The sequence below is a fragment of the Balaenoptera physalus genome, assembly GCF_965194825.1.
Source record: "Balaenoptera physalus genome assembly, chromosome: 10".
Taxonomy (NCBI): Eukaryota; Metazoa; Chordata; class Mammalia; order Artiodactyla; family Balaenopteridae; genus Balaenoptera; species Balaenoptera physalus.
Window position 1 is genome coordinate 68538940 of NC_138889.1, and position 144179 is coordinate 68683118.

General features: G+C 43.9%; 2 long non-coding RNA genes across 2 annotated transcripts; one reads left to right on the top strand and one right to left on the bottom strand.

The window, feature by feature from the left end:
- The first annotated feature begins 16754 nt into the window (after positions 1 to 16754).
- On the top strand, positions 16755 to 96679 carry LOC309668401. The gene is made up of 2 exons (XR_014268210.1): positions 16755 to 18936; positions 95572 to 96679. It is a non-coding gene; the product is annotated as an uncharacterized lncRNA (long non-coding RNA).
- On the bottom strand, positions 29514 to 108700 carry LOC309668398. The gene is made up of 4 exons (XR_014268208.1): positions 97085 to 108700; positions 89258 to 89417; positions 70410 to 70462; positions 29514 to 33051 (listed from the first exon to the last, which is right to left on the bottom strand). It is a non-coding gene; the product is annotated as an uncharacterized lncRNA (long non-coding RNA).
- Positions 108701 to 144179: the final 35479 nt, after the last annotated feature.

Genomic DNA, 144179 nt, shown 5'->3' on the forward strand with positions numbered 1-144179 from the left:
CTAAAATCCATGGAATTTCCTAAGTGATAAAAGCGCGAAAGGTAGTGAACTGATGAGGATGAGTATAATTTTTGTGACTTTCTGTTTGAATTAAAAAAAAAAAAATCCCACAAGGACTCAGAGGCAAAGAATATACAAATCAATTTTCACTGCAAAGTAAAGGAGCTGTTACAGTGGAGGATTACCGGACTGAATGTCAATATTATGACATAGTATGAGTGTGTTTCGTGTTTGGTAATTGCAATCATTGTTGCTTGTGTTGTGGTCATCCATGTACAATGCTTGGTGTCAGTCTATTTATCTCTTGTAAAAATAAAATACAGTGTGTGTGTGTGAAAAAAAAAAAAAGCGAGAAAGGTGTCTTGGTATTTATAACAAACCCCTTTCCACGCCTGAGTTTATGTTAATGAAGTGACTTTTGGAAAGCCCCTAGGAATGGGGGCTGGTTGCCAGTGGACCCAATCAAGTGATTAGAGGCTTGGAACTTTCAGTCCCACACCCCCTGACCTCCAGGGAGAGGAGAGGGGCTGGAGATTGAGCTCAGTTGCCAATGGCCAATGATTTAATCAATCATGCCTATATAATGAAGCCTTCACAAAAACCCAAAGGATGGGATTCAGGGAGCTTCCAGGCTGGTGAACACATTCACGTACTGGAAGGGTGACACACCTCAGGTCCACAAAGACAGAAGTTCCTATGCCAGGACCCTCTCAGACTTCACCCTATATATCTCTTCATCTGGCTGTTCATCTGTATGCTTTGTCGTATCCTTTATTGAATAAGAAACTGGTAAACATAAGTGTTTCCTTGAGTTCCGTGAGCTGTTCTAGTAAATAGTCAAATCCAAGGGGGAGGAGGTCATGGAAAACTATGATCTTTAGCCAAACCTGAGAGAAATTGTGGGTAACCTGGGACCTACTACTTGCAATTGGCATCTGAAGAGGGGGTCAGTTTTATGGGACTGAGCCCTTAACCTGAGGGATCTTATGCTATCTCCAGGTAGATAGTGTCAGCATTGAGTTAAATTGTAGGACACCCAGGTAGTGTCGCAGAATTGCTTGGCATGGGAAACGCCCACACATCTGGGGTCAGAAGCATTGTGGATGTGGTAGTAGTGCGAGAGTGTAGGAGAAACACAGGATGGAGTTATTCTTACTCAGTTGGTGTTACCTCCTTTTTACATCTCCCAAGAGGTTCCAGAGGAGACTTCCTTCCCTAAAGGATTAAATTCATTAGTGAGGAAGATACAAGGATCCATGACAAGCTCTATGGTATCTCCTCTGCAGCCCAAGAATGATAGTGGAAGATATGGCATTGAGATGGACACAATACCATCTCTTAACCACCTTTTAATAATCTCCCTCTGCCTTTTTTCTTCTCTCATAAACACACACATAGTCTTCCTTTTCTGGAACACACCTGTAGTCACAATTTCCTAGAAATGCTAAAGGAAGTAATAAGAAGTGTTTGCCTTCCAGCTCTCTAATATTTTTATCACTGACTGCTGTAAAACTGGTGAGTCACTTTAGGTAGGGGTGGGAATTTCAAAGATTGCTGAGGATAATAGCAGACCAGGGAGGAGGAGTTCTCAAAACCTCACTCCTAGTTACCAAAAATAAAAATGAGAAATGGGGGCAATTACACAGGAAACTAAGATGGTGTGTTATCAGTAAGTGGTGTTAGCCATTTTCCAGTTCTCTCAGGACTCATAACTCTATCAATGATGTGCTTTTTAAAATTTCAAATTAAGTCACCAGAATTGAGATATGAAAAGCAGTTGATTTTATCACTCTCTAAAGAAACTACATTGGATATTTTTGGAAAGTAATTTCACTGATAATTTTAGTAGAATGATATTTGTGTTTCCAGAATTATTGAAACATTATAGATTTACTGAAATGCTTTACCTTATCACTGATTTAGAAATAATTTGTTTTCTAGACTGAGAATAACAAACCACTTCTAAAAAAAAAAAAGAGAGAAAATTTGCGATAGTCTGAAGGAGAGTATATCTGGTAGCAGATCCATATATATCTAAACCTTTTTTAAAAATCCCAAACCAACCTTTTCTTGGTTGTAAATGCACCAAGCCTTAATACTCTTAGCTCTTGGCCTGACCTTGTCATTCCTAGAGGAAGAAAGTGCCTGTCATAGCCTACAAACTCATAGTGTGTTTGCCTGAAGGTGGGGAGTCATCAACTGAAATCAGATGATTTTTCTCTTCATTATAGTTTCTTCATTTTATCCCCCCACTTTTCTCAAATCGGTATGGGGCCAGGCCAGCAGCTCCATGTCTGAATGGGTTGTATGGAAACCCTTTCATCTGCTTTCCCAATCCTGCTCTCATACTATCACTTTTCCAGCATCTACCGATGGATCTTAGGGCGTCCATGCTCCCTCAGGACTTTAAGCCTCATGAAAGGTATGAGGAAATTTATCCAAACAGCAGATAAAGTTAAGGGGCTTCACTGCTGTCATCCTCCCTTCCACTCTGGTTGCAGTTGGGACTCTATCCATGCTCACTCTTCCCCAACTCCATCTGCTTTCTACCCCAGAATGTAGAAACCAACCATGGCAACCATGAAAGCGAATACAGCACTGATTCTCCAAAATTTTGGCGTCAAGACCACTTCACACTTTTAAAAATTATTGAGGATCCCAAAGAGCTTTTGTTTGTGATGATTTTCTATTTTGTTTGTTTGTTTGTTTGTTTGGCGGCCTGGCTTGTGGGATCCTAATGCCCTGACCAGGGATCGAACGGGGCCCACAGCAGTGAAAGTGCAGAGTCCTAACCACTGAACCGCCAGGGAATTCCCTGTGATGGTTTTCTATTATTATTATCTATTGATAGTAACTATATTATATTAGAAATTAAAATTAGGGAAATTAAAAAATATTTATTTAAAAATAACAATAGAAACCCATTACAAGTTAATGTATAATAAATAACATATTTTATGAAAAATTACTATATTTTTCATAGCAAAAAATTAGTGAGAAGAGTAGCATTGTTTAACATTGTGACAAATTTCTTTAATAACTACTTAATAGAAGACAGTTCGATTCTCACATCTGCTTCTACAGTCAATCTATTAAAATTTTTTATTTATTTTTTTGCCACGCAGCTTGTGGAATCTTAGTTCCCCTACCAGGGATTGAACCCGGGCTCATGGCAGTGAAAGTGCGGGGTCCTAACCACCGGACCACCAGGGAATTCTTAAAATATATTGTTTTGGTTGAAGCAGATGAAAAAAACTCAGCATCACACAGATGTGTAATTGGAAAAGGGAGGAGTATTTTAATAACTTTTTCAGATAAATGTGGATAATCTTCTTTGATACTACACTGAAACTTGACCAGTGCAAGTTTCTTAAGGATGGTTCAAATGTGGAATCTGAAACCTTAGCAGTGAATGTTTTTTATTCTATTACATTAAAATCAGGTGATCTACTTTGCACCTTGAAATTTTTGATTGCCCATGCATGATTTTGTAACATCATTCTTTGGTCATTTGGAAAATATTGGTTCATTGAATTATGAAGATCTTTCAAGTACTGATACATTTAATAATACAACATCAAAAAACATTTTCTTAAACCACTGGTCTCATCAAAAAAGTCTTATGTCATATTGGAATGATGGCAAGCTTATGGCGGTGTATTCAAGTTTTCAAAAATTCTAATATTTTTTCTTGAAAGCTAGAATGTTGTCATTGACAACAAACACTGTCAGCTGTTTCCTTTGCAGTGACAGGCTCACTTCATTCATTTTTGAGATAATGTCTGCCAGATATTTAATAGTTTGCCTACTATTCTTTCAAGAAATAATGATGTTCCATGAAAAAAGCAGCTAAGTCAGCTTGCAACTCAAACAATTGTACAAGTGCTTTTTCTCGAGACAACCATCATATTTTGGTATTCAGTAGAAGTGCTTTATATGTACTTCCCATTTTGTCACACAGAATATTAAAAAGATCCAAAACTTGATATTTTAATAACATTAATAATTTTTACTGCTTCTTTAGGGCGTTCTTATGGGAAACGGGTTCCCACCCCCCGCCATCTGTGTCTGGTGATGAAGAATACAACGGATGCTGGTACCAGTTAGGTGTCTAAGGCAGAAGCAGTGTCATCCACAATTATTTTTGTTCCATCAGTGTAGACGTCAACACAGTGAAAAAGGCAAATAGCATGTCAGTATTATTTTGAAAATAGTTTTTATCTCACAGGCCTCACACTGATGTCTGCTAGTCCAGCATATGAGACAGTGACACAGTTCTAAAATTTAAGTCTTTTAATATGCTAGTCTTGAGTTCCCTCAGCCTACTCTGCTTTATGTCCTTGTTGTGCTGAACCTGAGTTTTTCCTACAGTATTTTGGGGAAACCTTAGCCACGTACATCCCTGTCCCGTTCTGCCTGTGTTGGGTGCTCAACTTTTCACTACCTGCCTCATCAGTCTGATCAGTAAGTCACATGTTTATATTTAGAGATAAATTTTAAAATGTACATCGAGTTATAGTTAGCCTATCTGCTTCATGTCGTTCAGGAATTCATCAATATTTCTTTGGTGGTAAGAGCATTCCTCTCGATTTTTCTAGTATTGCTTTTTTTTTTTCTTTTTATATTTTTGTTATTTCAATGGCACTTTTGGAAGGAGAAGTGGAAAAAACTTTGATTCCATTTGTCAATTTCTTAAATCCAGAGGTATTCCTTGTATTTGGAAATAATGGGAATTTGGATTTTCCACTAATTTAGATGGATCTTTCCCCCAACTAGGTGGGTTTAAATAGTGAGGTTTTGGGTACTTTGTGACTTAGAGATGGACTCTTCACCTCATTGTCAACTTTGGCCAAGCTGCCTCCCTCCAGAGTTCATTTCAAGGGCAGGGAGGTTATACAAGCCAGAGATGTCATGGTGTATCAGCCTTTCTAGTTGGCTCAATCCCAGAGCAATGTTCTGTTCTTACTCCAAACAATTCTTCATTGAATTTGGCAACAGGCATTGGGCCTGGCTCTTAAGATCCTGTTTAAAAAATGTCTATCCTTTTCAGTAAGTTTTCATGGCTTCATATTTTCTGTCATGAAATTAAGATTAAAATGTTTTTCTTTTCACCAAGTTCTAAATCAAACAAATAGAATGGAAATATTTGTGGGAGAGATATTTATCGGAAGGGGGGTTATAGAAGGAGAGGGAACTATGCACCATCAATTGACTGAGTAACGCAGAATTCAGGATAATGTCATCATTCATAATCAGTTTTTTCTGCATGTGAAAATATTAGCAACACATCAAAGATTAGACTCTGTATTGGATACTTTTTACTTGAGCAGAGATAAAGTTCACTAAGTTTCCTTCTGAGGGTTGAAGTTTTCTACAATAAATCAAAAATTCAGATGTCACAGGGATTTTTCTTTTAAGAAGATTTTCAGAAAAGGTCTACTAAACCAATTCCTATTAGTGGTGTCAGATTCACTTTCCGTGTTTTGGCATATCATGCAGACACTTAAAAAAGTTCCTACTCAGTCCTAGAATAGAAATTGTGTCTAAGCAAAAGTTCTTCTTGAGGTGATGATGTTGCTCAGCTAAGAATAAATTCGTAAATCAATACTTGTTGACTGAATCTGGGTAAAATGGCTTTGAAGAATTTAACATTTCTGTATGGCTTTTAATAATTATAAATACAGTAAGAAGATTAGTCTCATTCATTTGTAATACAACCAACATGGTTAATAAGAAGACATTATTGTTCAGCATCCATAGTAGTAACAATAGCACCATTTTTCAAAGTTCTTCTCCAAGGGGGCTGTGGAAGAGTAGATTATTGTTTCGCAAACATTCATTCCCTCCCCTCCAATCCTTATGAGAGCGGTAAGTATTCTTCCCTTTCCCATTGATGTTGGACTTGGCTGTGTGATTTGCTTTGGCCAAAGGTACGTGGGCAGGAGTGATAACATACAACATGTGTGCCTGGGCCTTGAGAGGAACTGTGTGCATCCCTTCATTGCTCTGGGAGCTTTTGTCCTCTGGCAGGAGAAGAAAATGCCCTCAGGTAGCTGTTGTTCCTTCTGCCTAAACATCCCACCTCCCCCACAGACCTGCAGCCTAAAGCAGGCTGTCCCAGTCAATCTGAAGCCTTGTGAGCGTGAGAATAAATGCTAATTCTTGCATGACAGGTTTATGGCGGTTTATGATGCAGCAAAAGCTGATTTGTACAGGGATTCATAGCATTGCCTAGACATCATACAACTGCTTCCTCTAGGATATTAAGGCAGCAGGTATTATAATTACTAGGTTGCTAGGGGAGGCAGAATTTTCAAAATTCTGCAAAGAACTTCTTCTTTGACCAATTGCTTGTCAGAGTGTGTTTTATTTCTATGTATCTGTGAATTTTTCAGACTTCCTTCTGTATTTTTTTTTTTTTTTTGGCCACGTGCAGCTTACAGGATCTTAGTTCCCTGACCAGGGATTGAACCCATGCCCTTGGCAGTGAAATCATGGAGTCCTAACCACTGGACTGCCAGGGAATTCCCCCTTTTGTTATTTATTTCTGGTTTCATTCCACTGTGTTTGGAGAAAATACTTTATGATTTTAATCCTTTAATTTTATTATTATTATTATTTTTTAATAAATTTATTTATTTTATTTATTTATTTTTGGCTGTGTTGGCTTTTCATTGCTGTGCGTGGGCTTTCTCTAGTTGCGGTGAGCGGGGGCTACTCTTCGTTGCGGTGCACGGGCTTCTCATTGCTGTGGCTTCTCTTGTTGCAGGCGCACAGGCTTCAGTAGTTGTGGCTTGAAGGCTCTAGAATGCAGGCTCAGTAGTTGTGGTGCACCGGCTTAGTTGCTCCGTGGCATGTGGGATCTTCCTGGACCAGGGCTCGAACCCTTGTCCCCTGCATTGGCAGGCAGATTCTTAACCACTGTGCCACCAGGGAAACCCATGATTTTAATCCTTTTAGATTAATTGAAACTTGTTTTGTGGCCTAGTATATGGTCCATCCTGGAGACTCTTCCTTGTGTATTTGAGAAAATGTGTATTCTGTTGTTGTTGGGTGGAGTGTTCTATATATGTCTATTAGGTCTAGTTGGTTTATGGTGTTATTCAATTCCTCTATTTTCCTGTTAATCTTCTAATTGTTCTACCCATTATTGAAAGCGGGGTATTGAAATCTCCAACTATTCTTCTAGATCTTTTCGTCCCTTCAATTCTGTCAGCTTTGCTTCATATATTTTGGGATTCTGTTGTTAGGTATGTATGTGTTTGGAACTGTTATATCTTCTTGATGGATTGACCCCTTTATCAATATATAATATCTTTCTTTGTCTTTCTGATCAGAGGCTTTTTCTGATCTAGAGTGGTAAAGTGGATATTTAACCTACCTCACTTCTAAATAACATCTGCTTTAAGCAAATCTTTTATGCAATAAATCCTTTAACATTTGATGCACAAAAAGTTATGAATGAGATTGGTATTTTAAGGATGGAAATAAGGCCAGTGTGGCTGAACATATCAGTATCAACTGGAGTCAGAGAGGTAGGCAAGGGTCAGATCATGCAGGGTTTTGTAAGATAAGGTAAGGAGTGTGGAACTTGTTCTCAGTGAAATGAAAATTCAGTGGAGGGTTTCAAGCATGGGAGTTACATTTTAAAAAGTTCACTCTGGGAGCTGTATGAAGAATGGGTAGTAGACAGGTACAGGTGGAGGGCAGGGAAAGGAGTGAGGCTTTTTCTATACTCCAGGCAAGAGATGTTGATGGCTTGACCAGAGGGACAATAATGAAGATGGAGGGAAATGTAGACTTTTGAGATATATCTTGGATCTTGAGTGGATAGGACTTGCTGATGGACTTATGTAGGGAATGGGAGAGAGAACTCAAGGATAAAACTTTTTTTTTTTTTTGCTTGCATACCTGGATAGCCTTTCCTGAGACAAGGAGAAGAGGAGTAGGAGGTCTTTTTTGTTTGTTTTATTGGTTGGGTGGTTGCTTGGGCTACAGAATAAATCAAGAGTTTTTTGTTCAGTTTTGTTATTTTAAAATGTCTATTTTAGACAACCTTTCAAGAAGGAAGGAGTGGACCATTGCATCAAATGTTGTCTGACATCAAATAAGATGAGGACCAAGAAGTGACCACTGGATTGGCAACATGGGGGTGATTGATAATTCCGAAAAGAGCAGTCTCTGGGGGCAGAAATGTGATTTGAGTGGATGAATGAGAGACTGTGAGATGAAGAAGTAGAGACAGTGTATATAGATAACTCTACCAAGAAGTTTTTCTGTGGAGGGTTTGAGAATTGGTTGGTAATTATTGGTAGAAATTGTGAGTTTTAAGGGAGTTTTCCTTTTTAAATGAGAGAGAACACAATTAGCATCCCTAGCCCCTACGAAATGCCACTAGGGCTCCCTGGTCACTGTGACAGTCAAAATGCATTCTCATTCATTTCCTAATTCTTCTTGGAAGGGAAAATCCTGCCTTCCCACCTTCCAAACTATGACTTGTGTAATGATGCAAATGATCTAGTAGGGAGGGAAAATGCAAGAGAGAGAAGTGATAATTGCAGAAGTGAAGACTGAATACAAAAGGGGATAGGATCTAAGGGTTGCTCATAGTAATGGAAAGGAAGCAAAGAGAATGTGTGCTGAGTGGGTAGGTGGTATGAGGGGAGGTTATATGCTGTGTGTAGGGGCAGCAGTATTGGGGTAATGGATTTGAAGAGGGAGAAGAAGAAGGAAACAGTTGTTTTGGATGGTAGAAAGCAAACATGCTAGGGAAGTGTTATCAGATTGAAAGAAGATTGAGTACCCATTTGAGATTCCATTGTTGTCTGTTTCTACCATTCAACTCTGAGCTCTGTGAGTGCAGAAACTGTGTCTCTTTTGTTGTGCACCAGTGTACCTGTGGCTCACAGTATGGGACTCAGTGCCTAGTAAGTACTCAGTAAATATTCAATGATTTAATGATGTTTGACTCTGTTGAAATAGCTATCTTAGATGACAACTATATTCTTTACCAGTATTCCATAATCCTTGTTTTTCACATATCTTATTCATTCATTCATTCATTCATTCACTCCACTCCTCCATCCCCCTGTTCAGAGAGCTCTGTGCCTTCTGCAGGTCTTGAGCTGATCAGCTTATCCAAGTGGCACCTCCTGGGCATGACCTCACTTGTTCATCAACTTCCTGTTGATGCTTTTCTTGGGTTTCTATTGTGGATGTAATTGTCATCTAATTAGTTCCCTTGCCATCTCCTCCTTTACACTCACACATTCTTTGATGAGCTCCCTGCTTTTTGCATTCTTCTCTCCCCCGACTTCCATCAGCATAGGTGCCCTCCTCTTTCCAAGTATCAGCTTGCTCCCTCCTCAGGGATTCCCAATATCTACAAGATACACTAGCATTTTTTAACTTTTCATTTTTTAAATTACATGCATATTGTAGAAAAAATTAAGAAAACCAACATAATGTCTTAATACTGAAAGTATCTTTCTCAGACACCATCTGGTATATTGCATTGATTGCAGTTTTTCACTTCCTCCTTTCCAGTAAGAAGATTATATATCCCTTCCTCATTGACTTTGGCTTTGCCATATGGCTACTTCTGGCCAATGAAATGTGAATGATATGACTTATGCTATGTCTGAACAGAAGTTTTAAACATGAATGTCTGATTTGGTTTGGCCATTTGAGTTTCTGCTCTTTGCTACAAGCATAGCATGTCCCAAATAAGGGCTGTTCCTTCTGCCTGAGTCCTGGAATGAGAAAAACTGTGGAGCAGACCCAATCCAATCCACAGCCTGACCCTCTGTGTAGTGAGAAATAAGTGTTTATGTTTATAAGCTATGGAAATTGTGTTTTTTGTTGTTTGTTATTAAGGCAAGACCTAATACACATTTCTTCCACCAAGATTTGACTTTCAAGCTCAGTCCTCTCAATCACTACAACAGCGATGTCATGCATAGTGCCAGACCCTCCTCTTGTACTCGTTGATCAGGGCATTCTTTCCCTCTGAACCCAGATAGGAACCCAGATATGACCTCAGAATGTTTTTGAATACAGTGTTCCAGGGAGCTACTATGAATCAGGCAGAGATGGCTGATGAGATGAAACCTTTTCAGCATGCTTCCGCTACTCCATTCTGTCCTCTAAGTTTACTGATAACTCTTGCTTAGATGGGTCCTTCAAAGCAGGAATGTCCTTAGAAATACTGATCAGAGCTGCCTGGGCTCGCAGAACTCACTTTTTTATTTTTAATGCTTACCATATCTTTAGTGTCTTGGATATAGATGAGATAATACTAGATAATATACTAGATGAGAAGGAAATAATAATAATTATTATTAATATTATAATATATAATAATAATATTATTAATATATAATAATATAATATTAATTAATAATAATACTAGATGAGAAGGAAATGCAAACTCATAAAGGTGTGACTTGCTGAAGATCACACACTAAGACTTGAACTTGGTCTGTCTGCCTCTGATGCTCATAATCTTTCCATTATACCCATAGTGTCCAGGTGTGGCTAAAGGATTCTACTGGCTAGAGCCCTTGGATATCTTCTCTTGCTGGGCCTTAAACTTTTCATTTCCGAGACTTTAGAGGCACTGAAGCAAATGGATCCTTTAGATCTCTCTTTCCCCCCAAAAGCTGACATCCAACTGTCTTCTTTGTGGATGAAGAGAGCTGTGATGGAATTGTATACTAAGGAGTTATTAGTGGGACTAGGAGAGGCACACAACTGGCTCAGGAGGCCTGTCTTCCTGGCAAATGCATATTCCTGAACTCCACTCAAAGCAGTAGCTGAGGCTTTATGGAGAAAGCCAACCAGGGAAGCCAAATATCCTTAGCATGTCATTGAATGTCAACCTGTTAATTAAAAAGGCATAGTGGAGGCTCCATCAAAACATGGGTTGGGGGCTTCCCTGGTGGCGCAGTGGTTAGGAATCTGCCTGCCAATGCAGGGGACACGGGTTCGAGCCCTGGTCCGGGAGGATCCCACCTGCCACGGAGCAGCTAAGCCCATGCGCCACGGCTGCTGAGCCTGTGCTCTGGAGCCCGCGAGCCACAACTACTGAGCCTGTGTGCCACGGCTGCTGGGGACTGCGCACCTAGAGCTTGTGCTCTGCGGCGGGAGAGGCCACCACAATGAGAAGCCTGCGCACCACAACGAAGAGTAGCCCTTGCTCGCTGCAGCTAAGGAAAGCCCGTGCACAGCAACGAAGACCCAACACAGCCAAAAATAAATAAATAAATAATAAAATAAAGAAATTTATTAAAAACAAACAAAACAAAACAAAACACAGTTTGGTCCTATGTTCATAGCAGCACCATTTACAATAGCCAAGACATGGAAACAACCTAAATGTCCATTGACAGACAACTGGATAAAGATGATGTGGTACATATATACAATGGAATATTACTCAGACATAAAAAGAATGAAATAATGTCATTTGCAGCAACATGGACGGACCTAGAGATTACCATACTAAGCAAAGTAAGTCAGAAAGAGAAAGACAAATACCTATGATATCACTTATATGTGGAATCTAAAATATGACACGAATGAACATATTTATGAAACAGAAACAGACTCATAGGTATAGAGAACAGACTTGCGGTTGCCAAGGGGGAGAGGGGTGGGGGAGGGAAGGATTGGGATTAGCAGATGCAAACTACTATATATAGGATGGATAAACAACAAGGTCCTACTGTATAGCATAGGGAACTATAGTTAATATCCTGTGATAAGCCATAATGGAAAAGAATATGAAAAAGAATATATATATATGTATAACTGAATCACTTTGCTGTACAGCAGAAATTAACACAACATTGTAAATCAACTATACTTCAATAAAATTAAAACAAAAAGCAAAAAACAAAAAAATCCATGGGGTTGGGTGATGAGGTAACTAAAATCTGCACTACTAGTTTTCTAGGTAATGGTTATGAGCTGAGGTTCACTGAGGTAGTGGTCCATGGTTTTACCTGCAAGGTGACTCATCCATGGCAGAGCCAGTCATTATCATGGGGGTTGACCAAATATAAAAAGAATTCTCTGCTAAGATATAAGGACATCAGGCTAAATGTCCTTCTAAGCATTTATAGCCCTGCAATGATGTTGCTATTGCCCCATTTTATGTTTATCCTTCAACCTACGTCATTCTTTTCAAAGTGGTTATGATTTTGGCCTTGTCATTTCTGCCACTAGGCGGCTTCCAAATTGTCCATTCTTGGCAAGGTTTAATGCCTTGTCCCTTGTCCTGTGGTCAGGGGCAGCTCATTTGAGCTGCCAAGAGGGCCTGCTTTATTGCTCAACCAGCCAGGGCCTAAGCTACTTTATGACATTTCAAAGTGAATTGATGACAGAAATTTCAATTTGTTTCAGAAGAGAGTTGTCAACAGGCCCAGAGCTCAGCAAATGAGTGGCCAGGTCTTTTGGAGGCACTGGTTTGAGTGCCTCATGGATGAAAGGCAGTCTTACTGCTGTTTCAGCAAAGGATGAAGAAACTCATCCTTCTTTATATGTTAAGTGCTGCTTCTGAAGAATGCTTGGTAATCTAACACTTACTGATTATTAAAATGGATTAAAACTCCGTCTTATCTACTTTGCTAAATACAATGATCAGAGGTTGTTTTTTGTCTGTCCCTTTGTGAGTCAACTGCCCCCTCCACTCTCAATACCTGTGGTTTGGATGGAGCTGATTTCAGACCTTTGTTTCAGGGGTAGACATGTGACTCAGGCCGGTCCAACGAGAACCATGGATTTTATTTAGAGATGGGTATGTTAGCTGTATCAATCAGGATCCTGGGAACAGATGAAACTCTCAAATAACCTTCCCATATAAGAGTAGGCAGAGTATAGGAAAACCATAAGAAGTAGTGCAGTTCCTGGGGTTACTCATAGTGGGTCATTGGTACCACCCACAGCTTGTAGAGGCAAGACTGAGAAGCCATTATGGGAACTCAAAGAGGGAAAGATGTGTGGAGAGAGCTGAGGCAGGACCTCTGACTATTGGCCAAGAGACACAAATACCCCATGCAGAGCCTTGCAAAAGGATCTGGGGAAAATGAACCTTCTGATGTCATTCTTCTGTCTTCCTTCAGTCTCCTGTTGGTCTTCCCACTGACAACACCCAAAGGAAGGAGCCATTGGAGCATGTGCCCAGGCCAGCCTCCCAGCTACAGAGCAGGAAGAAGGATGGAGAGCAGATTTGAAGGTCAAGCTGAAGATGTTCAGCACGTGAGCCAATTCCGGCCAACTGAGAGTCTGTCCTGGGACTTTTAATGGGACAGTTGAGTAATACATATTCTCCATCCACTGGGATTTCTGTGGAAAATAAGCTTGGAGCTACTGGTGGTCATCTTGTCATTCCTCTGAAGAGAGGAAAGCAGAGCAAAGAGATGGGGACGAATTCCTAATGACATTTAAGCACTTGGATCCAGTTACACTTGAAGACTACCCTCAGAATTTTCAGATAGGAGCCAATAAATTCCCTTTGCTTCAGCCAGTCAGGTTTCTGTCACTTGCATCTGAAAGAGGCGTAAGGAATGCATGGTGTGCACAGTTCAGTGTACTGCAGAACTCAACTCATGGAGCCATCAAGATGATCTCCTGCCACCCGAAGCAGTGGCTCCTAACCCATTCATTTCACTAAATGTGGGCTCCCTGTTCTGTGTGGGTGCCAGCCCCTGTCTCTCCATAACCATATCCAGCTGCAGCCTGTTTGTAGGTAGTTCTAACCATGAGAGCCAGGTATCAATGGCCCAGAGGCATCATTAAGCAACATCTGGAATTTTATGAATTTGATGTGTTTGGGTCTCACACAGGATTAACCCAAGGAGGAATACACTGAGACACATAGTTATCAAACTGACAAAAATAAAGAGAAAGAGAAAATATGAAAAGCAACAAAAAACATACAAAGAAATCCCCACAAGGTTATCAGCTGATTTTTCAGCAGAAACTCTGCAAGCCAGAAGGGAGTGGCATGATATATTTAAAGTGATGAAAGGGAAAAACCTACAACTAAGAATACTCTACACAGCACGGCTCTCTTTCAGATTTGACAGAGAAATAAAAAGCTTTACAGATAAGCAAAAGCTAAGAGAATTCGGCACCACCAAACCAGCTTTACAACAAATGCTAAAGGAACTTCTCTAGGTGGAAAAGAAAAGGTCACAAGTAGAAACAAGAAAATAACGAAATGGGAAAGCTCACCAGTAAAGGCAAATATATAATAAACGTAGGAAATCACCCACACACAAATATGATATCAAAACCAGTAATCGGGAGAGAAGGAGAGTACAAATGCAGGATATTGGAAATGCATTTGAAATTAAGAGCTCAGCAACTTAAAACAATCATGTGTATATATAGACTGCTACATCAAAACCTCATGGCAACCACAAACCAAAAATCTAAAATAGATATAAACACAAGAAAGTAAAAGGAATCCAAACACAACACTAAAGATAGTTATCAAATCAATGTGTTTGGGAGAGACAATGTTTCAAAATATGAAGGGAAAATAATGAAGGAAAAAAGGCTAGAGTGAATATATTCTGCAGTTAGATATTTAATTGAGATATTAAAATGTAGGCAAAGTTGGTCAATGTTGGGGCAGATCACGTAATTCCATGGGAGAGCTATTTTAACATAAGGCTAGGCTCACTCCATGTGCTCAGGTTCAGTGATACCTGTTCTGAGAGATACTTAGCCTCAAAGGACATTTGATAAGTCCTTGGTCAGCATCTTGGTAGGTGGTGGATTCTCTATTTATAGGGAGCCCTCTCCTTGGAGTGTGTGTGTGTGTGTATGTGTGTGTATAAAACAAAGTCACCTATAATATTATGTTTTTCACCAGCAAGAAAGAAAAGGGAAAGAGTTTGTGGGCAGAGGGCCAGGAGGGTTCAGTCCTCTTCAGAGCAGCCCTGCAGCTCACCCTTCCCCCAAGCTCCCATCTCTAGCATTCCCTCCAACCATACGGAGCAGAGGGTGAAAATCCCATCTGTAATTTCAGGGCTGGGGGAAGGGCTGGAGCACAGTGTGGCAGAGCAGACAGAGCGTAAGTTTGGACCCAGTTTCTTCCATTCATTACCTGTGCGACCTTGGATTAATCTCTTTGAGTTCCTGCTTCTTCCTTTGTAAGATGGGGATAATAATATCTTCCTCAGAGCATGGCTGTGAGGATTAAATGAGATCAAGTGAACAAAGCTCCTAATGTACTGCTTGGTGAATGTTTTCATAAATGGCCAAAACAACATTAATGACAACAAAATTGGAGAGGCCGGATTGCAGCACATCAAAGATTCAATTTGAAGCCAGCATGATGCCTGACACTTGACAGCATATGCTAGTTCTTTTCTCTTTCTTCCTGCTCCCCCGCCCTCCACCCCGTGCCCGCTGGAAACAACAAGGAAACTATTCATGATTTAATGTTAAATCAAAAGATACATACAGAATTGTGTCTATACTATGATGCACTATGGCACAGGCTTGTGTACATAGGAGGGGCACCATTGGGCGTCCCCTAGGTGCTTCATTTTTGTCATCTTTACACACGGGGTTTATGTTCAGATGGGGGAAATTCTCTAAGCTTTTACAACTTAGTTTATTTTTTGACCAGGTGTGAGTATTTATTACACATCAACCTTACCAAGGCCAGTAGAGAGGGCACTAAAAACTAAAAAGAGTTTGATTCTTTGGAGAAATAGGAATTGTGCATTTCAACTCCTGTTGATGGGCAAAATAAACATTAGTGATAATTTAAATTAGAATTATGGAATGATCCTCTGTCCTTGTTTTACTTTGCTAAGGAAAAATGAATGATTGGATGTAAAGTATTTAGAATAAGTCCTGACATAGAGTGAGTAATCAATAAATGTGAGCTTGTAGCATCAACATTTATGACATGAGAGGCACCATTCCTGCATGAATAAACTTACAGAATCCTCACAACAATGCAGTGAGGGAGGGACTATTAGTATCCCAATTTTGGAGGTGGGAAAACAGGCACAGAGAAGTTAAATCACTTGTCTGGGGTCACATCACCAGTAGGTGGCAGAGCTGGAGTCACCCTGGGGCCCAGGCACCAGTCTTGCTCCTCAACATTCCACCCATGTGAATGGCCATTTAGCAAAGCTGCTCCCTGTGGGGCTCATGGAAAAGAAAATCGAGTGGCTGGCAGAACTTTTAGGGGAAGATGGTCTTTGGGTCCCTGGGCCTCTAGGGAAGGGGATGACGAAGGCTGGAGAGGAGGAAGAGGGGCGCAGGGGCTGGTCCTGGCCCTGGTTTCTGCACCTTCTGGAGGGGAGGGAATGGAGAGGTTGGGAATGGCGGAACCCTGGGTGGACTCATTTATTCTTTGGTGGAGGGGGCGGGAGGGACAGACATGTCCCTAAAGTCAGACATGGGATCTGGCAGATGAGGAAAAGGGACTGAACCATACGGGGCCACTCTTAACTTCCAGAGTCTTACGCCCAGAAGGCTGTCTGAGATATCATCTGGAGCAACATACCCGCCCAACCCCACCTCCACCCCATGTGCACAATTTAGAGAGCAGGATGCAAGGGCCTGAGATGGCAAGTGCCCTGTCTTCTACTGGCCCATTAGGCTTCTATCAGTAACCCTCAATCCGTAGATGGAAATGTTCCCAGACAGAGGAGACAGAGGTGAAGCTCTCCCCAGTCTCTGCGCCCTGTCTGGGCTCCGCTTGAGGCAGCGTTTCCCTCTCCTCTCAGACCCCCACTCCCGCTGAGACCCTTCCCCACTCCTATCTCAATGAGATAGTGGGTAGGGGGTAGGGGTGGGTGGGCCTGGTGGAACCCAGGCAAGGCCAGGATGAAATCAGACACTGAGCCCAGGGCAGAGCTGTCCTGGGTGAGGGATGGGCTCCAGGGATCAGGACCTAAGTTGGGGCCAGAAGCCAGAGGCGTGATTGGGGAGCTCCCACAGGTGCTGCAATTGGAGGGCAAAGCAAGGCCGAGGAGTCAGAAGCAGGCAGGGGCCTTAGGAAAAAATCCTGACCCTCTGCCTTTCCCGGGAGCCATCCCCACTGAGCGGGTACCCAGAGGCTGGAGCTGAATCATGGCTCCTCACCTGAGACCAAGAGAGAAGCCGGCACTGCAGAAGCAAGTTGAGTCAGAAACATGTGAGAAGCTGTGGTCTAAAAAGGGAAATCCAAAGGGTCACCGAAGTGAAGGGGCCAGAAGCAGCTATGGCAGCTGGGCTAGGGAGCCAGGAATCTGAGAACCAGGGAGGTGAGAACAAAAATAGTATGTCCAGGGTAAACAGGATTGGCTTAGAACAGGTGCTGCTGGTAGCGCACTCTGGTGGGTCAGCTGGGCATGGTGGGAGTGTGGGCTGCTAAATTTAAAGCGCCAGAACGGACACCAGTGTCCAGGAGACCCGGAACCCATCTCAGCCTGAGAGCCTCTTATAATAGCTCAGCCTGGGTCTGAGATGGTCTAGGCACAGTTTGCCCTGGACCTGGAGTTGGCAGACCAGGCTGAGTCTCTGGGGCAGAGGAAGGCAGCCTTGGAGATAAGGACGAATCTTGATGGGCTGGACCCTCAGCACCCTGGGGCCTGCACGCTTAGGCCTGCAGGAGAATGTAGGGCTGCGGGAGAAAGTGGCTGATGAGTCACAAGTCCCAGATGTGGAGCAGATGCTACGGGCAGCTCAGGACTGCTTGTCAGTGGATCTGACCACGCCTGGACCAGCTGTCAGGCTCAGGCCACTGGCCCCGTTCCTAGCACAGAGAGCCTAAGAAGTTTCTCCTCTGTGAGTGTTCCCGCTTTGAAATGTTTCGAAGCCCCACTCGGGTGAGCAAGTGTATTCTCAGAGCCAGGCTTTACAAGTTGATTTTATGACGCATCTAGGCAGAGGGCGAAACGCCCCAGTCATTAACTCACTTCCCCTTGTGGATGAATTCCACAACGAGTCGTTCATCTGAGCTGTGGAACGAACTTCTCCAGCACACACAGACCTGTCTGTCAGTGTACATTTGGCTGCTCAGATAAATCCTGGGCACCTCACAGGATGTCCCTGGTTCACCTCTGAGACCACGTGCTTTCTCTTGCAGGCAACTTTGCCGGCTGCTTCCTGGAACAGGCCGGGACACAGGGATGGTGTTCTGTGGATAAGGCTGTGCTGTGTCAGGCGAGGCCCAGAATACACATCTGGATGCTTAACCCCTAGCATACCATGGCAGCCAGATGGCTTAATCCGTCCTCTGCTTGTGTCTGTCCTTTTGTTATTTTATTATTATTATTATTTTTTAGTTCACTTTCTTTTCAAAATTGAAGTATAGTTGATTTACAACATTGTGTTAGTTTCAGGTGCATAGCAAAAGGATTCAGCTATATATGTATATATATATTTTTTCAGATTCTTTTCCATTATGTTATTACAAGATACTGAATACAGTTCCCTGTGCTGTAGAGTAAATCCTTGTTGTTCATCTATTTTATATATAATGGTGTGTATCTGTTAATCCCATACTCCTAGTTTATCCCTCGTCCCCGTTTCCCCTTTGGTAACCATAAGTTTGTTTTCTATGTCTGTGAGTCTGTTTCTGTTTTGTAAATAAATTCATTTGTATTATTTTTTAGATTTCACATATAGGTGATATCATATAATATTTGTCTTTCTCTGACACTTCACTCAGTATGATACTCTCTAGATCCATCCATGTTGCTGCAAATGGCAATATTTCGTGTCCTTTTAAATCCTAACTTAATGGTCACAGGTTTTAGGCTACTTCTGTTGTTTTCAAATAGGGCTCTGACCATGTCTCCGAAGGAGGGTCCCCGAAGCAAACGCGGCAGGCCGGCTGCCAAGGCTGACAGAAGGAGAGGCAGCGCTGGAAATAAACACAGGGTGTTTGCTTACAGATTCTTCTCCACAACGTCATGGGTGAGTCAGATGATTTCTCACCCCAGATTCTGTTTTTACCCACTTTCCTACTCAGAGGCGGGGTGGGAGGATTAGATAAAGCTTAAAATATACCCCCCAGCTATCTCCTTTTGTCTTTTGGGTTTTAATGCAGAATCGGGATTCTTTCATTCTTTGATGCAGTCAGGAATTATTTTTGATTTTCTCACTTGCATTCTGTTTTTATTCACACTTGGTTGCAGAAAGAGCACTAGGTAGTGACTCAAGAGACTTCAATCAAGTCTCTTCTCTTCTCTTCTCTCTTCTCTTCAATCCCAATCACTGGGATCTGGGGCAAGTCAGTCCGCCTCCCTGAGCTTCAGTTCCCTTGTTGGCAACATGGGGTGTCAGTTCCCCCAGGAAGCTGTGAGCATCCCTTGGGCAGGGCCATTCCCTGTCTCTGTAGCCCTGGAATCTGAACCCCTGCCCTTCATCCTTTACCTCCCAGCTTGTTATGACAGCAAGTTAGATCACTCTTGGAAGTGCTTGGAAAACGAAAATCCTGCATTCCTGAGAGCGATAATTATGACTATACACCATGTTAAAAAAAAAAAAAAAAAAAAAAAGAGTTTCTCTTCTCTTCAGCCCTCAGCATCTCAGGCAAATCACTTCACTTTGGCCTCCTGAGTCCGGACCAACCCCTTAACTCCATTTCTAGCACCTTCGGATAATTTTTGTTTTGTTTTAAGACCGATCTATAAGTTCTTTTATTTGTATTGTGGTGAAATAGACATAACATAAAATTTACCATTGTAACCATTTTTAGGTGTAGAGTTCAGTGGCATTAAGTATATTCACACTGTTGTACAGCCATCATCATCATTCACCTCCAGAACTTTTTTCATCTTCCCAAACTGAAACTCATTAAGCAATATCTCTCATTCCCCCTCCCCAGCCCCTGGCAACCACCATTCTCCTTTCTGTCTCTATGAGTCTGACTACTCTAGCGACCTCGTACGAGTGGACTCAGACAATATTTGTCCTTTTGTGTCTGACTTCTTTCACTCAGCATAATGTCCTCCAGGTTCTTTCACGTCTGCTTCTTTTCAGAGAGAGAAAATTTTCAGAAACTTTTAAGCAATAGATTAAAAAAAAAACCCAACATTTTCTCCTAGAAACTACGGTCAATTAGGAGGGAAAGGCTAAATGGACATACCTACTTCTTTGTTTGTGTGGTTTGTAGCTGTAAAGTTACTTTCTTAAATAAGGAATAAAATACATTGTGTATCTGTATCTGAGTCTCAGCTGAGGAGGAGCTGAGAGGCCAGCATCTGGCATGTGTTGCTGGGCAATGCCCTTCCTTCCAAGTGTTAATTTATACCTGATGATTCACTTGGGGAGGGAAGAACCCCTTAGAAAGAACACTTAAACCATGTCCACTAAAGGGCTTCAGGCATATGGTGTCACAGCTGAGAGTTTGTGGGGTTCTGACTGAAGCCATGTTTGAGGAAGGCAATTTGACCCTTTGAGGGAGAATTCACTGAAAGGGAAAAATGCAGGCTGGCATGGTGAGCCGGATCCAGCAGTGGGGCATGAGCACCTGAGGGGAGCAGCTTCGAGACCCCCGAGTACCCTGGAAGGAGGAGACAGATGTGAAAATTAGAAGACCTCTTTGACTAAACTCTGTAATGCTTTGGGACCCAAAGCAAACCTGCTGGGGGAAGTTACAGCAGGATGTTCCCCATGACGAACAGAGAAGCACATCATGGCCCTCAGTGGCTCAGCAGTCTGGGGTCAGAGAGAGGGTCTCCATCCTGCTCAGCAGAGTCAGCGCAGTGACAGTGGTGGGCTAGGTCTGTGATGATGTGATCCAGGCAGGAATCCCAGATGTCGGGCCTGGTGGAGGGCATGTTAGCAGCTGCGTTTTGCATGGACAGAGGCCTGCAGCGTGGGGAGGCTGAGCTGATTCATGTTCATATGCAAGCCCCCTTAGAGACTCTGGAAAGTCCTGGGGAGAACTTTGTAAGACACTGCAATTCTTTTTTTTTTTTTTAATTTTTATTTATTTATTTATTTATTTATGGCTGTGTTGGGTCTTCGTTTCTGTGCGAGGGCTTTCTCTAGTTGCGGCAAGCGGGGGCCACTCTTCATCGCGGTGCGCGGGCCTCTCACTGTCGCGGCCTCTCTTGTTGCGGAGCACAGGCTCCAGACGTGCAGGCTCAGTAATTGTGGCTCACGGGCCTACTTGCTCTGCGGCATGTGGGATCTTCCCAGACCAGGGCTCGAACCCGTGTCCCCTGCATTGGCAGGCAGATTCTCAACCACTGCGCCACCAGGGAAGCCCGACACTGCAATTCCTGACTCACTGGATGGGGGTCCAGGCCAATGGATTCAGATATTAATGTGAATGTAACCCTAGCTGTACCTCCTGGCTGGTGAGGCTCAGGAACCTTCAGGTTACATATGTTTTGATTTGTTAATAACATAATGATGATGTGGTTTATTCCAACAAATTATCAATTTAATAATCTCATTTAATTTAAAATGTTTTGTTTCCAGCAGAGCTACAAATTGCTGATACAGACGGACTACGCCTCTTAACTTTTGGCTCATTTATGAAACAGGGACTTTGGGAACAGATGAAATCATCATTATTATAGTCTGCTTTTTGGATTTAGTCACATTTTCAGAAAACAAAAAGACATTGAGAAAACAGGAGGCAAACGAGTCTTGAAACCTATGGAATATAGTTTTTCTATGTGGAAGTTTGTCAAATCATTCTCCACTTCTGAGTGGCCACACCATCAGTGGTTTCTGCTTCTTCCAATGTTCCATTCATCATTGTCCTAGACTGCTGGGATCTGGAGGGTGCTTGCTCAGAAGTGACAGGTTTTTTTTTTTTTTTTTTGAGCCTTTTTATGCTAGTTTCCTTCAGGATTGTGTTTGGGGATTTCTACATGTCATGTGGGTGGGTTTTAACAACTCTTGATCCCAAGAAGAATTCTCCAAATGGTTCCATTCAGTCCTACACAAGTACAGGCACTAGAGGGTAGGACCTATTAAATCCCCATCCTCCCCTCGGTGGGGTTTATAAGTGTCCTGAGCCATTGAAAATAGGATCTTTCTCATTAAACAGGTCTCTTGGACTAAGAAAATATCAAGGCATGGGTGGGCATTGTCCCTGTTGGACCATGAATAGTTGCTTCACAGAGGCAACTCCTGGTGGGATGCCCTCCCTTGGGGACAATGAGTGCAGCAAAAGGGGCTCACTGGCACAGGCCACAAGTGTTGGCTGAATTCTGGTCATTGGCCGAGCTTCCATGTGGCACATTGCACTGCCCAGTGACAGTGCTTACTTGGGCCCAGGTGGTGCTGACTCTCATCTTTGAATGGCCCCTCCGGTCTTGGAGGCTCCACTGACTTCCCTTCTGGTGCCCCCACCCACTCACCCACGGCAACTCCAATTCCACCTCTTGAGGTTGGATAGTCTAGGTCTTCATCTGTTCTCTTTTCTCTCTCTCTCTTTTTTTTTTTTTTTTAATACAGCAGGTTCTTATTAGTTATCTATTTTATACGTATTAGTGTATAGATGTCAATCCCAATCTCCCAATTCATCACACCACCCCCACGCCCCCACCGCTTTCCCCACTTGGTGTCCATACGTTTGTTCTCTACATCTGTGTCTCAACTTCTGCCCTGCAAACTGGTTCATTTGTACCATTTTTCTAGGTTCCACATATATGTGTTAATATACGATATTTCTTTTTCTATTTCTGACTTACTTCACTCTGTATAACAGTCTCTAGATCCATCCACATCTGTACAAATGACCCAATTTCGTTCCTTTTGATGGTTGAGTAATATTCCATTGTATATATGTACCACATCTTCTTTATCCATTTGTCTGTCGATGGGCATTTAGGTTGCTTCCATGTCCTGGCTATTGTAAATAGTGCTGCAATGAACATTGGGGTACATGTGTCTTTTTGAATTATGGTTTTCTCTGGGTATATGCCCAGGAGTGCAGTTGCTGGGTCATATGGTAATTCTATTTTTAGTTTTTTAAGGAACCTCCATACTGTTATCCATAGTGGCTGTATCAATTTACATTCCCACCAACAGTGCAAGAGGGTTCCCTTTTCTCCACACTCTCGCCAGCATTTGTTGTTCGTAGATGTTCTGATGATGTCCATTCTAACTGGTGTAAGCTGATACCTCATTGTAGTTTTGATTTGAATTTCTCTAATAATTAGTGATGTTGAGCAGCTTTTCATGTGTTTCTTGGCCATCTGTATGTCTTCTTTGGAAAAATGTCTATTTAGGTCGTCTGCCCATTTTTGGATTGGGTTGTTTGCTTTTTAAATATTGAGCTGCATGAGCTGTTTATATATTCTGGAGATTAATCCTTTGTCCATTGATTCGTTTGCAGATATTTTCTCCCAATCTGAGGGTTGTCTTTTCATCTTGTTTGTGGTTTCCTTTGCTGTGCAAAAGCCTTTAAGTTTCATTAGGTCCCATTTGTTTATTTTTGTTTTTATTTCCATTACTCTAGGAGATGGATCAAAAAAGATCTTGCTGTGATTTATGTCAAAGAGTGCTCTTCCTATGTTTTCCTCCAAGAGTTTTATAGTGTCCAGTCTTACATTTAGCTCTCTAATCCATTTTGAGTTTATTTTTGTGTATGGTGTTAGGGAGTGCTCTAATTTCATTCTTTCACATGTAGCTGTCCAGTTTTCCCAGCACCACTTATTGAAGAGACTGTCTTTTCTCCATTGTATATCTTTGCCTCCTTTGTCATAGATCAGTTGACCATAGGTGCGTGGGTTTATCTCTGGGCTTTCTATCCTGTTCCATTGATCTATATTTCCGTTTGTGTGTCAGTACCATATGGTCTTGATTACTGTAGCTTTGTAGTATAGTCTGAAGTCAGGGAGTCTGATTCCTTCAGCTCCGTTTTTTCCTCTCAAAACCACTTTGGCTATTCAGGGTCTTTTGTATCTCCATACAAATTTTAAGACTTTTTGTTCTAGTTCTGTAAAAAATGCCATTGGTAATTTGATAGGGATTGCATTGAATCTGTAGATTGCTTTGGGTAGTATAGTCATTTTCACAATATTGATTCTTCCAAATGAAGAACATGGTACAACTCTCCATCTGCTGGTATCATCTTTAATTTCTTTCATCAGTGTCTTATAGTTTTCTGCATACAGGTCTTTTGTCTCCCTAGGTAGGTCTATTCCTAGGTATTTTATTCTCTTTGTTGCAATGGTAAATGGGAATGTTTCCTGAATTTCTCTTTCAGATTTTTCATCATTAGTGTATAGGAATGCAAGAGATTTCTGTGCATTAGTTTTGTATCCTGCAACTTTACCAAATTCATTGGTTAGCTCTAGTAGTTTTCTGGTGGCATCGTAAGGATTTTCTAGGTATAGTATCATGTCATCTGCAAACAGTGACAGTTTTACTTCTTCTTTTCCAATTTGTATTCTTTTTATTTCTTTTCCTTCTCTGATTACTGTGGCTAGGACTTCCAAAACTATGTTGAATAATAGTGGTGAGAGTGGACATCCTTGTCTTGTTCCTGATCTTAGAGGAAATGCATTCAGTTTTTCACCATTGAGAATGATGTTTGCTGTGGGTTTGTCGTATATGGCCTTTATTATGTTGAGGTAGGTTCCCTCTATGCCCACTTTCTGGAGAGTTTTTATCATAAATGGGTGTTGAATTTTGTCAAAAGCTTTTTCTGCATCTATTGAGATGATCATATGGTTTTTCTGCTTCAATTTGTTAATATGGTGTATCATATTGATTGATTTGCATATATTGAAGAATGCTTGCATCACTGGGATAAATCCCACTTGATCGTGGTGTATGATCCTTTTAATGTGTTGTTGGATTCTGTTTGCTAGTATTTTGTTGAGGAGTTTTGCATCTATATTCATCAGTGATATTGGTCTGTAATTTTCTTTTTTGGTAGTACCTTTGTCTGGTTTTGGTATCAGGGTGATGGTGGCCTCATAGAATGAGTTTGGGAGTGTTCCTTCCTCTGCAATTTTTTGGAAGAGTTTGAGAAAGCTGGGTGTTAGCTCTTCTCTAAATGTTTGATAGAATTGACCTGTGAAGCCATCTGGTCCTGGACTTTTGTTTGTTGGAAGATTTTTAATCACAGTTTCAATTTCATTACTTGTGATTGGTCTGTTCATATTTTCTATTTCTTCCTGGTTCAGTCTTGGGAGGTTATACCTTTCAAGAATTTGTCCATTTCTTCCAGGTTGTCCATTTTATTGGCATAGAGTTGCTTGTAGTAGTCTCTTAGGATGCTTTGTATTTCTGTGGTGTCTGTTGTAACTTCTCCTTTTTCATTTCTGATTTTATTGATTTGAGTCCTCTCCCTCTTTTTCTTGATGAGTCTGGCTAATGGCTTATCAATTTTGTTTGTCTTCTCAAAGAACCAGCTTTTAGTTTTATTGATCTTTGCTATTGTTTTCTTTGTTTCTATTTCATTTATTTCTGCTCTTATATTTATGATTTCTTTCCTTCTACTAACTTTTGGTTTTGTTTGTTCTTATTTCTCTAGTTCCTTTAGTTGTAAGGTTAGATTGTTTAATTGAGATGTTTGTTGTTTCTTGAGGTAGGATTGTATTGCTATAAACTTCCCTCTTAGAACTGCTTTTGCTGAATCCCATAGGTTTTGTATTGTCGTGTTTTCATTGTCATTTGTCTCTAGGTATTTTTTGATTTCCTCTTTGATTTCTTCAATGATCTCTTGGTTATTTAGTAACGTATTGTTTAACCTCCATGCGTTTGTGTTTTTTATGTTTTTTTCCCTGTAATTCATTTCTAATCTCATAGTGTTGTGGTCAGAAAAGATGCTTGACATGACTTCAATTTCTTAAATTTACTGAGGCTTGATTTGTGACCCAAGATATGATCTATCCTTGTTCCATGCATACCTGAGAAGAAAGTGTAATCTGCTGTTTTTGGATGGAATGTCCTATAAGTATCAATTAAATCTATCTGGTCTATTGTGTCATTTAAAGCTTGTGTTTCCTTATTAATTTTCGGTTTGGATGATCTGTCCATTGGTGTTAGTGAGGTGTTAAAGTCCCCCACTATTATTGTGTTACTGTCGATTTCCTCTTTTATAGCTGTTAGCAGTTGCCTTATGTATTGAGGTGCTCCTATGTTGGATGCTTATATATTTATAATTGTTATATCTTCTTCTTGGATTGATCCCTTGATCATTATGTAGTGTCCTCCCTTGTCTCTTGAAACATTCTTTATTTTAAAGTCTATTTTATCTGATATGAGTATTGCTACTCCAGCTTTCTTTTGATTTCCATTTGCATGGAATATCTTTTTCCATCCACTCACTTTCAGTCTGTATGTGTCCCTAGGTCTAAAGTGGGTCTCTTGTAGACAGCATATATATGGGTCTTGTTTTTGTATCCATTCAGCGAGTCTGTGTCTTTTGGTTGGAGCATTTAATCCATTTACGTTTAAGGTAATTATCGATATGTATGTTCCTACGACCATTTTCTTAATTGTTTTGGGTTTGTTTTTGTAAGTCCTTTTCTTTTGTGTTTCCCACTTAGAGAATTTCCTTTAGCATTTGTTGTAGAGCTGGTTTGTTGGTGCTGAATTCTCTTAGCTTTTGCTTGTCTGTAAAGCTTTTGATTTCTCCATCAAATCTGAATGAGATCCTTGCTGGTTAGAGTAATCTTGGTTGTAGGTTGTTCCCTTTCATCACTTTAAATATGTCATGCCACTCCCTTCTGGCTTGTAGAGTTTCTGCTGAGAAATCAGCTGTTAACCTTATGGGAGTTCCCTTGTATGTTATTTGTCATTTTTCCCTTGCTGCTTTCAATAATTTTTCTTTGTCTTTAATTTTTGCCACTTTGATTACTATGTGTCTCAGCGTGTTTCTGCTTGGGTTTATCCTGTATGGTACTCTCTGTGCTTCCTGGACTTGGGTGGCTATTTTCTTTCCCATGTTAGGGAAGTTTTCGACTATAATCTCTTCATATATTTTCTCGGATCTTTTCTCTCTCTCTTCTCCTTCTGGAACCCCTATAATGTGAATGTTGTTGCATTTAATGTTGTCCCAGAGGTCTCTTAGGCTGTCTTCATTTCTTTTCATTCCTTTTTCTTTATTCTGTTCTGCAGCAGTGAATTCCAGTATTCTGTCTTCCAGGTCACTTATCCATTCTTCTGCCTCAGTTATTCTGCTATTGATTACTTCTAGGGTATTTTTCATTTCAGTTATTGTATTGTTCATCTCTGTTTGTTTGTTCTTTAATTCTTCTAGGTCTTTTTTAAACATTTCTTGCATCTTCTCGATCTTTGCCTCCATTCTTTTTCCGAGGTCCTGGATCACCTTCACTATCATTATTCTGAATTCTTTTTCTGGAAGGTTGCCTATCTCCACTTCATTTAGTTGTTTTTCTGGGGTTTTATCTTGTTCCTTTATCTAGTACATAGCCCTCTGCCTTTTCATATCATCTATCTTCCTGTGAATGTGGTTTTAGTTCCACAGGCTGCAGGATTGTAGTTCTTCTTGCTTCTGCTGTCTGCCCTCTGGTGGATGAGGCTATCTAAGAGGCTTGTGCAAGTTTCCTGATGGGAGGAACTGGTGGTGGGTAGAGCTGGCTGTTGCTCTGGTGGGCAGAGCTCAGTAAAACTTTAATCCACTTCTCTGGTGATGGGTGGGGCTGGGTTCCCTCCCTGTTGGTTGTTTGGCCTGAGGTGACCCAACACTGGAGCCTACCCGGGCTCTTTGGTGGGGCTAATGGCGGACTCTGGGAGGGCTCACGCCAAGGAGTACTTCCCAGAACTTCTGCTGCCAGTGTCCTTGTCCTCACTGTCAGACACAGCCAACCCCCGCCTCTGCAGGAGACCCTCGAACATTAGCAGGTAGGTCTGGTTCAGTCTCCTATGGGATCACTGCTCCTTCCCCTGGGTCCTGATGCACACACTACTTTGTGTGTGCCCTCCAACAGTGGAGTCTCTGTTTCCCCAAGTCCTGTAGAAATCCTGCAATCAAATCCTGCTAGCCTTCAGTCTGATTCTCTAGGAATTCCTCTTCCCATTGCCGGGCCCCCAGGTTGGGAAGCCTGATGTGAGGCTCAGAACCTTCACTCCAGTGGGTGGACTTCTGTGGTATAAGTGTTCTCCAGTTTGTGAGTCACCCACCCAGCAGTTATGGGATTTGATTTTATTGTGATTGCCCCCCTTCTACCATCTCATTGTGGCTTCTCCTTTGTCTTTGGACGCGGGGTGTCTTTTTTGGTGAGTTCCAGTGTCTTCCTGTCGATGATTGTTCAGCAGTTAGTTGTGATTCTGGTGCTCTTGCAAGAGGGAGTGAGGGCACATCCTTCTACTCCGCCATCTTGAGCCAATCTCTGTTCTCTTTTCAAGTTATGTTTTCAATGGACTGTTCCAGAAATCTTCAAGTATACGGAAGGTATAGAGCAGAACCATGACATTTGTATGTACATTATCTTGATTAAACTCTTGTTAACATTTTGCCATATTTACTTTAAGAGAAAGTTTTATATATGAAACACTTCAAATTGTAGACTTTTCTCTCCTAAATACTTCAGTATTCAGTATGCATCTCCTAAGAATAAGGTTATTCTTCTACATAATAATACCATTATCACACCTAAGAAAATGAATAATAACTTGCTAATATCATCTAATTTAAATTACATATTCAAATTTCCCCAGTTGTCCCCAACATAAATTTTTGAAATCAATACTTTAGAACCAGAATCCAATCAGAGTTAATGATTTGCATCTTGTTGTTATGGTTTTTAATCTCTCTTATTCTAAAAGAATCCCCTCACCTTTTTCTTTTAAGTTACATTGACATTTGAGTTGTCATGTAGAGTCTCATCTTCTGATTTGCCTGATCATTTCCTTGTGGTGTCATTTAACTTTTTTTTAATATAGTTTTTGTTCCCTGTAAGCTGGAAATTAATTTTAAAGGCTTGATTATATTTGGTTAACAATTTTGGTAGAATGCTCACTTTTTTTTTTGTTAATGGACAAATATCATTCCTTATTCCTTAATGGTTTGTCCTTTGAATTTCAACAATTCCTCTTTCTCCCTTTTTCTATCAAATAGCTTAGTTCTGGCAAAGCGCTTTTTTTTGGTTGTTGTTCCTACAGCTATGACTACTGAATGATTTCGTCAACCCATTTTGGAGTCTTTTTCTTTGTATTCCAGTATAACAATCTTAATCTGCCCTGTGGCAATACACACGTCTCATGGGGAGAAATGGAGTACAAGGAAATGTAAATGAGAAAAGCACCTTGATTACAGTTTAAGAATTACTGTGCCATGCCTTTTGTTTTTTTTCTCATGAAACTTACAGTCTAATGCGAACGTGGGGGCAGATACTAGTCAAATAGTCACACAAATGAGTGATTAATTAAAACCAAGGCAAGGGCTTAGAAGGAAAGGAGAACAATTCTAAGAAAGCAATCCTAGGAGGACCTAGCCTGGATGGTGGGGCCAGAGAAGACTTCCTGGAGGATGCAACTGTGCCATGCCTTTAAAAAAGTTGTGGCAGACGAAGCTTCTGGAGCAGGTGAGAAGTCAGAGGAAGCAGAGGTCAGCCCCCACGGAGCTGGAGGGGCACACTGCAGAATCCCAGACTCCATTCTTGGGTCTGTATCATGTTGAAATATGGGATCTTTTTCAACAGCAGGTCCCAAGGATAAGGCTCATTTTGTAGCCACTCATATTTTTTTCACAGCACCATCATCCTTAGCATTTTTTCTGTTGACTCGGATCTCAGAGATTAGTAGAAGGATAAATTAACTGTGAAATTCACCTTTATTCTGAATAGAGTCTTATAATAGTCTCTATCCTGTTGTGACTTTTCCAATAGTCTTGTGAAATCAGTAGGGAATAGACCATTTATTTCCATTCCAGAGGAAAAAGAATCAATTTTGAACTTTTTTTTTCCAGTACAACAAATGTTTATTGAACCCTTATTGTACAAAGGAGTTGTACATAAAGTTAGCTTGAGCCCACATGTTGCTAATAGTGGGGAAGAAGACACATAAACAAATATCTTCCTTGTAAATGTCAGAGATAAGGTGTCAAGGGGTCAAAAATGAAGGGCTTGGGACTTCCCTGGTGGTGCAGTGGTTAAGAATCCACCTGCCAATGCAGGGGACACGGGTTCGATCTCTGGTCCGGGAAGATCCCACATGCTGCAGAGCAACTAAGCCCATGTGCCACAACTACTGAGCCTGTGCTCTACAGCCCTCGAGCCACAACTACTGAGCTCACATGCCACAACTACTGAAGCCCGGGTGCCTAGAGCCCGTGCTCCGCTACAGGAGAAGCCACCGCAATGAGAAGCCCACGCACCACGATGAAGAGTAGTCCCCACTCACCACAACTAGAGAAAGCCCGTGCACAGCAACAAAGACCCAATGCAGCCAAAAATAAATAAACAAATAAATAAATAAATAAACAATAATAATTTGTATGATGGTTTGAAAACATCACAAAAAAAAAAATGAAGGGCTTATCTCAGCCTTCCTGGAGGAGATGAAGCTGAGCTAAGCCTTGAAGGATGAGCAAAAGCCAGATGCCAAATGGCGAGAGGAGCCTTCTTGGCTTGTTCACTGTGGTATTTCTAGCATCTAGCACATGGTAGACATTCAATCCAGTGTATTTATAAAAGAAATCTCAGCAGAGGAAATGTTATAAGCATGCACACACACACACACACACACACACACACAAAGGCATGGGAAACTATAAATAGATCAGAGTTACAAGAAGATGAATCCTTACCCTTTATGGGGTCACAGACCCCTTTGAAAAACTAATGGAAGCCATGGATCTACTCCCTAGTAAAATAAATATGCACTCAAAATTTTACAGATAATTTTAGAGGATATAGATATTCTCTAACCCCATCCATATTAAGAATCTCTGCTGTAGAAAAAGAAAAGAAACAAACAAAAAAAGAATCTCTGTGGTAGGGAATTAGGAGCATTGAGGTTTTTAAAAACATATATTTGTTTTATTTTGTTTTGTTGTAAACTAGGGAATGACATAACTGAAGATTTACTTTGGATGCATCATGAAGGGTGGGTTTAAGGGAGATAACATCGGAGGCTGGGCTAGGGATTCAGGAATCTGAGAACCAGGGAGGTGAGAACAAAAATAGTATGTCCAGGGCCACTTAGAACAGTGCTTCTCAAACTTTAACATGCATACAAAGCACTGGGGTGCTATGGACTGAATGTTAGTGTCCCCCTAAAATTCCTGTGTTGAAATCTTAACCCCCAAGATGATGATATTAGGTGAATTTTGGAGTTGCTTAGGCCATGAGGGTGAAGCCTTCATGAATGGGGTTAATGCCCTTATAAAAGAGATCCCACAGAGCTCCCTAACCCCTTCCAGCATGTCAGGACACAGCAAAAAGACAGTTGTCTATGAACCAGGAAGAGGGCCCCACCAGACAATGAATCTGCTAGTACCTTGATCTTGGACTTCCCAGCCTCCTAAACTACGAGCAATGAATTTCTGTTGTTTATAAGCCACCCAGTCTATGGTACTTTGTTATAGCAGCCTGAATGGACTAAGACACTATGCACCTTTTTAAAATGCAAATTCTGATTCAGTAGAGCTAGGATGGGACCTGAGATTCAGCACTTCCAACAAGGTCCCTGGTGACATTGACGTTGCTGGTCCAGAGACCACACTCGGAGGAGTAAGGTTCTAGGGAGTCCCTAGGAGGAAGTGCCTTGATACTATTATGGTCTGTCCTCGGCTTTGCAAGCCCAGAGTAGTGTAATCTAAACCTCTCAGCTGCAATTTTGAAATTCTAATGATCTGAAAACCAAAAGCACTTTTGTAACTCCTTTGGAGGCAAAACCTGAACTCACGTGAGGCTATTTATAATCCTATTTCCTATTTTGTATGAATATTCATGTTTTCATTCTAAAAATATTGATGTGTTTGATTATAGGAAGCTGCTTTAGACTCTGCTGGGGGGGTGATGTTATGTGAGGTACCTGATCATATCCTAGAATATAAAAAATTCCAAATTCTTGGGAATGTAAATTGGTGCAGCCACTATGGAAAACAGGATGGAGGTTCTTTAAAAAACTAAAAATAGAATTGCTGTATGATCCAGCAATACCATTCCTGGGTATCTATCTGGAGAAACCTCTAATTCAAAAAGATACATGCACCCCAATGTTCGTAGCAGCAGTATTCACAATAGGCAAGACATGGAAGCAACCTAAGTGTCCATCGACAGATGAATGGATAAAGAAGATGTGGAATATGTACACAGTGGAATACTAAGCCATAAAAAGATGAAATAATGCCATTTGTAGCAACATGGATGAACCTAGAGATTATCATACTAAGTGAAGTAAGTCAGAGAAAGACATAACATAAAATATCACCTATATGTGGAATCTAAAATATGATATAAATGAACTTATTTACAAAACAGAAACAGACTCACAGACATAGAAAACAAACTTATGGTTACCAAAGGGGAAACAGGGGGAGGGGGCAGGGATAAATTAGGAGTTTGGGATTAGTGGATACAAAGTACTATGTATAAAATAAACAACAAGGTCCTACTGTATAGCTCAGGGAACTATATTCAACATCCTGTAATAAACCATAATGGAAAAGAATTTGAAAAAGAATATATATATATATATATATATATATATATATATGCATAACTGAATCACTTTGCTGTACACCTGTAGTAACATTGTAAATAAACTATACTTCAAAAAAAAATTCCAGAAAGTTCCAAAAAGAAAAAAATGTTCCAAACTCTGAATCATTTCTGACTCAGAGTTTGTGGCAATCTGGGGGATGCTTGCCCCATCCATTCCATAATCTTCCTTCTTCTTCTGGGAATTGTTCTCAATTTCATGGAGCTGGGCCTGAACCTGTCCTCCGGCTCCCAGCTCCCCCAACCAGTCACAGAGAATTTGATTAGGGTGGATATCTGACCCAAATCGGGCCAATCAGATTCTATCTGTGGGAATTTAGAATTGGGACTCACAGGTGCTTGTCTCCTTTGGCTGCTGGCGCTGAGGCAGGTGAGAGGTAGCCTTCTTCAGCTGCATGTCTGAGAAGCAGAGAAAGCTAATCTGTAGAGAGAAAAAAATGAAGCATGTGTGAGACAGAAACGAGGGAATGCGAGATGCAGACCAACAGCAGGGGCAGCAGCTTCAATCCTGACTGCTTTCTGGTTTCTGGTTCTAGTCCTAATTGCCCTTTCTGCCCTTGAGTTCTGTGACACACCACCACCATCTTGTAATAAATTCCTACATTGTGTTAATACTACCTAAAGTGGGTTTCATTGAATTGCCTTAACTAAGACAATAACATAACTATTTTTAGTGCAGGAAAAAAATTTTTAGACTCTGAGAATGGACATACAAATCAAATTCCCAAGAGAAGACTGATTTATTAATTTCCGTGCAGAGTAACTGCCAGTGGGACCAGAATACTCCCACTTACAGGTCAGCCTGTTCTTTCCCAGTGGGAAAATCTACATGGGAAGCCACATTATAATGAGAAGGCAGCTTGATGAGTGTAGACGAACCAGATAATTAGGGGATCTGAGCAGACTGTCTGCATGTGAGGATGGCCACAGGCACTTTTCCCCAGGTCCAGGATGTGCCAAACCTGCCGTGTGGTGTACAAGTGTGCACGTGCTAGGGCACACTTGGAAAACAGGCCACCTCACAAAAACCAGTTCACCCAACAGCCAGGTCAGCTAATGAGCCATTTACCTTAAATGAGTATTTGTTAAAACATTTCATGTGTGATGGAATGGTTTCCACAGCTTTCTGAGTATTTTTCCCCTAAGGCGACTGGTAACTGTTTTATGTTATATAGTTCTTTTCCATCTTTTTTCCTTTTCTTTTCCCTTTCTCTTCCCCTCCCTCTTCCCCTTCCTTCCTTCTTTCCTTCCTTCCTCCCCTCCTCCTTTCCTTCCTTTCCTTCCTTCCTCCCTTCCTCCTTCCCCCTCTCCCTCCTTCCTTTCTCTTCTACCCCTATTTCAAAGATAATTTTGCCCATTGGTTGAAGGTTGTCCACCTTCTCACCTTTATCCATGCTCCCTCCCACCTCCCCCCTGCCCTTCATCTCCTAGAGCCCAAGACTGGAGGTAGAGTCTTCAGAGGTGAGCTAATGAAGACCAGAAATAGTATCCAAGAGAGAAAATGGGTGGAGTGAATCTAAACTAGACTATGGGGTGGGGATGTTGGAGGGGGAGCTGAAGGTCAGGAACCAGACCCTCCAGGTGACTTGAAACACCAAGAACAAAGCAGCAGGAGCAGGACCTGTCAACATGAAATCAAACCTGGAGTCCAGGATGGGACAAGACACTGGACTGAAGGGAGAACAGGCAGAAAGCAAGTGAGGAAATAATAACAGTTGTTCTGTATTTCCACTCCATTAACTATCTCAGACTTCTGAGATAATAATAATAATTATATTATTATATTATAATAAAAACTATATAATAAATCATAATAAATCATAATAAAATCATAATAAAATCATATTATGTGTCTTTTGGAAATTTTTGTGCAGTGTTGAATATGCATAAATCTGGAGTTGCTCAGCTCAGGGAGTGTTTTTACTTATGCTTCATAGACTTTATCCCCTTTTTAAAACTTCTCCTTCCTGCTGCTTATTGTCTGCTTCTCAGACATTTGTGTACTAGATTTCATTATTAAGCAAATTACCCCAAATCCAGTGTTTATTGCTGTGTAGTGAGGCATTTCTGTGTTGACAGGGAGAGTGGAAAGAGGAGACAAGTTCATCAGAAACATATTAAGCTCTATTGCACTTTATATTTTGTGACATCTAAATGATGAAGTAACACAACTGGACTACAAATATTAACCCACATATTATTTTTAAAGCTTTTAAAAATCAAATAAAGTGAGTTTTAACCAAAAAAACTTTGTTTCCACCATAAAAATGGTATATATTTGTATCTGCTTCCTGTTGCTGCTGTAACTAATTACCATAACTTAGTGGCTTAAGATAATGTAAGTTTCTTTTTTTTTTTTTTTGAGATTGTATGATTTTCTTTTTTTAAAAATTTGTATGGAAACACAAAAGACCCCGAATAGCCAAAGCAATCTTGAGAAAGAAAAAAGGAGTTGGAGGAATCAGGCTCCCGGACTTCAGACTATACTACAAAGCTACAGTAATCAAGACAGTATGGTACTGGCACAAAAACAGAAATATAGATCAATGGAACAGGATAGAAAGCCCAGAGATAAACCCATGCACATATGGTCACCTTATCTTTGATAAAGGAGGCAAGAATATACAATGGAGAAAAGATAGCCTCTTCAATAACTGGTGCTGGGAAAACTGGACAGGTACATGTAAAATAATGAAATTAGAACACTCCCTAACACCATACACAAAAATAAACTCAAAATGGATTAAAGACCTAAATGTATGGCCAGACACTATTGAACTCTTAGAGGAAAACATAGGCAGAACACTCTATGACATAAATTACAGAAGGATCCTTTTTGACCCACCTCCTAGAGAAATGGAAATAAAAACAAAAATAAACAAATGGGACCTAATGAAACTTAAAAGCTTTTGCACAGCAAAGGAAACCATAAACAAGATGAAAAGACAACCCTCAGAATGGGAGAAAATATTTGCAAACGAAGCAACTGACAAAGGATTAATCTCCAAAATTTACAAGCAGCTCATGCAGCTCAATATCAAAAATACAAACAACCCCATCCAAAAATGGGCAGAAGACCTAAATAGACATTTCTCCAAAGAAGACATACAGATTGCCAACAAACACATGAAAGAATGCTCAACATCATTAATCATTAGAGAAATGCAAATCAAAACTACAATGAGATATCACCTCACACTGGTCAGAATGGCCATCATCAAAAAATCTACAAACAATAAATGCTGGAGAGGGTGTGGAGAAAAGGGAACACTCTTGCACTGTTGGTGGGAATGTATATTGATACAGCCACTATGGAGAACAGTATGGAGGTTCCTTAAAAAACTAAAAATAGAACTACCATACAACCCAGCAAACCCACTACTGGGCATATACCCTGAGAAAACGATAATTCAAAAAGAGTCATGTACCACAATGTTCATTGCAGCTCTATTTACAATAGCCAGGACATGGAAGCAACCTAAGTGTCCATCAACAGATGAATGGATAAAGAAGATGTGGCACATATATACAATGGAATATTACTCAGTCATATAAAGGAACGAAATTGAGTTATTTGTAGTGAGGTGGATGGACCTAGAGTCTGTCATACAGAGTGAAGCAAGTCAGAAAGAGAAAAACAAATATCGTATGCTAACACATATATATGGAATCTAAAAAAAAAAAAAAATGGTCATGAAGAACCTAGGGGCAAGATGGGAATAAAGATGCAGATCTACTAGAAAATGGACTTGAGGACACAGGGAGGGGAAAGGGTAAACTGGGACAAAGTGAGAGAGTGGTAGTGTATATATGGACATATATACACTACCAAATGTAAAGTAGATAGCTAGTGGGAAGCAGCCACATAGCACAGGGAGATCAGCTCCATGCTTTGTGACCAGCTTGAAGGGTGGGATAGGGAGGGTGGGAGGGAGGGAGATGGAAGAGGGAAGAGATATGGGGATATATGTATATGTATAACTGATTCACTTTGTTATAAAGCAGAAACTAACACACCATTGTAAAGCAATTATACTCCAATAAAAACGTTAAAAAATTTTTTATTAGAGTATAGTTGATTTACAATGTTGTGTTAGTTTCTGCTGTACAGCAATGTGTATCAGTTACACATATACATATATTCACTCTTTTTTAGATTCTTTTCCCATATAGGTCATTACAAAGTATTGAGCAGAGTTCCCTGTGCTATAGAGTATGTCCTTATTAGTTGAGATAACGCTAATTTATTATCTTACAGATATAGAGATCAGAAATCCTAAAATCAAGGTGTTAGCAGGGCTGTGCTTCTTCCGGAGGCTCTAGGGGAAAATCTGTTTCCTTGCCTTTTCCAGCTTCTAGAGGTGGCCTGCATTCTTTGGCTCACAGTCCCTTCCTCTATCTCCAAAGCCATCAGTGAAACATCTTCAAATCTCTCCCTGACTACAACCTCTGCTACTGTTATCATATTGCCTTCTTTCTCTAACACTACTGCCTTCCTCTTACAAGACTTATGTGATTACATTGGACCACATAATCCAGGATAAGCTCCCTATCTTGAGATCCTTAATTTAATCACATCTACAATGCCCCTTTTACTGGGTAAGGTAACATATTCACTGGTTCTGGGGATAAGGATATGGACATCTTTGGGGAGTCTATAGAAATACTCATTTATACTATTTGGCCTACCATAATAATCACTCATAGGCATTAATAAAATACATTTCAGAAAAATGGAAAAATATAATTCATGGCTCGACTGCTGAAAGGTAAACATAATATTTCCTTCCATCTTTTTTTAAATGAACAGTTTTACATAGTTATGATCATGCAATGTATATGTATGTATACAATTTGAAACCCTGTTTCTTCACTAAATATTACATCATAGTCCATTTTCCATGTTAGTACATAGCCTGGGCAAACAGTTTTATTGACTACATAGTATTCCATTGAGTGAATATACCATATTTTACTTAAGCCTTTTCTTATTGTTTGGAAATTAGAAGTTGTTTTTAATTTTTAAATATTATAAATAACTCTGTGACAAGTATTTTTGCTCATAAAGATTTTTGTGTTTATGTTTTTCCTTGGGGATAGATTCCAGACATGGAATTACTTTATCAAAGTCTTTTTACAGCAAATGTTTTTCAAAGAGTTTATATAAAATTTCAGAGCCATCAAGATATATATTAGTACCCATTTTACTATATTCTCACCAGCACCAAACAAAACAACAATCACAATAATAACTTTGCCAATCAGGTAGGTAGAATAGATAACTTACTTTTGTTTTAATTTGCATTCATTTGTTTACAAGGGAGAGTGAACATTTTCTCATGGTGTTATTTGACAGTTATTCTTCTTCTTTGATGAATTATTGATTCAGGCCTTTTACATTTGGGGGTCAAAGTATTTTTTTTTAAATTTTATTTATTTATTTTTGGCTGTGTTGGGTCTTCATTGTTGCACGCAGGCTTTCTCTAGTTGCGGCGAGCGGGGGCTACTCTTCGTTGCGGTGCACGGGGTTCTCATTGCGGTGGCCTCTCTTGTTGCGGAGCACAGGCTCTAGGCACGCAGGCTTCAGTAGTTGTGGCTTGTGGGCTCTAGAGTTCAGGCTCAGTAGTTGTGGCTCACTGGCTTAGTTGCTCCGCGGCATGTGGGATCTTCCTGGACCAGGGCTCGAACTCGTGTCCCCTGCATTGGCAGGCAGATTCTTATCTACTGCGCCACCAGGGAAGCCCTCAAAGTATTTTTAAAATTAACTTGTCTAATATCTATACATTTTAAAAGTTTCTTTAATGTTTGTGATATTTGCTATAATTATTTTCTCTTGTCTCATTTCTATACTTTGTAAGTTTTAAATTTGTACATAGTCTAACCTATCCATCCTTTTTTCCACCTTTTTCTTTGCTTCTTTAAAAGTCCTCCTGTCCCTGCAGCAACATGGAAGGACCTAGAGATTCTCATACTAAGCGTAGTAAGCCACAGAAAGACAAATACCATAGGATATCACTTATATGTAGAACTTAAAAAAAAAAAGATACAAATGAACTTATTTACAAAACAGAAAGAGACTCATAGACATAGAAAACAAACTTATGGTTACCAAAGGGGAAACGTGGGGGAGGGATGGATTAGGAGTATGGGATTACACACTACTGTATATATACTGAATCACTGTGCTACACACTGAAACTAACACAATGTTGTAAATCAGCTATACTCCAATTTTAAAAAAAGCTAGGCTAGTTTATTCTAAGAGACTGGCAAGGGTCAGTCAGGACAACCTCTAATTTGAGCCTAAATGCCAATCTATAAGTTGGTGGCCTAACTGTATACATGAAGGAAGGAGCACAAAATGTGTCCTGGGCTGAGCATGTGAAGACAAAGAGTCAAGCCTTACTTTAAAATTAAATGTTGTTATTTTTATTTCAGTGAATTAAAAGATACTTTTATTGTTTGCAAAAAATCCTCCTGTCCCAATGGTTAAATACACAGTACATTTAATATTCTTCTAGTTTTTCTTATGGTTTAAAAGTGTCTCTTTAATCCATCTGGAATTTATGTTGGTATGAAATCTATGGAGAGGATATCACTACGTAAGTCCCCTACATACGAACCTTCAAGTTGCGAACTTTCAAAGATGCAAACATGCGTTCCATCAACGTCAGGCGTGAGTGAAATTGCAGCTTGCCCCCGTTTCCTATTGCTGACGTTCCTTCAGCTCTACCACCTCCCACTTCCTCGCCCTCCTCCAGTCAGTAACTCTTCTTGCCTGTTCACTCGATGCCAGCCCCTGTATGCCAGCTGTTGTACTGTACTACTGTACTTTTCAAGGTACTGTATGTAAGATTAAAAATGTTTTATTTTTTGTATTTGTTTGTTTTTTATGTATTATTTGTGTGAAAAGTATTATAAACCTATTACAGTACAGCACTATGTAGCCAATTGTGTTAGTTCGGTACCTAGGCTAACTTTGCTGGACTTACAAATTGAACACACGAACGCGCTCTTGGAACGGAACTCTTTCGTATGTAGGGGACTTACTGTACCTGCTAAAATTTTACCCAGAGGAGGGGGCCTGATTTGCACTTCTGAGTTCTTTGCACTGAGCTTCCTTTTCCCTCTTCACTGAAAAGAAAGAAAAGTGGTGACAGAAAGGTGTGAAATGTTATGTTGTTTTCCTAGTCATAGGGAATAATCTCCCCCTTTTCTGAATATGTCCAACCTTCTCCAAATATTCTCACCTTCTGATTAGTATTTAAGCTTAAAATTGAAACAAGTAGCTTTAGATAAATTGGCTTAAATATATTGAAAGTACTCAAAAGTGGGCAAATAGAAAAAAAAAAGTCAAACTTTTAAAAAGCAATGGAAACCATTCTATCAGACATAAAATATTGTATATTTGATAAATATAAATTCTGGATGAATGGGTTTAGGTAAGTTAAGCAAGAGCTGACAATCTTTCCTCTGGACAATAATTAGACCAGCACTGTCCAGTGGAAATAAAATGTGGGCCACACATGGAATTTTAAGTTTTCTAGTAGCCACATTAGAAAAGTAAAAAGTAGCAGGTGAGGTTAATCTAAATAATGTCTTTTATCTAAACCAATATATCTGAAATGATATCATTTCAACACACAATCTATGTTAAAATTCTTGAGATAGTTTATATTCTTTTTTTCATACTAAGTCTTTAAAGTCCAGTGTTTATGTTCCACTTATGGTACATCTCAATTTGGATTAAACTCATTCCAGATGCTCATTAGCTGTGGGACTAGTGGCCGTTCTCTTGGATAGAGCAGCTCTGGACACAATGACACATTTTGGCTGCTGGACTTTTTTCCTACACTCCATGCTGAACAACCTTTAAAAAATGTCTTTTTTCAGGGCCGAATATAGTTGATTGCTTTTGGTATCATTTGGTTACAACTATTTTAAACATAATCCTTCTCACATACAGATGGTCAATAGGCACTTGAAAAGATGCTCATCATCGCTAATTATTAGAGAAATGCAAATCAAAACTACAATGAGGTACCACCGCACAACGGTCAGAATGGCCATCACTAAAAAGTCTACAAATAGGGAATTCCCTGGTGGTCCAGTGGTTAGGACTCTGTGCTTTCACTGCTGAGGGTGTGGGTTCAATCCCTGGTTGGGGAGCTAGGATCTCATATGCCGCGCAGCATAGCCAAAAAAAAAAAAAAAAAAAATTGCTGCAGAGGGTGTGGAGAAAAGGGAATCCTCCTACATTGTTGGTGGGAATGTAAATTGGTGCTGCCATAGCAATTCCACTCCTGTGCATATATCTGGAAAAAACTATAATCCAAAAAGATACATGCACTCCTATGTTCATAGCAGCACTATTTACAATAGCCAAGACTTGGAAACAACCTAAATGTCCAAGGACAGATGAATGGATAAAGAAGATGTGGTATATGTACGCAACAGGATACTACTTAGCCATAAAAAATAATGAAATAATGCCATTTGTAGCAACATGGATGGACCTACAGATTATCATACTAAGTGAAGTAAGTCAGGAAGAGAAAGACAAATACCATATGATATCCCGTATATGTGGATTCTAAAATATGACATGAATGAACTTTTTTTTTTTTTTAAAACATCTTTATTGAAGTATAATTGCCCCACAATGGTGTGTTAGCTTCCGTTCTACAACAAAGTGAATCAGCCATACACACACAATACGTTCCCATATCTCTTCCCTCCTGCATCCCCCCCCCACCCTCCCCATCCCACCCCCCCAGGTGGTCACAAAGCACCGAGCTGATCTCCCTGTGCCATGCGGCCGCCTCCCACCAGCTACCCATTTTACACTTGGTAGTGTATACACGTCCATGACACTCTCTCACCCTGTCACATCTCACCCCACCCCCTCCCCATATCCTCAAGTCCATTCTCCAGCAGGTCCGCGTCTCCATTCCCATCCTGCCACTAGGTTCTTCATGGCCTTTTTTTTTTTTTTTTTCCTTAGATTCCGTATATATGTATCAGCATACTGTATTTGTTTTTCTCTTTCTGACCCACTTCACTCTGCATGACAGACTCTAACTCCATCCACCTCATTACAAATACCTCCATTTCATTTCTTTTTATGGCTGAGCAATATTCCATTGTATATATGTGCCACATCTTCTTTATCCATTCATCTGTTGATGGACATTTAGGTTGCCTCCATGTCCTGGCTACTGTAAACAGAGCTGCAATGAACATTTTGGTACATGACTCTTTTTGAACTATGGTTATGAATGAACTTTTTTATGAAACAGAAACAGACTCACAGGCATAGAGAACAGACTTGTGGTTGCCAAGGGGGAGAGGTGGATTGGGATTTTGGGATTAGCAGATGCAAACTATTATATATAGATTGGATAAACAACAAGGTCCTACTGTATTACACAGGGAACTATATTCAATATCCTGTCATAAACCATAATGGAAAAGAAAAAGAACATAACTCTTCTCGAAAGAACTTGGGTGTTTCCCAATCACTGCAGCCCTGGTTTATAGACAACATCTTGGTCACTCTTTCCATCTCTCTCTTTCTCCTTCAGCCTCTTACCTCCCACTCATCCCCCTCCATTTTCAGAATAAAAATAACTTTATTACTTTTTTTCTGATTAAAAAAGTAATAATTACATTTATTGTAAAAAAGAAAAGAATCAGGCACTCAGAAGGAAAAACAAAGAAAGTGGAAATCAATTTTAGCTTATTACAGAAAGATAACCCATTAACTGCATTTAGGTAGCTCTTTTTTCAGTGTTGCAAATATACATTTATGAAAACAGAATCATACAGCATATGCTATTTCACTTTGCCCTTTACAAATAATATATCACGGATATACTTGTGTTCAGAAATATGGATTGACCTCATTGTTCTTCATGGCTGCACAGCAGCGTTCCATATATGTATTTACCATGTTTATATAACTGACCTCCTAGTGTTAGACATTTGGGTCATTTCCAACTTTTCACTCTTGCAACTAGTACATCAGAGAACATACTTATACGTATTTCTTTGCATAAGTGTTTCATAATTTTCTAAGAAGACATTTCTAAATTAGGTTAAATTTTGATAATTTGAATGATAATATGTACCTGGTAGTAGCTCCTTGCCTCCAAGATGTGCCAGTCATTAGAGAAGCCACAGATAGTCCTGTTCTCCTGCTGGGTAAATGATAGGTTTGCACTTCCCTATCCAGGGAAAGGGTTAGATTGTCCTTCAGAAAGCTTATGCAATTTACATTTTTATAACAGAGTGTGAGAATATTTGTCATCCTGTATCTTCACTGGCACTGGGTATTAGCAATCCTTTCTAATCACATCCATTTTACTTTGAATCTTCCTAATTTTGCTTGTAAAGTTCTAGAAGTACTTTGACATTGATTGTAACATATGGAGAGGTTCAAAGTTTTGAGAGAATTAAATTACATGCTGAATATCTCTAAATGACTTCATGTAAGTAAGAGGGGCTACCTTGGTGCATCAAACAGGGTGGGCTTGGTTGTGCTGAAGTAAGGAGCAACTCAAAACCTATTTCTCGTTCATGATCCATATTCAGTGCAGTTCACCAGGGGAGTTTTTTTCATTATAGACACCAGGCAATTCAGGCTGACAAGAGACCCAATCTTGTGTCTAGAATCACCTCGTCAGGTAGAAGGGGACCTAACAAATCACGCTCTGGCTCTTGAAGCTTCCACCTCACCAGATACAAGGCACTTCACCTCACATTTCATTTCCCAAAGCAAACTACAAGAATACACCCCACTTCCAAGGCGATAGGGAAGCACAAACCCATCATATACCCAACAGGAGAACAGGGCTGTCTGTGACCTTCCCTAAGGCTTGGCACATCTTGGAGGAAAGGAGCTACTACCAGTACATACTCTTATTCAAATGTCACAGATAAAAAACCTGAGAGTTAGTTTAAGAAATAGCTCAAGATCACTTAGCAGGTAAGTGGCAGTGCTGAGACTGTAGTTTAGGTGTGTATAACTTAAAACACACGCTCTTGGTACCACATTAACCTCTTAGGAGCACCTGCAACATTTCCAAAAAGAAGTCCAGCTTTCGGGACATACATCTCTTTGGAGTCATCCCTGGAGCTGTTTTCATGCTCCTTGCTTTCTCAGTTGGCACATCAAACATGTCACTGTGCCTAGTCCTTCGTAGGCCTTCCTGCTTCCCATCTGACAAACTCTGCTCAGGGTCAGTTCTCCTGTGTGGCCATAGTTCCGCAAAAGTGCCCACTGTGATGTCCTTCTCCTAAGGCATACACTTTGGTCCATCATTTGTAAATATAGCAGTATCATTGCTTTGGGGATGTTTTCTTGCAAATACCCTATGCTCTGATCATGTTTCAGTTCAAAAGAGGTCCAAAGAACATTGTTTTGGACAACTGTGCAAGTCTTGATAATTTACAAGTGTCTTGTCTGTGCACATTTTCTTTTATTTCTTGGCTGCGTTGGGTCTTTGTTGCTATGTGCAGGTTTTCTCTAGTTGTGGCAAGCAGGGGCTACTCTTCTCTGTGGTGTGCGGGCTTCTCATTTCGGTGGCTTCTCTTGTTGTGGAGCACAGGCTCTAGGCACGTGGGCTTCAGTAGTTGCAGCACGCAGGTTCAGTAGTTGTGGCATGTGGCCTCAGCAGTTGTGGCTCACAGGCTCTAGAGCGCAGGCTCAGTAGTTATGGCGCACGGGTTTAGTTGCTCTGCGGCATGTGGGATCTTCCCGGACCAGGGATCGGACCTGTGTCCCCTGCTTTGGCAGGCAGATTCTTAATCACTGCACCACCAGGGGAGTCCCTGCATTTTGTTTTTTGACAATAATATTCTGGGGGAAGGAAACTAAAATTTCTTGGGAACCTATTGGGTGCCAGGCACTGTTCTAAGCATTTTCATATATTTTTATCCTCATTTATTCTTCATAACAACACTCTGAGGGAGGGATTATTATTCAGGAATATAACTATCCAATCAAAGAGGATGATTAAAGTAAAAAAAAGACATCTGGTCTCGGATTTCTGAATAGGGATAATAACACTTTCTTTATCATGGCTTCCTTTAATTACTCTCATGGGGAGTTTTTCAGCTTCTGCAGTATATTTATAATTTCTAAAAGGTGTGTTTGACCATCCCTGTAGGATTGGAAATGGGTATTAAGGTTGCAAATAAAAAAACTCAACCTATCCTGGCTTAAGCAATAAAAGGGGAATTTATTGGCTTATGCAACTAAAAAGCACAAGGATAGACAGAGCTTCAGGTATAGTTTGACCCAGAGGCTTGATACTAGGTCCAAATCTCACTCTGTTTCTTGGTACTTGTTCTCCTTATATTGGCTTCATCTTCAGACTCTAAGTGGTGGAAAAGAAGGTTTTTGGTAGCCTTTTGTCCTCCTAGATTTAAGTCCAGTAGAAAAGAGCATGTGTTTCTCTCTCAGGAGTCCCACAGAAGTTTTATTGCATTTCACTGGCTATGTTTAGGTCGAAGTTTATCCCTTAAGCAATTACTATGGGGTGGGGACTGTGATACTGTAATTGATCAGGTCTGAGTTTATGTCCGTCCCTGAAATTAGGGATTAGTCACCTTGCCCTTTGCACAGGGACTTCATGAGAGTGAGGGTGGGTTCCAGAGAGGAAAATCAGGGAGCAGTTGCCAGAAGAAAGTTATATGCGTGCTGCATAGTGAAAAGAGCTGATACCCAGTACAAACAGTGCTTTAAAATTGTCCACCCCCTTTTTGACCCCTTAGAATAATTTACAGTATAAAAAGGTTTTCATGTTATACAAGCTTAGCTCACAAGTTTACTTTGAGGATAAAGAAAAGTGTTCTTTAGAAGATACACATTTATCTAATAATCACTATGAAACATGAAAACTTTATATTTTTCCTCAGCTATCAGAAAGCTTAAAGTTGTGTTAGTGTTCAATTACAGAGACTTTCTCTTCCCAAATTCTTGCTACAGTTATTTAGCTTATCTTTTTAAAAAGTAACTTCTTTTTACTTAAAACGAAAAGAAAAAAACATATTCTTGCAGAAAAATTGGAGAGTACAGAAAAAAACAGGGATAATCATTTTTCTATCTTTTCTCCTTGCGTTTATGCCATAAATTCTTTTCATGTGCAAAACTGAGATAATGCCATGCATACAACATAACTTTTTTCATTTAACAATATATTGTGAATATTTTGCCATATTTTAAGATATTATTATATGTGATTTTTGACGACTGCTTAGTATTCTCCCAACGGATGTACCACAATTTACTTACAAATGTGTCCCAACATTTTTTCCCCTGTTATATAATATAGCAATGGACATCTGGCGCTGTGTACAGCTGCAGTTAATTCCTTAGGATAAATTTTAGAAGTGGATTTGTTCCCCAGAAAAGCTGTACCGCCATATACAATTTTCATAGACAATTTTTTTTTTCCATAGCTGGCAGAGAAGTAAAAGAAATATCAGTAGTTTATTGCTACTTTGCACAAGAACACTAAGCTGTATCCATTTAGTAGTTTCCCGGGAAAGGTCACCTGACGGACTCTTGAGCTGTTCTTGAAAAGTCATTTGGCAGTTCTAATTTTCCATCTGCTTTCTCATTTAGTGGGCAAAAGGCATTTTTTCCCAGATGACTATTGCTATCCTGTTTTGAAGTCATATGAGGCCATTAGTGCTTTATGACCACCGTTTAGAGGGAGCATCCTACAGAGGCTGCGAAAATTCTCAGGATACAAGTCAGAGCAGACTTCCTGGAGGAGGCAAGTCTTCCGTGGGGAGCTGTATTTGGGTAGCATCAAGTAGGCACAGGAGGAGCAGACTGTATCTACTTCGTAGGGACAAAGACCGTTTGGAGCGCCTTGCCATAAACCAGCATAATATAAAATCACTGGTACACACAAGGAATAAAACTGCAAACCTATGCCATTTTCCCGTCAGTGAACAACATGCTTTTTTGACCAACAGTTTATCCTCCTAAGAAGCTTCTGTTTAGAGTGTTGCCAGTATCAGCTATGTACCTTCTATGGGCTAGGCTGACCTGCATTCTTTTTATTAAGGAATGAGATGACTATTTTAGGACAGTTAAGAGCTGGAGGCTAGTGAAAGGGATATTCTTTGTTTACTTTCATTCTCTATAGAAAGCGTTGCTGAGCAACATTCAGATATGACTTGTGTTGTTTTGCAGCTCTTTACCCAAAGTGGGGTTGTTCTGGAAGTTTGAGTAGTCTAGGACCCCCTGGCTGGAATGGTCCACTTGGTCTTAGGGAGTGAAGACAGAAGTCATTTGCCTGCAGCTCTTGGCCAAGTCCTCTGAACACTATCAAGCTCCTTTGGCTACTACCCCTGGGGAACAAAATGGAGTGTTCCTCTGTTTGATGTAGGCAGTCCCAGCGGGGAGGCTTTCTCTACCCTTAACAAGAATATTTAAAGGACAAGTGAACATAATTTTTGGACACAGAGAAATTATTACAGAAAATTTGCATCCATTTCATGTTCCACTGGTTATAAGAAGCATAGTCTTCTGGAGGGGTACCCACAGACTTGGTGTGACTTAAGCATGAGGGTCAATTACAACTGTTTAATCCCAATGGTTTCCCATGAGAAGGAAGAAACTATCATTAACTGCATGAGGAGTGTTAAGGGGTGTTGGGTCCATCAAGCAGAACTTGTTCAGGACCTTCCAGCCCTTTTACATCAGGTTAAGCCAGTAACTGAAGAAACACCAAATACTTTCACTTGAATTGGAAGTGCTCCAGAAATATTGCTGCTAGTGAGTCATGCAAAGGTGTAGTCAGAAAGCAATTCCAGACAGGTGGGAAGGAGAGGCTTTGGAATACTCCATGGTTTGAAGTTCCCCTGGGATAAATATCTAGCCTGAGACTAACAGTAGTGGCACCAGCCTTGTGTTCTGGACTTTGTGGAATCTCTCAAGAGCCAACTAGGTCCAGCCCTAAAGTTCCTGGTAAAGATGACCCCTGGAGAGAAAAGTGAACACACATGGGCTGCAGACTGAGCAGCCTGCAAAATAAGTCCTTGTTTGTCTTTGAGGTCCTCATGCTAAGGAGGGGACCTCTGTGCTGTTTATTCCTGCTGTAGCACCTGGCCTGCAGCAGTTGTCAACATCTGCTGGAAGGATGAACGGATGGGTGAGGGAGGCTAGGCAAGAGCAGTTCCAACCGCCTCTGGTCCTGCCTGCCCGGTCTTCACGCATGCGTGCGCAGCGCTGTACCTTAGCAATGAAGGACGACGTGACAGAGGCCGCGGTAGAGCACAGAGGTGATGAGCTTGGGATTTGGGGTCAGACACATCTGGGCCCTAATCCTAGCTCTGCCACTTGTTCACTGTGTGACCTCAGACCAGTTACTTGATCTTTGACTTTCGTTTCCACACATAGAAAATGGATATAATAAAATCTTCCTCATTTGGCTATCAGGAGAATAAAATAAGATAATGCCTATTAAACATTTAGTTAAGTCCCTGACACACAGTAAATGCTCAATGGGCCCATCTGGGATTCTTTGCATCTGTAGATGCAATGCTATAAACCCAGAGAGTTAGCCTGGGGGGCACGGCACACGTCATTCTTTCTAGAGGGTGTGGCATGGTGGGTTCTGGACCCTGTGGTGTCAGCCAATGTACAGTACTGGCACTCAGGGTTATTGTCATGTGTGTGGGCCACGAATCATGAGTGAAAGGCTCTGAGGCCACATGTGTGGGGATGAGGTCAGGGCTAGACTTGATAGAGTCACACTGAGCCAGAAGCAGATCTGCTTGATTCTCTGGATAAGAGTTATAACTGATATCGTAGAAGATGAGAGACGGAAGGGATCTTCAGCTGAGTTTAGCCTGGGTGTGAAATTTGATGGAGCTTCCTCATCAATCAAGGCATGTGTCTGCTCAGCAGGGATGGACCCTCCCTGTCCAGCGCATTTATAGGGCCATCATGACTGTTAAATTTGATTCAGGCAAGATGCACCACTGGGTAAATTTTATTGTGAGATCTCCATGCCAGGAACTCATACAATCTGTCATCTGAGAAAGCCCCAGAACATTGAGATAAGAGCCAAGTTTTGCCCTGTCGGAGTGATGATTGTGTTTGTGAAATTTTAATTGCTCAGGAATGACTGATGGTGCTGTGAGTGATTACTGAATTACACCTTTGGTAATCAGTCGTTCATGCAACAAACACCATTTTCCGTCTTTGCTTTCCCCTTAGGTGAAACTGTAGCAGTGAAAGATCACTTATTTGGGCCCACAATGTGCCAGGAGCATGGCACGCTTCTATGCAGGCTTTTTCCTCCTGCTTGCTTCCATACACAAAAGTGACTCTACATATGAATCCCAGGAGGTTTGGTGGCTCTTTAATATTGCCAGACCTACCTTTTAAAGAGTGAGGTTACTCGAATTCCAGCATAGAGGCTGGATTCAAATGCTGAGCAGGAACACTTGAGAGAAGATGCATATTGTAGCTATTGTTTAGCATCTTTGTGCATGAACTATTCTCATTATCAGATAATGGAATAATTAAATAGCAGCCACGGTAGCTATGACCACTCAGCGGAGCTCATGGTAATAAGTACACTTTGAGATCAAATACCAGTGCCCCTGTGTACGGTACATAAGTCTCTCAGAGTCACTCTTTCTCCAAGGAGTCAGCATGATATGGTGAATGCTGCGTTCTGACCTGGAAGTTGGGATACTGGGGTTCAAAATTCTGGCTCTGTCACATACCTGCCAAGTGACTCTGTGAGAGCTGCTGCTTCCTTGTCTGCAGAACAAGGGGGCAGTCCTTAGAGTTACTCCCAGTTCCAACATTCTAGGAGACTGAGCTAGCTTGGAGGGTCATTTAGAAATAGGGAAACAACGTAACAACTGTTCAAATTAGGGTATCCATGGTAACTCTGAGCAGGGGTCACAGACATTTGGCACTGGATAGCGAAATGTCAGAGCTATGGAACTCAACTCAAGTGCAAAGTCCCTAGAACCACTCAATTGTCACAAGTTTTTAATGTGAAATTCTTTAATGGACACTTCCATGATATTGGTGGATAATGACTTCGATTAAATTAATGCTCTTCGAAATCTACTTGCAAACTCTAGTCGCTTGTTATTTTTCATTATTATTAGTAGGAAGAAAACAGCATCAACTATGTATTCAGTGCTTATGATATATTAAGCACATTTTACACTGTGCTAAGCATTACCTCATTAGATCTTCCCAATAACTCTATTATTGCCCCCATTTTACAGATGAGAAAACTAAGGCTCAGAGAGGTTCAGAGGCTTTTCCAAGTTCCCATCATTAGTAAATGGGTGCAGTAGGATTTGAATCTGGCTCATTCTGACTTCAAGTCCACACTCTTTTTTTTTTTTTTATGGCTAGAAATCTAGAGTTTTGTATCACATATGAACAGCATCATTATAATCAACACGCATTTGCAAACTGTCAGCTGTGGGCAGAAGGCAGGGGAGGAGAAATCAAATTTAGTCCTTGCCTTTAAGATCTTCAAATCTAGGAGATGGAGCATGCCTGTAAATGATACAACAGTATAAGGCAATGAGTGGTATTGATTGTTAAAACTGGAAGGGCTCAGAGGCAGGAAAAGTCCCTGAGGATTCTGAAAAAGCTTTATTGACAAACTGGGACTTCATTTGGATCTTAAAGAATGGAGGCTGAAAAAACCTGGGGAAAGCAGAGAGAAGAAAGATACTGGAGGCAGGTGGAAGGGTAAGAGCAAAGACCTAGAGATGGGAATGTACTTGGTATGTTCTAAGAACATTGGGTAGGTGTGGCTACCTGACACTAGCATAAGCTTTGGGGAGCAAGAAGGAAGCTTGGCCACCAAGTAAGGACTCAATCTCCTCTGTGAAGACAGTTCCCCTAAGCAGGTGCACATATACTGGTGTGGTGTGTATATACAATGCAATATTGCTCAGCCATAAAAAAAATTCTGCCTAGAGAGTATTATGCTGAAAGACATACTGTATGTTATCACTTATATGTGGAATCTAAAAAAAAATAAACGAATATAACAAAACAGAAACAGACTCACAGATATAGAGGAAAAACTAGTGGTTACCAATGGGGAGAGGGGAGGGGAGGGGGGAGGGGCAAGATAAGGGTAGGGGATGAAAAGGTGCAAACTACTATGTATATAATAAATAAGCTACAAGGATATATTGTACAACACAGGGAATATAACCACTATTTTATAATAACTTTAAATGGAGTATAATCTATAAAAATATTAAATCACTATGTTGTACACCTGAAACTAACATAATACTGTAAGTCAACTATACTTAAATTTTAAAAAGTGCTTGCTACTTAGTAGGTACTTAGTAAATAAATGTTGTTGGAGTTTGAATAGCTTGGGAAAAAAAATTCATTAGAGAAAAAATCTGCAACAAATCAAAGGAGATTTTACATACCATTTGTTGGCCTGGATTGCCTTTGTGCTCTTTGGCAGCCAGGGGAACTCCTATTCATCCTTCAAAAACCCAGCAGGCTTTCCCTTCTCTTTGAAGCCTTCCCACCCACTCTGCCCATTTATACTCCAACCCCCACCACCCCCTGCTGGTAACTCTGTTTGTCCATCCTACCTTATATCAGTAGGAAGCAGTAATTTGGGGTCATTTAGGCAGTTTAAGAATCATAGCTCCACTATTTGTTAACTGTGCAATTGTTACATAACTGAGCCTCAGTTTCCTCATCTGTAAAATGGAGATAAAACCTTTGAGCAGATGAGGATTGAAATAAAGTAGCATAAAACGCTTAGGCCAGTTTACAGCATTTAACATGTGCTCAATGTTTCCTTTCATAATTATCTGTTTTTATGATTGCATTTATCACATTGTATTTGCTGCTTACTTGTTCTTCTCTCTCACCAGCCCTTAAAGGGCAGGGACAACATTCTGCTAATCTCTGGTACCCAGTACCTGGCACACACTGGGCTCTCAGTTAAGGGTTTATTGAAGAAGAGAACAGAGGGAGCTGCTTGGAGGTCTGGGGTACCGGCTCCATGAGCTCTCCTCTTCCCCTGCAGCCCGTGCTTTATGCTCACTGGCTAAGCCCCCTCTGGGCTCCACCATCACCTCTAAGCGTATTTGGAGTCTTCCTGACAGCTTCTGCCGCGGGAAGAAAGGCTTCAAGCGAGGGCAAAACAGTCCTGAACTCCCTGCAGCTCTGGGCCTTCTCAGAGAGCCCAGGCCCTGCGGCCCAAGTCGCGTCAGGGCACCGAATGCCCCTCTGAGGTGGCAGGACACCCCCCGGCCCCCCGCGAGCCAGTGAGGCCCCAGAGGCCCCAGGAGGGCCTAAGGCTGCGGCTCAAAGAAGCCGGTGTTGAGGGCCGTTGTGCAGGGCCCCTCCGCCTCTCACTTGGGTGGCTTCCAAGCAGGGACTGGCCCCTTCAGCTCCACTCCAGGATTTCTGCAGTTTGTTTGAAGGCAGCAGAGGGGGCCGGTGGAGGCCCCCAGGCCCAGGGCCTAGGCTGGCAGGACCCGAGGCCCAGCCGGAGTAATAAGATCCCCCCCACCAGCACTGCAGGGGCCCCGGGAGGCAGAGCTGCGGGGCAGCTTGGGGAGAACAGTCCCCAGCAGACCGGGGCGCCCTCCGGAGGGACGTGGGGCAGGGTTTGAGGGGAGGAGGCCTTAATGAGGGCTCAGTGGAGAAAGAAGCCTGAGGGATACGAGTGGGGAAGCTGGAGGGAAGGGCCAGAGGCCCCCAGCCTGGACGCTCTGACACAGAAAGGAAGGAGCCAGGGCAGCCAGATGACCTCCATCCATCGGGGAGTGGGGCAGAGGCCAGGGAGGAGGTGGTGCTGGATTCAGTGGGGGGAGAGAGGAAAGGAGCTGAAGCGAGGGGAGAAGTAGAGGAAGGGAAGACAGGAGAAAAGAGGAGAGAGGCAGAGAGACAGAGGAGAGAGAAACAGAGAGAGACACATACAGAGACACACACACACATCAACAGAGAGCCAGCGGCAGAGAGGGAGTGGGGAGGGGAGGGGAGAGAGAAGGAAGGAGATGGGGGGTGGAGAGACAAGGGGAGGGGAGAGAAAGAAAGAGGGGGAAAACCTAGAGAGAAGTGGGAGGGGGATAAAGGGGGAAGGGAAGGTGGAAGAATGCAGGGAAGGGAGCAAAAAGGCGGGTGAGCTGTAGAGCCTGAGCCAGAGGGAGAGGGAGGGGAGGCAGCTGCGAGGGAGAGGCTTGGCAGGCAGCCTGGAGGAGGAGGAGATTTTGAGGAGGCCAGTCTGGCAGTTGAGAGAGAGAGAGCTCCCTCTCTGATATGACCAAATAAAAAGGCTCAACAAACAGGGAAGCATGTTCCTTGGTCCTTGGGTCACTTAGTCAACAGCAGGGCGGGCTGTGCCGGGGCTGCTGAGTACTTCCTGGAGGTGGCAGTGGGGAGGGCAGGGAGGAGAGCAGAAGGAGAGGGCAGATTCGTTGCCTGGGTGTTGGCTGAGGGTCACAGATGGAAGGAGGTGGTGTTTATTTATTATTTTATTTGTTCAACAAACATTAAGTGAGCAACCATGCTGAGCACTGCCCCAGACTCTAGGACCACAGAGACATAGTCTCAGCCACATATTGTGAGCGGTCTAGTGGGGGTTACAGATGAAACACACATCCCAGCAGTACAACCGGGGACCAGTTACTTAACTGCTCTGTGCCTCAGTTTTCTCATCTGGAAAATGGGGTTTATCAGGAGACCTACTCTATAGGGTTGTTTTGAGGATTAAATGAAATAATCCATATTAAGTACTAACATGGTGCCTGGCACAAAGTGATACTCCAAAAGGGTTTACCTATCAGTGTTTTTGAGCTGTTGGGTCTTGAAGGAGAAGACATTTGCCAAGTGGGAGCAGAAGGGGAGGAACCTCCCAGGCAGAGGCCACAGAAGCCGTAAGAAGGAGGGCTGACTCTGATGGCTGTGGGGCTAATGAGAGCGGTGGGAATGTGGATTACCTGCAATAGCATCACCCTGGGGGAGGGGCTTGCTAAATGTTCAGATTCTTGGGCCCTTCTTCAAACCTACTAGATCTGGGTCTTCGGGCAGGGCTTGGAAATCTGTATTTTAACTTGCTCCCCCAGGCAGTTCTGTTGCATCCCTTCCCTCCATGCTAGCCCAAGGCCCTGTCCTAGTTCAGGCTTTATTGTGTGCAGTATAATAAACAGCTTTCTAATGGATCCAGTCCTGCTTTAGTCTCCCCTGTAATCTGATCCTCCTTTAAAAGAGGTCTTCTCCGTGAAGACTTCCCTGACTGCTCAGGGCAGAAGTAATGGCTCACTTCTGTTTCCACTGCACCTTGGACGGCCCTGTATTATAACTTATGAAACTATCAGAGTCGTTGCTATGTGTGTCTATGTCTCTCCCTATGCCTGTCTCTTACAAAAAGATGAGGCCTTGAGGACAGAGGCAGGGCCAAATTTATCTTCTACCCCTGGCCTGACACATAGTAGAGAATCTTATGAAGACTTGTTCACCAAATGGGTGTCTGGCTCTCTAGAGGATGCCAGTGAGAGGGAATCCCCTTACATCCTCTTCTAGGGGGTCTCTGGGTTTTTCTTCCCTTTGTTTTCTTTTGTTCATTGGGCCTCATTTGGCAGCAAGATGATCTCCTGTAGAGAAATTTCTGGTCAGAGTACACGGCAGATTTTAGGCAGTTATAAGTCAAGCTGACCTTGACTGACTCTCAAGGACCTCATGGGGTAATGTGTCCTGGAGAGAATCCTAAGCTTGTTCCCACATTTCTGAGCACACTGTGTTTTAGATGAAGGCGGTGGTAGGTAAACTCCTTTTTTCTTTGTAGGTGAGGAACCTGGGGCCTGCAGCAACTGGGAAGAGCCAGGACAAGGGACATACTGCTTGGCAGTGATGCGGAGGAGTGGGAACAGAGGGACCTGACCGGGAATCCCATTTGCCTCTCCCAGGGTCCTAGTCTCTAAAATCTAGGCTGCCTCATTTTATGTTTTTCCAGCTATGAGTCAACTCTTAGATTTGCAGTTTCAGGGCTCCCATCCAAGAGAGGTCTTCAGCTGGCATCAGTTGTGATGGTTCCCATGGGGATGCATTTAAAAATGATAATGATGCTGATGTCAGGGTTATGGCCTGGCCCTGTGTTAAGGGTCCCCTCACATATTGTTATTTCGTCCTCATAACAGTCCTATACAGTAGATCATATTCTTCCCTTGCCCCATTTCACAGATGAGTAAATTGAGATACAGAAGGGTTAAGAAACACACCAAAGATCACCCAGCTAGTAAGTAGCAGAGCTGGGTTTTGAACCCCTGCCTGTGTCATTCCAGAAATGGGGCGCTTAACGACATGCCTGACGAACAGTTTAATGCCTTTCATTCCATTTCATTGCACTAACATGCTACTGACTGTCAAGGAAGAGAACAACTGCAAAAACCTCTAATGAGCATGGAAAATACTGATGATCAGAGATCCATGGAAAAGAAAGGGATGCTTCATGGAGTGGGTGTTGTGGTTGTTAATTGTCAGAAAATAATTAAGAGTAGGAACAAATAAAAATAATCCTGTTAGCATGATTGTGGGTGAACTTTAGTTTTTTTACTTTCAGAAAATATCCTTAGGTCATTGTGTCATAGTCTTTACAAAAACATAACATAAAGAACAGAAGCCCCGGGAATTCCCTAGCAGTCCAGTGGTTAGGACTCCACACTCTCACTGCAGAGGGCCTGGGTTCAATCCCTGGTCAGGGAACTAAGATCCCAAAGCCTTGCAGAGGGCCGAAAAACAAAAAAGAGCAGAAGACCCCTGGCTTGGTGTGTCATACCGGGTATGGCCACATGGTGTCCCTCCAGCTCAGTCTAAACCTTTCAGACTACGGACTTCCAGTCTCCGCCTGGCCGAGAGGCAAGGGCTAGTCGGAGCTGAGAGGACCGTAATCCATCGAGCCAGCTTCTAACTGCTGGAGCAGGAAAGGCACCATGGCCTGAAGGGCAGAGGGGACAGAAGGCCAGAGGATGGCAGTTTGTTTGCTTCTGAGTGTCCCAATATTCTGACATTGAACGTTCATTATACTTGTCTGAAGAAAGGAAACAGGAAGGTTTTAGATCTGCAGAATAGGAGGGCTGCTTCCTGGGTCAAATAACTTAAGGGAGGGCAGGAAGGAGGTTGGAGTAGGGGCTGAGAAACAGGAGGGTCCAGAGTTTTTGTAGGAGGGTGAAGGGGCGGCAGTGTAGTTGGAAGGAAGGGTTGGGGATTTGTTTTGAAGCTGTGTTTGCACAGCAAGAATGCTATGTCACACATCAGTGAGAAAAAAAAACGTTGTCTAAAGAAGCCTTTCACCCCGTATTTTATTTTCGTTTTATTGCCAGTTGGTTCTAAACTCTGGCTTTTAACCTATCAAACCGGGCAATCGTTATTTTTTGGTATGATGGCAGACAGTCAACCTTTTCAGTGGCATTCGGATTTCTTGTAGGACAGTGGTTCTCAAACTGGTGTGTATTACTATCAGCTGGAGGGCTTGTGGAAGCAGATTGCTGGGCCACACCCCAGAGTTTCTGATTCAGTAGATCTGGGGTGGGGCCTGAGTATGTACTTTTCTAAAAAGTTCTCAGATGATGCTGATATCGCTGGTCCCAAGACCACGCTTTGAGAACCACGACTGTAAAGGAATTACTTTCCTCACACGGTCTGCCATTGTACTCTCATTTTAAAGCCAAAAGTCAAAGAGCTTAAATTCTTTCACTGGGTGCCCACCTTTAGAGTGGGTGGGCTGCGACCTTTGCTCAGCCAGTGGGGCTATTTTTTCAGGGAGACTGGAGCAAATGTTGCAAGGCTAAGTTGGATTGGTGGGAGGTTGTTAGGGGCAACAGCAGCCTCCTGCTGATTGGGCCATCAGTATTGTGTGTTGCCCAGGGTTTTGGTGGCTTGGTTAGTCCAAGCCAGGTGTTCCAATCTCCCCTGATTCTATTCCTGCAGTAGGAGTAGTAAATTCCCTTCTTCTTGACTTAGCCAGAGTCCTTTCTGTTGCTTGCATCCAAGATCTCTGACTCAGCCTCTCCTCTGTACTGTCTCCCACTACAGCAGCATGGAGGGAACTGAGTGAACTCGGATGGCATTCAAGTTAGCAGCAGAGCTAAGAACTGGAGTCTTGAATTTCTCTCTCCCAGGCGAGGGCTCTTCCCTCTACATCTACAGCTTCCACCTCTGATCCACAAAAGAGCCCTGCTTAGAAAGGCATTTGCAGAATGAGTGTATTAAACTTTTCTGAAATATGGTAGGGCATCCAAATATATAAATAAAACCAAGCAGTAGGCACTCAAAGTTTGCAGCCCTAAGAACGCTACAATTCCATGACTAATGTTTCTCTTAAAAAAAAGAAAGGATTCAGCCCTTTTAGCAATTGCAGGCAGTTTTAAAAATGGTAGGACTCCCACTCTGCCTTTAAGTATTGTCAGCTTTTCATCTGTTTTAGGATTTCAGACCTTGTTGCTATGGATAGTCATTTACTATAAAGATATTGGTGGCTGGGGAGCAGAGGCTCCCAAAGGAAAATGCGCTTATATTCAAGTCGGTCCCTCTGCTCTTCCCTGTATAGCACCCTGCAATCCCTAGGAAGGGGGCTGTGGAGGAAGGGAGGCAGGTCAGCAGCAGGACTGACAGAGGTATAACCAAGAAGTCCACAGCCCTGGAGGGGTGCGTGCACATAGCAGAGCTGTCCCTTCTCCCCTTGTATGGTGTGCCCGGCTTCCGGGTACCCCTGGAGTGTTAGAGCAGGAGGAGAATGAGCTCTGGTCTCAGCTCTTCCAGGTACTAGCTGTGTAACTTCAGGGGTTTTTTTGTTTTTTTACCTCTCTGGGTCTTGTAGGAGTTTCCTATTACTGCTGTAACAAATTTCCACAAACCCCATGGCTTAAAACAACACAAGCTCACTATTTTATAGTTTTGGAGGTCAGAAGTCTGAAAATGGGTCTTACAAGGTTAAAATCAAAGGCTGTGTACCTTCTGGAGGCTCTAGGGGAGAATCGACTTCTTGCCGTTTCCAGCTTTTAGAGACTGCTCGCATTCCTTGGCTCCTGAGCACATCACCCTGATCTCTACTTCCATCATCACATCTCCTTTTCTGACTCTGACTCGCCTACCTCTCTCTTATAAGGACCCTTCTAATTACATTGGGCCCACCTAGATAACCCACAATACACTCATTTAGATCTTAACCTGCCAAACCCCTTTAATCATGTAAGAACATAGATTCTGGGGATTAGGGCATGGACACCTTTTGGGGGCGGTCTATCATAATATTCGTTTATACTGTTCAGCCCTCCATAATATTCATTAATAAAGCATTAATAAAATACCGTTCAGATAAATAGAAAGAAGAAAAATATAACTCATGGTTCAAGTACTGAAAGATAAACACAAGGAACATGCTTCCATCTTTTTTTAAATGAAGTTTTTACATAGTTATAATCATACTGCTGATACAATTTGAAATCCTGGTTTTTCATTAGATATTATGTCATAATCTCCTGGAATAATCAAGATTTCACAGGCAGCTGCGAAGATCAAAGGCACTAGTCTTTCTGAACAGAGCTTGGTAAACAGTAAGGACGGGGACAGCTGGTAGTTATTGCTCTTATGACCCAACTCACCTGGGTGGGTAGGTTGGGAAGAGGCACTTGAACTCATGACTCAGCTGTATCACCCTAAGTTCCTCATGCTGTGTGTATGTGCGCGTGTACCTGTGTTTGCCTGCGTGAACGTAGGGCCTAGAGTGGGGATAGTTTTGTATTCAGCAGCTCCTCTCATTCAGAAAGACCCAGCAAACCTATGGACAAATGTCTAGAACAGTCGTTTGTAACCCTCACTGTGCATCAGAATCACCTCATGAGCTTCTAAAAAGCATAGATTCCCTGAGTTCCATCCACCAGAAGTGGTGGTTCCATTAGTCCAGGGTGAAACCCAAGCATCTTGTTTTGCCAAAGCTCCCCAGATGATTTTGATATACTGGAACCACTGACCTAGACCAACACGTGGGGAACCTGGGAAAAGATTCCAGCTGGTGTGGAAGGCTGCGATGGGCCGATGGCAAAGGCAAAGGTTTTAGTTAGGCGTCTTCATTTAAGAAGACAAGCTGTTACCTCTCCCTGCTGCTCTGCTCTCTGGCCCCAGTACTAACCCAGAAAAATTGTCTTGGGGGAGCCAGCGGAGGGGCTCTGAGTGTATCAGGATAGTCACGAGGGTTTGCTCTCTACCAACAGATCCTCTTTCCTCAGGCCACAGTGAGGCCAGGCCATGCCTCTGAGCTGTCTGGGCTCTGCAAGGGGGATGCACATCCTTCAGTATCTCCTGTTTTCAGTGAGAGGAGCAGGTGGTGGAGGGAGTGCAAGCAGAAACCTCCCTGAGACATGCCCCACCCCCAGCCTCCCAGGCAGGAGGAGGGGCAGCAACCAGTCACCTGGGGCAGCAGCCAGACTGTTAATTAGTTGGGGACAAGTGAGTGAGGCAGTGAGAGGGCACCTTTTCCAGAACTACTGGTACTAGGATGAGCAGCCTTCTTCGATCTGGAAAAAGAGGCCTTCTGTTTGCTGATTGTCTTGTTTCTAGACATGAAGCAGTGCCTTTGGGGGCCCCAAGTGCCATAGGTGCGTGGAATCTGCCACATTGAGGGATTTTAAGACTGACTCTGGGTTCTGTCCCGCAGACAATGCTCGGTTCACTCACAAGCTCATTTTTCTATAAGAGCAAGGGAATATGTATATATTTAGGGCTTATTGCATGTTCACCACTTACGCTACTTACATGCATTATCTCACTTATTTTCCTCACAACAATCCTGGGAAACAGATACTATTACTTTCTCATTTTACAGATGAAGATGTAGAGACTTAGTTTGGTTAAATAATTTGCCCAGCATTATTGGTGAAGGCTGAGCCCAGATCTTGTTCTCTGACCACAATGCCTTTTACCAACAGATGGGTATGGGGAAGATGGGTGGAGGAGAGTGGAGCAGGGGACCCGGAGGAACAGGTCACATGTGCACAGTATAGTCTGTCTCTGCCCTCCAGCCATGCCTGGCTCAGCCCATTTGATCCAGGGCGAGGAATGGCAGTGGGTGGGTCTGGAATTGCTACTCAGGAGCCTGATGGTTCACATGCCTGGGGGGGCCCTGAATCTCCAGAGCCCACCAAGTCAAAGGCTCTCTCTCCCATTACATGGCTTGTCCTTGATCGCTGAATTCCTGCTTCTCTCCCTTCCTATCTGTCCTCTCCCCGCCCCCCACCCCCATTCAATCGACATCCACCCCATCAGATCCTTTGCTGGGTGTGGGCTTCCAGGCTGGGCTGGGAGCCCTGCCCTGGCATGAAGGAGCCGTGTGGTTGGGTCCTGATTCTCTGCCTGGTCCTCTCTGCGGGGCCCCCTCCTTGGAGAGTCTGGACCTGTCCTCTCAATCCCCAGCCCTCAGCAGGGCCCTGCTGGATGGGGTCACGGCTGACTGCTGGATTTGCTCTGGCCGCCCAAGGGACCTGTGGCTTTGGCTGTGGTTATGGGATGGCCCCGCTGACCCTCGCGGCCCTCCAGCTGTGTGTTGTTCTAGTCTCTGTCCTGCTGGGCCACAGATTCTTTCCCTTCCTTCTGTAGGGGAAGCTCTTTAGCTTTTATGCAGTTGCCAGACTGAAGTCAAGAGGACACTGGCTGCTGGGTGATTCCACCTCTTCTGTAATTCAGACATTCTGCCCTGCATTTGGCTCTCACCCTCCACAATTTCTCATACGTATGTATGTAAGTGGTGTCTGCGTGGGTGTCCAGATATTCGGTGTGAATGCAAAGCATAGGCTCCTGGGAACAGAAGAGCAGGAGCTTCTTTATTACCTCTATTCAGAATCTGCATATGAAGATACACGCTGTCCCCAGGGAGGTGCTTTAGTCACTCTAATGAGCCTTCCTGCAGATCTCAAGGGACACTCACTGAATGGCCATATAGTAATTGGGAATTTGGATGTGGAGCTGATGTGGGCCAGATGTGCTCCCTTTATAGTAACCGTCAAATACTAGAAGTCTCTTTAGACTTTACAGATGAGGAAACCAAGGCCCTGAGGGGAGAGGGTTGATGTAACCAGGGCCTGACTGCAGCTGCCGTAGGACTCCCTGGGTCGGGAAGCTGTTAAGCAGGGTGAACAGTCAGCACACGGGAAGATTTAACAGAGAAATCGCCAACCCCACAGCCACGGGTGAGCCATCATGTTATATTTCTGAAGGACCGGCAGACAGGATATCCCCTTGCTTTGCCTTCCAAATCTACTGAGGATGAGTAGACGGGGAATTACATGCTTATCTTTTATGGGAAAGAAGTGCAGTTGCTCCTTAGTTATTGCCACAAGCACTGGAGGAAGAACTAATAAAGGGGGCTGCTATGGGTTGAATCGGTGTCCCCCCAAAAGATATGTTGAAGTCCACAGTCCCCTGGTACTTGGGAATGTGACCTTATATGGAAATAGAGTCTCTGCAGAGGTAATCAAGTTCAGATGAGATCATGAGGGTAGGCTCTCATCCAATGTGACTGGTGTCCTTACAAGAAAAGGAAAATCCCGCGTGAAGCTGGAGACACAGAGAACGCCACGTGATGACAGAGGCAGAGACTTCAGGGATGCACTTGCAAGCCAAGTCATGCCAAGGATTGCTGAGCACCACCCGAAACTGGAAGAGGCGAGGAGGGATTCTACCCAGAGTCTCAGAGAAAGTGTAGCCCTACCAACACCTTCATTTTGGACTTCTAGCCTCCAGAACTGTGAGAGAATAAATTTCTCTTATTTTAAGCCACCCAGTTTGTGATCCTTTGTTACAGTCGCCCTAGGCAACCAAGGCAGGGCTCTACATAGTGAGTCCCTGCTCTGTATGTGCCTGACACTGAGGCTTAGGGCTCTTGTAAGTTGGGAAAGCCCATCGTGGCCTTGATGCAATTAGAGAAGGAGGCTGTGTGTGAGGGCTCGGGGGAGGAGGTGATGAGAACGGCCTGTGTGAATGTCCCCCTTCCCTTCCCTTTCCTTTCCCCATCTCCCTCCCAGTCTGAGCTCTAACCCTTGGAGCCTGAGCTCTTGGAATCTTGGGATGGAAGTGATGGAACTCAAGGTGGCTGATAGATTCACACTTATGGACTATTTGCCTCCCAAAGGAAAAGCTTGTTGAACTACCAGCATCTCCATGCAGTGGGCTGTTTGGGTCTTGAGTGGGGCGGGTGGGGAGGCTGAGTGAGAGTGGGGACTTCCAGTTTCTCTGCAACTTCAGGGGGTTGAGCCCTGGCTATTAACATTAGCTCTCCTGGAGCCAGCACTTGGCCTGCCAGCCCACCCCCTGCTTAGCCCTTCTGTTGTGAACTTCCCCAACATCCACAACCTGCCTCACTCCTTGTGTGAACTTTGTGGTTTGGGAGGGAATGTCCAATCCCACGATCCAGGTCTAAACCTGTCAGGTAGTCCCACCCTTTAGCCACAATGATCGGCTCATGTAGACCAGGTCTAAGCCAATCAGCACATGAGTCTCCCCTGACCACAGGGAACTTTTGTTTTATAATTGAAGGAGTCCAGTTTTCTTTCTCTGGCTAGATATGAACAAGGAAGCATATACCCCTTAGTGCTGTTAGCAGCCATTCTGTGACCATGAGGAGAGCCAGTTTTAGAATGATACGTTGGATAACAGAAGAGTCAGAAAGATTCTGGGTCCTTGATGACTTCAATGAGCTACTGGATGAACCACTATCCTGAAATCTGCCCTATCTCTGGATTCTAGCGTGAATCAATACATCTCATTTATTTTTCAAGCTAATTTGAATTGGTTTTTATCTGTTGCTTATAGTGGTGGTTTTTAAAATGTAACCACAAATTTTTTCATATTCCTCCTTTCAAAAGATAAAGCCTAAATCCCCTACCCTTAAGTGTGGGATTGACTTTGTGATTTGTTTCTGATGAATAGAGATTGTGGCAGAAGTGACAGTGAGTGACTTCTGAGATTAGGACATAAAGATGCTGTAACTTCCTCCTTGCTTTTTCTATTGAGTTACTCACTCTGGGGGAAGTCAGCAGCCATGTTGTGAGGACACTCAAGCAGCCCTATGAAGAGGTTCATGTGCTCAGGAACTGAGGCTTTCTGTCATCAACCAGCATTAAGTCACCAGATATGTGAGTGAGCCATCCTGGAAGTGAGTTCTCTAGCCCCAGTCAAGCCTTCATATGACAGTGGCCCCAGCTGACATTTTGACTGCAACCTCATGAAAGAATCTGAGCCACAACCACCAAGCTGAGCCACTCCTAAATTTCTGACTTGCAGAAGCTGTGTGATAATAAATGTTTGTTATTTTAAGGCAATAAGTTTTGGGATAATTTGTTATGTGGCAATAGATAACTATTACACTTATATCTGAAGGCATGCTAACCAATGCACTGTGCTAGTTATAATTACTGAAGCCCAGAAGTGAATCTAAAACTGTTTATTTTACTGGGGCCACCATAGTCATTTCATTCTAGGGTCCCAGGGAAGTGAGAAGATGACAGAGAATACACAACTGGGTCGTGTGTCTTGGTCATAAGTTCCCTTTGGCCAGCCTGTTGTGGATATCCACAGGGTCTTACACAGCTCCACAGTTGTGGAGGTCCAGCCTGGTGTGGGAGGAGCACATGGTCAGCACAGTGTGGGAGAGCAGAATTCCTAGGCACTGGAGAGGGGTATGGAAGTGGCTGGACAAGATGAACCTGAATGGGGTGTACAGCTGGGAATAACAGGTGATAAAAGAACATCTGAGCTTTTATCAGTGAGGGTAGATGATAGCAGAAGACCAGAATAGCACTTCCACTTCAATGCCCTGGTGCTCTATAATTCTGGGAAAAAAAGAAAGGAAACTCAGTGGAATGAGGCTTAAAAAGAAAATGAGTTATGGAAAAGTGAAGTCATATTTCTTGTGTGCTTGAGTTGTGACCTTCGATTCATAGCCACCACACTTGTAATACAATTTGCTTGTTGCTAGAATGCTTCTTCCTCCCCTGCCCCACAACATATGCACAGTGAAATGACTATGTCTCAGGGCTTCTTCCCCAAGGAGCTCCCCTCCCTTGTGGGTCCTAGAGACTCATGTGAGTTTCTCTGTAGCCTATATCCTCCTACTTCCAATGCTGTTCTACATTCCCACCCCCAAACCTTCACAACTGCTGTTTTACTGTAGTTCCTCACACATGAGCTAGCCTGTTTGGCCCATAAAAATCTGTCCTCCATGCTGACTTAACCCTTCCTGCCATCACTGGTGATGAGCTAGTTATTTTTGCATGGTTTCTGATGTTGCTACCTTTCCCCTTAACCTCATGCCATCTTGTTTCTCTGCTCAAATAATTGTTGAGCTAGGATGGGAGAAGTTTCCTTCCCCAAATATTATCATTATTTTTCTAATATGCTCTAAAAAGAATGACCTTATTCTTTATTTTATTTATTTTTTTAAATTGGGATATAGTTGTTTTACAATGTTGTGTAAGTTTCTACTGCACAGCAAAATGAAGTGGAGTTCCCTGTGCTATACAGCAGGTTCTCATTAGTTATCTATTTTATACATATTAGTGTATATATGTCAATCCCAGTCTCCCAATTCATCCCACCCCCCCATTCCCCCTTGGTGTCCATACGTTTGTTCTCTACATCTGTGTCTCTATTTCTGCCTTGCAAACCGGTTCATCTGTACCATTTTTCTAGATTCCACATATATGCATTAATATACGATATTTGTTTTTCTCTTTCTGACTTACTTCACTCTGTATGACAGTCTCTAGGTCCATCCACATCTCTACAAATGACCAATTTCATTCCTTTTTATGGCTGAGTAATATTCCATTGTATATATGTACCACATCTTCTTTATCCATTCATCTGTCGATGGACATTTAGGTTGCTTCCATGACCTGGCTATTGTAAATAGTGCTGCAATGAACATTGGGGTGCATGTGTCTTTTTGAATTATGGTTTTCTCTGGGTATATGCCCAGGAGTGCGGTTGCTGGGTCATATGGTAATTCTATTTTTAGTTTTTTAAGGAACCTCCAGACTGTTGTCCATAGTGGCTGTATCAATTTACATTCCTACCAACAGTGCAAGAGGGTTCCCTTTTCTCCACACTCTCTCCAGCATTTATTGTTTGTAGATTTTTTGATGATGCCCATTCTAACTGGTGTGAGGTGATACCTCATTGTAGTTTTGATTTGCATTTCTCTAATTATTAGTGATGTTGAGCATCATTTCATGTGCCTCTTGGCCATCTGTATGTCTTCTTTGGAGAAATGTCCATTTAGGTCTTCTGCCCATTTTTTGATTGGGTTGTTTGTTTTTTGATATTGAGCTGCATGAGCTGTTTATATATTCTGGAGATTAATCCTTTGTCCATTGATTCATTTGCAAACATTTTCTCCCATTTTAAGAGTTGTCTTTTCATCTTGTTTATGGTTTCCTTTGCTGTGAAAAAGATTTAAGTTTCATTAGGTCTCATTTGTTTATTTTTGTTTTTATTTTCATGACTCTAGGAGGTGGGTCATAAAAGATCTTGCTGTGATTTATGTCAAAGAGTGCTCTTCCCATGTTTTCCTCTAAGAGTTTTATAGTGTCCGGTCTTACATTTAGGTCTTTAATCCATTTTGAGTTTATTTTTGTGTATGGTGTTAGGGAGTGTTCTAATTTCATTCTTTTACATGTAGCTGTCCAGTTTTCCCAGCACCACTTATTGAAGAGACTGTCTTTTCTCCATTGTATATCCTTGCCTCCTTTGTCATAGATCAGTTGACCATAGGTGCGTGGGTTTATTTCTGGGCTTTCTATCCTGTTCCATTGATCTATATTTCTGTTTTTGTGCCAGTACCATATTGTCTTGATTACTGTAGCTTTGTAGTATAGTCTGAAGCCAGGGAGTCTGATTCCTCCAGCTCCGTTTTTTTCCTCCAGATAGCTTTGGCTATTCGGGGTCTTTTGTGTCTCCATACAAATTTTAAGATTTTTTTGTTCTAGTTCTGTGAAAAATGCAACTGGTAATTTGATAGGGATTGCATTGAATCTGTAGATTGCTTTGGGTAGTATAGTCATTTTCACAGTCTTGATTCTTCCAATCCAAGAACATGGTATATCTCTCCATCTGTTTGTGTCATCTTTGATTTCTTTCATCAGTGTCTTATAGTTTTCTGAGTACAGGAAGAATGACCTTATTCTTATTTTATAAAATAACACAGCTAGCATTTCAACTTTTACTTTGCTCTTTCTTCATTGTTAGGCTCAAGGGCTACTTCCTCCATGAAGCCTTTCCTCATGCAGGGCCAAACTCCCCATCACTTATTCCTATGTCTGTGGTTTACATGCATTATATTGTACTAAGATGATCTGTTTCTGCATCGTTCCCTCTCTGAGAGCCTCTAGAGGCAGGCACTGAGTCTGATTTATTTCTGTATCCTCAGTTCCTAGTATAAAATAGGTGCTCAGTGAACATTTGATGACCTGAGATATTACAGACCATAGCTCTGAGATTCTGTTTAATATCTTTTGCAAATCTATAGGAATTTCTCAACACTTAGAACCTAGGAAGAAAGGCCAGTATTTTTCTGGAACTTTTGGCCTTCAAAGGGTTTTGGAACTAACAGGACTGGTTTAGGATGACTGGATCTGACTTTCCAATATTTAGAGACCAAGATTATTTTAAACATGTATGGAGGAGGATAACAATTTGCATTTTTCATTAATAACTGGGATGGAGTTTGCATCCATGTTCCATCTCACCCATTAGCTGAAAGATGTTGGTTCTTTAGTATAAGAAGGAAAGTTAGAAACTGGTCCAGCCTTCCAAGGGCTGACTAGGCGTGCCCTTCTGTTTCCACTTAAGTTCTGCTGCAGTCATTACTCAGTGATGGTTTTCTGCCTCTGCCAGGCCCAGACTCAGGGGGCTATTCTGAGAGTGTTCCTCTTCGCTCAGGTCTGAGCTGAGCTCCTGCACAATGGCCTGACTACACTCAAACTAGTTATGGAGCAGCTGGGGACATGCCACCCGGATATGTGCAGCATCAAGGGCTGCAGGCTGTGGCTTGGGTAGATGGCTTTGCTTAGGGCTGAGGTATTTCATAAGGGCTCCCTTTCTGCTCTTGGAGGCCTCTGGCTCTGAGATGTGATGACCCCAGAGATGCTCCCTGGGTCCTCATTCCTTCCCCTACTCCTCCAGCAATTAGACAGGACAGCTGATCAGCTGTAAGAAGATGATCATGACATTCTTTCCTCTTCAGCCCCTTCTTCTGTTCCCTGAGCCCAGCCCTGCATTCCTAGGAGGTCCAGCAGTGATTCTGTCCTGAGAGTCAGGCCAGTATGGCCTCATGTCAGCCCGATTCCTTCTACCTGGGCTCCAGATCAGCCCAATGGCACCTACACCTTGCCTGCTGCAGTTCAGAAATGCACTCCCTGGCCTAGTCTGAATTGTGGCTTTCGGTTCAGCAAGCCCCCCTTTCAACAGCTCCTCGCCCGCTTCACTAATTAGGCACCAACCGCTGACTGCAATCACCAATCTCGGGTCTCAGCTGTGGGACTCGATTCATCCTCTCCAAACACGTGCCCTCCAAGGGGGGGCAGACACCATTGTAGTTGCTGAAGAGCCATTTCACATATGCTCACAGAACGTCCTCCAATTCCACATAGGAAATGGGCTCCATAAAACCTTTGTTCATTAAGTGTTCCAGGGACCACAACAAAAGGACTTAGAATTAACCAGAACTGATTAGAATTGGACCATCCAATTCTTTGATTAAAAAGTGCAGGGAAGCTGGTTGTCTGGGCAATCAGGGTGGCTCTAAAATGGGCAATGTTGTATTATAATTCGAATAAACTGCTTGACAAGGAACGAGCACTGTCCGTGCAGAGGGAAACCACAATGAGGGGGTGTTACCAGTCACCCATGCTCTCCTTGGCCCACCATTTTGGAAACCTATTGCAAATGAGGAGGAGGTACAGGGATGGCTGTTTGACAGTTCCTGCCACTTTAAGGTTTAATTGTGCAAGAGCCACTGGTTATTTCCTCCAGGAATTCATATGCCATATGGGCACTTGCTACCAGGTGAACTTAGTGCCTGAATTATGGTTACTGAATTAGATTTTTCTTGGATGTTTTAACTGAGAGAGAACACATGATCCAACGCAGTGGTACCCCACTTTTTTGCATGTCAGAATAACAAGGGGAGTTTAAAATTCCTATGACCATGCTGCACCCAGATCAATTAAATCAGCATCTCTCAGGGTGAAACCCTCTCTGGCATTAGTGTTTTTAAAAGCTTCCCAGGTGACTGAGAGCCACTGTCTAGTCACTTACACTTTTCCCATCAAAATCCTGTATTAAAATAATTGAATTGTTACTAAATATACATAAAATGATAATTCAGAATTAATAGTGAAATAAATATAACTACGTTAAGTACAACATAGAGATTCTCATGCTAGATTTCAATTGCTATCGATTATTGCTCTCTGTAATTCTGGTTTTCTTTATTCTCCTTTAAGGAAAAGCCCTGAACTTTCTCTCACTTATTCTTGGTGCTAAAAAGTCCTAGGCCATTTATGAGAAACGGATCAAGTGCTAAAAGCTGAGAGGAAAGTTCCATCTCTGGAGTAGAGGTCAAATTTGAAAACCACTCCCAGAATTTAAAGAAAATATGAGTTGAAAGAGATGGAAAAGCTGATAACAGATATGAAAACTCAAAGACTAAGAAGCGGGTCAGAAACTGTTAAGAAAATTACATGAAAAACAATTGAGTAATTTTAAAAAATGCTGAAATTAAAGATTAACCATCTTCGGATCATGCAGATCTTAGATGGTTTCACAGAGTTGAAGTCAGAAAAACTGATCAGCTTGAATCCACACCTAAGTGTTGGCATTCAAACTAGACATAGACTGGCCTGGTCATTAAAAACCTGCCTTGAACGACTAGAACTGGTCTCACCTATGTGAAGGGAGGCACATCCTGAATTTCCATGCCTGTTACTTTTTAAAAATTTAATTTTTATTTTAAAAAAGTAATATGACTATATAGTTTAAAATGGCAAAGAGTACTCTACAGATTTTAATAAAAAGCAGCTGTTTTATGCCTGTCCCCAGAAATCCATGCCTGATTTCTGCTTCCTAGAGACACATTTAACTCTGGTTATTTCTATAGGCATTTATATCCTTATTTATAAATAACAGGCTTATACTGTTATTTCTTACACTTCCAATTTTAGATGCTTCCTACTAACTTCCCATGATGGGAGATGAAGACATCTTCCAGTTCTCTTCCTCCTTTTCTCCTTCCTGCTCAAACTTCTCTCCATCATCCTCTCCAGAGAGTTACACCATAATTCTTAGTTAGATCAACATTCAATATTTACCTGCTTATGACCATTTAATTAAACCACAGATAGCCAATAGGTAACCTATGAATACATTTCCTTTCTTTCATGGCATTTTGTTTTTCTTGGAGTTAAAAACTGTCTTATTTTCTCAGTTTCCAGGGATATTTTGGTGAACATATTCCCCATTCCCCCCAAACTCTTCCACAGAGCTGTAAAACTCGTTGGAGTAAGTCAAGCAAGCACATGAGGGAATCTAGCAGTTCCCTTTCTTTCCCTTGGTACATCCCTCCCACAGCCTTCTGTCCTCTTGATGTGGTTTGGACTGGTTGTTCTCTAGCCTCAGGAACAGCTGAACTTTATTGAACCCCCCTTTCTCATTACCATGTTGGGTCCTTGTTTCTAGAACTCAGTATTTTCCTCTGTCTTGTTTTACTCTCGCTTTGCTGGAGTATATCCTCCAGTTTCTTTTTCAGAAAGGGTGCGTGTAGGTAAATTCCTTGAGACCATGTGTGTCTGAAAAGGTCTGAAGAAGAGCAAAGGTGGTGGGGGGAAGCTGAGCAGGGCCAGAGCACCAGGCCCGTGGCGAGCTGGAGGCCCAGAACCATCCCAGGGAGGCAGACAGGCAGTGAGAGATGGAACTGTGCTGAGGATCCAAGCCCCCGGCTCAGTGCCCCATTGGAATTCACTTACAAAACACAAGCTGAAAGATCCAATTATTAAGAATTTCAAAGTCAGAGCATTAAACCAGGCACACAGGGCCATGAGTGTGAAACCCCGTGTGACTGCACATGTAACACATCTATGAAGCCAGCCCTGGTGGGAGAAAAAAGATTGGCTTATGTATTATACCATGTTCTCCAACTGACCCTATCCATCCAGAAGAAAATGAAGAGAACTTTAACTCCTTCTACATATTAAAATAAATTTCAGATGGATTAAGCATTTAAATGTAAAGGATGGGCAAAATAATACAAAGGCAAAATTTAGGAGAACACACTTATAACTTGGTGGCTTGGGAGATCTTTAAACCAAGACAATAAACGCAGATGCTATAATGGAAAAGACAATCACATTTACTTGACAAATGATAGACTGGGAAAAAGCTGTAGCATATGAAACAGATAAAGGATTAATGTTTAAAATATGTAAACACCTCTACAAACTGATAAAGAAAAACATCCCGGTTGGAAAATAAACAAAGACTATGAATAGACAATTCGTCTAAGAGAAAAAATCCAGATACAATGTGAAAGATGTTAGGAAAGTGAAAATCAGAGGGACAATGAGATAATACCTCTCACACACCATGCTGGGAAAAATTAAACAGAGGTAATAATTAGTAGAGGTTTTTGCTGCGGAAAGGGCACTCTCATATAACTGGTAGAAACGTGAATTGTTAAAAGCACTTACCAAGGGGAATACACATGCTCATGATGCAACAGTTTCATTTCTGGGGATTCGTCCTGCAGAAATTAAGAGACCAAGAAATAAGATTGTGTCCACAAATGTGTTTATTGCAATACTTTTTGTTGTGGCAATAAACAACAATAACAAAACAAAGCTACAATTAAGAATAACAAAAAGTAAACTAAATATCCATCAACATAAGGATTGTTGACCAAATTGTAATATATTCATAATTGAATCATTGTGTAGCCTAGAAAAAAATGAGTTCTATCTATACCAGTTGACACAGAGAGATTCAGTTAGGAGGGAAAAGCAGGATATAGAGAAGGGTATACAGTAAAATCACATTTTCTTTGTGTTTTCAAAATAATGCCTAATCCCCTAAATTGTGTGTGTGTGTATAATTTCATGAATGTGTGATAGTAGAGAAAAGTGTGAAGACACACATCAGTTTTTGATCCTTGATTTTGCTGGGAGTTGAGAAGGAGGAAGGTAAATGGGAGGATAGGATGGAGGTTGTTTTGGTGAGACGAGGTGAGTCTGAACTCTGAATGGAATGCGGATGATTGCACAATGGAGAAACCTTTAGTGAAAGCTTACTCATTTGAGCTGGGCTTTGGCTGTTGCTTTCATTTCTGACACTTGGGTTCCAGGGTCAATAACAGTCATAGTACAATTTAATTTCAAGGATGTAGTAGTCCCAGAAGCAAATAAGCTGAAAAACTTAGGATACCTTTAGAGGAATCTGCCTAATGTTAGATTTCTTCTCTAAAACACTAAATTTGAGAAGTCAGTGGTACAATGCCTACAGAAGTAGAGAACTCTTACCTAATGCTATAAACTGAATGTCTGTGTGTCCCCCACCCCCAATTCATATATTGAGACCTAATGCCCAATGTGATGGCATCTGGAGGTGGGGCCTCTGGAAGGTAATTAGGTCATGAGTGTGGAGCCCTCAGGAATGAGATTAATGCCCTTAGAAGGCGATTCCAGAAAGTTCCCTCCTGCCCTCCACCATGTGAGGTTGTATGAACCAGGAAGTGAACCCTCACCAGACATGGAATCTTGGACTTCCCAGCCTTCAGAACTGTGAGAAATAAAATTTCCGTTGTTTATAAGCCACCCAGTCTATGGTATTTTGTTATAGCAGCCCGAATGAACTAAGACACCTAGCCATGTTGTCATCAATCCATGACAACATTCTCTGATCTCCAAAGGCTAAGAAAAGGTACCACCCAAGCACCCTTTCTATAAAATGACTCAAATATTTTTTCCAAATTACATGAAAATGAATCAAAACAAAAATGCAAGATGGGAAATTTGGGACTGGAAAGAAGCAGCAGCAAGCACAAAAACCGGTTAAAGAAACAAAAAGTTAATAATAACTTCTAACCGCTAGTGAGAGAGGGTTTGATACAGATATTTGTAAATAATTGCTACCATGGCGACAAAATGGAATGTAAAATCCTACAACTTTAAATATTTATTTACCTATTTATTTGTAATAGCATTTTCAGGTGGTAAAAGAAAATAAGCTCACTGTAATTAATTTTAAAATGCAGAAAAAATTATAAAGAGTATTTATATCCCATCATCCAGAGGGAATGCTGTTAATGCTGTTTTTGTGAGTTTTTCTTTCTCTGTGTGTCTCTCTGTGTTTAAAAAATGGAATTTTATTACTTATGCAGTGTAATATTCTATTTGATTCACTTTATAATATGTTATGAATATCTGCTCAGTTCATTAAATATTCTTTGAAAAGTTGATTTTAAAGGACTTTATAATATTTTATTGTAAGGAGTACCATAAGTTATTTAACCGTTTCTCATTGGGCAACATTTAGGTTGTTTCTAGTTTTCAGGTATATTTAAGAAAAATTCTGGTACAAACTGCTTTATTAATTATAATTATTCTTAACTGAATAGCTAATAATTTTCTTTACATAGATTCTGAGAAGTGGATTTACTGGGTCAAGAGATATAAACTATTTTTAAGTCTCTTGATGCCTGTTGCCAAATAATTTTCGGGAAGTTAGTTCCAATTTATCCTCCCGCTAGCAGTGCATGACAATGCTCCTCCCCGTGTACCCTTCAATGTTGGAGTAAGAAATGAAAGCTTTGCCAATTTGATAGGTAAAAGGTACCATTTCTTTAAAAGTTCTGTATAATCTTTCTTTTAAAATCAATATTGTAGATAATTTGGAAAACACTGAAAAACATGGGGAAGAAAATAAGTATATTACTCTTGAAAATACAGAGCACTTTCACACATTTTTCATTGAGTCCTCCAAACAACTTCATGAAGTACAGCCTTTAGTGTTGCCCCCACCTTGCAGTTATTCCCAATGCAGATCAGAGAGGTTAAGGGAGTTGCCTACATCACACAGCTAGTGAGAGGTGGGCTGGGCACTACATCAGGTCTTTTTTAACACTTAATCTCATGCTTTCCCCACTATACTAGTTGCCCCTGGAGGGGCTGGAGATGAGAGGTGAAGTGTACCTAATATATTCCTGATAACTCAGAGCAGGGAATGCATTGTTAGGTCCCAGGAGACTTAGTGGGGAGTCTGGAAGCCGTGGGAACCAGGAGCCCTGGGTCCCAGTCCAGCTTGCCCGTGGATTTGATCTGTGACATGGAAGTCACGCCTCCTTTCTAAATCTCAGTTTCACAATTTTATAAATAAGGGTTTTCATTGGATGGTCTCACAGGCTGTGACTCTAGGAGGCAAAGCCTGAGTTCTAAAGAGGTTGGCTGGAGAGATGGGCATGGATGCCAGGGTGCAGTTGGCTGCTGAGTCTTTGATATTTGGCCCAGCTTGATCCACATCTGCTTTGGAACCCTAGCGGCAGGGTCTTCATTCTGCCTTCAGCAGGGAGAGGCTGCTTCCTGGACCACATTCAGGGGAACCAGGCACTGGGAACAACAGAGCAAACGTCCCCTCTGCTGGTGACCCTTAGCAGAGGTCGGGGAGGGTCATCTTCAGGCTATGCAGGGACCCTGGCAGCCCTGCTAACTGTTCCACTCTGGGATCCTCTCAACTTTGCTTCCAAAATGAAAATTGGGAAGGACATGGGTTAGATCACAAGAGATTGGCCCTGGTGGGAGCATAAGCTACCTCTGGATTCACAAAACTCTTCTGATTTATAACAGAAGACCCAATGGGGAGGTGAAGCTTGGGCCTTTCCAAAGATGCCTAGTTGGGAAGATCCTTGTAATCTGTAGGAGGTAGCCTCTCTCACTTCCCAGATCACTTTGGCAATGAATCTGTTGTTACCCCCACTTGTGGCTTTTTCCTCTGCTTCCTCCAAATACATAGCTTAGATCCTCTGGCCTCCTTTAAAACTCTGGTTTCTTGACTCCAGGTGCTGGCAGGCCCTGGCTCTGGTCCTGCATCCTCTTCATACCGTAGACAAGCTCTCTCTTCTTGGTTTGGACATTCCTTCTCCCTCTCCCGCTAGACTCTCTGCTTAGGAGAGATCTATTGGGTTAGAGAAACAACCTGAGAATGGCACACTGGGAACACCCCCTTCTACCTCTGCTTTATGGTTCACACCAGGTCTTGAGAATCTGGATTTCATTTTAGTTTTCCCCTTGTGTTCATAACTTTAATTTTAGGAAAAAGTTTGTGATCTATATCCACATAGCATAGTCTTGGTAATGAAATGACCACTTAGGATGGTCTTAGATATTACATTTGGGGTTTTGCTTAGACCTGGCTATATACAAAGACAAAGCATGGCAGCTGTTAGGGGTTGGTATGTTTCTACGATGTATAAAGTTAGGGATCCAGGAATTCCCATATCCTAGCACTTGAAATTCCTAAGGGAACCTGTATTCTGCAAATATTCATTCATCAAACAAATATTTATTGAACACCTGTTACATGTCAAACACTGTGTTGGCATACAGTAGTGAACAAAATAGACAAAAATTCTTGCTCTCACGGAGCTTATGTCATGGTGGGAGCGGGGACAGGACACAAGGGGTGGGGGGCAGCTAGGGGACCAGGAAGGAGGGTGAGGGGCACAGTTTGTATAACCCCAGGGGCAGACTGTCTGCATTTCACAATCACATAGATAACCAGACTGGCTGGCCCTGCTGCAGTCATTTGGAAAGATGACCATTGTTTTTTCATCTTAGGTTATTCATAATCATAGCAGCCAACACTGAATGCATACTGTATGCCAGGCACTGTGCATTATCACTCCCATTTTACAGATGAAGAAACTGAGGCACGGCATGGTTAAGTAATAGTCCCAATGTCACACAGCTGGAATGTCCATCTGACTCTAAAGATGTGCTCTGGAACACTGCTGATGACTGCCTCCGCCCATCTCTGAATGGGAGTGCTCTGCCCTGGAGGAAGGCCACTGGGCCTACACAGGAGAATGGAGGCAAAGCAGTGGGGATGGCAGGGAACTGGCTTACATATCATTCCGAGTCTTATTCAACTTACTCGTTCTGCACCAAGGCCACCAATAAAGACTGTTTATAAAACAGTTAGAAAGCACTGAGCTGATCTCCCTGTGCTATGCAGCTGCTTCCCACTAGCTATCTATTTTACATTTGGTAGTGTATATATGTCAATGCCACTCTCTCACTTCATCCCAGCTTACTCTTCCCCCTCCCCGTGTCCTCAAGTCCATTCTCTAACGTTTGTGTCTTTATTCCTGTCCTGCCTCTAGGTTCTTCAGAATCGTTTTTTTTTTTAAGACTCCATATATATGTGTTAGCATATGGTATTTGTTTTTCTCTTTCTGACTTACTTCACTCTGTATGACAGACTCTAGGTCCATCCACCTCACTACAAATAACCTAAAGAGGTGGGATAGGGAGGGTGGGAGGAAGACGCAAGAGGGAGGAGATATGGGGATATATGTATATGTATAGCTGATTCACTTTGTTATAAAGCAGAAACTAACACATCATTGTAAAGCAACTATACTCCAATAAAGATGTTAAAAAAAAAAAAAAAAGCAGTTAGAAGAACTCTCTTACAGAAGCTGCTGGTGACAGCAGCCGGTTGCTAGGTGTTGCTAGGGCAGCTTAGCTGGGAGTCTGGTAGTGAAGTAATTAAGCAGGGTATTTAAATTACCTCAGCTGATTCTCCCCAGAATAGGCAGTTGCCTGCATGAAGGGAGGTGACTAAGTTCCATCTTTCCTCCCAAAGACAAAACAGACAGGAAACCTTTTGAAGATGTGTAGGAACACGTTGTGGTCCGGGTGGTGAGCTCCTCTTCACCTCCCCCAGACTAGCTGGGCTGGCCAGGTGAGACAGGGGTGTTCAAAGGTGCGTGTGGGCAGATACTAGCCAGGACCAGAGCTGATAGAAACCAGAGAAGAATGGGCAAAATAGCAGGGGAAAACCCCCTAAACTAGCCACCCACATCAGGTATGAGGAATCACCGGAATTTACAATGACATGGAATGAAGTTACTGAACAGGGCTAGGAAGGGATTCTAAGCTGTGATATCAACCCTTCCACTTCTGGTCTTAACAGAAACATTTACTGAGCAAAGTGTCAGGCCCTGTATTAAGAGGTTGCATAGATTTAATATAATTGTATTGAAGGTATGCAGTATTATGCTCCCATTTTACAGAGGAGGAACCCAAGGATTACTCTTCTTGTCCAAGGTCAATCAGTTAACACTGGATTCTGGAATCAAACCCATTTCTCTCTAGCTCCAAAACAGAGACCTTTAACCACCCTGCTAGTTTGTAGTTACTCTACTTATGGGAATCTCCATGTCCAGCTTGCTTTAAAAGCACTGAGCTACCTCTGACACTGCCTGTCCTGGCCAGGCTTGGCTCAGGACCTGCCATGGGCTGGGGTCTGCAGGTGTGAACACCAGTGTGGCCAGCTGCAGGTTTCTGCGGGAAGACCAGTGTACAAGGAGTTAGGAAGGGGCCAAGAGCATGCATACTGTTGGTGAAAGAGGCTGCAGAACATGGTGAGTTCTGTGAGAGATGAGACAGTGCTCGGAGGATGCACAGAGGAAGGAGGGAGTGAGTAATGAGTGGCCCGAGGCATGCCCTCTTTCCTTAGATCTCTGTTTTTCATTCTCCAGCAAGCTGTGTAGTTCCCAGAGATTTGGCTAGCTTGTTGAAGACCTGAGCAATCTTCTGATGCCCTCACACTCACTTTGCAGTGGCTTTGGAGTCTTGCTGTGGAGGCTGCAGTCATTCTGGCCTTGAATATTTGAGAAAATATATGAGAAAAAAATTTTCCCATAAATATGGTGATGAGAGTCAAGAGAAGTCACAATGTGTATTAGTTCGCTTTTGCTGCCTGGTAGGTCACCACATTCTACCCCATTCTCTCATGCACCCCATTAATACGGCAAATCTCATACAGTTTCTGAGAGTCAGGAATTCAGGACAAGTTTAGCTGGGTGGTTCTGGCTCAGGATCTCTCATGAAGCTACAGTCACGATGTCAGCTAGGGCTGTGGTCTCATCTGAAAGCTTGTCTGGGGTTGGGGATCCACTTCCAGGATGGTTTATTCACGTGAGTGTTGGCAAGAGGCCTCAGTTTCTCTCTATAGGACTGCATGAGTCTTATATAGGACTGCCTCTCGTAATGACAACTGGTTTTCCCCAGCGTGAGTGTTTGGAGAGAGGGAGAGGGCAATGCACTTTTTGACCTAGTCTCAGAAGTTCCATACCATCACTTCTGCCATATTTTATTTGTTGGAAGTGAATCACTAAGTCTAAGGGGAGGAGAAATAATCTACACCTCTTGAGTGGAGGAGTATCAAAAAATCTGGGACATATTTTGGAGACCACCACACTGTGCAAACAGAAACCTGGGTGAAAAAAATTACGTGGCCAAATGCAGAGATGGGGAGTGGGCAAAGATCCTCCAGAGATGGCTGCTGGTGCTAGGCAACACACTTGCGCTCTGCACACAGGGGAGAGAGGGCTTGTGTGCCAGTCTCTGGTGACTGCTACCATCCAGATGACAATGATATATTCCATTATCTCTTTGTCTGAAGAGAAATCTCATTCCGTGCAAGCCAAGCTGTTTATGGATCTTTCTATCTATTCACCCATTCATATGGGACCCAGGGCATGATAACAGCTATTCAAACTGTGGAATGTTAATTAGATGGAAAAATGTACACACCAGCTATCTCCATTTCAACTGAGAAATCTGGCTGAGGTACATAATTTGCTTCAATGTCATCTGTGTCAGGATTTTGAAAGGGTGGCAATATATCACTGTGTTAGACAAAAGGCGTGGGATAAAAGGAGAAGGAACTATTCATGGCAACATGGGTTTCAGGATATTAGTAAGTGCAAATATTTGCTTCTCTATGGAAGCATTAAAGCTCCCTTCTTATTTCTTGGTTCTCATGCCCTAAGTTATTTGCTTTCTACTACTGACACTGAAGTAGAATATTAGCTCATCTTTTGGCTCTGAAATGTAGCTTGTGCACTTGCACAACAGGCAAGTGCAACAAACAATCTCAGTGCTGACTAGTCCCCCCTCTGTCTTGACTGTGATTCGGGGAGTCTGTGATGAAAGGAGTGACTGATAGCCAAGTGTGATATTAAATAGGCTGCAGAGGGAGAGCTCCGAATCATCTTCACTTTGAACTTACCTCTCTCCCTTCCTCCTTTCCTCTCTTCCTCCATGCTACAGTAGCTACCCTGATGAGAAGATAGATGCCTGGTGACTCTTCCTCACATGAGGAGTCATTGGTCTTACGTCCGTGAACCTTGATCCTAAGGCAGTCTCAGTCACATCTTGGCAAATAGCTCAGACACCTCTCCTGTGGAAGAGGACATCGCCAAGAAAGTCACAACTGCCTCCCAAGTAGAGGAGGTGATACAGGCTCCCTGTGGAGGGGACAGGAGAGCTGTCCAGAATTTCTGCAGACTTACAGTGAGCAGAGCATGCTCAGGAAGGGCATATTTCATAGGACCAAACCGTACTCCACGCAGATTCCTCTCTACTCATCAGGGAGGGTGTAGAACTTCAACGACATCCCTTTTCTAGGTCACAAATATTCCACAAAAGGGAGAACAGACACCTCTTTCCACATCCTACCCCATTCTCTCATGCACCCTATTAATATGGCAAATATGAGTTTATCTTGTGGGCAAGAACTAGTTTGGAAGGAAACTGACCCTTGGGTGGTGAGATGTCTCATTTTAGACACACCAGAGGAGCGTCCACTGCAGCTCAGAGGGGCCGACCTGCCTCTGTTTCTTCTACCCCCCTGGCATCACAGGACCAGAAACAACTCTCTCCCTCCCAGGGGAGTCGGTGGCCTCTGTGTAAACTTGGCGAAAGAGGGAGTCACAAGCCCACACTACTTCCCTCTAATTTCTAAAGCCAGATCATCAGAGGTAATGGATGTGAAACTACTTTCACACAGTGGGACCTTGATCAATATTTGTTGGATAAATGAATGAATAAACTCTAAGGTGGTGCAAAAGTACAGCAGTCTGATTATAGCTATTTATTTCATTGTCAAAGCATGAAAGGGTTTGGGTTCTTTCAGAAATCACCCTCCTGTTCTCTTCAGTTTCCACTCCAAAGCCAGGGAGGTCGTCTCAGAGGAGGTGGCATTTGAACCGGGTGTTGAGCGGATCATTCATACTTTAGGTCAAGTGAATTCAAATTCACATGTTCTGTGTATGAGCAGGTGCTGGGTTAGGGTAGGAAGTTACTGCAGTATAGGGGTTTAAATAGAGGGTTCCAGACAACATCTGGATGTGAATCCTGGCTCCTCAATTACTGACTGTAAGTTGCGTGGATAGTATAATCTTCACCTTCCCAATTTATATAACGAATTTAATAGTAGTACCTTTCTCAGGAGCTGTTGGGAGGATTAATTAAATGCAAGTGTGCATACAAAGTAATCAAGGTATCACAGCATAGTAGGTATACACATTGGCTTGGCACACAGACTGTGCCAGAAGCCCTGGATTTGAGTCCTAGCTCTGCTACTAGAACGTGTGTGAATGTGGGTAAGTTACTTAAGTTTTCTATGCCTCAGTTTACTCCTCTGTACACTGGTGATAATGTATTGTGGGGATTGATGTAACATGTATAAATAACTTAACACAGCGCCTGGGACACAGATAACAGTCACACTTGTTAAGAGGAGTATAAAACATTAGGAGCGGGCTTCCCTGGTGGCGCAGTGGTTGAGAATCTGCCTGCCAATGCAGGGGACACGGGTTCGAGCCCTGGTCTGGGAAGATCCCACATGCCGCGGAGCAACTGGGCCCGTGAGCCACAACTACTGAGCCTGCGCGTCTGGAGCCTGTGCTCCGCAACAAGAGAGGCCGCGATAGTGAGAGGCCCGCGCAACGCGATGGAAGAGTGGCCCCCGCTCGCCGCAACTGGAGAAAGCCCTCGCACAGAAACGAAGACCCAACACAGCCAAAAATAAATAATAAATAAATTTAAAAAAAAACACAAAACAAACATTAGGAGCACAACCCATGAACCAGACTGCTGGGGGTGAATCCCATGTCTGCCATTCATAGCCAGGTGCCCTTGGCTAAGTCCCTTAACCTTTCTTTGCCACAGTTTCCTCAACTATAAAGCAGACATAATAAAAGCACTTGCTGTGTAGGGTTGTTGTAAAGATGAGTTAATGCATGTAAAACAGTTAGTACCATAAGTGTTAGCTTATTGCTATTGTACCGATTTGGCTGTTTTCCATTCACTTGCTTTTTCCCTGGGACATTCCACCCACGGAAGGTTCTGTCCCCAGTGTGCCTTGCAGGTTGCGTAGCTAGGCTGTCCTAGAGACATGGATGGAACACAGGCCTGCCTGGCTTCGAAGTCCAAGTGCCTTAACTTGTCACAGGTCACTCCATCCACTTGTGGGAGAGGCGAGGAGGAAGAGTGACTTCTGCGGCTGCGTTTTAGGGGTTGGTGGGCCAGCAGGTGTGGCTGCTCATAATCTACTCTTCTTGCGCATACCGCAGGAGGAGGCCTTGGAGGCACCTGCTTCTGCCAGAGGCAGGGGCTGTTGGACCTTCCCAAGGTGATGGGGCGGGAAGCCGGCTCTTCCGTGGCTGTCACCTGGTAGCCTCCAGTCATGACAGGTGTGTAGCTCGGAGCCCAGACTGATGACAGCGAGGGCAGGAGGCTGCAGTCATCACTCAGTGGCCTGATCACTGGGTATTTCTATAATGACAAATCATAACTGCTTCTCTTGTCATCGGTGTAAAGCATTTCCAAAGCAGTGATTTCGCAGGAGGGGACGTGGCTGTTATCCACCTAAGACCGTGGAAATGCCCAGCGTTGGGGAGGCGAAGCCTGGCTGAGTGGGGCCATGTTGCTGCATTGCTGGCCTCTGGGTATTCAGCGCTGGCATTGTATGCAGAGAGATCAGCCTCCTGGCGTAACATTATCACTGTTAATTCTGCAGAAGCATCACGTTGAGATGGTCTTGGATACTTGCAATTTATTATTTGGCTCCAACCTCTACTATTTTTTAATTTGACCAAAGGACAATTGTGAGACATAAACATCAGTGGAAAGACCAGTCTTTCTTAGTCTGCAAAATGCCTAGCATTCAAAGTGAAGAATAATCTTGGAAATTTATTCTCGGGCCTCTGGCCTATTACCTGAGCCCTGAGGATCAGATTGGGGGTAAGAAAGCTCCAAAAGGTCTGCTTTGGCCTCCAGGATGTCAAATCTCTGCTGTCCCCCCCAAATCTAATTCCTACGAGAGAAATGCTGGAAGATAGGCTGAAACCCTCTTTGTCCTAGGGCATCTAGGGGCTGCGGAGGAGGAAGACAAGGCCACGGGTAGAGAGAATATCACGTGTCATTGAACCTTTCTGAGCTGGGCGTCCATTTCCTCATCTGCAAAATGGAGTAATTGTGAGGATTTATGAATTAATGCTTGCATAGCACTTAGAACAGTGCTTGACACATGACTTGGGCTGCCTGTAAGTGTCAGCTACGAAGAGTATGTGTTTCAGACCTCTCAGAGTTTGAGCCCTTTCCAGCCTAAGAGATGCCATGGAGATGAAGATGAAAACCTCTCCAAAGGGCCAAATCATTCTCTCTGTCTTTTATTTTTCCTGGGAAGATCTCCCTTCAGTCTCTGTCCTGGTAGCCCCTGCCCTCCCCAGGCTCAGCTGCTTCCAGGGAGGACATTTTGCCTCCAGGGCCAGACCCACCCGGTTGTGGAGCTGGTTCTGATTCAGCTCATCCGTTCATCCAACACAGTACCAAGCACCAGTGCCAGGTGCTGGTGACACAGAGGTGAAAGGAATGGGGCCCTTGCCCTAAGGAGCTCACAGTCCGCTGGGGAAGATGGGCCTGTACACAGATCACAGCCATACATTTTGACAACTCTGAGGTGGATGTAGGGACAGGGTGCCAGGGGAGAGTCTGAGGTGGCAAGGGGTAGCTGCCCACCAGGTGGCACAGGAACATGTTCCGTCCAGGAGTGACCTTGTGGCTAGTTCTCACGATGGGATGAGTGGAGTGAGGTGTACCATTTCTGGCCAGGGATTTTAAGAAGCAGATATGCCCCTTCCAGCTCCTCTCACCCCTCCCATCTGCTGGATGCAGAAGACTCTGAGATTCCAGGGTTATGGAGCCAGAAGATTCACCCCTAAATTTCCATGTGAGGGAAAGCTTCTTGCTGGCTAGCGACACTACATTCAACTACACTGGGATGAGAAATAAACTTCGAAGGGGTTAAGTCACTTACATTTAGGAATTTACTTGTTATCTAGGATTATCCTAGTGGACACAGATGTCTAATCCAACTGGTGGCTTCAGGGAAGGATTCCAGGAAGAAGTGACCCCGGGTCCTTGGTGCTAGCTGGGTAGACTTGTGGGGACAGTGGCCGTGTTGAGATGAGGGGTGGGTGGAGGGAGGTGGGGGAAGCTGGGAGGATCCTTCAGGCAGAGAGATCAGAATAAATGGAGCATAGAGAGTGTGTGTGTGTGTGTGTGTGTGTGTGTGTGTGTGTGTGGTGTGAATAACAGGCCATTCAGTGTTGCTGGATTATAAACAGTGGGGCAGAGGGCAGTAAATGAAGCTGCAGGACTTTGTTGAGGACCACGTAGGACCTCGTGTTCCAAAGAGTTACAATGACTCCTATAGACCACAGAATGGCTTAAGGTGGGCAATAGGACCAGATCTGTGATTTCTAAAGATCACTTTGCGGGAAGTGTGATGAGTGGATTGGGGAATGTGAGACCAGAGATAGGGAGACCAGAGAGCAGTAGGACGGGAGGTGGTGCAATAGTCCAGAGGGGATGGGGGTGGTGTGCCTGGGCCGGTGGTGGAAGGGGCAGAAAGACCTGGTGATTGGTTGGGCTGGTGGTGGGGAAGGAGGCACATGAGATGAAGCCTGGGTTTGTAAAGCCATCCATCATTTTTACTCACGCTACAAGTGGACAGGAAGGGGAAATTGGGATTAAATTTTTTGTGATAGGCAAGCCCTTATTTTTTTTCTCTTCTTTTTTTTTTTATTTATAAATTTATTTATTTATTTCTGGCTGCGTTGGGTCTTCATTGCTGCATGAGTGCTTTCTCTAGTTGTGGCGAGCGGGGGCTACTCTTCGTTGTGGTGCATGGGCTTCTCTTTGCAGTGGCTTCTCTTGTTGTGGAGCACGAGCTCTAGGCATGTGGGCTTCAGTAGTTGTGGCACATGGCCCCAGTAGTTGTGGCACACAGGCTTACTTGCTCCGCAGCATGTGGGATCTTCCCAGACCAGGGCTCAAACCCGTGTCCCCTGCACTGGCAGGCAGATTCTTAACCACTGCGCCATGAGGGAAGTCCCTTCTCTTCTTTTTAAGTTAACTCTCTATAGCACTTACTAGGGGCCAGGCACTTTTCTAAGCCCTTTACGTATATTAACTCATTAATCTTAATAATAACTCCACAGTGGGTACAATGATTAGACCTATTTTACAGATGAGGAAACTGAGGCACAAAAGGTTAAGAGACTTGCCTAAGCATAGGATTTGGACCCAGGAAGTCTGTCTCGCAGTCCATGCTCTTAGCTGCTGTGCTGTTTCTTCTCTGGTATGTAGTATAAGGTCCCAGTTAGAGTGCTTCTCTGAACCCAAGGGCCCAAATAGAACTTTTTGGACACTGAAGCCAGCCTGGACTGGACCTGACTATTCAGTGATCCCAGTCTGGACACTGAGATCTGGACTCCTGGGACTCCCATCCAGGGCTCTGCTCTGTAGTCAGGCTCCTCCCCCGACTCCAGACTCGCTCTTCCTTAGCATCCTTTATCACCCTCCTTAGCCCTTCCACTGCTGAGACCCAGTGTGAGAGGCAGCTGGATGCCCATCGTTATGACACCCTTGGGACCCCTGTAGCCCTGAAACACCAGGACAACTGCCCAGGCCACACAGCCAGTAACTAGTTAAATTGGATTCAAACTCAAATCAGTCTGGCTCCAAAACCACATACTTTCACCATTCTGTGGGTTCCCCTATTATCTCCAGAGGTCTACACTCCATCCTCAGGACTACAAGATCAAGCCTAGAGCAGTCCCCCATTCCTCCTGGGCAATGCAGAGTTAGATCAGGCCCCCCGAGGCTGTACTCCAGCCCAGGTGCCATCCGTGGGGACACCCCCGCTCTCCTGGTGCCAAGTAGAAAGGAAGAGAGCCCAGACTGGCTGTCCAGGTGAGCCCAGCTGGCTAAGCTGCAGCTCACAGACTTTGGCTAATTTGTTATTAATTATTTAGGAGCACAGAACAATCCTAACAAGATGCAAAAATCAATGGCTGAGGAAAAGAAAAAGCAACCTTCTGAGCAGAATGTGCGTGAGGTGAGTGGCTTTTAAAAGGCCTTGACAAACTATTTGGTGTGCAGCCTGGAAAGTGGAGAATAAATGACTTTCTTACATTGATTCATATATTTTTTTCCAAGTTGGAAAGAGGAGGGAGGTAATGGGCGAGGGTGAGGGACCTGGTTGGCCTCGCAATGCCAAGATAATTATTGTTCAGTTAGAAGCCAGTGATTTTTTACTAATCATATGCATGGAGAGCAATGGGGGCTATAATGGGTTTCCAAGTGATGGAGGGTGCAATAAAGGTCAATTAGCAGTAATGGCATTGGTTGGGAAAAAAGCATCAACAACCCAGGACACAGCCAGCGCCTTCCTTCCTACCTCCTTTGTGCCCAGCAATGGGGAGATAGGCTGAGCTAGAGGGAGAGTGATCCCTGCTGAGGGATGGGACTGGGCAGGAGAGGCCCTGGGCACACCGCCTGTGTGAGGGCCACACTGCATGCCTGGGTCTAGGCTGCCAAGTTCAGTGCCAAGACACATGGCAGCCATTCCTGAGACAGCGCCATGGCCTCCATTTGGCAGAACAGGCTGGGCAGGCATCCCTGCCCTGACGTTCCCACCAGGGGCCCAAGTAAGTCAAGAGGGGTTGCCAGGGGCTGGGAGCCTTGGGGCCTCGGAGCAAGTTTATAGAACGGAGAGACCTTACAGTGGCTTACCAGGCCCTTTGTGACCTGCCTGGCCACTCCCCTCCCCCCGCCCCCGTTGTGATTTCCTCTCACTCTGATGCACACATGCTGGCCCTCTTGCTGTTTCCCTAACGTGGCGGGCACCCTCTGCTCAGAGCCTTTGCTCTGTTCCCTTTGTCCTGATTGTTCCTCATCTAGATATTTCTATGGCTTGAAATCTTACCTCCTTCAAGTCTTCAGCACTCAAATACACCTCCTTAATGCAGCCTACTCTAATTTTTTTGGCAGGGGAGGGTATACACCTAGGAGTGGAATTGCTAGATCATACGGTAACTCTACATCTAACTTTCTGAGGACCTGCCAAACTGTTCTCCACAGCAGCTGCGCTGTTTTCCATTCCTACCAGCCGTGCACGACAGTTCTAACATCTCCACACCCTCCCCAACACTTGTATTTTCTCCTTTGTCGATAATAGCTATCCTAATGGACATAAAGTTGTGTCTCTTTGTGATTCTGATTCGCGTCTCCCTAATGACTAATGATGTTGAGCATCTTATTGTGCTTGTTGGCCATAGGTATGTCTTCTTTGGAGAAATGTCTATTTAGATTGTAACCTCCTAATCTCCTGGGTGCAGGGAATAGAGGGAGTGTCCTGTTGTCTGTCTTTACCCTGCCCGGGGCAGCTAGGCCTGCAGAGGCACTGGCCAAGGGGATGGCATTTGAGCTGATGTCTTCAGGAGTGCAGCTGGATGGGAATACTAGGTGCCTTGAGGTCTTCAGGATGAGCTAAGTCATGGCTCACATGGGAGAGGTGAGGTTCTGGTGTCACGGCCCTTGTACAAAAGCAACATCTCCAGGGCTGGAATTGGGGTGGGGATGGTGAAGGGGGTGAGGTCAGAGAGGAGGCAGGTTAGTGATAAGTAAGGGCAGTTATGTCCACACAGTGATTATGGGCTGGCAGGGAATGGTGTGTGCATGGGTGTGTTGTCTGCATCTCTGGGAGGGGGCAAAGTGTCTACTTAATCTGCCATCCTGCAGCCAGACCAAGTCCCAGGCTGCATATCCTCTGCAACCCGCCTCTGTGTTTCCTGGGAACTGGGCTAATCCACAGCTCAGTTCTCACATCTTCACCCCACAATCCACACTGGGTGCTGATGCCTAGCAGTGGGCAGGCTTGTGTGTACACACGCCAAGTGTGTGATGCTCTAGAGGGGAAGGAATTGGGAGGCATGTGGATCCGAGACAGGAAATGGAGATATTGGTTTCAGTGTTCCACTTTCACTTGATAGAGATGTGGTGTCAGTTTCTGAGCCTAGGCTCTGAGTTCTGCTTCTTCACAGCCCAGCGGCAAGAGCACTGGACATGAGATCTCGTCTTGGGTCTGCCTCTCACTCAGTGAGAAGGGGAATTAAAGTTGGTAAGGAGAGGCTCGTGTACTTGAGCAGGAAAAGGCTGGCTCCCTTTCCTCTGTGGGGGAGGGCCAGGGGACCTGCTTCCTGAGTCTGACCCTGCTGAGAATCATGGGGGGCTACTGTACACCTCACCTGCGCCCTCAAAGGTACAAACAAGCACCCTTTATTTAGGAATTTGTAAAGACCACAAACAGCTTAGCTAAGAAGTGAGCCCCCTGCATTTCGCTGACTCAGTTAACTTCGTCACGACTACACTTACGTCAGCCACACACAATACGAGGCTCCACTTCAGAGAGGGCCATGTGCTCACTGCCAGCCCCAGTTCCCCAAGGTGACATTGACCTCTTTAGACACAGGCCAATTAAGCACCATCCGGTTCCCCCGCCGCCTGCCTTGTCCTGATTCTGCATATTCTGCCAGCCCATTTCTGCTTCCCACTCCAGTTCATGACCTGCACGGCTCCACCCTGGTCATTTTTCCTTTCAGAGCAGACGCCTTGCTCACCCAGAGTTCTCAGGCATTCCTGCTTCAGGGGATCAAAATTTAGCCTTCCAATGACTGAGTTTTCATGACTGTGTTTCTGGGTTTCTAGCTATTCCTGGTCCTGTGTGCTACTGCAAAGATTACTGTGACAGGGAAGCAGTGGAAGTTTGCTCTTCTCCCATGTGAAGGCATATTGGCTGCTGCAAGGTGTCAGCCCAGGGCTTGCTTGGGTCCCCAGAGCCAAGTCCAGCAGACCAGGTGCCAGCATGGACTGTGGTCGATGCAGACCCCACTTCACCCTCCTGTTTTGCTAGGGTGACCCCACTGCCCCAGGGCCTGGGTAGGCCAAGTCAACTGGGTAGGGCTGGACAGGACGGTACTCCAACTTGTCTCCCTCCTTTTAGATATACAGACCACCAAGACCCACAGACCCGCCAAGAGTGGGTGCTGGGCAGACAGCCCTCTGACATTCATCTAAGTTGTTCATCTTATTATTTTGTTTCCTATTGTATTGTTTTATTCTATATCATTTCATTTTACCTTATGAGCTTGGTTGTTTTCACAGCCGACCTCCTGCCTGGCTCTCTGCAGTTATTCTTTTCTTTAACATCTTTATTGGGGTATAATTGCTTTACAATGGTGTGTTAGTTTCTGCTTTATAACAAAGTGAATCAGCTATACATATACATATATCTCCATAGCTCCTCCCTCTTGCATCTCTCTCCCACCCTCCCTATCCCACCCCTCTAGATGGTCACAAAGCACCAAGCTGATCTCCCTGTGCTATGCAGCTGCTTCCCACTGGCTATCTATTTTACATTTGGTAGTGTATGTATATCCATGTCACTCTCTCACTTCGTCCCAGCTTACCCTTCCCCCTCCCTGTGTCCTCAAGTCTACTCTCTAAGTCTCTGCAGTTATTCTTGATCACAGCTGCAGTCCCAGGGAGGTCCCCTCTCCAGGGGTGTCTGGCAGAAAGGGGAGCGATATGTCAGGGGCAGGGGAAGCTGGCAGAACCTTTTTGTCTACCTAATATTTTATTAGAGTCCATGTAACAATGTATATAAAGCAAGTCCCATGGTGGGAAAATGCAGAATAAATTACTGCCTGCAATTTCCTGTTTGGCATTGATTTTGTAGATTGGAGACTCAAAGTGGGAGTCTGGTATTAGTATGTCAACATCACTGTTGAAGGTCCCACCAATTGCTCATGAATCCTACAATGTCAGAGCCACACGGAGCCTTGAGACCAGCCAGTTGAACCCAACATAACAGGGAAGAGCCTCAGAGACCCAGAAAGGCCTGAGGCTACATGGCGAAGAGGACATAATCAGGGCAATGATACTAGTTCAGCTTCAGCATCCCGAGGCCCAGATTTTAGCAGGTGTGAAAGATTGTTTTAAGGCAGCCACAGTTGGTTATTACTTATGGAGAGTTCCTGTCAGAGCAGATGGCCTGCATTCTCTGTGTTTCAGGTTCAGCCTTGAGGCTCTTTGGATTTTTTGATTCCTTTGGCAGCCAAAGGCAGCTTTGAGCTGCTAAGAGCTGTTACGGGAGCAGAAAGTGCCCAGGGCCTGGACAAGTCAGTTACCCAAAACTGAGTTACCCTCAGTTTTGTCCTCTGTGCCATGGGGCTGGTAATCCCTGACCTGTTTCTGCCAGACGGTGACAGATGGATGTAAAAGAACACTGTAAATGGAAAGGCCTCCTTCGTAGCAACAAGCCAGGACCTGAGAGGGTTTAGTGAGGAAAGGAAAGGCTCCCATCTAAAAGGCCTGCTCCCCTCTTGAAACTGTCTCCCCAAGTCTCACCCTCCCCCAGCACCTCACCTCCTGATCCCCGATGCCAACACCCACCAGGAGAGAGAAGTTGACATTTATCATGCTGCCCGACACTGTGTGTTCTCCTGTGTCTACACATTTTCATTTTACTCTCGCCAGTGATTACACTGGATTCTCTTTTTCATACCCTACAGAGCTGTGTTCATCATCTACGGGTGTGTAACAAATCACCCTAGAACTTAGTGGCTTAAAACAACAATCATCATTTTTTTTCTCTCTCATGTTTTCTTTGGGACAGAGATTCTGGAGCAGTGTGGCTGGAAGGTTCTGGCTCAGGGCCTCTCCCGAGGCCACGGGCAGATGTCAGTTGGGGCTGCCCTCATCTCATGGTTTGACTGGCCCTGGAGGATCTGCTCTCAAGCCAGTTCACTTGCACGGCCGGCGAGTTGCTGCTGGCTATAGGCAGGGCCCCAGTTCCTCTCGCCAGGGCAGTGTGAGTGTCCTCACATCATGGCAGCAGGCTTCCCACAGAGCAGATCTGAGCCCAAGGAAGAGGCTGCCAGGCCCTTAAGACCTAGCCTCATCTTCTCTGTATTGCATTAGTCACACAGGGCCGGCCCTGATGCAGTGTGAGAGGGGATTACACAAGGGCAAGAATACCAGGAGCCAGGGATCCTTGGAGGTTGGCTACCTCAGTCTACCTTCCGGCTGCTGTGATTCAGACATGTCGCACATGAAAATACACTCACCCCTTTCCAAGGTCCCCCAAAGTCTCATTCCATCGAAGCCTCAGCTTGAAGTCCTGGGTCTTGTTATCTAATCAGGTCCAGGCTCAGATGAGGCTCCTTGGATGACTTTCTCAAATACAGCTCCTCCTGTACAGTTCCTCTTGATCTGTAGGCCTGTGAACTAAAGAAACAGGTTGCCTTCACTCTACCTAATATACAACGGTGGGAGAGGCACAGGATAACCACTATAGGTCCTCTTGTAAAAAAGAAAACCAAAACAAAACAGAAAAAGGAAAATGGGAGTTACACAGGGATCCTTAGCATTTCTGAAATTCTGCTGGGTACATGGGTAGTTTTTGGATTAGAACTCAGCCCTGCTGCTTGGGAATGGCTCTCCATGGCTCTTGGCTCCACCCTCTGGGCTCAGAGGCAGAAGTTCTCTGAGCCATCCTTTCTTTTCCATAAGAAATGGTCATTGTTTGCAGCTAAGTCATTTTCTCAGCCTGCTTTTATATCATAGTTTGCAGGGCCAAAGACCAATTTTCATACTGTACTGCCTCTGCACCTTTTTGTCCAAACAGGCAGTGTTTCAGACAGTGCAATCACCTTAAAATCATTGTGAGCCTTCTATGAATCTTACTGCTGTTCTCTCCATTAGATAAAACTCACAACCACAAATATCAATAACATAAGCCCTTTTCTTCCTTGAGTTCCCTGTAAAGCTGCTAGGGGAAATCGCACTTAAGATTATCAGAAGCCCTCAGTGGGGGTAGGGAGGCAAGGATTGGGAGTTTGGGATTAGCAGATGCAAACTATTATATAAAGGATGGAGAAACAACAAGGTCCTACCGTATAGCACTGGGAACTATATTCAATATCCTGTGATAAACCATAATGGAAAAGAATATGAAAAAGAATATGTATATGTATGTATGTAACTGAATCACTTTGCTGGACAGCAGAAATGAACACAACATTGTAAATCAACTACAATAAAATTTTTAAAAAAGATTATCAAAAGCCCTATTGTTTATTGGTGAGGCGCTATGAGGGACTTTTTTTTTCTGTTTGAATCACTGCCTTACATATTTCCAAGGTCTTAATAAAGGGTTTTATGTTCATTTCCTCAGGGGCATCTTCAGACCATAACATCCTGACAGTACCCTAGGTTTGATCTTTGCCTAGAGGTCATTTAAAAATTTTAGCATCATTTCCTGCCTGGAGAGTCAAGAATAAGACATTTTAATTTTCTTTCTTTTTTTTTTTTAACATCTTTATTGGAGTATAATTGCTTTACAATGGTGTGTTAGTTTCTGCTGTATAACAAAGTGAATCAGCTATACATATACATACATCCTCATATCTCCTCCCTCTTGAGCCTCCGTCCCACCCTCCCTATCCTACCCCTCTAGGTGGTCACAAAGCACCGAACTGATCTCCCTGTGCTATGCGGCTGCTTCCGACTAGCTATCTATTTTACATTTGGTAGTGTATATATGTCCATGCCGCTCTCTCACTTTGTCCCAGCTTACCCTTCACCCTCCCCGTGTCCTCAAGTCCATTCTCTATGTCTGCGTCTTTATTTCTGTCCTGCCCTTAGGTTCTTCAGAACCTTTTTTTTTTTTTTATTCCATATATATGTGTTAGCATACGGTATTCGTTTTTCTCTTTCTGACTTGCTTCACTCTGTATGACAGTCTCTAGAAGACATTTTAATTTTCAAACCCAGCGAGTCCTGACTCCTTTGTGCTCAATGGTTCTTTCCTTAACATGTTCTCTCTCTTTTCACATTTGATTGTAAGCAGCCAGAAGAAGCCAGGTGACGCCTTTGATATTCCGCCTGGAAATCGCCATTGCTAGATTATCTAATTCATTTAGTACATTTTGTATTCTCCTTTTTACCAAGGAAGACAGTGTTACTAAAGTTTCCCTGACTGTATTATGCGCTGAATGCTTATGTCCCTCCAAATTTATATATTGAAGCCCTATCCCCCAATGTGACCATGTGTGGATATGAGTCTTGTGTGGAGGTGATAAAGGTAAAATGAGGTTGCAAGGGTGGGGTCCTAATCTCTAGGGCTGATGCCCTTATAAGAGGAGGAAGAGACACCAGAGAGCTCTTTCTTTGCCATGTGAGGACACGGTGAGAAGGTGGACATCTGCAGGCCAGAAGAGCTCTTATCAGGAACTGAATTGGCTGGCCCCTTGATCTTGGACTTCCCAGCTTCCAGAATTGTGAGAAATAAGTTTCTGTTGTTTAAGCTACTCAGTCTGTGGTATTCTGTTATGGCAGCCCGCGCAGAACAACACACTATCTAACAAAGATCCCTTTTCCTCCATCTTCCAATGTGATCTTCCTTACTTTCCTTTACGTACTCATGGGTAGCATCCTTGAAGGCCATCAGATTCCACAGTTTCTCCAATACACTTCCACCTTCTGCCCTCAAAGCCACTGTTCCGTTTTTAGTATTTTTATTACAGTATCATACCCCTTCCAGGTACCAAAATATACATTAGTTACCTGTTGCTGCTAATGTAGGTCAAACGCCCCAAAACTTATTGGCCAAAACAGTGATAGTCACTTATTATCTCTCCTAGTTTCTGTGGGTCAGGAATGCAGGAGCAGCTTGGCTGAGTGGTTCTGTCTCAGGGTCTCTCAGGAGGTTGCCGTCAGATGGTGTCTGCAGTCATTTTACAGGCTTCCTGACTCCTGTGTCTGGGGCCTGGGCTAAGAAGACTTGAACAGCAAGAAGCTGAACAGCCAGCACTCCTCACGTGTCTTTCTCTATGTGCTTTCTCCATGTGATTTCTCCAGCATGGTGCCTTCAGGGTAGCCAGACTTTTTACACGAAGGGCTTTTTACAAGAGGGGCTCCCAAGGCACGTGTTCCAACAGAGAGCCAGGCGGAAGCGGTGTGCTTTTTATGACCCAGTCTTGGAAGTCACAGAGCATCATGTCCGCTGCACTCTATGCATGAGAGTAGTCACAAGCCCTTGCCAGGTTCAGTGCGAGGGGGCATAGACCCTACCTCCCACACTGTAGCAAATGCATGTGGGAGGGATACATACTTACATACATATGATCTGACATAAGCACCCAGCACATAGTGGGTCTTTATCGAATGTTTGTTGCTCATTTAATTGGTTTACTGACCTTGTGGCATAATCATCATAATAATGTTAAGAATAAAAGTGGTAATGATAACAACAACTATAACAACCTTTTTTTTTTTTTTTTTTTATTCAAGACCCATTTATTCTCTAGTTCTGCCCACATGGAGACACCCTCCTTGAAAAGGGGTTGAATCCTTCCATTCACTTTAACACCCTGTGCTGAAAACGTGTCTTTCGAGGTTTCAACTCCGAGATCCACAGTCTTAAAGCACTGATTCTTAAACCTCATCTAGATTTCTCCCCTTGGATGGGGGGAGATGACCCAAACACAGAGAAGAACCGCTCAGGACTGTGGGCTCTGCTCGCCCAGAAGACCTTGCAGCTCCCCTGACCAGCCGGCTGGAGCCAGGATTAGGGCCCTGAGACGAGGGGCGCCTGCTGGGCTGCCGCCAAAGCCCCCAGCTCCTGTCCTCTTCACTAGGCTGGCTGTCACCTCTAGTTTCCCTGGAGTTTGGGGATTCCAGACGGTCTCTGCTCACACTTCTGTATCACGCCTGCTGCCTCAGCACTGCTTATCCACACCAAGCGGGAAAAGCACACAGAACTGCTTTTCAACACACCAATGTTCCACACAAAAGTTATTTCATAAGCCCGCAGGTTCTTTTTCATCAGAGGACATTCCCAAGGCCATGACTTCCCCGGCTCCCCACTGCCCTTGCCAGCAGACTGGATGTGTGTGGCCACCGTGCTGAGTCAGGCACACCCCCTGGCTCCACTCCAGCGCACTCTCCTGGAGGACTGAGGGCGGTGCCCTGGGCTAATCAGCAGGACCTGTCCTGAAGCCAGGAGTGACAAGAGCCACACCTGCAGGTCTGTTCCACTGACCAGACGCACAGGACCGAGCTGGGCCCACGGACCTTGGTCTGGACTGTGTCGGCTGGTCATTCTTGCCGAGGTTCACAGGCCAACAGCCGCTGTCCTTCCTTTCCTGCTCATCACCGCACCAGCGGCTCCCTCCTACCTGCTGCCGTCACGCGCCTGGCAACCTCATGTTCCGGGGCCAGCCAAGAACTGAGACCCCAGCAGGCCCCTAGTTCCCAGCAGGCAAACTCCCCATTAAACTACTGCTGCCTAGCCGTGTTCTCGAGGCTTCAGAGCCGGGAAAGTGCGGAGAGGATAGCAATCCGCGGCGCCCCCAGCCCCGGACCTGCGATGCTCCACGGAGGCGCCGGAACCTCCCAACACAAGCGACCTCTGCGCCCGCCTGTCCCGCGAACCCGGGCGCACATCCGACCACCGCGACCCACGATGGAGACACGGGGGGCGGGGCTCGGCCAGCGGCGGGCGCTGGGGCGGGCGGGGACCCGGGCTCCGGCCGGCCCCGATGCCGCGCGGACCCAGCAGGCCGCCCGCCCTCCCTCCCTGCCACCCGGAAAGCACAACCATTTATTAATTACTTACTACTCTGTGAAGGACTTCTTTTAAAATTTCCTTTGTGATTGAAGTGTAACTTTTATGCATCAAAGTTCACAAAGCTTAAGCGTACTGCTCAATGAATTTTTATACATGTTTACAGACCTGTACTCAACCTAGAACTAGAAATAGAAAACTTCCAACACACCATAAAGTTTCCTGCATACCCAATCAATGCCCTTCCTCCTCCCAGATAAACACTCTTCTGATTCCTATCACCATAGATTAGTTTAGCCTGTTCTTGAACTTTAAATGAATGCCTATTTTTGTTTAGCTTCTCGACTCTGCAAAGCACTTTATATGCATTATCTCACTTAATTCTCACAACAATCTTATGAGATAATCAAGAATTTACATGCTGTTATACGTTGGCCAAGTGTGTTTTGTTTAGCTTGCACAGTGTTTTAAAAAATATTTTGTGTTTGCCTACTTCTGGCATTAGAAGTTGAATGCAATCCCTTGCTATTTTATACCCAGGAAAAGTCATTTATTTTTCCTGCCTTGGCATCTGTAGGCATTGAGTTTGCAGACTCTAAGGGGAGAACTATTATTGCCTCCAGCCCCTGAGAAAACAGAGGTTCTTTGAGAGGCTAAAAAACATGTGTTTAAAATCCCACATCAAGTTGATGGCAGCAGCGGAATTTGAACTCAGGTCTGTCTTCCTCCAGGACTCCCCTGTAAGGATCAGAGAAGACAAGTTTGTCCTCCAAGTCTATTGTTTCTGACTCTGAAATGCCCTTGTCTGCAGCCAAACTACCTCTGCCTTAGCCTGTGGGCAGTGCTGGCCACTGTGACCAGCCCTATTCCGACCCCAGTCAGCTCTGACACTCACCGAAAGGATCCCCAAACTCCCACTTGGTCCTGCCAGTCCCAAACACATTCCATGTTGCTTTCTTTTCACATCTTTGCTGGTTCTTCCTGCCTGCAATGCCCATCCCCTACTTAGTCATCCATCCTTCAGCCTCAGCCAAAGATGTTACTTTCTCCTTGTTGCTTGCACCTCCCCTGGCCAATCAAATACTTCTTTTTCTTCTCAGCACACTGAGACTCAGTCTTTAAAATTTGCAATGCAATTACCAAAAGATGAGTCAGATTGACCTAGAGTGACTTTTAGGAGTAAGATCATAGTATCAGTCCCATAAAAGGTTAAAAAAGAAACCCAATGTCATTTATTTGATCTCTGCTAAATGCATCACTAACTTTTTATTGATTCTTAAGAAACAGCAATGAGAGAAATCTGTGCCACCCCCATTGGGTGCCCAATGAACAAGCAGTCGGAAGTTTATTACTTCCAGATACCCCACTTGCTTTCCAGATACTTCCGTGGGTTTCAATTCCATCTCAGCGATGCTTGCTGAGCAGCCCTGGGCTTGACGTACAGGCTGGGTGTCTGGGAGAAAGAAAAGAGAGGCTGCAGCCCTGGTTGGGATGCATCAGGGGCCTGGTTGAGGGTGTATGTGGAGACAATGGCAGGGTGGAATGGCAGCTGGTTGAGGGGTACCTGGGCATATTACTAGAGTTCAGGGTTCTTGATCCCGGCCCTATCTCTTCTCTTTGTGAGATCTTGGGCTAGTTATTAACTTCTTGCGGCTTCAGTTTTCTTATCTGAGAAATGCATATTCCAGGTAACTTTAAGAGTTTTTGGATCTGGGGCAATATAATTGCCCTCAATAGAATTTTGCTTTTCCTCCATGTTTTGAAAATTGGTTCAGAGGTTTGAGAGGCAAAATGATATTTTCTTTCTTATAGCAGTGTTTAGACCACCATGGAAGTGACCTTTTACTGGACATTTACTGTGTGCCAGCCTTGTGCGAGGCAGGCCTGTCACACGCGTTCCCTCCTTCCTCCTTACTACAACCGCTGCCATCTCCCCGGATGGATGAGGACAGCAAAGCTCACAGAGGCGAAGTGACTTGCTGGATGTCACAGGGTCGGTGCATTACTGAAATCTGACTGAGCAAATCATTGGTAAAATAAAGGGTATCCTTTCTAGTTTATTTTCCTGCTCAACATCTTTACTTGTCCTTTGCCTTTTGATAACAAATCTGGCATATCTGGCCAAAGGCAAAGTCAGTCATAGTACCCCATGTCACGGGCCCAGGATTGGTCCAGGAGGGTGCATGTGGTGTGGACTGGGTGAAACAGAGCCCTTCCCTCTGATTTTCCAAACTGGAGCCTGAGAGAGAGCTCTCTTCTTTCTTGGATTATGGTTTCAGAAGGGGGCGGGGCTGGAGGTAGTCATGATCTCTCTCACAACTTGGTGGGGGGGGGGGGGGAAGGCAGAGGTGGGGAGAGTGGAGAGAGAGAGAGAGAAAGCTGACGGTAACTGGGTCCCTGGTTCAGTTCCTGTGCTGGACCCTGTTATGTGCTGCCCATATTCTCCTTCAGGAATTGTATTAAACTGCTTGATCTGTCATGACGCAGTACCATAGACTGGGTGGCTTAAACAACAGAAATTAATACTCTCACACTTCTGGAGACAGGAAAAGTCCAAGATCAAGGTGCTAACATGGTCAGGTGCTGGAGAGGGCTCTCTCTTCAGCTTGCAGTTGGTCACCTTCTCACTGTGTCCTCACAGGGCAGAGAGAGAGCTCTGGTGTCTCGTCTTCATATTAGGGCACCAGCCCTATTAGATTAGGGCTCCACTCTTATGACCTCATTTAACCTTAATTACATCCTCACAGGCCCTACCTCCAAATACAGTCGCATTGGGCATTAGGGCTTCAAAGTTTGAATTTGGGGAGTGGGGGAGACACACACTTCCAGTTTGTAATGGGAATGAAGGACTGCTTACCTCCATCTGCCTGGGAGCTGCCCGTCTACTACAGGGATTGACTCAGCTAAAGAAAGCTGCCTTGCTGGTCATCAAAGCCTTGCTTCCTTAACTCAGGACCACTGATAAACACGCAGGGATTAAGGCTTGACATCCTCTCCTCAGCAGTGAAGGGTCATCCCAGCTTCAGAACGCTTCCCAGGTGGCCTGGGGCTTCCGTCAAGTATGACAGGTTCACACCTCAGGTTCTTCCTCCGCCCAGTCCTGCTTCCTTCCCTCCACAGCTCTCCTGAGCAAACTTCCTCCATGCTAATATCCATCTAAGATCCGCTTCCTGGGGAACCCAGCCCCTGTGGCTCCTGCAACTGCTTACTTCTTTATCTTTTTAATTCTGTGAGCTACTCCAGGAATGTGTCCTTATTTTTTGCTTAAAACTCTATAAAATCAGAGCTTTAAATCCGTTATTAAAATTACCAAAGGTCCCGTCACCTGTGATCTCAGCTGCCTGGAGCCCTGATGTAAGCGATTCATAGGGGGACGAATGGAAGCCGCGGCAGAACCTCCTTCCAGCACCTGCAGAAGCTGGCTCGCTGGCCTGTGTCTGGGGAAGGATCATGGCTTCCGTTTCTCCTCCACCTTTCAAATCTCGCGGGAATGGCTCTCATTCGTGGACTCGAAACTAGAACCCTGCCGCAAGAGAATCTGGGAAATGTAGTCTTTAGGTTTCCTGCTTCTGTGGATACAGGAAGAGTTCAGGGGGCAGGGATGGTGCTGAGTGCTAACAGTCAGCAACCAGCACAAAATACATTTGGAAATTACAAAAAACATACAACTCAAAGAGCCCCGTGAGATGTGAAGGAGAATACATCCGTGAACTTCCTTTGACAAGTAAAATGTACCATGCAAATATAAGGTGTTGCTGGAGAGGGTTCAGAATCGTGGGCGAGACATTTCAAGGAAACAATTCAGTTTTTATTTTTTAAAAAAACAGGTAATTGACACAATTATTTTTTGTTTTAATTTTCTGAATAATTATTTCCAAACTCTTGTTTTAAGTGAGTGAATGTATTTATGTGCATTTGTCAGAGAGTGCCTGTTTGTTGTGTGATGGGTTCACATATGCAATTTTATGTTTTCTCTGTGTTTGTATGAATCTGAGTGAGGAAGCCTCTGTGTGTGCGTGTGTGTGTGTGTTTGCATGTTGGAGTGTCTCTGTATATGTGTGTATACATATACAGTGTATATGCATGTATTTGTGAATCTGTGTGTGTGCGGGTTGCATGTCGGATTGTCTCTATGTATTTGTGTACACATACTGTGTATATGCGTGTATTTATGAATCTCTGTTCATGTCTGAGTCCACTCCAAATTTTAGTGAGGATGTGAGAATTGGCCTTTCTCAGCACATGGATAAGCACCATAATTGAGCTTCTTTTCTCTCCTTTCTGTCGGCCACACAATCTGCTTTCTTGCCCCAGGAGCGGCTCTTTGGCACCAGGGAGCAAAGGGTTACGATTTGTCATTACAGAGAGAAACTAAAGAAGCTGGGAATAGAATACAGAGAGGGTCCTTTTTTTTTTTTAATTTAATTTTATTTTTTTGGCTGCGTTGGGTCTTTGTTGCTGTGTGCAGGCTTTCTCTAGTTGCGGTGAGTGGGGGCTTCTCACTGCAGTGGCTTCTCTTGTTGCGGAGCACCGGCTCTAGGTGCGCGGGCTTCAGTAGTTGTGGCACGCAGGCTCTAGAGGGCAGGCTCAGTAGCTGTGGCGTTGAGCCACGGGTTTAGTTGCTCCACGGCATATGGGATCTTCCTGGACCAGGGATCAAACCTATGTGCCCAGCATTGGCAGACAGATTCTTAACCACTGCACCACCAGGGAAGTCCCCAGAGAGGGTCTTTGATTGAGCTTGGTGAGCTTTCCAAAGGGGAGGTTTTATAGCACAGTCATGTCAATAAAGGAGTGGAGCTCTGTGCGTGTGCATGTGAGTGTGTGTGTCATGCGTGCACACAGACCTGGGCTCAGGCTGGGGACCATGCTAATAAAGTCTATCAGAACATCTGTCCTAACTATTCCTGCAATGCCTTCAGATTCCAGACTAGGCCCCTTCTTCTCCCTCCTGATTCCTCTCACCCTCTCTCCCACATCCAGTTCTATATCTCAAACAGCTCTCTGTCTACAATAATCTCCCCAACCCCACTGCCTTGCCCTCGTGCATTTCTGCTCATGACCATGGCAACAGCCTCTTCAGCGTCTCCTCCCTTCTACCTTCAAATCATTCTTTTACTTGAGAAAATTCATGTTTTCTGCATATAAACTGCACTCCTATTTTATTCCTCCATTCCTCACTGGGTGTAGAAATGAGTCCAGAAGTCAAATGGCTTCCACAAGGAACCCCACTATTGCATTACTGCAGTGAGCTGAAACTTGCAATTCATGTCTTTTAATTAGATAAGCTGCTAATTGAGCAGGGGCAGCCCAACCTGATTTGAGTCTTGATACAGTGATTTGAGCCCTAATTACAAGGAGAAGAGGCATCATGATTCCTAATCTAGTCTTATCCCTGTTCACAGGAGGCTGCAGCTGCCATGGGAGGGAACATTCTGGACTGTAAGATGGGTCTTCAGTGGCTGGGGCTGAACCAAGCCCTGTGGGAGGACAGGTCTCCCCATTAAAGATGTTTTTCTGCATGGGACTGGTCTTGGCTTTTTTTACTTCACAAGTGAATCTGGAAAGGACAGGATTTCATCCTCCCAGAGCAGTAGAAAGTCACCCTGCTTTTGAAGCAGCTTCTGAATCATTCTAAATCATTCAGAAAAGCAATTGCCTCCCACCATTTTGCAAGGGCCTTGCTTCTTCCTTCCCTCTGTTCCTCTCTTTGTACCAGGCCCTTAATTATGAATTAGCTCCATGAGGTTTAGCTGTCTGACATGATCTTCACTGTATCTCTAGCACTGAGAGCCTTGCACAGGATTGATATTCAGTATTTTGTCATTGTATGAACATTCCAGATACTCATTGACACTGTTGTTGACCCCAAGTAAACAGACTACCAGATATATCTCCAGCAAAGATGGGTTTGTTTGAGACCAGCAGAGAATTGTACTTCGAGGTCTGCAACCATGGAGAGCCACCTCCAAGTCCCCACACAACAAGGGAAGGAGAACGCTTTTATAGAGGGGAAAAGGAAGTTGGGAGGGCTACAGTAAACAGAGAGTCCATGGTTTTTCATTGGCTGAGTTGTTGCTAGGATAGAAGAGTCTTCGTCCTGTTGGGTTCGGCTGTCATGGCAGGGCATGAGAGTTCCCCCTTCTGGTCTTCTGGTCTCTTGACTCTATTTAATTGAGGTTTCTGTTTGTTAATTTCACACTGGGATACAAAGATGAATCCGACATAGATCCTGCTTTATAGAGGACGGAGACAAGGAAACCAGCAATTAAAATACAGCCAGGCAAGGGCAATGTGAGAGGTGAACACAATGCGATAAGGGAGCCTAGAGGAGTAGAATCTGACTCTCCTGCAGTCAGCAAATATTTCCTGGATGAGGAGATGACCAAGCCGAGTCTTAAAGGTTGTGGTAGTTTAGGTGGAAAAATGGGGGAAAAGCATTCTAGGTACAGAGAATAGCTTGGGCAAAGTTGTGAAGGAAGCATAAGTACCAGGATGTGTTTAGGGAATTGTAAAACGTTTGGAGTGGCTGGAACATAGGGATGAGGAGGCAAGTGGTGGGATGTAGGGCTGGAAGGTCTGGTCCTGGGGGCAGGGCTGCAGTGTGTGACTGCAGGCAGTTCACTTTATGAGGACACGTGCCAAGGCGCGGAGGGGCTGAAACACAGCTCTGGCTCCACCTGGTAAGCATGTGCTTATAGCTACATCCTCCCAGATGAGGCTCTACTTCTAATTTACAAAAAAGCTCCTGTGGGCCAGCAGTGTCTCTGTGGAGGGCCTTGCAGATCTTGCTAAGAGTGCACCTCTACTGGGGGCAGTGGTTTTCAAATTTTGCGTGTTGGAATCACCTGGAGGGCTTGTTAAGACAGAGACAGTGAGGCCCCACCCTTAGGGTTTCTGATTTAGTAGGTCTGGGGTGAAGCCTGTGAATATGCATTTCTTATATATTTCAAGTGATGCTAATGCTGCTGGTCCAGGAGCCGCACTCCAGGAATTACTGATTTGGGTAATAGGAAGCCACTGGACAGGGTTAGGTAGCAGAAGCAGAGCCAGGGCTCCAGGTAAGAGGGATCTGTTTTCTGAGATTAGGGTTCTGGTATCCCTTGAGAACCAGTTAGGGCAGCTGAATATATCAAGGACAGTGGATATACAGTATTCCCCATCTTGTCCTGCCAGGTGAAGTTTAATGGCTCTGTTCATTCAAGTAGGACTTCTATTCAAGGGGCTCCCTGTTTAAGAAGTTTTTGCCCACAGATGATTTAAGGAGTGGCCATATCATTACAAGAAGCTCACCCCTAGGGCTTTTACTTAGTGATCTCCCAAATGATTTAAATATTTGTTTACACTTTATTAATTACTCTCTGGAGAAGCTGGGCACCAGAGACACCTAAAGCCACCAACTAAAAGATGAGTCGTACCTGGTGATAAAGCTTCTTTGGAAACTCTTATTAGTTCAATAAATACTTGACTTTAAAAGTATAATGTGTGTGTGTGTGTGTGTGTGTGTGTGTGTGTGTGTGTGTGTTTGGAGAAGGTGTAAGGGAAGGAAGGACATGGAACCACAATGTGTCAGGACCTCACACACATTAGTAAATGTGCACTGAATAAAGATGGAGTGGATGGAGCCCAGTGATGGAGACTCCTGGGAGAGGCTGAGTGAGGGAATCTGGGCTGACAGGAAGCTGTCAGGTGGTATCTGGTTCTGGGCTAGGGTTTGGAACTTGGCTTGGGAAGCCAGAACTTCCTGGAGCCCAGTCCTCTGTTGTGGCCCCCGAACATCCTAATAAGATGTCCTTGCACACGGAGAGAGAATGGTGGTACCCTTCCTTCCTTTGGGGGCTCAGGCCCAGCCTGCCCTCATGTTGGGGACTGGAGATGAGAGGTGGTGGGGGTAGAGGGAGTCCATCTTTATTCTCTGGTTAGCATAGTCTCCAGGATAAATTAGCTTTGGACAGGGGTAGGGAGAGTGGCTGCTGGGAAGAGCAGCCAACCTGATTATCTTCAGCCTATTTCTAACCTCAGCCCCAGCCTTTCCTGAGAGCCAGGGCAACACAGGTGCAGTGAGATCTCTCTTAACCACTGATTTAGGTTGCCCGTTAGGGAGCCTGGCTGAAGGGCTGCCATCCCCAACTAGCTCAACTGTTTCCAAACTGAGCCTGTCAGCAGTGTTATTGGGAGAAGGAAAGCCTTGTCAAAGGAAGCCAGATTCTGCCTCTAGATGTCAAGGAGAAAAGGAGACGGGAGGATGAGGAGGAGAGTCCTCTCAGAGGCTGCAATCAAGATCAGGTTGTTCTTAATTAAGACAGCTCCAGGCAGTACCTTTCCATAATTCCCCATTAAAGGGTCCTGCTGTATGAGTCACGGCAGGAGTATAGTTCCTCAAGTCAGCACTATTCTGTGCCTGAGGCTCCTCAAATCAAAAAGCCAATCCATCTCAATCACCCAGGCTTTCTGGGCCTCTGGGATGTCATTGACCCTGTGCCAGATACCGTGCCCAGCCTAGAGAGGGACACAGCCATACATATGGCTTTAGTCCCTGCCCACCCCCCCCCCCCGCAACCAAGGCAAAAGCCCCAGCTAGACCCTGACCTTAGAGGAGGAATAGGGATTCAGAAGCACTTGGGTGTGAGGCTACTCCAGGTGGGCTTGATCCTTCCTGTGATGACTGGGAGGTAGCATGGGACAGAGGGGAGCCTAATAGATTTGGAGACGGAAGGTCTGAGTTTCATTCATTTAGCAAAACTTTGTTGTCTCATGGCAACCTCCCACAAAGTAGGGAACAATCTGCAAGGTAGCGGAAGGATGGTTCCTCACAAGACTGCCTATCTTGGCGATGTTCTTGGGAGGATGCCAGGGTGTTCTCCAAAGATATAGGTCAGACCGTGGAGAAGCCTTGGCTGTGTGGCCCATGTGGAAATGTTCAAGGTCATTGTGCTGCCATGGCAGAGCTGCTCCTTTACAAAATGCTTTTGAAAACTTTCCTGAAATAGATACTTAGAAATAGATACTAATAGATACTTAGTCATACTAAAAGTGACTCAGCAAGAACCAGGAAACTTGACTAGACCTATAACTATGAAATGAACTAGAAATAATACTTAATAATCTAATTCAAAAGCTACCAGGTTTAGATGTTTTTAGAGGAGAGTTGTAGGAAACCTTCAAAAATCAGATAATCCCTCTTAAACTAATTCACATAATACAGAAAGCAAGAAAGCTACCATTTGTGAGCTATTTAACAAAAAACAGACATGGATAAAATAAGAAACAAATTATGGAGTAATCTATCTTATTAACATAAATGCAAAAATTTTAGGTAAACCAGTTGTAGTAAGAAAAATAATACACCCAAGTAGGATTTATCTCTGGAATTCAAATGTTCAATATGAGAGAATACGTTGATGTAATATACCTCATTAACAAATTAAAAGAAAATTCATATGATTTTCTTAATACAGAAAATCATTATGTATAAGTTTATATATAATTTATTATTACATATAATAGAGTACATATCATTTATAATATATATTACTAATATATTGTTGTCATTTATTATTAAAATTATTAGAAAGTTAGAAGAAAATTGTCATGATCTGAGGTAGTGTATCAAAAACCCAAAATGCACATGCGAAAGCAGGCCTAAGATAATTTTGGAGAAGAAGCAGGTTTGGGCGGGAGGTGGTAGGATGATTCTCTACCAAATATCCAGACTTTTGATAAAAACTGTGTGTTATTGGGAGAGCAACAGAGAAATAGACAATAGGAGAGCCCAGAAACAACCCATGTAAACATGGAGTCTTGAAGCACGGCAGATGTGGCATTATAAATTGGTGAAGAAGGAGAGACTATCAATAAACAAATTAGTTATTTATATGGAAAAATACAATTATATCCGTACCTTCTACCAAATGCAAAAATATATTCCAGATAGGTTAAAGATATAAATTGAAAAGCAAACCTGTAAAACTTTTGGAAGAAAATAAAAGAGAATATCTTTAAGGCTTTTTGGTTAGGAAGGACTATCTTAAGTAGATTATAGAAAGCAAAACCAGAAAAAGATCGACGATGTTGACCACCTTAAAACTGAAAGCTGAACCATAAATCAAATGAAATGACAAGACCTAGACTGGGAGAAGATTTTCTTCAGTCCAAGTTGAATTAACATTCAGTATACCAAAAAGACTCGTTTAAATCAGTAAGAAAAAGAAAAAGCCAGAAAATCAGGAAAAGAATACGAGCAGGCAACTTATAGATGAAGAAACTTATAGACCAATAAACATGTAGAAAGATGTTCCTGACTGAGCCCGTGAGCCACAACTACTGAGCCTGCATGTCTGGAGCCTGTGCTCCGCAACAAGAGAGGCCGCGATAGTGAGAGGCCCGCGCACCGCGATGAAGAGTGGCCCCCACTTGCCGCAACTAGAGAAAGCCCTCGCACAGAAACGAAGACCCAACACAGCCAAAAAATAAATAAATAAATAAATAAAAATTAAAATTAAAAAAAAAAAAGAAAGATGCTCCTGCTCATCCTCACTGGCAAAAGTTTTGAAGCAAATCACATCAAGTTTTAGAGAGAATGTGGGGAAGTGGGATCTCATACACAGATCTGTGAGGGTGCAGATGAATGTAGCTCCTTTGGGGAGCAATTTACAGACTGTAAAATTGAAGATGCATGTTGTATCAGCCAGTGTTCTGGCTGGAAACAGGTGGCACACTCCAGTGTATAATTTGAGGAGAGTTTAATAATGGGGCTATTTAGAAAGTTAGGGACAAGATGCCGGAAAAGCACAAGGAATAGTGCACTCCCCAGGAACTAGTGTTAGTGGGAACTTACCACACCCAGGCCTGAAAGGGAAAGATGAGGGAGCTGTTATTGGAATCTGGAGACAGAGATGGCCTTGAGGAGAAGTCAACCTGCGACCTCTAATGGAGGGACCTAGCCAGCCAGCTGCAATCCCATAGGGAGGGCTCTAGGGAAATAAAAACCATGACTCACTTTCCTCCCCCCTCCAATCTCCCATTGGTCCTCTCCATTGGACAAACACAACATGAGGCAGAAGGCAAGGAGCCTGGTGATTAGTCCACATAATTCAGCTTCCTGGGCTCTAGAGAAGGAATGAAAAGGGTGGAGGGTAGTATCTGGAAGGGTGAACAAAAGATCGTTAATCACACTTCTGCCCTTTGACCAGCTATTCCACTCCTAGGAACATACCTGAGACAAGTTCATACACTTGTGCACAGGAGGTGTATGCCAAGTTGTCTGTTATAGCACTGTTAAGAAGAATACTAGAGGGACTTCCCTGGTGGTCCAGTGGTAAAGAATCCACCTTCCAATGCAGGGGACATGGGTTTGATCCCTGGTCAGGGAGCTAAGATCCCACATGCCACAGGGCAACTAAGCCCGCACACCACGACTACTGAATTCGCGCATCTCACCTAGAGAGCCCGCGTGCCGCAAACTGCGTAGCCCAAGTGCCCTGGAACCCCGTGCACCACGACTAGAGAGAAGCCTGTGTGCCACAACAAAAGATTCTGCACACCTCAACAAAGACCTAATGCAGCCAAAACAAAACAAAACAAAATAAATGAAAAAAAGAATACTAGAGAAAAAGTGGAAACAACCAAATTGTCCCCCGTTAAGTTGTTACATAACTGTGTTGTATAAACTGTGGTTTATTCATAAGATGAAATGTCATACCGCAATTAAAATGGATGAACTAGAGATACACGTATCAATTCTGTAAATCTCAAAAAGATAATATTGAGTGGATTTGCGATTTGGGACAACACGGATAAACCTGGAGGACATTATGCTAAATGAAATAAGGCAAGACACAGAAGGACAAAGGCATGATACCACCTATATGAGGTATTTAAAATAGTCAAACTCATGGAAGCAGGGAGTAGAATGATGGTTGCCAGGGGCTGGAGGCTGAGGGAAACAGGGAGGTTTGTGTCAAAGGACACAAAGTTTCAGTTATGCAAGATGGATAAATCCTAGAGAACTACTGAGTAGCATGAGCCTGTAGTCAACAACACTGTACTTTTGGAAGTGACAGATATATTTATGCATCGACTGTGGTGATGGTTTCACGGATATATACTTATTTCCAAACTCATCAACTTGTATACATTAAATATTTACAGCTTTTTGTTATGTCAATGATAATAGTTAAAAAAACAAACAAACAAACAAAATAAACAGTGGGCTTCCCTGGTGGCGCAGTGGTTGAGAATCTGCCTGCCAATGCAGGGCACACGGGTTCGAGGCCTGGTCCAGGAGGATCCCACATGCCGCGGAGCAACTGGGCCCGTGAGCCACAATTACTGAGCCTGCGCGTCTGGAGCCCGTGCTCCGCAACAAGAGAGGCCGCAATAGTGAGAGGCCCGTGCACCGCGATGAAGAGTGGTCCCCACTTGCCACAACTAGAGAAAGCCCTCGCACAGAAACGAAGACCCAACACAGCCATAAATAAATAAATAAATAAATAATTAATTAAAAAAAAAAACAGTAACAGTCATTTATTTTGCTGCGGAGTCTGGGATTAGACAGGGTTCCGTGAGGCAGTCCTTTCTCCATCTCTCACAGTGGTGGTAAGGGCTGGGGTCACATGGAAAGTTCTTCTCAGTCTGAGGTAGGGGCTGAAAACATTCAAGCAGGTGGACCTGAAACAAGAGGGGCTCTTCAGGCGCCTCTCTCCCTTTCCCTGTGCTCTTTGCCTGGTGGCCTCAGGGTAGCTGAAATTCTTACTGGTGAAAGGCTTCAAAGCGTCCCAAGAGAAACTGGCAAAGGTGCATGACCTTTTCTCACACGGCCTCTGAAGCCACAGAGGGTCACGCCTTGCCACATTCAACTCAGTGCCCTGTGGCAGTCACAAAGACTATGAAAATGAACACAGTTAATGTACTTGAAGCTTTCCAAGCCAGTGCTTGGCATAGAGTAAGTCTAGGTGGGTTAAAAAAAAAAAAAAAAAGAATACACAGGGATTCCTGAATTTTCTAGCTGGGGATTTTAGTGCTTACAAATAGACACGTATGCTCTAACTGGTCCATGGATGGGAACTTTCCTGTCTCCGCAGACTCCATCTGCTGTTGCTGTGTATGTCTTTCTCTTCACTGCCCTTCTGCCCTTTCCTTCTTCACCTCCACATGGATATGCCAATAATCTGTGTCTCATAGCTACGTACCATCAAAGATTTGAACCTTGAACCTTCCTTTGAACTCATTCTTTCAGTCATTCGGCAATCACTGTTGGAGCGCCTGCTATGAGCAGGTCGCTGTTAGAGGACCTGGAGAGACAGTGAAGACAGAATCTGGGTCTTCTGCCAGCATCTGAGCAAGCGGAGGCCAGCTTGTTAGCTTGTAGGCAGGGGAAAGCTCAGATCCTTCACAGTTCTTGACACCACGCAGGTGGATGTGTGTTGTTCTGTAAGGAACCACAGGATGTGTGTGCACGCACACGTGTGTGTGTGAGTGTGTGGTGGATGGATGGTGGGACCCAGAGGAAGGACAATGGTCATAGCATGAGGATATGTGTATATATTTAGCGAAGGGGCCAGCGGAGGAGGCACTATGCGAAAAAAGACATTTGAGCTGGATCTCAAAAGGCGAGTAGGAGTTTTCCAGGCAGACTCTGTAGGGAAGGGCATTTTCGGCAGAGGAATAGAATGTGCAAAGGCCCAGAGGAATGTTTGGGGAAACTGGGCAGTCTGACAAGAGCAGATAAAGAGGCAGCTCCAGGAATCCTGCCCAGAATTCCCAAGTTACCCACACACAGGTGGCCTTTGGCAACCTCATATGGTGCCATGGAGCTTTGAAGTCAGATGGAACTGAGTTTGAGTCAGACCTTGCACTTGGGTCCTCTGTGACATAAGAGAAAACCATTCTCTGAGCTATAATTTCCTCCTCTTTAAAATGGGATAATAATATCTTCCTCACAGAGGTAGATAGAGATGAAATGAAATGATGTATGGGAAAGCACTTGGCATTATGCCTGGCCTGTTGTGGGTACATGAAAATAGTAATTACTACTCTCCTATAGGGCTGCTCCAAGGTGTGTGTGCACACACATGAATACAGGAGGATAACAGGTGCCTCACAGAGAGGTATACATGGCAATTCCCTTTCCCCCTTATTGTCTAATACCTTCCTTAATGGGAGGCAAATTAATGTGGAGTAAAGACAAACCAGGGTCCCAATTACAGCTCTGCCACTTACCACCTGTATCATTCTGGCAAATTACATCCCTTCTCTGAACCTTCATTTTATTATCTGTAAAATGGGAGGTATTAAGTCCTAACTCATGGTATGAGGGTTGAAAGGGGATAATACATCAGAAGTACCTGGCATAGTTTTTAGGAGCTCAGAAACTATGACTGTGATGTGAAATTGCTTTGTACAGCATAAAGCACTGTACAGTGTAAGAGGTTATTATTTTATTAAGGCAAAATTCAAGGATCCAAAGGTTAGTAGCTATTTCAAGCCAAGGTTTCATTTTTCTGCTGACTCTTTGTTGTTGGGGATGGAGTCGTGGAAAAACTATGCCTTCATTTCCTGTACTATCTGGTGACTGACATTGTTCCTCACACCCTGCGGCCATCAGGCAAGCCACAAAGCAGCCCAACCAATGTCACAACAAAATGCAAGGTTGTGTCTTGACGTCCAGGGGAAAGAACATGTTTGTAATTGTGTGAAATGTGATGGAACAAGAAACATGGACAGTATGGTAAACAAGTTAAATTGACTGTGAAACCTACATAATGATTCTAAGACAGCTTAAAATTTGAGATTTGAAAATATTCTATAAAAAACAATAAGAAAATTGTGAGCGCCATCTTGTGGAGAGATCTCTATTAAAACATCGTATTGGAGAATCACTTCCTCTATGTAGAACCTCTAAAAAGGCAGACAGCACCCATCCATCCATCCATCCATCCATCCATCCATCCATCCATCCATCCATCCATCCACTTTCCCATACATCTATCCATTCATCCACCTAATAATCCATTCGATTATTTTTTCATTTGTTTGAATGCTTTCTATGCTTTGGTCCGGGGATGCCAGGACCCTGCTTGGAAGGAGCCTACAGAGGGTGATGGCAGATATGGGCAAACCAACAGTTCTGGGAACCTTAATGGAGGGCACTTAATTCAGTTCTTGTTGTCGTTGAGGTGCAGGAGACAAGCAGGGCAGGCTTCTTGATGGAAGCGGCACCTAAACTGACATCTGAAGGATGAGGTTCTAGGTGAGAAGAGGAGAGCCCTAGAGTCCTAAATTGGGCTACTTTTTCTGTGCTGCCCTCCTGTCCCCACCTTAGTAGTGATGACAAATTGGAGTGTGTCCAGCAGACAGTGGTCAGTGTGGTGAGAAGACATTTAAAGAAGCTGGGGAAGAGCTGCGAAATGAAGTGCCTGACAAGTTGGACAGATTCTGTTACATAAGATGAATGCCACCTATTAATATTAGAAGGTATTAATAGCTGCTATTATGTTGAGTTCTTCATTTAATAGAATTCGTTATCCTCACATCAGCAGAGCTGTGTTATTATGGGCCATTGGTCAAGATGTGGGAATGGCCTCATTACATGTGGCTGGACACATAATAATGTTCTGCATCAGGAATCTACCTCTATTACCTGTTACAGGTTGTTAACTGATAAATGTATTATGGAAAAAAGGCTCAGCACCAAACTGGTTAAATCGGCCAGTGCTTGGCCCACACTTGAAGGATGGATGGCCCTTTAGCCATCATCCTCCATCCCTTTGCAGACTCCTGGAATTAATGCTGAGCAGAACTTTTTGCCTTAGCAAAGCAAGCAGGAGTCTCAGCAGACGTGAGCAGGGCCTGCTATCTTCAGACAGAACGAGTGCTCTTCAGCTCAGCACAGTCCCCACCATGCTCAATCGTCTCTGGACTTTAAACTGTGCATCCGTTATCTTTTGCATCACCTTTACACTATTGCTCTCCTTATGATAGAGAAGTATTTCCTTACACCCACATCTTTAGTAACACTAATGAAAAAATTGACCAAAAACGGGTTGCGTATTTTATGCAACACAGTGGGAAGAATATTTCTTTGTGGGATTTTTTTCTTGTTTTTTAAATTTATTTATTTATGGCTGTGTTGGGTCTTCGTTTCTGTGCGAGGGCTTTCTCTAGTTGTGGCAAGCGGGGGCCACTCTTCATCGCGGTGCGCAGGCCTCTCACTATCGCGGCCTCTCTTGTTGCGGAGCACAGGCTCCAGACGCGCAGGCTCAGTAATTGTGGCTCAGGGGCCTAGTTGCTCCGCGGCATGTGGGATCTTCCCAGACCAGGCCTCGAACCCGTGTCCCCTGCACTAGCAGGCAGACTCTCAACCCCTGCGCCACCAGGGAAGCCCTCTTTGTGGGATTAAAAAACATTCATATGTGTTTTATGTATAAACCAAGTTTATCTGTGTCTTAGAGCTTGGCCATCTCCTTCACTCACAGTGTTTTCTTGGGCTTTGTGGGTATTTGCTTCAGGATACGCAGGAGCAGCCCTGAGCAGTGTCCTAGAGCAGACATTGTTGGCCTTGACTGTCCCCCCTCCCTGGTGGCACCTCCTTCCCAGGTCCCTGCACTGTCCACGAGCAGGCTGCCCACATTGAAAGGGCCATGGATGGGACTTAGGGGCAAAGCCTTTACATTTCAACAATTTCTTCTAAAGGATCCTTGCTTCCCTTCTTTAGTTCAACTTAAGTCAAAAGCAATGTGATGTTTTATTGGAATGGCCTTGGTGTTTCACTGTCTACAGTCAACTGTGTCTAAAATAACTTGTTTTCTTTGCAGCCAGCCAATGATCTGTGAGTCTACTAGTCAGGCTCCTGCCTCCCAGCCCTCACCCCCTCCACAGTCAGGGTAAATGGAGTCTCATCTTCAGGCTCTGTCCTCCCAGACTCCTTTCTCCAGGCTCTGGAGCTGGTCCTGTCTTCAGTGGGGCAGGTGGGAGGAAAGATACTGTGGGGATGAGCGTGAAGGCTGCCCTGCTGCCTACCTGGATCTAATTCTTACCTGATCTGCTGTGAGGCTTCTGCTTTGTCCCTCTGACCAAATGCTAGCCCTTGAGGACCTTCCAGAACTTTCTGTTCCTATTTAGAACAGTTAAAGTGCTCAGATGAACTGTTTCTGCATTCAAGCTGCTGGCCCATTCAGCATTCTTCAGGGTAAAGGACTGTGAACAAGGAGGCCATAAAAAAGTAAAGAAGTCAGTCTGACCCCTCAAAAATATTTACCATACCCACTGGCCAATAGAGGGGAAACTCCACTGTATCAGAGAAACTGATGATGTAATGTTCAGGAAATAAGAGTGCTCCAAACTTAAATGATGTATGGACCCCTTTTAAAGGAAAAAATGCTGACCAGTTATTTTATTATCATAAGTAACTTAAATATGTGTAGACATTAACCTAGGTATAATCTCCTTAAAAACCAAAACAAATGTATACATTTAAATAAAACAACACTGTGTAAATGTTATCATTCAGATAAACCTTTACAAATTTATAAAGTATAAACAAATCCACAGATCTAACAATATTCCTCTATTCTAAATAGCCTCCATTATAAATATCATGATATCTTTGTTTCTACAGCATGTAGTGAGGGCATTTGTTTTTCACTTGACAATGACCACATCATTTGTGTGGAAGTTGTCCTGTTCAACTTCCATTAGCCTGAGTTAGCAAACAGTTCTCTTTGTCCTCTATGCTGTCATAAACACAAACCTACATGCGGATACAGAAATTCTGTGGTTGAGCTTGTCAGCCAGTTGATCCACAAGATACTTGTACTGATTATTTTTAGATTTTCATCAAAATGAAAACACAAAATTCAAATAAAATGTCAAAAACTCATGAACCCAGAGAAAATGTCCCAAGGCTGTATAGTTTGAGAAACACGAGTGTGAAAAGCCCAATGGCATGACTGTCTCCCTGGTGTGGGAAATGGAGGGGAGAACGAGGGACTTCTTAAACTGTCAGAGGGTGCCCAGATTAGTTTCTATCTGCTTTAATCTATATCTCCTCAAAGCTGGTCTGCTCTCAGATTTACTGGGGAAACAGAGGCAGCCTAACTACTCGTACGAGTTCTGATCCTCGACTCTCACTCTGTGTCTGTCTGTCTGCTGCCAGACCTCTCCTGCAGTGAGTGCTTGCCAACCTCCACCCTCAGGTAGCTCATAACAGATCTGAGGTCTTCTCAGGAGCCACTCAGGGTGGGGTTAACGGTTGGACTAATTTGATGCCCAATCCACTGATTTTGGGGCCAGAGCAAACAGAATTCTCCCCTATCACCCAACCCCGATGGGGGTGGGATTAGCAGAGAGCTTACGTTCTAGAATTAGACTGCTCTTTGATGCCGAGAGTGTCCAAGTGGGGAGTTGGGAGGACAGGAAGTTCAGTTTCTACAATCTCATAGCTCTGACCTCACTTAATTTGGAAAGTCTCAGAACAGTAGCGGATGAGGCCCTTCCGCCCTTGTTGAAAGATGACACTGAAGGCACAGCCAGAGAGCTTCATCCCACCAGTGGCTGCCGCGCAATGAAGTTAGAAGGAACCTCAGGCCATCTTTCCTTCCTAATGGCTGGAAACATACGTCTCCGGCAGAATTTGTGAAGATATCACTTTATTCTTTGTCTCCTCATTTGTGAGTCGGTACACAAATAACTTGTTTTCTGGAGCTTCAGGGAAGCTCAGATTGACATGTTAGCCAGGAAGTAATGTGCCTTCTTTCTGGGATGGCTGTCCATATGCATTCCAATCCAGATAAAAATATGTCAGAATTTGTTCAAAATCTATCAGTTGGGCCATTTTCTCAATGGCAAACAGATGGCTCCTTTGAGTTATTCAGAGGCAGAACATTTTCCCTTTTGCTCATCTCAGTTTTTATGGTTTGAAAGAATTAGTGTTTAATCCCAATTCCAAAATCGTTAATTAGTTTGTATTTGCTTCACTAAATCTGTTAAATAGATTTTTATCACTTCAGCTACATCTCCCTGGCAGCATCTGGTATCAAGTTTGCAGAAATAATGTTGGTTTTACAGCCAAAAATCAGAGGTTAAACCTTCCAGGACTACAGATGTGACAGCATTAAAGGGCAATTCATCACCCCAAAGGCTTTCATTCCCATATAATTTAGAATCAGCCCAAACATGAACCAATGTTCTTTTTTTTCTCTTTCATTCTCAAGGAGCACAGTCGCTCAGTTCCTTTTTGATTTATGTGTGTGATTGTTGTTGATGAGAGCTCCTGGGGAGACCTCAGCCCACCCCAGCCATAGCCTTGGAAAATTAGCAGAGGATCTTCTTGCTCAACCCCTTTTCTGTTGCTTTCAGGGGCTTCCATCCCTGGCTAGTGCTATACAAGACCAAGGCAATTTATCAATTCAGTTGAAAGGGTGGGGTAGGAAGAGCTGGGCAGACACAAGCTCTGTAACTTCATCTACAGGTAGGGGGCATAACAGAGCAGTAAAAGTAAGGCGGACTGTTGCAAACCAGCAGTTTTGAACTTGAATCAGCAGACTTGGGGGAAACAATTAAGTGAAAGACAGCAAATAATCCTAAAGGCTGGGGATATTTGGGGGAGTGGGAGAAAGGGGAATTGGATGAAGATAGTCAAAGGGTACAAACTTCCTATAAGATAAATAGGTCCTAGGGGTATAATGCACACATGATAGATATAATTGACACTGCTGTACATTATACTGGAAAGTTGTTAAGAGAGTAAATCCTAAGAGTTCGCATCACAAAGAAAAAATACATATCTTTCTAATTCTTTAATGTTGTATCTATATGAGATAATGGATGTTCACTACACTTATTGTGGTCCTCATCTCATAATGTAAGTCAAATCATCATGTTGTACAACTTGAGCAGTGCTGTGTGTCAATTACATCTCAATAAAACTGGAAGAAAAGAAGACTGGGGGTGTTTGAGTAACAGGGAAAGGCTGTTGGACAGTAGTAATCAATCTAGGTATCTGTGGTAGGCTGGTCCTTGAAGATATCCACATCCCAATCCTCAGAACCTGTGAGTGTTACCTTACGGGGCAAAAGTGACCTTAGAGATGTGATTAAGGGAAGGCTCTTGTGAAGGGGAGAGTATCCTGGATTCTTTGGATGGGCCCTAAATGTAGCCACAAGTGGCTTTATAGGAGAGAGGCAGAGTGAGATTAGAAAGAAGAGAAGGCAAGGTGGTGATGGAAACAGAGACTGAAGTGAGGCCCTTTGAAAAAGGAGGAAGGAGCCACAAGCCAAGGAACTCAGGCAGGCACTTGCAGCTAAAAAGACAAGGAAATGGATTCTCCTCTCACAGCTTCCAGAAGGAACCAGCACTGCTAGTACCTTGACTTTAGTGACACTGATTTCAGACTTCTGACTACCAGAACTGTAAAATAATAAGTTTGTGTTGTTCTAAGCCACAACCTTTGTGGTAATTTGTTACAGCAGCCATAGGAAAAGAATGCAAGTATCTTTTCCTTGCCTGATGCCAAAGAGTTCCACTGCAGCAGTCAGAAGTATTTTCCAGGGGCAAGGAGAGCTGGAGGTGGTCAGCATAGGGCATTCCCTTCCTCAGGAAGTTCCTCCTTGTTATAGGCATGGTCTGCTGCAGCTGGAAGCAGACATGGAAACAGCAGCTGTGAAGATCTGTGCGGTGGGGAAAGAAGATTTCTGAGCATCATGGACAGTAGGCAACTGTAGACACAGAGACTGAGAATTCTCGGCAATTGACATATTTGCATAAATACTAGGAAAAGGCCAGATGAGTATGGAGAGCGTAGGTCAGAGGTAGTTGGAGAGCAGAGGTGCTCAGGGAAGAGGATCCACACAGGGCTGAGGCCAGAGGTGCCACCTTCGGCACATCCAGTGCTTTGGTGCAGAGGGACTGGCAGTGAACAGCCAAGCTTCTGTGGTCTTGACTTCAGGTGGAAAATCTGTGGAGGGTGGGAGGGGCTCTGAGTGCAGATCTCTGGATCCAACATCCCCGTTTCATGCAGAATAACTCTGAGTTTGTATGTTGAACACATTGATTTTCCAGATTGGATTTCATTTAAGAAAATATTCCACTGGTGAAAAAAAAATTTTTTGACACTCTTAATTTTGATATGATTTTAAATGTTCAGAAAATTGCAGTAGTACAAAGGACTCCCATATATCCTTCATCTAGATTCACCGAGAGTTAGCTTTTTGCCCCATTTACATGATCACTGCTCTCTTTTTTGAAATACAAACATATCTGAACTATTTGAGGGTAAGTAGGCATTAATTATAATCCCTTTACCCCTAAATAGGTCAGTGTGTATTTTTTAAAAATGAGGGCATTTTGTAATTTGTCATTTGTACTACAGTAAAATTATCAAAATTGGGAAATTTAACATGGACCAAATGCTATCATCCAATCCACAGTCCAAATTCAAATTTTGCCAATTGTCTTTATAGCTATTTTTTTCCTGGTCCAGGATCTGATCCAGGTTCACACATTGCATTTAGTTGTCATGTCTCTCCAGTCTTCTTTAATGTGGAATATTTCTGCAGCTTTTGTCTTTCATGGCCCTGACATTTTTGAAGAGTACAGGTCAGTTATTTTGTAAATTATCCGTCAATTTGGGTTTGGATAGTGTTTCCTCAGGACAGGATTCAGATCACGCATTTTTAGCTTGAATATCACAGAAGTGATGCTGTGTCCTTTTCCGAACATTGTATTGGAAGGGACATGATGTTGCTTTTTCCCATTATCGGTGCTGGTAGCATTCATCCCTTGATTGAGGTGGTGTCTTCCAGGCTTCTCCACTGTAAGTTCTCATTTTCCTGTTTGTAATTAAGTAATTTGTGGAAAGATACTTTAAAACTATGTAAATAGGAGGAGCTTCAAGAGGGCGGAAGAGTAAGACGCGGAGATCGCCTTCCGCCCCACAAATACACCAGAAATACATCTACACGTGGAACTGCTCCTACAGAATACCTACTGAACGCTGGCAGAAGACCTCAGACCTCCCAAAAGGCAAGAAACTCCCCACCTACCTGGGTAGGGCAAAAGAAAAAACAGAGACAAAGAATAGGGACAGGACCTGCACCAGTGGGAGGGAGCTGTGAAGGAGGAAAGGTTTCCACACACTAGGAAGCCCCTTTGCGGGCGGAGACTGCAGGTGGCAGAGGGGAAGCTTCGGAGCCACGGAGGAGAGCACAGCCACAGGGGTGAGGAGGGCAAAGCAGAGAGACTCCCGCACAGAGGATCGGTGCCGACCAGCACTCACCAGCCCAAGAGGCTTGTCTGCTCACCCGCCGGGGCGGGCGTGGCTGGGAGCTGAGGCTCGGGCTTCAGTCGGATCCCAGGGAGAGGACTGGGGTTGGTGGCGTGAACACAGCCTGAAGGGGTTAGCGCACCACAGCTAGCCAGGAGGGAGTCCGGGAAAAAGTCTGCAGCTGCCGAAGAGGCGAGAGACTTTTTCTTGCCTCTTTGTTTCCTGGTGAGCAAGGAGAGGGGATTCAGAGCGCCGCCTAAACGAGCTCCAGAGACAGGCGCGAGCCGCGGCTATCAGCGCGGACCCCAGAGACGGGCATGAGACACTAAGGCTGCTGCTGCCGCCACCAAGAAGCCTGTGTGCGAGCACAGGTCACTCTCCACACCTCCCCTCTTGGGAGTCTGTGCAGCCCGCCACTGCCAGGGTCCCGTCATCCAGGGACAACTTCCCTGGGAGAATGCACGGCGCGCCTCGGGCTGGTGCAACGTCACACTGGCCTCTGCCGCCACAGGCTCGCCCCGCCTCCTCTGTACCCCTCCCTCCCCCCCGCCTGAGTGAGCCAGAGCCCCCGAAGCAGCTGCTCCTTTAACCCCGTCCTGTGTGAGCGAAGAACAGACGCCCTCAAGCGACCTACATGCAGAGGCGGGTCCAAATCCAAAGCTTAACCCCGGGAGCTGTGCGAACAAAGAAGAGAAAGGGAAATTTCTCCCAGCAGCCTCAGAAGCAGCGGATTAAAGCTCCACAATCAACTTGATGTACCCTGCATCTGTGGAATACCTGAATAGACAACGAATCATCCCAAATTGAGGCGGTGGACTTTGGGAGCAATGATATATATATATTTTTTCCCCTTTTTCTCTTTTTATGAGTGTGTATGTGTATGCTTCTGTGTGTGATTTTGTCTGTACAGCTTTGCTTTTACCATTTGTCCTAGGGTTCTGTCTGTCCATTTTTTTTTTTAATTAAAAATTTTTTTTTCTTAATAATTATTTTTTATTTTAACAGCTTTATTTTATTTTATTTAACTTTATTTTATTTTATTTTATCTTCTTTCTTTCTTTCTATTTTTTTTCTCCCTTTTATCCTGAGCCGTGTGGATTAAAGGCTCTTGGTGCTCCAGCCAGCCATCAGCGCTGTGCCTCTGAGGTGGGAGAGCCAAGTTCAGGACACCGGTCCACAAGACACCTCCCAGCTCCACGTAATATCAAATGGCAAAAATCTCCCAGAGATCTCCATCTCAACGCCAAGACCCAGCTTCACTCAACGACCAGGAAGCTACAGTGCTGGACACCCTATGCCAAACAACTAGCAAGACAGGAACACAGCCCCATCCATTAGCACAGAGGCTGCCTAAAATCATAATAAGTTCACAGACACCCCAAAACACACCAGCAGACGTGGACCTGCCCACCAGAAAGACAAGATCCAGCCTCATCCACCAGAACACAGGCACTAGTCCCCTCCACCGGGAAGCCTACACAACCCACTGAACCAACCTGAGCCACTGGGAACAGACACCAAAAACAACGGGAACTACAAACCTGCAGCCTGCAAAAAGGAGACCCCAAACACAAAAGATAAGCAAAATGAGAAGACAGAAAAACACACAGCAGATGAAGAAGCAAGGTAAAAACACACCAGACCTAACAAATGAAGAGGAAATAGTCTACCTGAAAAAGAATTCAGAATAATGATAGTAAGGATGATCCAAAATCTTGGAAATAGAATAGAGAAAATACAAGAAACGTTTAACAAGGATCTAGAAGAACTAAAGAGCAAACAAACAGTGATGAACAACACAATAAATGAAATTAAAAATTCTCTAGAAGGAATCAATAGCAGAATAACTGAGGCAGAAGAACGGATAAGTGACCTGGAAGATAAAATAGTGGAAATAACTACTGCAGAGCAGAATAAAGAAAAAAGAATGAAAAGAAATGAGGACAGTCTCAGAGACCTCTGGGACAACATTAAACACACCAACATTCGAATTATAGGGGTCCCAGAAGAATAAGAGAAAAAGAAAGGGACTGAGAAAATATTTGAAGAGATTATAGTTGAAAACTTCCCTAATATGAGAAAGGAAATAGTTACTCAAGTCCAGGAAGCACAGAGTCCCATACAGGGTAAATCCAAGGAGAAACACGCCAAGACACATATTAATCAAACTATCAAAAATTAAATACAAAGAAAAAATATTAAAAGCAGCAAGGGAAAAACAACAAATAACACACTAGGGAATCCCCATAAGGTTAACAGCTGATCTTTCAGCAGAAACTCTGCAAGCCAGAAAGGAGTGGCAGGACATATTTAAAGTGATGAACGAGAAAAACCTACAACCAAGATTACTCTACCCAGCAAGGATCTCATTCAGATTTGATGGAGAAATTAAAACCTTTACAGACAAGCAAAAGCTAACAGAATTCAGCACCACCAAACCAGCTCTACAACAAATGCTAAAGGAACTTCTCTAGGCAGGAAACACAAGAGAAGGAAAAGGCCTACAATAACAAACCCAAAACAATTAAGAAAATGGTCATAGGAACATACATATCGATAATTACCTTAAATGCAAATGGATAAATGCTCCAAGCAAGAGACATAGACTGGCTGAATGGATACAAAAACAAGACCCGTATATATGCTGTCTACAAGAGACCCACTTCAGCCCTAGGGACACATACAGACTGAAAGTGAGGGGATGGAAAAAGATATTCCATGCAAATGGAAATCAGAAGAAAGCTGGAGTAGCAATTCTCATATCAGACAAAATAGACTTTAAAATAAAGACTATTACAAGAGACAAGGAAGGACACTACATAATGATCAAGGCATCGATCCAAGAAGAAGATATAACAATGGTAAATATTTATGCACCCAACATAGGAGCACCTCAATACATAAGGCAAATGCTAACAGCCATAAAAGGGGAAATCGACAGCAACACAATCATAGTAGGGGACTTTAACACCCCACTTTCACCAATGGACAGCTCATCCAAAATGAAAATAAGTAAGGAAACACAAGCTTTAAATGACATATTAAACAAGATGGACTTAATTGATATTTATAGGACATTCCATCCAAAAACAACAGAATCCCTATGGTCACCTTATCTTTGATAAAGGAGGCAAGAATATACAATGGAGAAAAGACAGCCTCTTCAATAAGTGGTGCTGGGAAAACTGGACAGGTACATGTAAAAGTAAGAAGTTAGAACACTCCCTAATACCATACACAAAAATAAACTCAAAATGGATTAAAGACCTAAATGTAAGGCCAGACACTATCAAACTCTTAGAGGAAAACATAGGCAGAACACTCTATGACATAAATCACAGCAAGATCCTTTTGACCCACCTCCTAGAGAAATGGAAATAAAAACAAAAATAAACAAATGGGACCTAATGAAACTTAAAAGCTTTTGCACAGCAAAGGAAACCATAAACAAGATGAAAAGACAACCCTCAGAATGGGAGAAAATATTTGCAAATGAAGCAACTGACAAAGGATTAATCTCCAAAATTTATAAGCAGCTCATGCAGCTCAATATCAAAAAAACGAACTACCCAGTCCAAAAATGGGCAGAAGACCTAAATAGTCATTTCCCCAAAGAAGATGTACAGATTGCCAACAAACACATGAAAGAATGCTCAACATCATTAATCACTAGAGAAATGCAAATCAACACTACAATGAGGTATCATCTCACACCAGTCAGAATGGCCATCATCAAAAAATCTACAAACAATAAATGCTGGAGAGGGTGTGGAGAAAAGGGAACCCTCTTGCACTGTTGGTGGGAATGTAAATTGATACAGCCACTATGGAGAACAGCATGGAGGTTCCTTAAAAAACTAAAAATAGAACTACCATATGACCCAGCAATCCCACTACTGGGCATATATACCCTGAGAAAACCATAATTCAAAAAGAGTCATGTACCAAAATGTTCACTGCAGCTCTATTTACAATAGCTAGGACATGGAAGCAACCTAAGTGTCCATCAACAGATGAATGGATAAAGAATATATGGCACATATATACAATGGAATATTACTCAGCCATAAAAAGAAATGAAATTGAGTTATTTGTAGTGAGGTGGATAGACCTAGAGTCTGTCATACAGAGTGAAGTAAGTCAGAAAGAGAAAAACAAATACCGTATGCTAACACCTTTATATGGAATCTAAAAAAATAAAATAAAAATGGTCATGAAGAACATAGGGGCAAGATGGGAATAAAGACACAGGCCTACTAGAGAATGGACTTGAGGATATGGGGAGGGGGAAGGGTAAGCTGTGACAAAGTGAGAGTGTGGCATGGACATATATACACTACCAAACGTAAAATAGATAGCTAGTGGGAAGCAGCCACATAGCACAGGGAGATCAGCTCAGTGCTTTGTGACCACCTACAGGTGGGATAGGGAGGGTGGGAGGGAGTGAGATGCAAGAGGGAAGAGATATGGGAACATATGTTTATGTATAACTGATTCACTTTGTTATAAAGCAGAAACTAATGCACCATTGTAAAGCAATTGTACTCCAATAAAAATGTTAAAAACAACAACAAAAACCTATGTAAATATCCTGTTCCTTATCAAACTATCTTAGCATCCATTGATAATTCCTAGTTGAATCTATTATTATTATAATGATTGCAAAATGGTGATTTTTCTAACTCCATCATTTCTTCTACATTAATTAGTTGGCATAATTTTATAAAAGAGCTCTTTCTTTTATCTCCCATTTATTTAGTCACGTTTTTAATTGTATTTCTATACACTTATAGATCTTATTTTATTCAATGGGTTATAAGTCATTGCTATCACTATTTATTTTCATACTCACATTGACCCAGATTTGGCTAGTGGGAGCCCCCTCAAGTTGTTTCCTATATTTTTTGGTATGCTTCTATAATTTTTTGAGCACTTCTTTACTTTCTGTGACAAGATATTCTAGGTCTTTCTTGTCTCAACCTTGGAATCAGCTATCTCTCCAAGGAACCCTGGTTCGGTATGTTATTATAAGACATAATATTTAGAAGATTTGGGCAATAGGTGTGTTCATTGTCACTGGCATATCATTGCTTATAGGCCCTTTCAGCTTACAGATCTAGAAAACACCCCCCAACACATACACACAGCTATCTGTCTCTCTATTCCATACCTCTAATTCCAATTCTACACAACAGGGTTCATCCTAAACTCCCATTCCATGTTTGTAACAACTGTCTCTCACAGTGAGACACCTGGCTCCCACCTTTTCAATCTATTTGTTCATTTGCTCAATCCAATTTTTCACAGAAAGTGGTTTCAGAATTGCTAACCCATACCGCAAGAACAAAGCCTATAGTAGAACTATTTATTTACAGGTTTTTTTTGCCTTTATATTGAAGGTACATAGTCAAAGCACTGTGCTTAAATTTTACTTGGATTTGTTATCTTGTTTTTTTCTCCTTCACTATGGTTACGTTATTCTTTTAAATTATGGTTAGGTTCATTATTCTTTCTGCTTATATTCAACTTTAGAGTTTTCAAACTGACATCCATATTGATTTGACTTATTTTGTTAAAAAAAAGTCTTTAAAACATTAACATGGGATTTCCCTGGTGGCGCAGTTGTTAAGAATCTGCCTGCCAATGCAGGGGACACAGGTTTGATCTCTGGTCCAGGAAGATCCCACATGCCGTGGAGCAACTAAGCCCGTGCACCACAACTACTGAGCCCGTGTGCCACAACTACTGAAGCCCGCACACCTAGAGCCTGTGCTCCGCAACAAGAGAAGCCAGTGCAATGAGAAGCCCACGCACCGCAAGGAAGAGTAGCCCCCACTCACCACAACTAGAGAAAGCCCATGCACAGCCACGAAGACCCAGTGCAGCCAAAAATAAATAAATAAAGTTGTTTCCAATATTTTGCAATTACAAATAATGCTGCAATGAATAAACTTGTGTATATATCACTTTGTATTGTTGCAGGTGTATTTTCAGAGTAAATTCCTAGAAGTGGATTTCTGGAACAAAAGGTAAGTGCATATATATTTTTATTAAATACTGCCAAATTCCCCTCCATAAGGCTGCATAATTTTGCATTCCTAACAGCAGTGGATGAGAGTGCTTATTTCTCCTCAGCCTTGCCAACACAATGTAGTGCCAAGTTTTTAAATTTTTGCTAATTTGATAGATGATAAATGGTATTTCAGTGTAGTTTTAATTTGCATTTTTCTTCTTATGAGTTGAACTTCTCATAAGTTTCAGAACCATTTAATATCTTTTTTGGGGGGTAAATTGTTCATGAATTTTTGCCCATTTGTCTCTCAGGTGTTTGGCCCCTGTGTCCTCAATTTTTAAGTGTTCCTTATGTATTATGGATATTAGACCTTTAACTAAGACATGTGTTGCAAATATTTCTTTTTGGAAAAAAGGTTTAATATCACTATTTTAGATGGTTAGTAACTAGCTATAAATATGTATACTTATGTTGACCATTGACAAACTCTATGCTGTTTACACCTGTTTGTGTGGGGAATAATTATAAACCTCAAATACCCTTGATTTAGCCTAGATTAAAATGAAAGTTAAATAGCCTTTTCAACAAATAGTATTGGAGCAATTGGCCATCTATAGGCAAAAAACAAAACAAAACAAAACAAAACACCCCTCAACCCAAGTCTCACACTTTATAGAAAAATTAATTCAAAGTGGAAAATTGTAGGAGATAAAACTATAAAACTTTTAGAAAGAAACATAGGAGACAATCTCAGGGATCTAGGGCTAGGCAAAGAGTTCTCAGACTTGAAACCAAAAGCACAATAAGAAAATGGACAAATTAACTATGAATGGAGTATAACCTTTAAACATTGTGAATCACTATTTTTTACACCTGTAACTTATATAATATTGTATATTAATTAGATTTCAATGAAATAAAATAGAAAATAAGTTTTAAAAAGAAGAAAAAAAGAAAATGGATAAATTAGACCTCATTAAAATTATAAGGTTTTTCTCTGTGAAAGCCTATATGAAGAGGATTTAAAAAAAGCTATAGATTGGGAAAAAATATTTGCAAACCGCATGTCTGACAAAGGACTAGTATTTAGAGTATATAAAGAATGCTCAAAACTCTACAGTAGAAAACCAAACAGTCCAATTAGAAAATGGCTAGAATATATATAATGCCAAAATAATGGTACAACCACTCTGGAAAACAGTTTGACAGTTTTTTTTTTTTTTTTAAATAAAAACTAGTATACAAGCCAGCAATTGCACTTTTGGGATTTATCCCAGAGAAATGAAGACTTATGTTCACATAATAGTGCACAAATATTTATAGGAGCTTTATTTGTAAAAGCCAAAAACTAGAATCAGCCCAGATGTCTTTCAGCAGGTGAATGGTTAAGCAAACTGTGGTTCATACATATCATGGAATACTGCTCAGCAGTAAAAGGAACAGACCATTGATATATGCAACAACTTGGATAAATCTGCAAAGGAATTCTCCTGAGCAAAAAAAGCCAATCCCAAAATGTTACATATTGTATGATTCCATTTATATAATATTCCTGAAATGAAAAATATTTAGAAATGAGGGGACAGATTTCTGGTTTGTAGAGGTTAGGACTGGGGGAAGGGAAGAGATATGGGAGGGAGGTGGATGTGATTATAAAAGGGCAAATGAAGGATCCTTGTGTTGTTGGAACTGCTCAATGTCTTGACTGAGGTTGTGGATGCATGATCCTACACAAGTGACAGAATTGTATGGAACTTACACACACACACACACAAATGAGTGCAAGTAAAACTGAGGAAATTGGAATAAGATGGGTAAATTGTATCAATATCAATATGCTAGTTGTGATATTATGCTATAATTTTGCAAAACTAAACAAAATATTTTTTTACTCATGGGGGAAACTGGGAAAAGTATACAAAGTATCTCTATGTATTATTTCTACAATTGCATGTGTTTCTACAATCACCCTAAAAATTCAATTAAAAAATTAAAGCCAAAGCCTGCACATTTTTAGCAAAAACCTTGAGAGAATCTTTAAAGAGCCGTCAATCCTTCTGCTTTAAGAATGTAGAGCCCTGCCAATAGGATCCACTCACTAACTCATTCACCAAGCATTTACCAATGTACGTACACTCTGACAGCCATGACCCAGATGTAGCCCATGCCCTAAGGATCTCAGAGGCTGGTAGGGGAGACAGGTGTGCACACACAACTCTCTGATACCAGGTGCGAAGAACTGAGAGCTATGGTAAAAGCCCAGGTGGGAGCCCAGAGGACGGTTCATCCCTGGGGGACAAGGGATGGCTTTAGGAAGGACAGGCATTTGAGGTTGGCTTTGAAGGATAAACAGGAATATGAGAAGCTAGACAGGGGAAGGTATTCTAAGGAGAAAAGGCAGGATAAACCCAGGCAGCAAGGCCTGACAGCCTCCAGCCTGCTGGGGCACAGAGGTGAGCAGTTCGCCAGCAATACAACACAGGGAGAGTGGGCATGTAATGCAAAGGAAGCTGGAAAGGTTAGTGACAACCTCCTTTTGAAACTGACTAAGGGGCTCTAAAAGGCTATGGAACAAATTCTGGAGACTATTTCCTTAGTAAATTTGCATATTTGGAGAGTTCGATTTTATACTCATTTTGGTATCTGGTATCTCTCTGTTTGCTTTATCACAGATTGCTGCCTCCGTTGAAACTAAGGCAAGAGTCTCATTCTAAAATCCTATTACACCTACATTTCTAAGGGGTTGGGAGCTTCATGGGGAGAAGAGAGGGAGACACAAGAGAAAGACACATATATTCAGATATACACAGAAAGAGAGAAAGACCAAAACAGAGAGAGAGAGAGAGACAGAGAGCGAGAGGGAGCCAGAGTCAGACAGGGAAGAGTCTCAAAAATGGACATGGGGAAAGGCCGTGCTTCAGCTGGTCTAAGAGACCACCAGAGGTCAGTCTTGTGTCCTTCAAGAGGAAGCCGAGAGGCCTTTGCTAAGCACTGTGTCTCACCTGAGGACCATTCAGAGGAATTTATTCCACTTTAATATACTATGGAGTTAGCAGCTTTGAAATTCTTTACCACCAAGGGGCCCTTAAAAGCAATGAAGCAGGAATATCAGGAATGACCCACATGTTGGTCCTGCTTGTTTATAACCCTCAGGGCCACAATAAAAGGCAAGTTTAATCATCTGGTGATTCTGGGCTTGTGAGACCCAGATGTACGAACCCACCCCTCAGGCCCAGGAGTCTGCCTGGGCTTGGGAGGGAGGGAGTTTGGTGCTGGGCCTGGTTGAGAAGCCTCAGGCTTGGGCTAAGTCCAGGGCTGGGTTGGTCTGGGGCTGGGGCTAGAGCTGGACCAGGCCAGCCTGGGTTTTAACTTCGGTCCCCAGGTTACTGGCTTTCCCGTTGTGGAAATCAACTTCATGGGCTCTGTCAGGAAAATGTGCTGCCACTACAGCTGTTTTTATAGGAGGCTCTCCGAGGCCCCCATCCCTCGAGTTCAGTGAGGAGATTGGTTTTCAGCTATCCCACTCTGGGGCCCTGGGGCTTCCCAGCAGGGAGCAGACTTTGGGACCTGGGAACAGATGTTCCAGGTCTCTGTCGTGGCCCATGTCATTACTCATAGGCAACAGGGATCTCAAGGCTCATCTCTCATTTCTTTTGTTTGAGTTACATATTCTGGTCCAGGGGAGCTGGACCAGCAGGTCGGGGCAATATCCTTTGAGATGTCCTCATCTTTATTTGCTGTGGCTGCTGGTCCCTGGGATACTTGAGTCCTTGTGAGGCCTGGGGCCCTGGCCTGGCCTGCCACCAGGGAAGGGGGCAGATGAGGGGCGGGAGGCTGCCAGAGAACCTGTGGGAGCCAGGCTGGTCAAGTGAAGGAGACAGGGCAGGGCAGTCCCTTTTGTTCCATTTTATCCCATTCTACAAATGAGCCTTTGCCAAATATTGGCAACACAGAGCATCACCACCACCACCATCACCACTACCACCACCCTCACCGAAACTATAGCCCCGGCACTGTTCCAACAACTATCTCAAATAATCTTCACAACACCCTATGCGGTAGGCACTATTACTGCACCATTTACAGAAAAGGAAATGAAGGCCCACAGACAGAGGTTAAGTAACTTGTACGAAGCCACACAGCTAGTAAATGCAGAGTCACATAGCCTACACTCCGAGCCACTGTGTAGATGAAGAAGACTATTCTGGCCCTTGAAGATCTTAACATTTCAGTGGAATGCAAGCCACTGACGTGGACCAGAGTCACAAAAGAAGACCCAGGGGCTGAGTGTGGAAGGCTGGGTAGGGTTTAGCAAAGCAGGTAGGAGGCCATTAGAGGAAACTCTTATTCCCCATTGGTTTTTTTTTTTTGAAATTTCTATGCTCATTTCAGTTTTTATTCCCCATTTTTGATGTTCCCTTCCATGTGGAGGACAAGTTAGTACAACCCTCCTGGCTTCTTCCCTGACAGGTGTGTTTGGGACGAGGGAATGGGCACGTGCAGCTCGGCCCCCTTCTTCCTCGGGGTGAGCTGACTAGGAAGCGTAACCAGGGCAGGCGTCAGTGTGAGGGCCTGTGGTTGGCCAGCGCTGCTGTCCATTCACTTCTGGGCTTCAGTATGAGAAAGTCCTTTGCCGTGGACCTCAGCCATATCCTTCTGTATCAGCCTTTTCAGTAATAAAGTTCCAGCTTTTGTCTCGCTACTCAATACATTGAGATCTCAGTCTGGGAAAACAGCGTTGCCATTTATGGGCCCCCCTCAAGCTGTTTTAGGCACAAGGTAAATTAGCAAGAGCAAAGAAGCAGTGCCTGTAAAGCCATCTAAGCCGTGTCCTGGAACCACCACAGTGAGCAGTGCTAAGCCTCACGAAAAGGCCATCAGGAATTTTAATTTCTTCCCTTCGTGTTCAAAGTCCAGTTGGTCAGCAATGCCAGAAGCATGACAGCTCTTCACTTTTTTTCACTGACATCTCGACGGGCTTTTCCCAGGGGGAGAAGGGCCCTTCACGGAGACTGCCCACCTTCTGGCAGAGAGCCTGGTGGGGCAGGGAGCAAGGAGGGGCCGCACACCCAGGAGCTGCCCCGCTGGCACAGACTGGAAGGCATCCCTATCAATGCTTTGGAGCCTCCTGGCCTCTCCCTCACCCTTGCTGGGTCACTCAGAGGGGCTGGGAGTGTGGGCTGTGCCCCAGGAAGGAGAGCTCTCCTGGGTCCTGCCTACAAAAGAGTTTCAGGTGTTTGTGCAAACTATCAAGACCAAACAACCACTCTGAATCAAAGTCCCTGTCCCTTCTGGGGCTCCTGGGGGATCATGGGTGCCTCCCCCATTTGTGCTGTGCTGGACCTCAAACTGCAGATAACCTCTGCCAGAGGAACGTTTGGAGGCACAAAGCCTTCATGTCCTTGACTGTCTCAAAAGCAGCTTATTTTACTATTGATAGTTGAGACTAGGGTCGGGTTGCTAATTAGGAATAAAAGCAACAACAAGAACACCACCACCGGCTATTGGGAATTTACTGTGTGCCAGGCACCGTTCTGAGCTCTTTACGTGCTCATTGCATCCCTGTAAGAATCCTATAAGTGCTGGCATTATACCCATTTTACAGAAGAGGAAACTGAAGCTTAGAGAACTTAAATAACTTGCCTCAGGTCATGCAGCTGGTAAATGGCAGAGCTGGGGTATAAACCCAGGCACTCTGGCTCTGTAGCCATGCTTATAACCCATAATACTATATAATGTCACAGTCTGAAATGCCTTTGGGGAGGCTGTGTGTTAATCCTCTTACTGTGGCAGATGAGGAAACTGGGGCCCAGAGAGTGGAAACAATTTGCCCAAGGTTACGTAGTCAATTAGTGCTAGAGCTTGAACCCAGACTGAGGTCTTCTGGCTCCCAGCTTAGAGCTCTGTCACAGCACCATATGTAGCCGTGCTATATACCAAACCAAGTCTCAAGTCATTTTAGCCAAAACTCAAGCTTTGTGTTGATTAACTGGAAAGGAATAGAATTTTTACTATGGTTGCCTGGCCTTAAAGAGTTAAATATTTCATAACTCAGCCCAGGCGCTGTCAGCTGGCCAGAGGGTATAGGTACCATGAAATAGCACCTCAAACTATGGAGGACCTCTCACTTCGGCAGGATCCAGGCCTGGGTCAGCTTATGCCCCCAGTACTTTCACGTCCATTTCCAGGCCAGGACAACATACACTGGGCAAGTGGGAAAACATGGCATTATTCCCTGTGTGGAAAAATATATATGCAGTTTCTTCCTTCAGGCAAACAGGCTCCTTTCACATCACAAACGGTGACAGGTTTTCCACGGGAGGCACAGGCTCTGACGGGAACAGAGAGCTCTGGTGTAAACAACCCTCAGAGAAGGAGTAAATCATCTCTTGAAATGTTCTTGGCAGCTATTCACTCACTAACAGAAGCACCCTGCTTGGTGTAACGATGGTCAACTCAGAAACCACTCCAGAGGCCCGGCGGTTTGCAAGGTGTGGCTCTGCTCTTGAGGAAGGCTGGGAGGTGGACAGAGGGCAGGGTGTCCCAGGCCCCCCTTAGGGGTGATGTAGGTGGGGAGGGGTGCCCCGAGGGGCTCCGAGCCGCGCTAGGCTGGGAAACAGTTGCATGGAGTTCAATAGTGCCTTGTTAACTGGGCTCCCTGGCAACCGGCCCCTGTGCCTTGTTCAGTGGGTGTGTGTTGAAAGGAATTGAAATCAATAGTGAGAAAATTCTGAATTGAGGTTCAAAACAACAAACTGCTCAAGTGTAGGAAGAGGAGAGCCGGCTTAGCAGAGGCCAGGGTCCAAATCTCCGGGGAGCTTTAGCCGAGTGAGCATCCATTACGGGCCGGCTCTGTGGCACGGCTGTCGGCGGAGCTAATGAATCCATCCTAAGCTGTGCTCCCGTCAGCTCTGATTCCTCATCAAAGCGAGAGGTAAATCCCTGCCGGCTTTGCTTTGGTCAACCCATCAGTCCAGATCTGAAAATCGGTGTCCACCTCCGGGCCTCACATGTTTAAGGGGATTTGGGCAAATTGGAACATATTCAGGGAAGAAAGATGCAGAGATTGATGCAGAGATTTGAAACCATGTCACGCTGACTGATGAAGGGACTGGGGCTGGTGGGCGGCACAGTGTGGGTCTGGGAGCAGGGAAAAGGCGGGGAGTCCAGCGATGTTTCGGGAACTGTGAAGGGCGCTCATGGGAAGAAGGAAGTAGGCACTGGACCCAAGGCAGCAGAGAGTTGGATAAAGAGCACAAGATTTAGAATCAGACAGACTTGGGTTCACATCCTGGTTCCTTCCCATTTGGTTGCGTGGCCACAGGCAAGCCACGTGACCTCCTCAAGCTTTGGGACTTAATCAGTAAAATGGGGACAGAAATGCTTTTTTTTCAGCATTGTCAGGATTATACACCATTCAAAAGACAAGCTGTGCAGAGGAGTATAATTGCAGGAGGAGGGGTGTGAACCCAGGGCAAGAACAAACTTTCTAACAACCCCAGCTGGCTTTGAAAGCTGACTTGATTTTTCTATTGCTTTGTTTATATTCATGTTTTTCTCCCACAAGAACGCCTTCACTTTTATTTCCTTTCATTCTGGCCTGCCTTATCATATTTCCTAATATAAATTATTCAGCTGCTTTTCATCTTTTACTCTTTAAAAGTGAGAAACAGAAAGCATGAGTACAAGGCATCTGGCCCTCACGGTTGCTTATTTTAGCCAGGGGCTGGCTGTCTCTTTGGTTAGCCCTGAAGAGGCACTTTAAGTCTTAAAGTGCACTTCCCCTTCTGGGGCTGGATGACCCATCTGATCTTAATACCCCTGAGTTGAGTTGCTATCCCAGCCCCAGAGCCTCTGTCCCAAGTCCTGCAAAGGGTTAGAGGCCCATATCGCTGCCCCGACTCCCACCAAGAGAGCTAACCGGATTGGGAGATAACTCAGGGCAACTGTTAGAACTCCGTCCAGGCCTCTGTAAATGTGAGTGGGACTGTTCCTCCCATTCCTGACTTCTGATGGGCCAGGCCTCATGGTCTACCCTGACAGGCGGAGTGTGGAGATTTTATCTGTTAGACTTCTTGGAAGGAGGCTCCTTTGGAGACCCATGACTAACACCTATCAGCAAAAGCAGACAGCCCTCACTCGGATATTCTGCGAGACCCTGAAAGATGGCTGGGTGGAAAGTGGGTGGGTGCAGTCAGGGGAGCGTGTGCACTACTGTCTGGGTGGCGCTGATGGGCCTAATGAGCTGATGAGTGAAATATGGAGTTTGGAGATTCGGAGTCGGTGGGCAGTGGAGTGCCATTTACTTAAGGCAGCATGGCTGGAGGGAGAACCTGGATGAGAGGTGCGGTGGCGAGCCCAGGACTTGGTGGGCGGGTAGTGTAGAGCATCACCTCTGGAGGGATGGGTGCAGTCAAAAACAGGACAATGGACAATGAAGTTTGTAAGCAGGGGAGTGAAGAACAGGATGGAATAAAGGCCAAAGAGCAGACACGGAATTCAGCACTGATGTCATGAGCAGTGGGAGGGGCTGGAGGGCGTGGTGGGGGAAGGGATGGTGGATTAAAGGGCCAGGATGCTCAAATACTGGCCATGGACCTCATTTCAGGATGTCCCCCCAGTAGGCTCCATTGATCCCCTAGGATGGGGAAGTGTGATCTCAATTGGACCAGGGAACATGGTCAAAATAGAGATCTGTCTCTGATGTGCCTGCCAAGCCTAATTGGGATCCAAATAAGGTCCATAATGGCACTTGCCTGTATGTCTCTTAGGTATCTTTTCATCTATAGTGTCCCTTACTTTTGCTTCTTTAAAGTTTACTTGTTGAAGAAGCTGAGCCTTTTGTCTTGCAGAGTTTCCCGCAGTCTGAATTTTGCTGCTTGTCTCCCTGTGGTGTCTATAACTTGGTAGATAAATCTAGAGGTTTGGTTAGACTCAGGTTTGATTTTTCCAAGGCTATTCATAGCTGGTCCATCAGGAGATACATGGTATCTAATTGTCTATTCCTTTGTGATGCTACAACTGTTGATAATCATTGATTGGATTCATTAATTTACCAGGGGTTGCAAAATGGTGATACTGTACTTTGATCATTTCTTGTTTATTAAATGAGACTATTTCTATGGAGAGAAATTTCCTCTCATGAACTGTCTATTAAACTGTACAGTCACATAGAAAAGGCAGCAAAATACCATAGATTTTCCCTTTATTTACCAATTTGCAGTTTGTAAACATATTTGCTGCATTTCAATCCATTGCAGTGCTAAGCATCTCCTTATTGGTGTTCATATCATCCCTTCATTGGCTGACTAGGAGAAACTTATTCAAGTGGCCTCTCAAGACCCTTTGACACAGCCTAATGGTCTTTTTTAAAAACAATTTATTTTATTTATTTTTGGCTGCATTGGGTCTTTGTTGCTGCTCACAGGTTTTCTCTACTTGCGGAGAGTGGGGTCTACTCTTCGTTGTGCTGCGCAGGTTTCTCATTGCAGTGGCTTCTCTTGTTGCAGAGCACGGGCTCTAGGTGTGCAGGCTTCTGTAGCTGTGGCTCGCAGGCTCTAGAGCGCAGGCTCAGTAGTTGTGGCGCACGGGCTTAGTTGCTCCGCGGCATGTGGGATCTTCCCGGACCAGGGCTCGAACCCGTGTCCCCTGCATTGGCAGGCGGATTCTTAACCACTGTGCCACTAGGGAAGCCCAGCCTAATGTTCTTTGATAGCTTCTTTCCTTTCTGGTATGGCAAAATGTTCCAGGCTCATCTTGTACATTTCTTGCCCTAACCTGGAATCAGCCATTTCTCCAAGGAGACTTTTTTTTTCAAGTGGGAGATGGTTTTAATTGGCCATAATTTGGGTGCTATGATTTTCACAATACTGTTTCTAATCTTTGTTTCTAATCATTTTAATCATTGTTTCTAGTTCTTATAAAAGAATGGAGCTAGAAAATATGTATTTTTAAACATTAAATATACTACGAGGGTGTTTATTGTTTTCTTTATGAAACATTATGGATTAAAAACAATCTCATCAATCTTATATCTGTATCTCCTTTCATTCGTGTTGCAAATACAGGCTCTCAACGACATCAATATAATTCTCATTGATTTATTCTATATTACACGTACAACAGCCTCAGAATAGCAATAGTAACCCTACCACTAAAAATATGACTACTGAAAACAGCTTAAAATTATTTTCTCATTTTTTTGTTCTTAGGGTTGATTGCACTAGGAATATGGAGTTAAATTATGTGTTTTAAAGTCACTTAGAGTAGTTCTCTGTGTGATTATGCCTCCAACAATACACACATTTAGGCTTTTGTTTCATTTTACTTTCGATTTTACGGAGGACTTTTTGAAGTTGCACTTGTTCTGTAATTATGTAAAATACTTAAATGTATCAAAAGTCAAATCTAAAATGTAAGGTATATTCATAAAATCTAGTTTCTATTCCTATTCTCTCCACCTTATTCTCTCCTGTTCCTATAAGTAATTATTAACAATTTAAAAATAGTTTATTATTTGCCTTAGTTTGGGTTTTTCCACACAGCAGACTATGAGACAATGACGATGTGCAGGTAATTAATTTCTGGAGGTGACCCCAGGAGACGATAATGAGAGATAAAGGAAGAGAGAAACAAGTAAGAAGATCAGTCTAAGAACGTGTTATTGAGCTGATAACTACAATGGGTAGCTGGGGCTTAAGCCACCAAGAACCTTCTGAGGAACTGTGTAGAATGTGCCTCGGAATTGTCTGCTCAAGATGTGGAAGATGGGAGTACTGATCCACGGCTCCTGTGCTCTTGTCCCCTGTTGGTCAAGGATTGCCCTGGGGGTGTTAACTCGCCTGGAACTTCCAAGTGTGCTGATGAACCACAGTGGTTGTCAGCAGTGGCCAACACACAGGAAAAGCAACTAGCTCAAGCTGATAAGTAGAGCTAAGGATTTGAACTCGGGCAGTCTGGGCTTTTAGCTATGATTGCTTCTTGCCCAAATGGCAAATTCAGATGGACATTAAAAAAAATCTTGAGGGGCTTCCCTGGTGGTGCAGTGGTTGAGAATCTGCCTGCCAATGCAGGGGACACGGGTTCGAGCCCCGGTCTGGGAAGATCCCACGTGCCGCGGAGCAACTGGGCCCATGAGCGACACCTACTGAGCCTGTGCGTCTGGAGCCTGTGCTCCGCAACAAGAGAGGCCGTGATAGTGAGAGGCCCGCGCACCGCGATGAAGAGTGGCCCCCGCTCTCCGCAACTGGAGAAAGCCCTCGCACAGAAACGAAGACCCAACACAGCCAAAAATAAATAAATTAAAAAAAAAAAAATCTTGAGGGGGGTTGGGGACGGATGGATTGGGAGTTTGGGATTAGCAGATGCAAACTATTATATATAGAATGAATAAACAACAAGGTCCTACTGTATAACAGAGGGAACTATATTTAATATCCTGTAATAAACCATAATGGAAAAGAATATGCAAAAGAATATACATATGTATAACTGAATCATTTTGCTATACAGCAGAAATTAACACAACATTGTAAATCAATTATACTTCAATAAAATTTTAAAAAATCTTAACTTTCTATGATTGGCTGCTTTTAGGTTCTATGGATGACCTGTCTTCAACCTCCACATGAGTAGTAGAGCTGTGGTAGATCAGCCAGGAAGCAATAGGTAGAACTGCAAACAGGGAGTTTCGCAGGGAGAATGAGTTTTGGTCTCCCAGCTCTGGGAGTCTGGGGCAGGCGGAGGGTAGTGGAAGGAGAATGAAAGAGCCTGAACAGATCCTGAAGTAATTTCTGATTGAACTACCAGGTACCCTGCACTAATTTTCCCCAAGAATCAGCTTTGGTCCTGGTAGAACTCAGAGGCAAGGAACCCAATCATCCAACCCCTACCCCCTGCCCCGCGACCCTGTAATCCTTCTACCTGCTTATTTCTCCTGAAATCCTGTGATGGAGGGGCTCTCTCCTTTCCCTCCACTGAGAGAAAACTTTTAATGTGTAAAAAATTAATAAATAGAAACCTTAATCAAATAGAGTCAAGAGACCAGAAGGGGGAGCTCTCATGCCCTGTGATGATAGCAGAGCCCAACAGAGAGAAGTAAGACTCCTCTTCTTCCCTGGCAAGGAGTCAGCCAATGAAAAGCACTGGACTCTGTTTACTGTAGCCCTCCCAACTTCCTTTTCCCCTCTGTAAGAGCATTCTCCTTCCCTTGCCACGTGGAGACTTACCTGTGGCTCCCCATGGTTGCAGACTCTGGAGTGTAGTTCTCTGCTCATCCCGTATAAACCCATTTTTGCTGGAGAAATTACTGGCAGTCTTTTTGTTTCAGGTCAACAAATGCATAGTCCTCTGGGAGGGAAACACATTGTTGTGGTTGATTTTAGGTCTCAGTACATCTGATCTGATCCACTCCTGCCTTTCTCGGGTAGATTGCCTATCTCCACTTCACTTAGTTCTTCTTCTGAAGAAATGCAGCCTCAGTCTGTCTAAGTTGCTATTTGTATTTTTATGTGTGTGGTAGGTTAGTTATGTTTCTCGACCTTGGAGAAGTGGCCCTCTGTAGGAGGCATCCTATGCATCCCAGCAGTGCACTCTCCTTTCCTCACCCAAGCTATACGCTCTAGGGATGCCCCCTAAGCGGGCCGTGTGGGTCCTTCTGTTGTGGCGGGTTGACTGTGTGGGTGGTCTGGTGGGCTTGGTTGGCCCCTAGTCTGGTTGGTTGCCAGGCCCTGCCTCATGCGGATGCCGCTGGCTGGTGTTTAGCAGGGCCTGGTCACGAGGTGGCTGGTTGCAGAACCCTAGGAGGCCCGGGCACTAGGGCTGGCTCACTGGTGGGCAGAGTCAGGGTCCCGAAGATTCTGGGGCTGCTGCCCACCCACTGGCAGGTGAAGCCAGGGTCTGGGATTACTGCAGGACTACTGGCAGGCAGAGCTGGTTCCTGGAGTCTGGCTGCAGGACCCAGGCATCCCAGGCCCCATTTCAGATCCTTGGTAACGGGTGGGAGGTGGTTCCTGACACAGTTGGGTATGGGGTCGGGGGTGTCCTGAAGGTTGCATGGGCCTGCTGGTGGGCAAAGGCCAGGGCCCAGCTGGTCCCAGGGTAGGGTCTGGCTTACCTAGACTGCTTGGTTCCCAGGCTGCTTCTGGTGTCCGCCCCCTGGTGGGTAGAGCTGGGTCCTGGCCCTCTGGTGGGCAAGACCGTGTCTAGGGCTGCGTCTAGAGGCGGCTGTGGGCTCTTTAGTCCTTAGACAGCCTGTCTGCAGGTGACTGGGGCTGTATCCCCGCCCCGTTGGTTGTTTGGCCTGAGGCGTCCCAGCGGCACCTGCGGGCTGTTGGGCGGGGCCACGTCTTGGCGCTGAACGCGAGTGGGAGGAGCCCACGTAATGGCGCCCGCCAGCACCGCCTTCCTCACGGTAGAATCAGCTCCTAGGAATGGCCGCTGCCGGTGTCTGTGTCCCCAGGGTGAGCTGCAGCAACCCACTCCCCCTTCGCTGGGAGACTCTCCAAGAGCAGCAGGTAGGTCTGGCTCAGGCTCCTATCAAATTCCTTCTTTTGCCCTGGGTCCTGGTGCACATGAGGTTTTATGTGCACCCTTTAAGGGTGGAGTCTCTATTTCCCCCGTGCTGAGGGGCTCCTGCAATTAAGCCCTGCTGGCCTTCAAAGCCAAATGTTCTGGGGGCTCGTCTTCCGGGTGCCGGACCCCTGGGCTGGGGAGCCTGACGTGGGGCTCAGAACTCTCGCTCCTGTGGGAGGACCTCTGCACTATTATTATTTTTCAGTTTGTGGGTCACCCACGGGGGAAGGCGGAAAGATGGGGTTTGATTATATTTAGAATCCGTCCCTCCTACTGTTACCGAATGCAAGTTTGTGAGCCTGACGCACAGTGAAGCCAAACAATCGATGTGTTTCAGAGCACACCACCCTGTGTCTTATTTCTGCAACTGAAACGAGCACCCGTTTCTTGGCTTTCGCGTCGAGTCTCCATTACATCTGGGCTTTGGCCTTGTGGGGTGAGCTGTGACTTTGGCCAGTGGAGTGATGGGGAGCATTTAGGGACACCCATCAAGCCTGTGCCCTCAACTTCGCTTCTCTGAGGCCTAGAAGCTAGAGGCCAGCCTCTGTCTGCCTGGGAACCAGTGAAAAAACAATAATAATGAAAACAGATTTTACCCTTATGTAGCCATTTGTAAAAATCTCAGCTGAATTGTGCCGTGTGTCTTCTCAATGAAGGGGGTTCTTTTAAGCTGTTTTACAAGTGGGGAAACTGAGGTTCCGAGAGACCAAGTAACTCACCCAAGGTCTCACAGCTGGAGGGTGGCAGAGCTGGGCCTCTCCCGCAGGTCTGTTTGACTCCAAAGCCCTGGCCCTCCCCCTGCCCAGAGAGCATCGGAGTTTGACGCAGACTTTGCCATTCAGACTGCCAAGTGGAAACTCTGCAAGATGGATAACGAGGAAGTCATTTTTCAGTGGATCAATGTGGGTGAAAGATTAATTGATGAAACCTTGCCAAAAGGAGGCTGCTGCAGAGTCTGGGTTCTGTTCCAGGAAACTCAGAGCTCTAGGAGGAGGGAGAATACTCTTCTGGAGGAGAAAGCTCATGGGAGAGAAATGGAGGCTGTTCCTCTGGGCACTCAGGGCCCCAGTCATCAGGCCTCAAGCACTGCTGTTGGGTAGCAGCGCTCACTGGATACTGCTGTTCAGAGTCTGGCCACCTACTGGTCCCTTGTGCCCGAGTGGAGACCTGGCGTCTCTCCGTCTCCTGCCTCCCACGCAGGCAGCTGCTTCTGGGGAGGCCTGCCTGCACCACGCCTCCCAGGCACACGCTCATCTCAGCCCCACCAGTCCCATCGCCTGGGGCTGGCTCTGCTCCTGTTTCCCCTGCCTTCTTGGACGTGTGTCCTAGGGAGGTTGTGTCACGCTGCGGAAAGGGAGCAGAGCAGCGTGAAATCCAGACCCCATCACTTGTGGTGTCACCTAGGTCACTTACCCTCTCTAAGCCTCCTTCCCCTCAACAATTCCTGTAGCTGTTAACTGTGAGTTTAGCTTGATTTAAGGGTTTGGGGAGGACCATTTAACTTAATTACTGCTAGTTTTGAGATGTCCATGTGAGTAGGGTTGGCACAGATGTAACAATGTGGAAGACTAGGTGATGGGGTCACACTTATCTGTGTTCCTATGGAAACTATTTGAATATTTGTTTTACATGGATTTTTATTCACTTTTCAAACATGCTATCAATACTAAAGCGTGCCCCTCAACTGCTGAGCAAGCGTTTGTAGCTTGTGCATTGGCAGAATGGGCCAGAAGCTTAGTGTTGTGACCTGTTTAAAAAAAAAAAATCTTGGGAATTCCCTGGCAATCCAGTGGTTAAGACTCTGTGCTTCCACTGCAGGCGGCACAGGTTCGATCCCTGGTCGGGGAACTAAGATCCCTCATGCTGCATGGCGTGGCCAAAGAAAAAAAAAAAGTATCTTGAAAAAAAAAAAAGATAAGGACAATATACCCACCGGCAAGAGTTTTGCCGAGGATGAGAGTCAGGCTTGAAAACTCCCAGCCCAGTGCCAGGCCTTGGGAAACTGCTCAGGGAGAGGGGGCCATTCAAAGCCTGACTCTCAGCAGGTTGGCTCTGATCTAGGACTCTCGTTCCTTCTGACCTAACTGCCCTGTGCTGGGAAGTTAGGTCAGAAGGAATGAGACCTAACTTCCCAGCTGGGTCAGGGGGAGGCGGAGAGGGCAGCTTCCCTCCCTGGTCTTGCTAACCTCCTGTCCATTCTCCTTTTCCCTAATACCTTCCTATGCTGCTCCCAGCTCGTGGGAGGTGGATGCAGCTCACTCTGGGTAATCTGTCCCTGGCAGGACCCTGTTCCAGTGCCAGAGCCCCCAGGCCATCCAGGCCGGTGTTCCTGGGCCCCTGTCAGGGTCCCTGCCCTGCAGACCTAGACGTCTTCCTCCCCTCAGCCTTTGGTAGAGCTGGGGATAGTCACACCTTTCCACTCGCTTGACCAGGAGAGGCCTCAGGCCCTGGAACCAGGTGGGATGGGCTTCCAGGGGTGCAGTCTCAGAGCTCAAAGTCTATACTTCTCCCAGAGGGGCCAGTGCCAGTAGCTAAAATGCCTTAAGGGGAAGGCTTCCTCCATGCCTCCCCTTCTCCTGCATAGTGTCTGGCTGACATGAGTGACAGCTTGGTGAGAGGACTATGAAGGCGTAGCAGGACCAGGCCTGTGGGCAAAAGAGATGCCAGGGCTGATCAGGTCTGGAGCTTGGTAGGGCTGTTGGGTCGGTCCCTGTGGTGGCTACCAGGTTTCCAAATGAAATGTCCCTGGGTGTGTAGAGCACTTAAGCCTGGCATGGGCTGGCATGACAATCTGGAGACCTAGGAGGGGCAGTAGGCATCTCATGAAGTGGTGAGACTCGGAGAGGATGAGCACAGCATCTGGAGTCAGGTGGGGGGTAAGGACAGAGAGTGCAGAAGGAGGGATCCTGGACCCCAGAGGCAATGGTGGCCAGAGCTAGGTCAGGAGCCATACTATAATCATGGAGGCTGGGGCTCAGGGCACAGGCAGTGCCAGCAGAGACTGACATGCTGGGAGGGAAACAGAGGTAGAAGCCCAGTCTTACAGCCTGGGTCAACGTGATAGGGGCTTGGGGGAGTCAATAAGTTTATGAGAACGTGGAGGTCCAGGTCTCTCTTGGTGCCCCACCCCCAACCCTGCTAATGGAACTGAAGCTTCCAACCTTCTCCCCATCCTGGTACAGGGAAACTTTAAAGACTGACCAGGCCGAATGTACTGATGTTTGACTTGAGTGTACAGCCGGGAGGTGCAGGAGAAGGCAGGGTCTTCAGCTTTTCCACTGGCTCTGACTCATGGTTTCTCTCCCCTCCCCTTCTCCCCCTCCTTGTGCTGGAATCTGGTCTTGGATTTTCCTTCTTCTTACACTGCCAACCTCTTGGCAACCACAGGCTCCTCTGGCTAACAACCAAACACAGAGCATCTTCTAATGGTGATGATCCTCTCAGGTTTGAAAACTTCTTATTAATTCTCAGGTGAAATGCCTCAACTCCTGACCACTTCTGCTAGAGAAATGCTCACCTCTGAGGAGGGGCTGAGGTGCAGGGTGTGGGGCACTCATGAAGTCCCGAGAAGAAGGGGGATGACGCGTGCAGTTTCCTTCTTCCAAGGAGAGAACTGAGTGTGAAAACGTTAGACAGGCAGAGGGGGTGGGGATGGAAACGAGAGTCAGACTTGGGGAAAAATGATCGCACCAAGCTCCAGGGCAATATGTGAGGAGATGTGGAAATGGGCATGCAGAGCACGGCGACTCCCTGCAAAAGGCCAGGCATGGTGATTCATTCCTCCAGCTGACTGTTCTCTCAGCCATTACGGGGCACCTACTCTGAGCCAGGGCTGGGTGCTAGTGGCACATAAATGAGCGAGACACTACTCTTGCCCTCTGGGAATCCCCAGCCTAATTAGAGAATCAGACCAACAAATGGATAATTTTCAAACAGTTGTGAAATCATGGAGTATTACAGGAGTGGAAAGGAAGCCCGGGCCTCTAGCTCAGCATGGGCTGCAGAGTGATGGTGGGTGGTGCAGAGAAGCCTTCCAAAAGATCAGATGGCTGAGCTGCTTTTGAAGGGTTGAAGAAGCAGCTGGTGAAGAGGAGGAGGTAGAGCAGTCCAGGTAGAGGGCACGGCATGAGCAAGGGCATGGAGGGGAACTTGGGACAACCGCAGGACATTCTGTGTCTTAGAGAATACAGCAAGAGGCAGGGAGTGGCATGGGAGACTGGAGGTACCCAGGGGTGGGTTCTTTGGCCTTGGCCCACCCCAAAGGAACCAAAAGTCCTGGAGGAAGCTGGGAGAATGGGCCAGGCACAGAGGGGAAGGGCTCTTTGATGGATGTAACTCAGGATCAGCAAGAATCCAGCCTGCCAGGCTAAGGTAGTCATGAGTTGACATCCGGGGTGGACAAACTATGGCCCATGGGCCAAACCTGGCCCATCACCAGTTTTCCTACACAAAGTTTTATTGGAACACAGTCACGTTCATTTGCAGGCTGTCTCTGGCTGCTTTCATGCCACAACCTCAGAGTTGACTGTTTGCAACCACAGAGACGATATGGCCCAGGAAATCTAAAATATTTCTCATCAGGCTCTTTATAGAAAAACTTTGCTGACTTCAGATTTAAAGCAAAGACCAGCTGGACAGCAGGTGTAGGAGGCTGGACGAGCAGGTCAGCACATGTGTCTTGCAGGTGTGTTTATAAGGTGGTCTCTGCTCAGGCCAGTGTGGTTCAGACTGGGCTTGGGGTTAGCTGCGCTGTTGATGCTGAGTGGAGCTCCCAAGAGCTTTGCCCTGACGGCACTTGGTGATAGAGGCATTTTACTCAGGACACTTTATTGATTCCCAGGTAGCTGTGTCCTCTGGGAGCACGCCCTGAGCCCTCCACAGGTGAGATTTCCTCCTCTTTCAGGAGTTTTCAACGTGATATCTGAGTCCTGAGAAAGCAAGAATCTGACCCCAGGAGCTTGCTGGGGTTGGAAACTCAGTGTTTTCATGGTCCCTGGGTGAAGACCCCCCACCTGCAGCATGGGTCCTGACTCCCTAACAGGCCTGATCTCTAACAGGCCTGGATGCTTGCAATCAGAATTAGTGCTTCAAGGATCCATAGAGTTATCTATTCTGGTCCAACCCCTCTTCTAAAAGTCTTTAAATCATCTGAGGTTCTAGCCTCACAACGTTCCTTTCAAAAGGGCCATCAGCCCTATCATCTCCATAGGCTTCGAGAGCTTGCTATGGCCCCAGGCAGTCCATTCCACCACTGCGAAGCTCCAGAAAATAAAATGGGCTTGTTTGTAGTTTCTTTCATGCTATCCCACCTGCTGTCGCTCAGGGAGTAGCACAGAGCGTAGCTCCCCTTCTCCATGACGGCCCCCAGATTTCTGAAGGCAGCAGCCATGACCCCAGCTGCCTCCTCTCCAGGTTGGGCAGCTGCAGTTCTTTCAGATTTCTCCAGTTTCCACCCTTTCCAGACACACAGCTGCCTGCCAATCTTCCACTCAAGCTATTGCACCCCAAACTTCCCACAACAATCCAGGGGTGTTCTGACTCGGGTCCAGGTGTCACCAAAGGTCAGTAGACTTTCTCTGAGGAGCAGCTTCCAGCATCCATGACCTGCAGAGACAGGCTCCTTCAGCCTCCAGGTTAAGATCCACATTAGACTCACTTCTGCTAAAATATACCAGCAGGATGCATGGCTGGGAAAAGTGGTAGGTGCTTCAGGGACTCTGGTGATGGGAGAGTTTTGGTTTTTTTAAAATTAATTAATTAATTAATTTTTGGCTGCGTAGGGTCTTCATTGCTGCGCGCGGGCTTTCTCTAGTTGCGGCGAGCGGGGGCTACTCTTCGTTGTGGTGTGCAGGCTTCACATTGTGGTGGCTTCTCTTGTTGCGGAGCAGGGGCTCTAGGCCTGCGGGCTTCAGTAGTTGTGGCTCGTGGGTTCAGTAGTTGTGGCTCGCGGTCTCTAGAGCACAGGTTCAGTATTTGTGGCACCTGGGCATAGCTGCTCCACGGCATGTGGGATCTTCCCGAACCAGGACTCGAACCCGTGTCCCCTGCATTGGCAGGCAGATTCTTAACCACTGCTCCACCAGGAAAGCCTGATGGGAGAGTTTTGGAGAACTGCAGGGGACTGAAAGAGAATGAGCCCATATCTGTGCATAATCAGATCACCTCCACAAATTTACTCCTCGGAGGAGTAGCGTTGCTATGCTTGTAGCCTTAGTTAGATGGCCACGAAACGAATAATCCAGAGGTTCTCTGCCACTCTGCACATGCTAAAAAAGACTGACCCAAGGACCTAAGGCCTCACTTTACATTTGGCTCCTGGGACGAGGCCAGGTGACCAGGAGATGCATTGTCTCATATCACCAAGGACCTAGTGACCTTCTGGTGGGCACTGGACGATGATTGGGGTGGGCAGTCTGCTGCTCCAAGCTCCCACACTAGGCTTGCTTGCTTCCTTCCCTGAATCCTGCCTTATAAGAGTCAGTCTTTCCTGATAGGCCTGATGCTAGCAGGCTGCCCTTGACCTCACTGTCAACATAGAGGTAATGCTGAGAGGGCAGGCCTGGCTCCGGCTCCCAGCAGTCTGGCTTTGAGCTTGGTGTAAAAGGCCAAGCAATGACTAAATCAAGGGCTACTGGAAATGGGGAAGGTACTTTTCTTTTTTAATTTAAACTTTTATTGTGAGATAATTACAGATTCACATGCAGAGAAATAATACAGAGATCCTTTGTTCCCTTTCTGCATTTCCCCCAATGTCAGCACCTTGCAAAACTGTAGTACAATTTCAAAACCGGGATATCAATATTGGTATAATAAAGATGCAGAACGTTTCACCCATTACCACAAGCATCCCTCCTGTTGCCTTTATACAGCCACACTTGCTTCCCTCTTCCCCCCTCCCCTCTTTAACAGTGGCAAACGTTCACCTGTTTTCCATTTCTATAATTTGTCATTTTAGGGATGTTATATAAATAGAATCATACAGTATGTAAACTTTGGGGATTGATTTTTCTTCCCCCACTCAGCATAATTCTGTGACGATCTATCTGAGTTGCTGAGTGTATCAATAGTTTATTCCTTTTTCTCGCTGAGTAGTATGCCATGGTACAGATTGTTTAATCACTCACACATTGAAGGACGTCCAAGTCATTTTTGCTTTTGGCTGTTGTCAATAAAATTAATGTACAGGTTTTTGTGTGAATATAAGTCTTTATATCTCTGGGATAAGTGCAGAGGAGTGCAACTGCTGGATTGCGTGGTAGTTGAATGCTGGCTTTTAAAAGAAACTACCAAACAGTTTTCCAGAGTGGCTGTGCCGTTTTACATTCCTACCAGCAACATATGAGCCATACAGTTTTTCTGCATCCTTGCCAGCATTTGGTATTGTCACTATTTATTTTAACCACTTTGATATCTTATTGTGGTTTTAATTTGCATTTCCCTAGTAAGCAATGACGTTGATGGAACATGTTTTCATGTGCTTAGTTGCCATCTGTATATTCTCTTTGGTGACATGACTTTTCCTTTCCTCTGCCCATTTTCTAATTGGGTTGTTTTTATACTGTTGAGTTTTGAGAGTTCTTTATATATTCTGAATATAGTTCTTTGTTGAATAAGTGGTCGGCAAATATTTTCTCCCTGTCTGTAGCTTTTTTTTTTCTTTCTTTTTTTAAAATAAATTTATTTATTTATTTATGGTTGTGTTGGGTCTTCGTTGCTGTGCACGGGCTTTCTCTAGTTGCTGCAAGTGGGGACTACTCTTCGTTGCGGTGTAATCTTTCATTCATTGGATTGCTTTTCTACCTTTGTGAAAAATCCATTGGGCATATTTGTGGAGGTCTGTTTCTGGGTTCTCTTTTCTGTTCCATCGATCACTGTGCCTATCCTTCTGCTAATACCACAGAGTCTTGATTAGTGTCATAAGTCTTGAAATTGCATGCATTGATTTCTTTTGCTGTACTCTTTTTCAAAACTCTTTTTAGCTATTCTTGTTCTTTTACCTTTCCATATAAATTTTAGAATAATCTTGTCTGTATCTACAAAAAAGCCTCTCTGGGATTTTGGTGAGAATTGCATTACACCTGTATATCAGTTGGGAGAGAATTGACATTTTTGCTATGTTGAGTCTTCCAGTCCGTGAGTGTGAAACGTTTCTCTGTTTATTTAATTCCTCTTTGGTGTCTTTGCTCAGTATTGTGTAATTTTCAGCATGTACATCTTGACTACTTTTGTTAGATTTACACCTAAATATTTCATTTTTGGAGGGACTTAGGATTGTATTTTAAATTTCCATGTTCATGTGTTCATTGCTAGTACATAGAAACACAATGATTTTTGTGTGTTCATGTTGTATCCTGTGACCTTGTTAAATTCGTTTATTAGTTCTAGGAATAATTGGGTTGGCCAAAAAGTTCGTTTGGGTTTTTCTGTAACATCTTATGGAAAAACCCGAACAAACTTTTTGGCCAGTCCATGTATTTTGTAGATGCCTTGGGATTTTCTACATAGACAATCACGTCATCTGCAAATAGGGACAGTTTTATTTCTTTCTTTCTGATCTGCATGCCTTTTCTTTTC